General features: G+C 42.3%; 3 protein-coding genes across 3 annotated transcripts; 2 read left to right on the top strand and 1 right to left on the bottom strand.

Annotated features, from left to right (window-relative positions):
• The first annotated feature begins 773 nt into the window (after window positions 1-773).
• On the top strand, window positions 774-45,713 carry PTPN5 (protein tyrosine phosphatase non-receptor type 5). The gene is made up of 13 exons (XM_062576258.1): window positions 774-818; window positions 8,343-8,524; window positions 9,407-9,526; window positions 11,410-11,493; window positions 15,412-15,650; window positions 18,961-19,150; window positions 22,269-22,353; window positions 26,998-27,077; window positions 27,577-27,714; window positions 31,147-31,257; window positions 36,130-36,290; window positions 41,506-41,619; window positions 45,326-45,713. The coding sequence occupies exons 1-13, from the start codon at window positions 776-778 to the stop codon at window positions 45,417-45,419; spliced, it is 1,641 nt and encodes a 546-aa protein (XP_062432242.1). The 5' UTR covers window positions 774-775; the 3' UTR covers window positions 45,420-45,713.
• A 10,848-nt stretch (window positions 45,714-56,561) lies between these two features.
• On the top strand, window positions 56,562-73,085 carry IGSF22 (immunoglobulin superfamily member 22; the record flags this gene model as incomplete). Its single annotated transcript, XM_062576326.1, is given in 20 exon segments — window positions 56,562-56,675; window positions 57,281-57,395; window positions 58,061-58,158; window positions 58,160-58,198; window positions 58,673-58,794; window positions 58,889-59,009; window positions 59,891-60,004; window positions 61,682-61,835; window positions 62,250-62,384; window positions 62,761-62,863; window positions 64,785-64,864; window positions 64,867-64,927; window positions 65,650-65,903; window positions 65,906-65,968; window positions 66,207-66,515; window positions 68,275-68,314; window positions 68,316-68,401; window positions 70,310-70,488; window positions 70,490-70,574; window positions 72,937-73,085. Coding segments are annotated over 20 exon segments (2,421 nt in total), but the record flags the coding sequence as incomplete, so codon positions are not given.
• A 6,703-nt stretch (window positions 73,086-79,788) lies between these two features.
• On the bottom strand, window positions 79,789-105,448 carry TMEM86A (transmembrane protein 86A). Its single transcript, XM_062576926.1, has 3 exons — window positions 105,301-105,448; window positions 88,014-88,278; window positions 79,789-83,699 (listed from the first exon to the last, which is right to left on the bottom strand). The coding sequence occupies exons 1-3, from the start codon at window positions 105,319-105,321 to the stop codon at window positions 83,272-83,274; spliced, it is 714 nt and encodes a 237-aa protein (XP_062432910.1). The 5' UTR covers window positions 105,322-105,448; the 3' UTR covers window positions 79,789-83,271.
• Between the last annotated feature and the right edge of the window lie 15,932 nt (window positions 105,449-121,380).

Genomic DNA, 121,380 nt, shown 5'->3' with positions numbered 1-121,380 from the left:
CTCCTCAGCTGGCCAGTCTTCCTCCAGTAGAAGGAGAGGAGGGGGAGGCAGTTTGTCTTGCAGTCTGATACTTCTTCTCTCCAGCTCTCGCTAGCAGCTTGTGGGCTTGTTCTTGTATGTGACCCTGCAGTGTTACAATAATGGCATGGATGAACATGAACATTTTTTCTGACTTCACCTCTTTTTCTCTCCTCCCACCCATCCCAGATGAAGTGGCAGGTGGACTGAGTGGGAGCAGTGTGAAAATGAATGCAGAGAAAAATGTGTGACTCAGTAGTTCAGTAGGGAGCTGCTGAGTAGCAAGGCAGCTATTCTCCTCACACACTCCGGCATCAGGCTCCTGTTCCCTCAGAGATGAGAATAGGCCATTTAGGGTTGGAGCTGTGCTGCCCACGAGCAAGAAGGGACTGTATATTCTTTTCAGCAGAACTTACTTCAGGTAAAGAAGGAGGCTAGAAGGTGTGTCTCCTTCTGCAAAGTTTTTTCTTTTATACTACTGAAAGCAAAGAGGCATTGGACTAGAAATCTGTAGATCTCATTTCAGTGCCTGGCGTGATCACAGATTTCTGCATGATTTTATTCCTCACTTTCTTTTCTCTTGATATGTCTTTCCTTTTTGGTAACTAGTTTGGCTCAAGCAGCAGCCAGTTTCCACCAGCTGAGCTTGAAAGTAGATCTGAAAGTTCAGTGCTTTTTCTGGCTAGTAGATGTCACCCATTTCCTTCTCTGCGCTGTTGTTTCAAGAACTTTGTGAAGAACATTTACTTTTCCCAGCATGAAGGCTGCTGATTTTAAGCCTGCTAACTGTTCGCAGACACGTAAGTGCAAAGGACAAACACTGGTATTTCTGGGTTGTCCTCTATCACACTGGAGTAGATTAACTTTTTTTTTTTTTTTTTTTCCCTCTTTAACATCAGGGAGGAGCATTGCAGTGTCTAAATAAGCATTTTTGTAATGATACAGAAAGTTTATGGTGTTCTGTTACCAGCTTGTGTGCACCTCTGTGCTCCTCTTTCCGAAGGGTGGACTGAAGCAGATTTTTCTCTATCATAGGCTGAGCAATTGGAGGTAGGCACTTTGCATCTGTGGATGTACTAACCCAAAGCTTATTGTTTCAATGCTTTAGTATAAATTATTGTCACAGAATTTTTCACAGACCTATGTTCCAGAGTTGGATCTTCTCAAAGAGCAGCTGAACTCTTTCCTTCCCTTTTGACTGGTGTAGATAACATGCAAAAAGAACTACATAGGGATAGTGTTATCTTGAATCTTCAGAGAGCCTGCAACAGTTTCACTGAGAGTTCTGAGCAGCTGCTTACTATTGATGAAAACATCAACCCAAGAATCAAGAGAGAGTAAATTAAATATCAGTAATCTTGTTTACTTCCACTGTGATCATTTTGGCAGATGTTCAGCTTTCCCAAATGTAATACCGGAATATTTCAGTTGTTCCCAAAACAACTCTGCATGCTTGCAGCTTATTTCTGCTAATTCTTAATGGTATAGCATAGATACAGTCGGTGCAAACTGGAAGTATTAGAAATCATTAGTTGAATCTCTGAACGAGTAATGCGGGAGACTGACAGTCAGGTCCCTGGTGTATACACCGAGTCTGTTGTTGAAACTTTCCCATTCCTCTGTATTGCGTCAGAGATGGTAATCAGTTGCTTGGACCTCTTATTTGGATTAACGTTGTCAGGTTTATTTATGCTCTAAGTTCTGTTACACATTTTAGATTTCGAAGAGAATGGAGTCTGCAGTTCATCCTCACTGGATGAATCCAGTTAGCTATCAAACTGATTTTAAAATTGCCTCAATACCTTGCAGTGTTTAGTGGTAAACTCAGTGGGATGTATGAATCTGTCCAAGTTCTTGCTAGCACTTGAATTAAGCTGTCTGATACGTTCTGAGGTAGCTCTCTATGTGGCTTCACATTACAAATGAAACATTTACCAAACACAAGTATTTGGCAGCTAGAATTTGAACTTTTTTCAGATTAGAATCGAAAATGTTGAGGCGATTTTGATTTGTTTTAAATCCCTTCCATCTCCAAGCACACTGTAGCAGATAGCAGCAAGGGGCATTTTGGATTGTTTTGCTTTGCAACTTTTGATGCAGATACTTCTAGGGACTACATGCTCTCTTCCCAGAAGCTGTTAAATCATACTATTTGGAAAAGATACATATATCAGACTCTTGAACAGCAGAGCAGGGTTCCAGCAGAGAAGAAATAGTTGATGCTGTATCATGACTGGAAAGGTACAAAAAACATTATTAAGGGAGAAGCCAGAGAGAATGAGGTGCATTCTTAGTATAACTGCAAATGTGGCAATAGCATTCTCACTGTTTTCAGCACAGCCTTGAATGTAAGTGTTAACATAACTTGTTAGATGAGTTAGGAATGCAGAGAGCATCAAGAAGAAAGAGTCATCTGGATGGAGAGTTATATCTATCTGTAGACAGCAATGACATACCTTCTGCCATTATGTTTAACTGTTTAGTATCTGAAATTAGCTGGTTAAGTAGAGGTTCAGTAAAAGTTTCTTGAGTTGTAGGATGGTGGCTCACCAGTCAGTTTGCTATGGAGTTCCATAGTTCCATTTCTATGGAATGTAAATACACAAGTTCTGTTTAGCATCTATGACAGTTCTCCTTCATGTCTACTTCCTCTCAATACATGCCACAGTGCAAAAAAAAAAAAAAAAAAAAAAAAAAAAAAAGTCAGTCCATCCTTCCCTTGCTGCAGTGTATTGCAAGTAGGAGAGAGAATGGCTCCTCTGCCACTACCTTTCTCCTATTGCTCCATTCCTCCAGCAAATGAGCTACCTTTTAACATTCCAGCACAAGTTACCTCTGGTTCATTTGCACTGATGCAGCTTATATGTGCCTGGCTGGCATTTGGACTTCTGCTGCAATCATTGTATCTTATGACCTGCAGATATGCAGAGTACAATGCTAGATCTATGTCCGGCATGTGCAATTTAGGTGCATGTAAAAATAAACAATTGTTCAGCAGATCCATGTCAATACATTCATCTAATCATTCTCTAATCAGTAGCAAGTCTCACTAGCAGACAGATGGAAATCAGACAATGATTTCAACAGGCAGCTACATTTTGGTACCTGAAGATGCAGGGGTCATATATGGATATAGGTCTCTAGGGTGAGGTGTTTGTAATCTTGCTGGACTTGTTCATACTTTGCAATGCTTCCTCATTCTGGGCCATTCCTTCAGAATAAAATTCTTGCCAGGCACAGAGATCGTGAGGACGTAAGCAGATTCAGAGGGATGTGGGTCCTCCTCACACATGAAATACATGGGTGACAAAGCATCTGAGTTTGCTACAGCCTGTTGACTACTGCAGCTTGAGTTGACAGAACAGTCAAGGCCCATTTTTTCCTTCCTATTCTGTGTATGTGACAAGTAGTTCCACAGAGCTTATGGTCCAGGTTAGGCCTTCTGCATGCCCTAAGTTACCCTAGCTCAGTACTGCCGCAGGGGGAGCACCCATACCGAGAAGCATGCAGTGAATGATCTTACGTATTTTCTTGCAGCTGTCTGTCCTGTGACAGCTGCTTGGACTTTCCAACCCAGAGAATAGGAAATAAGATTTTTTTTCACAGTGGGAAAAGCCTGGAGAATAGGAAGCCAGGGCACCATTTCTTTTCAGGACACTAACCATGGTGTTTGTCCTTTCTTGATTTCTCTTGAGAAATGCTGTTTTAATAGACTATTGTGTAAGTACCAGAGACCCTAAGAGTTATCACTACCTCAGAAGCCACCACTTGAAAAAAAAAGTTTGTATTTTCTTGTGAAAAAGCCACTGCAACCCAAGATGTAAAATTCCCACGGGCACAGTATAATGGATGTGAGTAAAACTTAAATGTATAAGCACTATCTTTTCATTGCTAGTTTACACTTTGTTTCACTATTACAAAAATCCTTTGATAAGAAGCAAGTCTTTTCATCCCCAAAATTATTATATTAAATTCAGCACCTATGCACAGCAGAGGACAAAAGTTTCTTGCGAAGTGCAGACATCAAGAAATACAGCCAGGATACATGGTCCTTGGGGTGTGCTTTTTTTCTCTGAAGGCTCTAAGGACGAATCAGTTGACTTCGGGGAGCAGCTGATGCCTTGCCCACAGTAGCATTAAATTAGATCTTGTGCTGTAAGACATTGTTGTCTTATTCATCATTACAATAGCACTCTTTAATATTTCATTTAAGTCTAATATTCTGAGCACTTGTTTTTCAAATAGGTTGTATATACTCTTGGTTTATTCTTCCGTCTTTTATGTACTTGCATATGGGGTCAGAAGGAGATGGAGTTACAGGGATTCAGTATAAAAATTCTCTGTATTAAGGAAGCCAGCTGTAACCTTGTGAGTGGCTAAGAAGTTTCCCTGTGTAGACTATTGCACAACAAAGTGTTGTGCCATTTGTTTCTGGCAGCTTGTACTGGTGGACATCTTTAGAGAAAGAGTACAGGACAGATAGATCACTGGTTTGATCCAAAGGGTTTTGTTTTCCTTGAACTGCAAGGATGATGTCTGAGCTTATGGAGCTGTTTGGAAGTTTTAGGTTTTAGGTTGCCTATGGCTGCTACAGATATCAGAGACCTTTTATTTCTTCTGCCAAAGGAACTTGCTTACAAGTGCAGGCTTGTGGCAAAGGAGAAGTACTTGTGGAACTCAGATCCTGACGTTCATGAGGCAGGAATTCGGGGGCATGGGATAAGGGTGTTAGATTTTCATGCAACCAAATCACTACCAGAAGTGAGGCACAATTCACCCTCCTGGAGGTAGTCATCCTTCTGAGCCATCTCAAGACCTGCCTACTGACCTTGACATAAGAGATTTTCTGACTTGTCTGTCCGTGGCCTTTCAAGACAAATGCAGAGCCTTTTAGGACAAATAGTAGAGGAGCATAGGAATGCAGTGTGGAGTGTAAGTATTGTTTAAAGCTGAGATAGTTAAATCAGTACAAATCCCTAGGTGGGCACCCCTACATTTGTTAAAATCTAATCTTTGGTGATTTATCTGGAATAGTAAGTTTTTGAGTGGACTTTATTTGTGTACCCAAAACATGAACCTTATTCTGCTTTTTTATACGAATTCTGGCAGCTCCCTAGTATTTGAGTTCTTGAGCTGTTTTACTGTTATTAGTGAAAATATCTATTGATAGCAGCTGAACCATGTTGATTCAGCGAAGTTGGAATCCTGGACTCTTTGATATGTAGAACAGCTCTCTACCTTATGCAGTAAAAATAATTGATAGTAGTAGTCTATTGTCCTTCATATAGAGCAGTTATAAGGGCAGTGCGACTCCTATAATTGTAGCTTATACAGCTGTTGCTAGACAACATCAGAAAACTGGGAATTGGCTTCTTGGCTCTGGAGAGGTATAGATTCCCATGGTTACACAGAGAGGTATAGGTCCCCGTGGTAGTCTCCTAACTTTGATGCCTTTGTTCCAGAAAGCAGTGTGATTAAGTGGTTTAATGTCGTAGCATTAGAGATGAGATTCTATTTCCAACTTTGACAGAAGTGACCTTGAAAAAATCTAATGCTGTTGCAGAAATAGAATGGGGAAATTACACTTACCTGCTGCATAAGGCAAGTAAATGAGCTTTTGGTCAGTTAAAAAAAAAAGGGGGGGGGAGGTCCTGAAATAAGAAATACCTTGAGTTATAAACACTAGTTAAAAGATGAACATGAACTCTGCATTCCCTGACTCTTCACTCTGGTCATCTTCCTAAAGATATTTTAGTTCTGCTTTGCATGGATTGTATCTTAAACTTTATGGAGCTGTATCTCACGAAGAAAGTCACTAGGATTTGGAAGCAGTAAATATTTGTCGGCCATTCTCGGGGTTATAGGCGCATTGTTTAATGAAGGTAAAGGAAAAGTAGGATTTAGAACATTCTTAGTGGAAAAGAAAGGCCAGAGACTGTGGAAGGAAGCCATAATAAATTATATGCCAATAGATTTTTTTTCTTTTAAGATTTATATCTCAGCCATTTGCAAATGTCTTTTTGCATGGATGGCAAAAATTGCTTCTGACTGCAAGATTCTGTTCCTGCTAAATTTCAGATTATTGCTCCAAAACACAGAATATAAACACTCCCTGCCCCTAATAATAGAAGAAAAAAACCTGTCAGATACTAACAACAATTTTCCTCCTCCTCTTGCCCAAATCCAACACTTCGAATAAGGCATAAAACAGTTTACTTGGAAAGATTCAGGTTTAACTGTTAAGTTTTAACATATGATATCAAAGGAGAACAAAGTTTGATGATATTTAGGTAGCCTTAGCTATAAATATGGCTGCTATGTAATTCTCTTGGAGAAATTGAGACTAGCTCTGCATGTCATGGTGTTGGAGGTCAGATGTTGAGCCTGTAGTCTATGGACTATGACTCACAGTTGTTCCCTGGACACAAAGGACTGCATCTGGGCTCTGTGTCTTGGGGATTTTGTCATGGACTGTAAATTACTGGCTGGAGCCTGAGGGACAGAGAGGTAGAACTCTCAAGAGCTTTCTACCTATATTCCAGAAATTGTCTGTTTTCCGGTAACAAGCATCGTTTTCAAGTTGTTGTCTTCCAGCATTAAGGGTATATAGACAAAAGTAGTGAGAATTTTAACACTGAGAAATACAGTCTGGAATTGTTGCTATTTCTGATCTCACCGTTTTCATTCTTTGTTTTTCGATCGTTATTGACCTTTATTTAATCTGAAGTCATGATAGCATTTGTGGAAATGTACTGAGTCAGCGAATGGCAAATACAGTCTGTCAGTTACTTTCAGTATTATCTATGGAATCTACATGCATGTGTAAGCGTATGTCTGTATGCACATTACCTGTGCTTCTTGAGAAATGCCTGTATAAAGACCTCTACCTAACCAGTTGTATCTAGCATACCCTGCTGAAGTCCATAGTTGTACAGCATCTCTGCACTCAGATCTACTGAGGCCATCCCCCATCACAAACTGACTGGCAGTATTTTGAAATGAGAAACCAGTAACCTGGGCTGTTATTAAGTACCTGGTAGTACCTTGCAATTGTTCCTTGTTGAGCCATCTCTGGGAGAAGCTGCATAGTCACTACATAGCAATAACCTTCATGTCATTAGGGAGCTGTGGGAGCGGAGAGCCTTGGGGCAAGCCATCAGCATTTCTCATGTGCCTTGTTTGCTCATGTGGGGATGTCCTAAGGCCTCTTCCAGTGAAGAGGGGGAGAAAATCACTGAGTGGGAATAAGCAGCTCGTATTCCTGTTTACTCTTGCATTTTTCTATTTTAGAAATTGGAAAGGGATAGTCCTGTGAACCCTTACTTATCTTATCGATGCCCAGACTCTCAACTGGTACGTGAATCCCATGTTTCATTTAGTTGATTAGAGCTGTGGCTGGTTCATCTGACCTAAAGTTACTTTTCTGGGACACTTAGAGAAATGCCTGATGAAAAGAGCATTCTGTAGAAACTCAACATCAGCAAACACAGGAGCGTCAGCAGTGTGGCCTTTACCTTGAGCACACATGGCTGGCTTCGGTTACTGTCTTGTATGTAGGTCAGCCCTTGCGGTTTTCCTCTTGTGGAAAGATGTAAATCAGTAATAGTTGCATTGAATGGGTCAGATATGTCACTGTCAACTCCAGCTTGTAACTACATTTACTTCTACACAGACTGCATTCAAAATACTATTACTGGGTGACTAGCCACTCCACTGCATATTCCCATTGAATGGAATAGCATTACAACATTATTAAGTAGCTCTTGAGTAAAAAACTCATTCAAGAAGTTACTAGAATTAAAGTCTAATTAAATTATTAGTGCATTGGGACACCCTGACAAAACTCAGAGTCCTTCAGCGCTATCCAGACACATAGAAAGTGACAGTTCTACCCCAGAAATTTATAATCAAATCAGGCAAAAAGCAGATGAGAAAGGAAAAAGAGAAACTGAGGAAGAGTGGGACGAAAAAGGTTTTTTGCCAAAGGGTGTAGCTAGCAAATAACACAGATAGTTCTTTTAAAACAGTAAAAAACAAAAAAGTGCAGCAATATAAATGAGAATTTATTAACAACAAAGCTCAGATTCTGCACCTCCAGAAAAAAAGGGAAAATAATTTATCCACCCACGCTCACTTTTTTCTGACGAAGGCAGGTGAATACAGCTGCACTAATAGAGTGTGACGCTCACAATACTGAGCCGCACTTCCTGATGCAGAACTGAGAGGTAACTACGTCTTTGGGAAAACAATAGCCCTTGCAGCCTCCACAGTGGCTACAGGGTTACGCGCTATTCATTCCCTGCACATGTTATTTGCATGTGAAGGTCTTCCCAGTCCAGCTGTGATGGAGTCAATAGATGAAGTTGAAGGACAACAAGGACAGCTGAGCAGGAAGAAGCAGTCTGTGAAAACCTCCCAGAAAACAGCACCACTTGATTGGGCTGGCCGGTGGAATGGATTAATGCCTGGAGACAGCATGTATCTGTTTGTTCTCTCGCAGATGTTGGTAAGGCAGCTTGTCATCACTTTGAAATGATGGGCCCCCTTCTTTAAAGCTATCTTGGCATAGGAGCTTTCTTCCTTGTTCACTGTAGGATAGCAATGGACATAGTTTCAGTCCTCTCTCCTTTCTGCAGGCACCTTCCGTGGCTCTGCTTTGCAAACGGCCCCTGCCCTTGGATGTCTCAGACTCTCATCCCAGCCTGATACCCCTCTTCAAATACCCCTTTACCAAATGACCCATTTTGCTACCGAACCATCTTTTGGCACTGATATGTGCAAAAATAACATCTGTCTGGTTAAAAAGTGAACTGGGAGGGGAACCCCTTGGAGAATGCCCTTCATGGTATAGAGTGGGAGTGTTTGGCTCTGTGACAGTGTTAACTTTTAACATCCTTGCTTGTGTGGTTCTATGTGAGCTGTGGTGTATGCAGTAACCTTAAGTGGTTCAAATGGAATGTTTCAACCTGTGTGTAGTTGTGTATATGACTTTATAGGATAATCTATGTGGACATGGTTATTTATAAGAGTTTTGCATAATATGACATAAGTGTTTTAATAACATACAAAGTTTATTTAATACCAATTTTGATTTAAAATTAGTAATGCTAAAAACTCAGAATTCAGAGTTATTTCTGCTCTTTTGATGTACAGACCATCTCAGGCAGTCCTTTTGCTAGTGTAAATCAGAGTAACTTTGCTGAACACAGTGATACATGCCCTGTTAATGCTAGCTGTGCGTTTAGTCCTCTGTCTTTTATTCTTATTAAGCTACAGCTAATCAACATAAAATCAATGAGGACTAAATTAGTTAATTGTGCAGTCTTGAAATGAAAATGTTTGTTTAATGAGGAATACTCATTTATATATTTCCTGATTGATCGCACAGCTTCTCTGCATGATGCTGTGCTATAACACTTACGGGACCATCCCAGCAGCTCAGAATGCCTTTGACCTGCTGTCTTACGTGCTTACACCATTTGGACAATTTCTGTCAGATCAAGGGGAGGTAAGTTCCTGTATTTTTCTCTCGATTGAATGGTTGATGTTAGTAGCCTTAGGTGATGCTTCAAATAACATTGTCAAATCAAGTATATAACATGTATGTACTTATATAGTGACTGCTCTACTGTGTGTGTTCTGAAAGGATGGAAAATGTTTTCTGAAAATAGGTTTATTTGTTCAAAAAAGACGGGCCAAATTTTTGACCATGCTATTTAATAAGAAGAGTGGAGTTTCAGTAAGGTGCAAATGATTGCAAATTAAACAGAGAAATTACAAAATCAGCCCTCTAAGGCTTACTCCACAGTAAAGAGAAAGATGGAACTTTATTTATTAGGATATATCGAATTTTAGATTCTGGTAAAATGGAAGGAGCCACATAAAGCACGTGAAACACAAGATGCACCATAACAAAACTTTTCTAAGTGTTTAGAGCAGATCTATATGTGGTGAAAGTATTCCAGGTATACTAGGTGTACAGACACAGTTATATCTACAAAGCTGCCCTAATAAAAATGCCTCTCACCATGACAAAACGACATATGTATCAGTATGATGAATCTGCTGGATTACTGGGGTAATTACACCCATTGCAGATTTCTCTAGTGTGGACAGGACTTTATTTAAATGGTAAGCAGGTACTTTCAAAAATCACACCAAATGTATTTGCCATCAGAATATTTACATTCATTGTACACAATCTTTGTAGTAGAGGCTGTGCAGAACAAATAGAAACTCTGACTCTTTGCCTCTTGGGCTTGAAGTAAGTGGAAGTTGCTTTCTGTATTCACTTGATAGTGTTTGAGCTACCGATCGCCTGCTCTTTTGTTTATCTGAAAGAAGTACTTCAACCTTTCTCGGTTGGATTTCTATCGCATAATTAAAGCTCTTTATAGAAGATAAGGTGTTCTGATTATCTGTACCTTATTTGCAGTGGGTCAGTCATGAACAAATCATTTCTTACAGAAAACTGCTGATTTATATCATTTGGACTTAAATAAGTTTTGTGGGTTCATTATGGAGGAGAGCAATTCCTAGAATGTGCCACAAGAACACCCCGAGTGTGACTCTGTGCAGATGTTCATGCATATCCTTGAGGTCTGTTTGTTATAGCGCTGTTTACAGTACAAATTTACTGCAGTCTAGGCTCCAGAACAGTCAAGGGGAAGAAATCTATTGACATTAAAATGAGCAAATAAAAGCTCTTAACTCTGGAAATTCTGATTTTCTCCCTAGCCATACTAATGTGTCAGAAGCAGAGTAAAATTCCTAATCCTCTGAATTCCATTAGAAGTATGTTTTGTTTTGCATGTATTACTGAAAATAGGCTGAACTCTGAACCTACTATAGATGTGGCTAGGACATTGGAATGAATTTCAGTGACACTGCTGGGGATGGACATTAACTCCTCTGTACTGTGTGGTGTGGTGTTTTTTTTTTTTGTTTTGTTTGTTTTTTTTTTTTTTTTTTGTTTTGTTTTGTTTTGTTTTTTTAGGCCCTTGAACAAATGAACAGTACTAACCAAAGCCCTTTGCCAGGAGATAAAATTACATGGATGGTGACAAGCCCAAGCTGCAAAATTGAGTCATGGATCCAGATCTCAGTGTTGCGAATGTATGAGGGTAGGGAGCAGTCTCTCTGTGATGACTGGTGCCAAAATACTGAAAGCCAGCTTTCAGATGTTCAGAGATCCTGGGGCTTGGAGATGGTTTCAATTTCAGTCATCTCCAAAGCCTGGCATTTTTTTGTTGGTAGTGGCTTTTCCACAGACAAGAGCATGGTATGACTAATCAACATGGAAAATCCATGAATGAATTCAGACTGTTTACAGAGAACACACACATGCCCCTGAATACTTCATGAATCATTGTCAATTCTGTCGTTTCACAGGACCTGACCAGGGTCGGGAGCATCGTGATATCATATGTCCTGCTGTCATTAGCTTCTCTAGGACTGTTACTTGTAGGATCTCTGGTAAGCTATGATGCTGCGTAAACTATGTTCATGCCTTTTTCCAACGAGTTTTTAGAAAATGTCCAATTTACTTTCAGTTGCCTAAGTTGATTTTAAAATAATACCTTCTGGGATATTTCTGTGTAATTACTGTCATGCTTTACATAGAGGAATCCTGACTACGCTTATCCTTGCTCAATTTCTTGATGAATTGGGGATTCAGCTGATGGCTTTTATTCCTTCCATCCACAGGTGGGTAAAGTACTTTCACTTATAATAGGAGAGATATGATCCAGTAAAGGGAGCGTCAGATATTGCTACCTTTCAAATTGACCACAGAGCACTCATTGACTTAAGGGGCAGTAAGAGTTAGTCCAAAGCACTAGTGTGCTTGTGAATGTAATACCCTTGCAGATGTAGGCCAAGGCCCCAGCTGCAGAACAAGATTAGTGGCATGACTACAATTAATCTAGTTAGCTGTCAGCTGTTTGGGAGCAGAAGGGCAGCATGTTGTGCCTTCTCTGGCACAAAGATGTGCACTAGGTAGGAAATTTAGGGGGAATTCCTTCTTTTGAGGGAGCTGCAGTTGAACATGGTTGTTCATACCTCTGTATATTGTTATGTTAGAGTTGGAGTACAATTCTGGAAAATACAGGTAGAACGTGGTCTCCTATCCTTAGAGCAGTGTGCCTTCAGACAGCTCAGGAAGCTGAGGCTGTACCATATACATGTGGTTTGAGTGACTAAACAGTAAAATGCAGTACATCATAGAGTCATAGGACTGCAGGTGGGAATGGACCTCTGGACATCTCTAGTCCAACATCCTACTTGAAACAGGACTGTCACCAGCACATGGCTGGGGACATGGCTTTTGTAGACAAGTTTTGAAAATGTCCAAGGTTTGTCACTTCTCTGGGTACCTGTGCCCAGGCTGCATGGCCCTTGTGGGGAAGAAATTTTTCCTAATGTTCGGTCTGAATTTCCTGAGCTGCAATTTGTGGCTGATGTACCTTGTGATATCAGCTGTCACTACCAAGAAGAATCTCCTGCCTCATCTCTGTAGCAGCCTTTCAAGTAGTTGCAGTCTGCTCTTAGCCCTCTCTTTCCCAGACTGAACAAGCCCAACTCCTCAACCTCCCTCGCAGACCGTGTACTCTACACCCCAGCCTTCTTCATAGTCCTCCACTGGGCCCACTCCAATTTGTCATATCCATCTTAAACTGGAGACCTTAACACTGGACACAGCATGCAAGATGCATCTTCACCAGCACTAAGTAGTGAGGAGTAATAACTTCCTTTGATCTGGCAAATAATGCAGTGATGGAACTGAACAGGGAGGGTTTCTAGATCCCAGCTTGATGGACCACAGATAGTTCCATGAAGAGTTTTATGTATTTTCTCTTTGTCTCAGCCCACTATGTTCTCTTTTTTATTTTCATGGATTTTAAGCCATTTCCTGCCTAGAAGGAGTTCTTTACATTGAGGAGTGCATTTATGGTGAAATCTTTCTTTTCCAAATGTACCCTTTTCCCGTTACAGGTGTACCTGATACATCAGTCCCACACTGATGCAGGTACTGTACAATGTGTTAGTGAGAAGCAGCTTATGCATTTTTTTTATTCAGCACCTTAGGTAACTTGTAGTCCTGTTTCATTGGTTCTGTGGGGAAGGGAGAAATTGTGACTATTTATACAGCTACTTTGTTGCTTTAATGTAGAGCAAGAGCTGTCAGGCCATCCAAGAAGACTGAGAAATAGTAGGCAAGCAGCGTATTGGACATGATACCAAGAGCATTAATGCAAGTCTGCTCTGTGCACACACTAAAATCTAGATCATTCCTATGTCAGGGAGTTTGTAAATCTAACAAATGTTAGAAAAAAAATTTCAGAAGAGCAGGCCTGAGCCAAGGTTTGAGACATGTTTCTGAGAATACCCAATAGCCAGAACAGTGATCACAGTGAAAACAGCTGGCCAGGTAGAGCGCTTAAGGCTTGTATTACTGATGCTGACTGCTTTCTGCCTCATGTAAGGACTGTATGGTGCTTTAAGGCCCAGGCAGCTGCAAGGAACCACTGCAGTGCTCTCTAGTCCTCCTAACCAGGTTTTCAGAGCTGACTATCTTTCTGTTATTTAGTTTTATTCCATTACTTTTAAGTATAATTTAATTTCCTTCAGTGTCTTGGACAGCTCTTACTGCCCACACACTTTTTTCAACCTAAAGGAAAGTGTCTCTGCTTTTAGGGCAAACTTTATATTTCTTTGGATTTACTGCTTGTTATATCACCAGTAAATTCAATCCTATGTGACCGTACCAGCTCTGCATTAGCATCTGTAGTATATAATTGGCACCTAGGCTTTACACATAGCCCTCAGCACAAGTGTTGATTGTAGTAACAACAACATGCTCCTTCTGTACAAAGCTGTGAACAGATAAATGCTTTACACTGTGAACTTGGATATTACAGTCCTTGGATATGTGTAAGAACCATAACTAGTACCGTGAGATTGGCAAGCTCCAGAAGTCATCTTAGAGATTGAAAATATAATCAGATCTTTAAGCTTCTTACTTGTCATCCATCGGACCAAATGTGGACAGATTCAGTTCAGATTTGGCCCCAGATGTGTTTAGAATAAAAACCTAGCAATTATGTTCGTATGTTTATAGCTGCAGTGTACTTTGATTTATTGCAAGAAAAAATATTCTCTTTGAAGTAATTGTCAACTGAATGCTGCTGGTTTGTGAGAGTTTAACCTTCTCTAAAGCTTGATATGGACAGAAATGAAAACTTGCCTCACTTCTTTTTATTGCCTAGGCTCAGAGGGATGAAAGCTCATGAAGATTCACATGCACAAGAAAATTGGCTTTTGAAATCTTACAGAAACTAATGTACTTTAATAGCATGGGAACTTTTTCAACACTACATGTTTTTGAAAGTCAGATACCCATTTAAAAGCTATGTAGGAAAAAGACAGAAGAGACTTTACTTAGGGAAATGTGACACATTCTCAGAATCTCCTTGGTCTCAGAAGGGTGCACAACAAGACAAGATAATTTATGTAACACTTATTCTGGGTGACGTTGGTCCTAGTTCTATGCTAGAGGGAAGAAGTTGGCCTAAGAGTCCAGATCCCACAGTTCAATTATGGACTTCAAGTTTTTAACTGATGCCTGTGTGTAAGATTGAACAGTCTAATGATGTCTCCAAATCATCTGGTGTACCACAGTATCTGTGTGAACTAATATGATACAATAATTTTAATTCATACCATTTTCAACCCTTCATTAACTCCAATTATAAACTTTATTATGTTTATGCCTTTGAACTTTACAGGATTTATTGTTTAATGTGTAAACCAGTTAAGTTACAGGACAGGCTTTGCCACTAGTCAAAAAATGATCAAGGTGAATCAAACTTTAGGCATCTTTAGAATGCCATCGACTAACACATGGATTTAGGCTACAGTGCCAGATTATCAAGGGTGTGTAGTTCAGAAAAATCATGTTTATCTTTCTTAACTCAGCTCTATCTATGTCTTAGATTTAAGTTAGGAAAGGTATAATTTGTGGAACAGTACAGTAGATTTTGTTTTTGTAAACAAGTATAGGAAGGGTTGTAAACTGAACAAAAGGACAGTGCTATCACATTGGCTTGCATATGACAGTCACAAGCACATTCTGCTTCCACTGTGTCCGCGAGTTAAGCTTGGCTACCTCTGTGGAAACATCTGTGGCTGAAAGCATGTTTGAATAGGTAAATGTGAATCCTTGTAACATGCACTACAAAGCTGCTCCTGGATAGAACATTCCTGTCCTCTTTAATAGCATCCAGTTCTACAAGGTATAGTGAATCGGGCTGCTACTCTAAAGACAAACCCTCTAGGCTGTATGGAAGGGTTGGCAACAAGCAGAAAGATTTTTAAAATGTTTGTTTTCTCCAGTTTTGGCATCTGCTCAGAGCCCGTCCAGACCCCCCATTTCCACTACAAGAGGACAGACGCCAATCTGTGAGCCGTCAGCCTTCATTCACGTACTCAGAGTGGACAGAGGATAAAAATGAGGATGACTTCCTAGATTTGGATCCTGTACCAGAGACCCCAGTCTTTGACTGCGTAATGGACATTAAAGCGGAGACAGATCCAGCTACGCTAACAGTTAAATCCGTGGGCTTGCAAGAAAGGTAGGGTAGATGCAATGAAGAGGCAAAAGCTTGGTCCCAGGTTTTTATGGGCTTAGGAGTTCTGTGCCTAACAGGAAGCTTTGTTGCCTTCTTGAATGTCACTTTAAAACACGTTTTAAAAGCCAAGCAGCTGCTTAATTTTCTATCTGCTTTCAGTCCAGTCATAAATATACAATATGCTAGCCAACAAATATGTAGTTTCCAGATGGCTGCCAACAAGTCTTGTTCAAAAGTGACATTTGTTTCTTTTAGGAGCTCTATTTCTATTAGATTAGTCTCTTGCCATTTCCTGAGATGGCAACTGTATAGCATGAAAACCACTGCAGGGCACTGAAACTTTTTGCCACCAGAAGGTGGACCCTGTTTATTTTTTTTCCTATCACTCATGCTGGAAGAGTAGTCCTTTCTCTAAAAACCAGTTGTAGTACAAATGGTCATTTGTGGTAGTTCTCTTATAAATGGGTTAATCCTAAATTAAATGAATTCCTCTGAAGTGAATCTGATAATGGCATTGGGGTAAGCTGGTGTTCACTCCTTGAACCAGCAAGAGAACAGTGTTTCTCAGAGATATTCACAACTGGGAAAAGGCAGTTTAAAGACAAAATAAAGACGGGAAGGATGCAGTATTGATTTGTGTTGCATTTTTCCATCTTCATTCGTGTATATTACAGAAGAGTCACTGTAATAGGCATGCTTTGAAAGACAGAGGCCCAGAGATAGGTGAACTCTAGAACGTGTGAATGGGGCCGTGGTAAGGTGCAGTAGAGTACTGAGCACTCAGTTGGGTTGAACTATTCTTAGAATTTCAGATTATTTCACTTTACTAGTCTTACTGTGTGTCCACATGCGTGTGTGTGTGAGTGTAAGGGAAGTAGGACACCAGACTTGGCATCCTCATCTCTAAAACTGAGGTTGGTTTAAATTCCTATCCTTCCTTCTGTGGACCACAGGAAGTCTGAGTTTACATTGTTGGCAGCCTACATCTCTCTCTATGTTGCATTCTTTCAGTTGTTTCAATGAAACAGAAAGCAGATCTTAAGGATAGAAATCTGACCAAAAAAATCTGCAAAGATCATGGTGTTATGAATAAGAACGAGATTACTGAAGGATCTAATGTAGAAAAGTATCACTTTCTTTATTCTGAGGTTTTCAGGCTTAGCTGAAGTGTTAACAGTAGTTAATGCTCTCATCTAAAACTTAAAGAGTAGATTGTCTAAAAGTGTATGATACCGCGTTTGCAAAGCTTCACATGCTGCTACTTGGTAAAAGAGGAGTGTTGCAGCAGAGGCCTTTAATTTGCCTCTATGGAGCTTATAATGTGTTTTTCTCACACTTTAATCATGGTTACATCATTTGCCCTAAAATGTCCCATCTTTTACATTATAACATTCTGCTTTAAATATAAGATTACAGTGACCTCTAGGGCATGTACCTGAGCCTGTTGATATCAGTGAGTTTTGCCATTGTTTTCATTTTGGGCAAGATGGATCTTGAAATTCGGTGTCATTTGTGCCTTTCAGCATCCCTAATTTCATTCCATCTCTTTAGAGACTATTCCATTTCTTCTCAGGTGGCAGGCTGCAGGAAAACTACAAACTATTTCAAGAGATGTAGTGAATATCAACAACAACTAAAAACTGTCAGAGAAACAAAGATGGGATATAGGAAGCAAATTGCTTGAAGTTCTCACAGTGTACACTCAAATGTAAAATAAATTCCTCTTTAACATACACATGTGCTTGAGAAGTCAGATAGTATTTCAGATTTGGGTTGTGTTCTGACAGATTTCCTTCACATCAAGCATTGGTCACTCTTTCTGTTATTGTGTTAAATTACCTACTTGCCCCTCTTTTTCATCCATCCTGCTTATCCATGTCTGTCATGTCCATAGGATGCTAGCTAAATTTGAACAGCACTGAATATCATCCTTAAGAGCAGACAATCTCATTTCTGCATCTTGAAGAGACATTAATACCTTTATATGCATAGCCTCTTCTACCTTAAAAAAAAAAAAAAAAAAAAAAAAAAAAAGGAAGAAGAAAAGCATTTGTTACCAGTCAAATACAGCTATTTCTAGGGGGGGAAATGTAGCAATTCAGCAGCTCGCAGAATAGGGTCAAAATTTTATAAAAAGTGCCTCTAAAAATTCAATGTCTACCACTATTGGTTATGTTTCTTGCAAGATTTTTTTTTCCCCATGACTGAATCATAGTAGGAGGCTGCCTGCACATCTTTTGGAATCACTCCTGAATCCAGAAAAAGGTTGTCATCCTCGTAACAGCTTCTGCCCTTCTCTGTGAGCTAGTTGTGCATGTATGCATACGTATTTTTCAACAGCCCCTGCAAGAGTTCCCAAGTAGATTTTGCTGACTGAGAATCATCAAATATAGATCTACTGTGTGGATATATAGAGTATTACAGATAGTAATCATCAAATTTCATGGTGGTGTTACTATTTTAAAGATTCTTAACTACAGATTCACTGATGACATTTGGACCTTACTTTTGTCTTTAGTATGCAAGATTGACAGAAGCTCAGGAGAGCTTTAAAACTGTATTCAATAAACAGTGCTTGGATTTTGGCTTCTTTGTTTTATAGCATGGCTAACTTACATGAATGTCACCAACATTTCTGCACTCAATAACACTAGAGTCTTTAGCATCACTGTCAAAATGTTAGGGCCTTCATTTTCCCCTTCTCACAATTAACACTTGTTGAAGAAAAGCTTTTCAGACAGAAAAATTATTTACAGTAATGGGTTAGCATCTCCTACTCTTACTCATGTTGAACTGGTAACATTTACTGAATAAGCATTTGCTGGTAGCCTAGAACAACATCGATGCAGTAAGATCTTCAGGTAAGAGTAGAGTGTGAGATCTGACCTAAAGACAACTAGAGCCAGGATTTTCACTGATGATATTTAAACGTCAGTCCATATTTAAGCATCCAGAAATGTGGTGTGATCTACACAATTACTAAAACTTCCATGCGGTTGCCTGCTCAATGTTTTTGAAAAATAAGTTGCTTGGATTTAGGTGACAGTACAGAGTTAGCTCACTATAGACAACATTTTGAAAGTGTTGGCCTTCATCTTCCAGTGTGTTTTCATTACAAAAATGATCTTCTGGTCTTGGCTATGTCACCCATTGTTCACATGTTGTGGCAGTAGTGAACCCAGCGTAAGCTGAGTGGTTTTTTTTAAAGTTATTGTTTATCTGGCATCAGGGCTGTATCCATTGCCGACACGTACTGGCAATAGTGGGTCGATCTCTTCTGTTGTTAACAAACTCTGATTGTTATCTTTTGCAGGAGAGGTTCAAATGTTTCACTCACACTGGATATGTGTACACCAGGCTGTTCTGAGCAAGGTTTCGGCTATGTCATGTCACCACGAGAACAGTCAGCTCAAGAATACCTCCAAACAGCATCAAACATCCTTACTGAAGAGGAGCTGCACAAGAAAGCATTGGATCCTTTCATACTCCAGGCAGAGTTCTTTGTGAGTATTCTGACCTCTCTCTATAGAGTAAGAGTCTAGCAGCATCAGAAAAGTGGGATGTTGTCTCTTCTATGAATCTGGCTATTATTTTCTGCAAGACTAAAATTAGTAAACAAAAACTCCTCTTCCATCAGTGAAGCACTTAATGAAATCCTCAAAGTCATCACCCTTCAGAATGACAGTATCCAAAAAGTTGCAGTGATCATGCCATACAAATGACAGAATTAATCTGGCAATGAAAAACTGCTCTGTTTTCACAAATTTATTTATTTTTTTCCTCAACATGTTATGTTTAAGGGAAAAAAAAAATCCCTAAGTTATAGGGAAAAAAAAAAAAAGCTGGGTTTGCTGTAGGCATGACTTCTTGAAATCTGTGGAGTCACCGCAGGGATGAAATCAACCCAGATGAATCCTCTTTAGTCTTCAGTGCTTGGAATGGAGCTATTGCCTAAATTGCCTGAATGTTCTCCAGACAACTGAAGCACAGGATGGCTATGTCACTCAAGAGGAGCCATAGAAAGTAGCTTTGCTTTATTTGCACAAAAAATACTTATTAGTTATAAACTGCTCTTTTAGTTGCTTTTAGGATTCTGATGTCTCCCTGGTTTCTATATCCTCTCTTAATTTGAAAGAAAGAACTCTTAGCCTTATCTGGGGGAAAAAATACAGCCTTGACATACAGAGACGAAGTAAGCAGGTGAAAGCAGGATTTTTAAGTAGTTTGGGAGAAAGACCAGATACATTTCAGTCCAGTCAGTGTGATGGTGTTTTAGTTATTAGTGTTCCATCTGAATCTTCTCCCTAACTGTTTGAGTCTCCGCTATAGGTGTTGCCATTTGTACCAGGGCAAAAAAATGTAAAAAGCTGCAGTGGATGTATGACTATTAATGATATAAATGATACTATGATATAATGATATAAAATGCAGTGGATAATGTGGCTATTATGTCTACTAGACAGGGTTGTAAACTATAGCACAAGATGGGAGCTAAGCAAAGCACAGTCTACACCCTGGCATGTTTCAGGGCATGTAATAAAGAGCTACTAAGTTAATACCAGCCTATGAAATATTCTCTTAGATGTGGAATCCCAGCAGAGTAGGGGGAGGAGAACGCTTTGCAACATGGCGGTCCTTTCAACCTGTCCTCTTTGTGACCTGTAAGGTCTAACGTTTCAGAGTACTCCTTGCCATCAACCCTCCTCATGCAATTTGTAGGTTTTATTTCCCTTCCAAACACTTAGAGGTGCAATAGTTTGGTCCTTAGTTTTAAAACAGACCACCAAATATATGGGGCTCATAATTCGTGTAGTGCTGTACAAGATGATAAAGAGCAGCTTTTGTATAGGCAATATGTGATTCTTTTAATGTAAAGCTTCTATTGTTTTTCTGGAGAGGAAGTATTTGCTTACTGAGTGTTTGAGTTGACTGTTAAACAAGTCTGTATACAGTTTCATCAGTCTCTTAAGGCCCACTGTAGCTTTCAAGCAAGGAAAGGAATGCTAGAAATAGGCGGGAGGGGGGGAGAATTTAATTTCTGTGAGAACTCTTGAATGAGCTTTCCTGGTGCTCAGAAAATCATTTTCATCATCCAAATCATCTCCAACAGTGTTCATTCTTTAATTAAAAATGGAAAAGTATAGACAAAAATGCCACTTAATCAAAAATTCATTCAATTAAAAAAAAAAGAACTATTTTTTTTATGAAACAGTTATCACCAGCTAGCCCTGTAGCATGTGTTTTCAGTCTGTATCTAACCTACTTGGTTTTGAAAGTCCAAATTCATGATGAAGCAAGAGGCTATGTTTCTTCTTAGAAGAAAAAGCAGAGGTGTCACTTGCATGGCTAACTTCTCCAGTTCTTACAGACTTTAGAGGTTTTTAAGGCAGAATCCTGTTGATTTATGCAAGAGTTTGCTTGAATAGTAAATGACTAAGTGCCAAAGAAAGACCGTAGAACCTGGCTTAAGCAGAGTTTTGGGTGACTAAATATCAAATAACGGAGGAAAACATGTAGGTTTAATTCCCAGGCAGTTTCTCAAATTGAGAAGAAACTACATGGTAGTTTCACCAAATAGTACTTCCACAATCACTTTATTGTTTTATTATTACTTGCCTCTGGTTAAGCCCAACATTATGCCCACTACTGTATGAGACACAAGATGCAGACAATCACTCTTTGAAAGCTCCAGAATTAACAGTCTGTAACTCTGCTCATCCTGATTTCCTCCCAGTGTGAGGACTGCCTGTATGTCTTACTCAGCCTGACTCCATTCCCAGCATGTCCAGTACTGACCTCCCACCTCCAGTGTGCTGCAGCTTAGAAGAACAGCTGTGCTCAAAAGCCCTCATAAGCCTCTTCCTTGCTGAGCGGGGGCTGATGCGTCCCAACCCATCACACACCTGCTGACTCCAGTCAGTGCTTACACTGTCTGTCCCTGCCCTCGCCACCTGTGTTTGATGCTTTGTAAGAAATGAGTAGTGAGAACAAGAAGCCCCTCTATCTTCGTGTGTCCTTTAGTCCAGTAGCATTGAGAGCAGGTGACCAGTGAACACTTGTTTGCTGTGCTGACCTATGGAGCTGGGAAGTGTGGAGAGCACAAAGAGTGACACCGCCCCCCACCCCAAGTCCATAGTGGCAGGTCACAGTGCCAACCTGTCATAGTGTGTGTCAGAATTTGTTACTGGTGAGAATCATCAGCAAATTATTCCCTTTGCCCTAAGAGAGAGTGAAAGAGTGTGAGTCAGAAAGGATGATGTCTGAGGCCCAGTAACTTTGGAGCAGAGTATCTTATATACCACCTTTTGCTGAGTTCTGCGCCTAAACTTGTAATTCTGCTCTAGTAATACTAGGAGCTAACATGATGTCATCGTGCATATTACTCAATGAATCAATCACTATGAGCATTTTCATATTAAGGATTTCAGAACGGAAGACAGTGACAGTAAAAGGAAACATCAGTCATGTTTTGGTGGTAAATTGCTAGAAGTACAGTACCATATGTCTCAGCTGACTTCATCATTTCTCCACCCTCGCAGGCAGGACATAATGGATTTAGGTTTTTTTATTCTTGTGAATCTAATAATACTACCTACTCTGCATTTTTTTTTTTTTGAGCAGGAAATTCCAATGAACTTCGTTGATCCAAAGGAATATGATATTCCAGGCTTAGTGCGGAAGAATCGCTACAAAACAATTCTCCCAAGTAAGTTCCCTACTTTTTAAGTCAGTGAGGTAGAGTGATTTGTTCCACATGCTGAAAGGTTTTGCGCTTTGCTTTCCAGGATGTATCAACTGTTGTCACTACCATGTGTTGTCCAAAGGCAGTATTTATGAAGCAGCAACATGGCTTTCAAGCTTAAATCAAATTTCAAAAGAGGTACAGAGCATGGAGAACCTAAGATTCACTGACCATCAGGAGGACTTAAGTCATTAGAATTGAATCGTGGGTGTTCTGCCTGAGACCTTGGTGTGTTTATTCATATGTTAATTAGTATTTTCTTTGATAAACTCCTTTAGAAGGGCTAAATTTAGCAGTGTTATTATCCTGAGCAATGTTTTTTCTCAGAACCCTACCTTACATGCAAAATGACTGGTATTGGGTCAAAGCCATCATAAACATATGGCTTTATGATGATACAAAAAATCAAAATACTTTTCTATTATGGTGTCTTTATTTTCAGCCAAGACTAGAAATTTTGAGAAACATTTTATTTTAGAGCTGTTTTTTAGAAATATCGCTGTCTTCCTCTTTATTTCAAGATATATTGAGAAGTGATACAGGTGGAAGATGTTATGCCTCTTTTTTGCTCTAAGGCATTGTTGGAAGCTGTCATCACTAGCCACAGTAACTCTATTTGCTAACCTGACACAGAACTATTTGAGCTTTGCAAAGATAAATGTGGAGAAGTCAAAAATTCACTCAGCTATACATACCGTTTTAGGAGACAAAACAGGTTGGAAAATGGTTCTTTTTTTTTTCCCTCAACAATTACATGTATGCAAACCTTCTGATGACTTTGCACTCCGCTTAAACCAGAACTGCAGAAGCACGCAGCCATATGTTTTAGATTTTTTTGTCCTAAAACGAACTAATGATTTGGGTGAATCATTGAAGCATTAATTCACTGTTTTTACAGGAAAGGAAAGCTTTTATAAGTGGCTAGTGATTTCAGTTGCCTCCGTTACAGATACCCAGATGGCTTTATTTTAAAGTGACCTGGATGTTCTGAAGTTGGCATCTAATGCATACTCGAGAACTGGATCCATTTCAGATATCCCAAATTGGATGTTTAAACAGAAACATCAAAATGGCTTCCATTGTTAACACCCTCTTCTTGTGTTGTAAACTGAGTTGTAAAATATATAACTCATTGCCATATACTTCTAGGAACAATCACTCAACAGGTTGGTTAATTACTCTAAACTCCATCTCAGCCTTACAGATAATTACTGGCAGCCATTGCTATTGTGTTGACCTCTGAAGATTAAGATAACTATCTTGTACCCTACTGTACCTTCAAGGATTAACAAGCTTATTCAAAGCCCTTTATGATCTGGGTCTAGGTTTTCTTTTTTCCTGAATGAATTCTGAAACTATCAGTCTCTTGTGCAATGTTATGTCACAGGGTTGCTGGCTGTGACCAGAGGATGACTTGGTGTCACTGAAGAAAGAAGAGGGCTTCCCTGTAAGCTCCTCCTGTCTCCAAGAGTAAAGTGCCAGCAGTGAGAAGGCTAATGGGGCAGCTCTATGTCCCCTTTATGCCATAAAGTTGAAGATCCCAGTAAATTATCCATGGGCAAAGTAGGAGAGGGGGGAAGACAGAGAGAGAGGGAGAGAGAGAGAAGGATGCTTTTAGGCTTTGAGCATCCAGTTTTTGCTGGATTCCAAGCTGACCGAGTGTATCCTCTGCTGCTTTGCATAGCTACCTAGCATTCCTCTTAAGGTCTGGCTGTAGTAAGCGGTAATGGCAGGAATTGCTGAACGAACTGCAGCAGGGCAGACTCAAACAACTGTGATTACCATTTTCCTGTATGGGACAGCAAGTGTTGGTTATCCAACTAATGTCAACCCCAAAACCTATTACTTTAAATTTAAAAAATAACTAAAATTCTCTTACCAGCTGCATCTCCAGAAGTAGTCTAGGCAGTTATCATTAAAGGTAAGCAGTCACTTAACAATAATCAGTTAGTTGCAACCCTAGGATTAATTGTATTAAGTTGGAGATGTGATAATAGGCTCTAATTCATCTAGTTTATTTTTCTTTTGTAGTAAATTCTTTTTGCAGTTTCCTTGGGGAGGGGGTAGTGAAATGGCTTAGAAGGGGTGTTTTTGGTAGCAGAAGGATCTTTCTGGAGAAGTGCCATGCTAAGGAGGTTAATTTGGTTATTTCATGAATGTGAAGTTCCCCTGTCTGTAGTTTGCAAACAGCCTGATCCTCCTCTTCTGGGTAAGAGTCCTATGGAATATGATAGAAAATGGTAACTTTTCTTTAGGACATTTGGAAGCACTTTGAATATGATGGAAAAATATGTTCTTTGGAGTTCTAGAGGTGGTTGAGAACCTGTTATAGGATGCTGAATATCAGTCTCACTGAATTTTTTTTCAAGCATAATGTCTGTACAGACTTCTTAAATTTCTACGCAGCTCTGTTGCCTTTCCACCATTCTGAGTTAGGCAGAACATTTCAGTAAGCCTAGTCAGTTGCTCTAAAATGTCAGATTTAGTGTAAATACAACTATAGTATATTATGGTATATGCCATAGTATAGTATATTATTGTATATACTGTAAAAAAGATTATGGAACAAATAAGTGGCATACTGTTTGTTTTCTTGGAGGTAGGGACTACTACTACTGTGTTTTTGCTTGTTTGCTTTGATCTTTAAAGGAGTGGTACCTACTTGAACCTGGCCTGTGCCTTGGTTTTGCCCTGGCAGAAGTGTTTTGATCAGGAGTATGACTTGATTTTTTTTTTTTAAGCATTTTTTTCAATGAAAATTTGAAATTCATGCTCCAGACTCTAATATCATTGAAGCTTTATTTTGATATTTTTCTCAAAATAATGAGCTATTTCTGTTTATGTATCAAAGAGATGCAATTTGGCTTCAGTTACACTTTCTGTAAAACAGTGCAACTTCTTTCTGTCAACAATGCGTTAACAACCCCCTCATAACATACGATAATATCATTGAAAATGTTCACTAACATACTACTTTAGCAAGTGTAAGCACTACATTAATGGAAGAATCATAGTATTGTCATTTGGAATGAAAGCATATTATAAATAATTTTTAATGTTTGTGAATACAACAGTAATCAAGTCCATATTGAAAAGTAATTTCAGATACAGTAGTTGATGAATGCTTGAAGAACTCCTTATTTACAAGTTTGTGAAGAACTCTACTTGAACAAGTTCTTCAGATCCATTTTATTTCTCCCTAAAGACCACACTATAAGTTGAACAGCATAATGTTGTTGTTATTAGTAGGGAAAATCATTATTGAAACTTCAACAGACTTCATGGGTGACTCTGCATAAAATCCAGGCAAAAGTAGTTCATGCAAGGACCATAAAGCAAGTCTAGTGACATTTGAAAAAGTAGCTGGCTGCTGCTGTTATCTTTTTATGTGGTTCTTGTGGCATGTGGGCTTTCAGAATTACTGGTTCACTGACTTTATCTCCTCTCTTGTCTCAATCTCCCTATTAGTATAGGGGCAAGCAAAGGAGAATAGGAGGGAACTGTATTTGAGAGAAACTCACTGAATTTCAATACTTCTGTGCTATAAAATGGTAACTTTGTTAATACCTTTGCTTTGCAGATTGATTATATTATCACAGTATAGGTAACATGAATCAGTTCTGTCTGAGGACAGCATTTCATGCTGAGTCTGTGTTAGTAATAGTACAGATACTGCTGTGTGCATGGTCCTTTGCTTTCCACAATATTACACTACTTGCACAGGTTTTATTTGTTCTGGTTTCTGAACAGGCTGAATCTTTTATGAAGAAGTTACTTGTGGTTTGTTCTTTATATTCTTCTGGTGATATACTGCTGCTGTAGCCTCTGCTACAAGGATGACAAACTTGTGTTACATGTGAAAGTGGATGGATGTGGGTCTGTGTCAGCTCCCATTAAAATTAGAGGAATAGCTCCCATTGACTTCAGTGAGAATTTGATGGAACTTCCTAGATAGAATAATGTATTCGTTCATCTTATTTAAACAAAAATAATGTTTTATAAACAGTCCCAGTGAGGGAAACTCAAATACTGAAGCAAGTTGGCCAAATTCTTGAGACTGTTAATACTCCTGAATTCCTCTTTAACCATCATATTAATAGCACATCTCGGAGTTTAGTTCACTGCAAGGCAAAACAGAGGAAAGAGTTATTGTCTTCCTGCTTACTTTCAGGCAAGGAATGTGTGTTTATGGTTTGGGAGAAAAGGCATTTGCTGTCATTTCATGAACCATATTCTAATATCTTACAAGCCAGGATATGTCCATTGACCTAACAAATTGAGAAATACTTTCCTGGAGCTAAAAAGTTACTCCTTTTCCAGAATAGCTGTGCAACTCTGGCTCTCCAACAGGAACAATTAAAAAGGCTTCAGAGAGCAAGAAAAACTTATCGGAGGGATCAAAATGACCCCAACCATCATTTTCTCCCCCCCCCCTCTTTTTTTCTTTTTGTGTTAACATTTAAACATGGGAGCTCTCTAAGGCCACTACTATCTGTTGTGGTGCCCATGTATGCATCTAAATGTCTGACTGTACAAAATAATCTCGTGTGTCTCGTTCACTCCTCACAGCAGCTGATAAACTGTAGCTTATCTCTTTACACATTTCAGATCCTCACAGCAGAGTGTGCCTTACCTCAGCTGATCAAGATGACCCCCTTAGCTCTTACATCAATGCTAACTACATCAGGGTAAGAACTCAACAGTCTAGTATGTCTTCCTGGCCTCTGTCAGCTGTTGTTAACATAAACAGAATTGCAATGTCCACTGGCTTTTAAAGGCATCCTAGCTGATCTGATTGTTCTTCTCTCCTGCTTACATGAACTGAAAACCAAATCTCAAAGTGCAACTATACATGTTCAGACCAGACAAAAACACACTTCAGCGCTTATTGGTGTGAATTGATTATCAGCTGGCCTGATGAAGGTACTAGAAGACAAGCCTGCGAAGGGCTCTTGACCTAGCCAGAGTCACCTGAAGGCTGTGGGACTCTCACTACTGGAACTGTGAGAGTCCATATTCTGCCTTTGCTCCTATGTACACATGTGCAGGAGAGAGATAGAAAAGGGAAGAACTGATGCCATGGAGTCTCCATTCCAACCAGTGGTAGCTCTCTGTTTAAAGACTGAACCCTCAAGGTCATGGTTGGTCATCCCTGTTAAAACTGATCTCTTGTTGTTTTGTTGGCAGGGCTATGGAGGAGAGGAAAAGGTATATATTGCTACTCAGGGACCGATAGTTAATACTGTAAGTGATTTCTGGAGAATGGTGTGGCAGGAGCGTTCTCCCATCATTGTCATGATTACCAATATAGAAGAGATGAATGAGGTAATGGTGTTACATATAGTCTATATTTTGTCTGTACTGTAGCAGATATCTTCAGCACAGATGCTAAGCCTGAGGAAATAAGTGAAAAGAAGCTAGTTCAGTGGCCTGAGATATCAGAGCCACCATTACATTTTGCAGGCTTAGAGAAGATGTGGGATTTTCCTGCTTTCTGGTGAGGTTACTGTAAGTCTTGTTTTGCTGTTTGACTTAGCCTACTGCTATTTTTGCTATTTTTCCTCTCCCAGCTGACCTAAGACCTCTATAAACTCTATTTGCAGAAACTCGTTAAAGTCCTCTGTAAAGGTGTCAAAAACAATAGTGCTCCATCCCTACTTATTTTTAAGGCTTTGTATCTTTAATTAACAGAGTCAGTACATTTTTTTTTCTCTTGCATTTATTATGGCTCACTGCCTATATTCATTTTTCTTTGAGCCTGTCCCTGATTTGTTGAACATGCTAGTTACAGTGACCAGCAACTGCAGCTGACTTAGGTACAGAGGCCCTCTTACTGAATACACCTAGGAAATGCCACTGAAATATTGAAATTAAGGTGCTTGTTTTCTATTTGTGACCTGCTGGAATTTGTACTTTAGGAAATTAAATTTTTGCAATGTTTCTGCTAATCCATCTAACATGGTGATATTTTCAGTTTAAAATCTTGCTGCCTTCCAGCTGTTCATTATTAACTTACCTACTGAAATAGTTGTCCCATAGCAAAGTTGACAGAACCACATGTCTGAGTTTCAGTTCATAGGCAGGTTTCTGAGTTCAAGCCCACCTATAGTGGCAGAGTGGGATATGAGACTGGTTTGGGCATGTATTGGTCCCTGCAGTCCCCCTCACCTCTGGCAGCAAGGTGGAGTAGAGTGCTCCAAATAGTATTTCTTAGACTGCAGCAGCAGTATTTGTCAATGCTCATTCCTGAGAACCCACTGGTATTTTAGGTGAGATTGTTTGTTTCCTTTGGAGAAGAAGCTTTAGACACTTATGTGCCCAAGAATGTGGACATACCATGATACAAGCTGAGTTATGATGGCTTAACTGCTAGCTGGTAGCAGAGTGCCTGTAATTATGCACGTCCATAAACCGTTAGCTTTTCCTAGTTGTGATGTAAACTGCTTTAGCTTGAGTTTCAGTGAAAAAGACATAGACTAGATGGACACAGGGAATTACTATGCTTTACCAGTTAATAACTGTCAGCTATTGCAGCCAGCTGATTGGACAGGTGCTCTTAGGGTATTACCAATGCAAAATGCAGTGTGTTGCTGGCCTGAATGTTTTCTCATGAATGCTAACAATCATGTTAGTATGATTTATACTAACATATTTCAGCTCACATCTGCCTCTGAGAGGAATATATAATTTGTTACTACAAAGCTGAAGTGATAGGTCTTTTTCATAGGTCTTAGGGGCCAGTTTATGGTAAATAACAAGTTGAGATGTTATGACGTGTAGCGTACCAGAAACATTTAAGCACTTTGAAAAGGTTTACCCTTTTTAAGGAGGAGGAAAAGGCAGAGGAAACAGTGGTCCTGTATGTTGTATGTGTTGAGGAGTTCTCCCGCTATAGCTTTTAGAGCAGGGTTGTAAAACAGGAATGCAAAATAACTTACATCCAGAGTTGTTCTTATGCACACTGACAAAGTATTTCACCCATCTTACCAGCTTTGGGAAGCAGTGCACTGCAGTGCTGTTGCACTGTATAAGTGGAGCTTGCTGCAGCCTATTTATCGTGACAGAGCTGTTGAGTCTTTTTTGATATCTTTTGTGTCAAAAATTAAATGATGTCAGGAATCTCAGCCATAAATATAGGGTAAGTGCTTCCATGTGAATGTTTCCTATACTTATACCCTTTTTTCCATAGTGTATATTAATATATGAATAACAGGACTCAGAGTATATAGATTGAAAACCAAAACCTTTGTTCTCTCATTATGCTAGTAACAAAGGCTTTATGTTTCTCTTTGGTGCAGTGACTTTGCTAATATGAGTATGAAGAGCTCTGTATCTCAGCCCTGTCATATGTAATCTGAACTGACAGACAGCCCACAGAAATGAGTGGGCAATCTTACTCCATTCTCTGAAGCAGAATGTCTGTGCTATTGATAGTTGCTAGCGCACTTGATTTTTACAATGGATTCTGCAGTTTAAGAGGAGGAGAAGAAAAAATGCAATCTGCGTAAATAATTTTTACAGGCACAGTGGGCCACATTCCCAGTGGGTTATTAACTGTTGCACTAGGCAGATGGAAGAACGCTGATTCTCCTGCACAAAAAATTTTGACTCAGTAATTTTCAAGATACTTTTCTCTTGTTTATTTTCCTTCTGGAGTGGAATTATTTTTGGTGGAGGAGAGCAACACGTGATTTAACTTGCTACTTAAAGATTGTGTCTAGTCATGCAAAAAAGGAAGCTTACAAACATCCTTTTTAACAGATGTTGTTCAACAGCAGAGCCTTATTCTCCTGTAATAACAAAAAGTTGCCTCTCCCTTTATCACAAGGGGGCCTTTATCTCAGACCCTGCCTTCTTCATGTCATTCCCCTTGAAAGTTCTCTTCCATGAACCAGTTGAAAATGCTTGTTGTTTCCCTTGCCTACTGACTAGCTTAAGGAGAGATTGCATACAAAACCTACCAGTCTTTGTCAGTCATCTTTCCAGGACAGGAAAGTTCCAGGTTCCCCTTTTACTTATGTCTCGGGTATCAGTACCAGAGCTGAGATTTACAGGTGGACTATAGCTTCAGCTTCTCTCATGTCTGGTTGTGTTGGCTGCTTCCCCGGCTGTGTTTTGGTGAAATTAAATGTAGTATTCTAATAGCTCTTATAGCTATTGCCTTCTAGTTCCCTAGCTTTGATGAAAGATTCTCCATCTCTATTTATTTTGGTACATAAGCTGAATTCCTAAAACATCTCCAGTCATGTTCTTTTGTACAAAAACCTATGAAAATGGTAATTTTATTTTCAGAGAGCAAAGGCCCTTTATCAAAAATAGAAAAGATGTATTTTGTGTTTCCACAGCCATTTATATACACCACAGAAATATTAATAATCAATGTACCTAATACTAATGATTATTATCATAAGAAAATATAACAGCAGGTTATTAATAAAGATAGATACCTTGCCACTGGTTTTCCTAGTGAACCTTTGAAATACACATCACCTTACATGAAAGTAAAATAGGATATGATACTTAAAAGCAGTCATTAGTAGTTATTTTATTTGTGCATTTTTTATCATACAGTCAGTCTGAGTGCAGCAAAAAACACCTGAAATGTAGTCCTTTCTATAAAAAGTGGAAACTCGTACTTATTATAGAAAAAATCTTCATTCATATTCATCTGTGCATGCGCTATATCCAATTTCAGAGGAGTAAAACTGAACCTCCTTTGATGCCTGCTTAACTAGATCTATTTTATATTGCACACAGAAATGCACAGAATATTGGCCAGAGGAACAGGTCACCTACGAAGGAATAGAAATCACAGTTAACCAAGTCATACAAGCAGATGATTACCGTTTAAGGCTCATCACCCTAAAGGTAAATTATTCAAGTGTACTTACCATAACTTGGAAATCTGAACTGTTAAACAGGACTGTTCATGGGGAGCTGTGCAGAAATATTCTGCACAGTGTACTACCATACAAATAGCAGTTTTCATTACTGCAGTCATTACAGCTTTTCCCAGTTCACCAACATACAAAGGCTACATTAATATAAGCAGTCAGATTTAGACTGCATATGTACAACCTGAAGATTTCCAGACCAATTGTAATAGTAACGGGCTCACTCACTGGAAGAAACCAGTGAGTCATTCTGTGCCCATGTCTTCTGTGTTGTTCTTGCCAGTCTTTGCAAGTCATACTTAAGACAGCACTTGTAGGGTAATCTGCCAACATCTGCAGTGATTTTCTGCAGAGTTCAAAGGCTTCGTTATGCTTTGGGCTACTGACACACAAAAGGCATTACCCTCACTTACACTAATGGGGGACTGTGTGTACGTATGTAGTATGCGCAGACTACATGAAACGTTTAGATTGTGCTTCTTGTCCTTGTAGAAGCATTATTAAGATGCTTTCGGTCTGCTGTATATTCACCATTTTTTTTTAATACCTATAATGACTTTTGTACTACTAATAAGAGATGGGAGAGTTGAGACCTGAACAAAAGGCTTTTTTATTTTGCTTGTCTGACTTCAATTTCTCTCAGCAGTAGAACTGCTGGTCTGCTTGTCATTTATCAGTGGTGTGGTAATACCACTTCTGTTCACTGTGGCTGAACCCCTTTTAATAAGTACCATTCTAATTTATGCAATAATTTATTCTGAGTAATTTGGCTGACTTGACGTGTAAGTTGTTTTAATGATTCCAAACTACTGATGCCTTTAAAAAACACTTCACCACAGCATCCATCATGCTAGCACTTCTAAGCGTAGTATCCTTCCAACTAACTAGATGTCTAGTTTTACATGCCAGTAACCACACTGTCATCTTGTAAATATAAAGTTTCAGCATAGGTTTAATTTTTAAGTATTCAGTTGCTACTTACCTAAAGTACCGGAGTCCTATTCTACGGCTGTTTTCATCACTAGATTCCAGAGTCTCAGGTTACATGTTTTTAATAAGAACAGTCTATTTACGTAGCCTTTAGGTGTCATTTGTCTACTAGATCTAGCCTGACCTCAGTGTAACAACACAATTTCTTTCCAAGAGGGGGAAAAAAAAACTCCTTTATATAACCAGTTTCAAGGCTTTTCAGCCATATGCTAATAGGCAGACAGCCAGCATATGAAATCCCATGCCTGGATTGAGTGTGGAAAGTCTGTCACTCATGCTTTTGGCGAAGACAGCAAGGAGAATATCGCATACTCTGACAAGTGGGAAGTAAAGATGATTTTCAAGTGTGTTGCAGACTTGCAGCAGCCTTAAATACAGCCTATCTCAGACTGTACAGTGCAACAGCAAGAATAAAACTCAGCTTGATTATACTGGAATGAAATAGAATTCCCTCAGTAAAAATCTGCAATCTCTATCAGAATAGTTTCCTTGTAACTGTTTTAAAAGTCACAGGTAAGTACAGCATTTAATATTATGAATATTGTATTTCTTAATTATGGCATTAACTGTAGCGCTTTAGGTTGAAATTTTCTTTATTTTACAATTTTTCTAGCAGAAAACCACTTTCCCTCTGTTTTTATGAAAGGACACTCCCCCCACACACACACTCCCGAGGGATCATTTAGCTTCTTTTCAGGAAGGTAATAGCAAGTCCTATTTTCAGATGGATATTACAAGGGAGCAGTTTTTAATACTAGTATTACAATGTCCAGGAAGGAATCTCATTTTAGCAGGTGCTGCACAATAAGCAACTCATAACAAAGAAACAATCTTGGAGAGCTTACAATGAAAACATAAAAATATATATACAAAAATACAAGTGTAATAAGCCACACACTCATTTTACGAGTACCTTTTAGGCCAATACTCATCCCTGCAGAATGTTTTTTCCTATAGCAACCTCTCAGTGTTGTTCCAAATCCTCTTGTCCTTGCTCAATTCTGAGGTAACGCTCTTCATGTTAGAGAGGGAGCTTCTGAATTTAGACTAAGATATGCATTTATCTTTCCTGCATATATGGCTGTGCTGGTTCTAACAGGAAGAAGGCCAGCAAACTTAAAGCCAAATTAATTGTCAGGGCAGGCACACCCACTATACTTAGGCACTAAGAGAAAGAAGAAAAGAAAAGCCAGAGTAGCAGAGTACAGCAAAGTTGGAAGTAAAAAAATATATATATATAAAAATCTCACCGTTTCTCAGTCATAGCCAAGGAAGATGAAGGAAGATAAGTTATTTCCTGTCACAAACAATACTGAAGCCTTTATTGGCAATACACATCTCCAAGGATGTAGTTCCTTCCTGCTCAGACTTGATTTTATTATTTTCTTTAAGCTCACATTCCCAGTTTATTTTTCAGCTAAACAACACTTTGGCTTTCACTGTCAGTGGAGCAGTCCAACAAAAGAGATGTTGGCTGATGAACTGTTGAGTTTTACAGCTGAAATAAAGGCTTCATCTGTTAAGCTGCTGTTGCCTTGAACTGTAAGTTTGTCATGCAGTAACAGTAGTGGAGTAGCAGCTCTGGACTCTGCATATTCTAACTGGCATGAAAACTAGAAAAGCCATAAACTGAATCCTGTTTTCCCTTAATGAGAAGTAAAGTGATCAGAATGAATCAGAAATGAAAGTGATCAGAAAGATACCACCACCAGCACTATATGGCTACTGCATGTGTTAAAGGATGGACTGTGGTATTTCTCAGCACAAAGGACAGGACTTGGCAAGCCAGAGGATGTTAGAAAATGCTCAAGAAAGGCTTTGCAAGGGCAAGGCTTATTTTCTTGCTCAGAGGAACCTGCTGGTGTTTAGCCACTGAGTCACTGTCTCAGGGTTAGTTGCAGCATACATGATGGTAGGCTTCAAACCATCAATTAAATCCTGCTTTCTCCTACTTGTTCCTGAGCCTTCTCAATTTCAGGGAAGCACCAATACGCAATATTTTATTAAAGTCAAAATAAAGTGAATAGAATCACCAAAGTCACGGTTCCCTAAGCAGAAGTATAAAACTGGTAATAGCAAGGACAAAACCAAAGACATCTGAAGCTGATAATTAGAATTTTGACTGTTTCTTCTTTCTGCCAAATGAGTGACTTTATGTAATGATTCATATTTTTCTTCAGATGGCCTGTCTCTTTTTGCTTTTCTCTCAGTATTATTAACAACATTTGGATTCTAATTTTCAAAATCAATTTAATGACTGTTCATAACTTTGATGGCTCACGTATAGTCACACATTCAAAAGTGATTGTGTAAGTTCATGTAAATACCTGGTCTAGTTCACTGTAGTGAGCTTAGGTACTATTCATCTAACTGTGGTAGTACGGAGCTCCATGACAATTAGTCTCCTCTTTTAACCTATAGCATCATCTCAGCAGAAAAAACAACCTGTAAGGAGGCTCTATACTACAATAGTAAGGCACTCTCCTAAATTGAGCTAGGCATACCTTTAAGGTTTGTGTGTAATTGCTTTAATGAGCAATTCAAACCAGCACGATCTGGAACAGTGACTAAATAAAATCCAGTCTCGTTTTGGGAGGCCTCTTGCTCCTACCCTTGTGCCAGCTCCTCTCATGTGCCAACACAAGTATTTGTGTGACTGTGGTAAACCTGAGGGGGAAATGGATCCAGCTGAAAATGAATCCAGCCAGAATTAAAAAAAAAAAAAAAAAAAAAAAAAAAAAAAAGGTGTTTAAATAGATCACTTCTATGATACTTTTGTGATCCAGTGGGCTATGCAAAAGCACTTCCAGCTCAAAAGAAGAATGGAAAATGGCAGCCACAGAAAACTTTGCAACATCCAACCAGTCAGACGAACTTAAAATTCTAGATACCAGAAAATATTTCAAAACTTTTGTGCCTGGTTCTTCAGCAAGAGCCAAAGTTCTTTTTTTCCTCTCCTCCAATTCAGCAACTCATGTGTTTAAGGGATGGTTGTGGAAACTAACTCTTAACGTTCCTGGACCTTTTGAAGACATTTGTGTAGCCCAGTGCCAGCTGGCTCATGTAATAGCTGGAAGGGTAAGGCCAAGTCGCTGAGCTCCATTTTATGACTTGGCAGCTTTATAAATCACACAGAAAGATGTCACTTTGGTCACAAAATCAGAAGCGTACGATGCTACTTGGCGCTCAGAAATGGTAAGAGCATATTTTGTTCAACTCATAGCCTTGCTGAGACAGTGAGGGAATTGCAGTGTGTCTCACAGAAGCTCTGGATTGCAGCTGGGTACAATTCCCACCTTCCACAGTGTCTCTGAATTTCTCACCAAGTCTAAGAGAAGCGTGAAGTGACAGGAAACTGAGATGAATCTGTGTGTCAGAGGAGATAGAAAATAAGCTTTCTTCTCTCTTCATCATCTATCTATATATCTAGCTGGCTAGCTATCAAAGACTGAGATACGGCTTCTGGCTCTCTGTCTGTCAAATACAATATGAAAGCAATTATGTCACAAGCAGAACTAGCTTTGCTGAATGAATTTGTCAGGAAGATAACAGGCAGACTAGAGTTGTTTTGCACACAGCTTTTGGCACTAAAAGAGCAGAATAGTTTTAGTGAGAGTTTTGTGGATTTTCTTTCTTTCTTTTTTTTTTTTTTTTTAAGGCAGTTCAGTGAGGTACGGTGCTGATGTCCAGGTTTTTGTGTTGTGTGGCTTACTGTTTGGATCTCCTGTTCACTTTACCATTAGTTTACTCATTTCATTCTCAAGGAAAAGGCCAGGTTTCATTGCCACTTTATAACCAGAAGTCTTTTTAAAAGTTTGTGATGTTTGTCTAAACTGTCTATCTAATTGGATTGCAGAAAGGTGAAGAAGTCAGAAACCTGAAACATTACTGGTACACATCTTGGCCAGACCAGAAAACACCAGATCAAGCCCCTCCTCTGTTGCAGTTAGTATTAGAAGTGGAAGAGGCCATGCAGAATGCAGAAGAGAAGAATGCCCCAGTGATTGTTCACTGCAGGTAAATAAGCATATCTGACTTTCAAGGGCTTCTTTCATACAGTGGCATATTGCAAATACTGTCCTAAACAATGACAGTATCAATAAGCAATCAGTAAGAGACATGCTGGAGATTTTGTCCAACTGCTTGTGAAATGTTCTTGGAATTTCTAAAATTTAAAGACAGTAATTTTCTATTACCAAGAAGTGTTGCAATTAACATATGGATACAAACTTAACTGAACTCAGAAGTTGATGGTGGCTTAGTTGCAAGTCCTAACAGTCTCATTTTGTTTGCCTAACCAGTAATATATGTATTGAACGCTGTTAGGAGAGCCAGGTCAATGAAGATGAGCATGTGTGTGTGAAATTGAGAAAGAAGACACTTGCACACAGGAAAATGAGAATATTTAACTTGAAACCTCAAAACCCTCAGCTTTGTAGATCAAAGCTTTGTTAGGCCAAAGATAGTAACTAACTGCAGTACATAAAACAAATGAAGCAGTGTTGAAGCTGATTGCAGTGAATAGCCATCAACATAGCGGAAAGCCTGCTAAATGATGTAGTTGTATTGCTAGGATAACTTCCATATTTTTAAGGAGACTAACTTACATAGGCCAAACTTGACCTTTTTTATATGTATAAAAGTAATTGTTTTGCTGGAGTGGACATCTGTAAGGAACTGTTGAAGACCCAGTGGTGAGTTCCACCCAGAGAGGGGGTATGGGGAGTAAGAGAGAAGTGCCTCACTCGTAAGGGAGGAGCAACAATATGTTTATTGTGGTAAAACAGTAATTTAACAAAGTCTAATCACAAATAAGACGGTGATTTAACAGGAGTCAGTGGCAAGGTTCACTTGATTATTTACTGCATGGAGGACTGGGTCAGATAAATGTGTCAAGGAGGCCCTCAGATCATAGGATCATAGAATCAGTAAGGTTGGAAGGGACCTCTGGAGATCATCTAGTCCAACCTCCCTGCTCAGCAGGGTCACCTAGAGCATGGTAGACAGGGTTGCATCCAGGTGGGCCTTGAATATCTCCAGAGAAAGAGACTCCACAACCTCTCTGGGCAACCTGTGCCAGGGCTCCGTCATTCTCACAGGGAAGAAATTCCCCCTCACGGTCAGGCGCAACTTCCTGTGGTTCAGTTTTTGCCCATTGCCTCTTGTCCTGTCACACGGGACAACTGAAAAGTTTGTCCCCGTCCCCTTGACACCCTCCCTTCAGGTACTTACACGCATTGATAAGATCCCCCCTCAGTCTTCTCTTCCCCAGGCTGAACAGGCCCAGCTCTTGCTGCCGTTCCTCGTAGGGCAGGTGCTCCAGCCCTCTGATCATCTTCGCAGCCCTACGCTGGACTCTCCCCAGTAGCTCCATATCTCTCTTGTACTGGGGAGCCCAGAACTGGGTGCAGTACTCGAGATGAGGCCTCCCCAGGGCTGAGGAGAGGGGCAGGATCACCTCCCTCGACCTGCCAGCAACACTCTTCCTAATGCAGCCGAGGAGACCATTGGCCTTCCTGGCCACAAGGGCACAATGCTGGCTCACGGTCAGCTTGTCATCCACCAGCACTCCCAGGTCCTTCTCTGCAGAGCTGCTCTCCAGAAGGTCAGACCTCTGCTTGTACTAGTGCACAGCGTTATTTCTCCCTAGGTGCAGGACTCTGCACTTGCCCTTGTTGAACCTCACGAGGTTCCTCTCCACCCAGCTCTCCAGCCTCTCCAGGTCTCTGAATGGCAGCACAGCCCTTAGGTGAATTAGCCACTCCATGCAGCTTGGTATCATCGGCAAACTTGCTGAGGAGGCACTCCGTCCCCTCATCCAGGCTTTCCATTGAGTCACAAGGCTCAAAACAGATGCCCCCACCCTCCAAACTCAAAGGAGCCTGGGTGCAGCTGGATCTAATCTTAGCCTCAAATTAGGTCAACGTTTTATGTCTAAGGATTCTGTGCACAGACCCTCCCACTGAATCATGAGGTTCAGAATGGACCCCCTAGCTTTCTAAACTCCTCCTCAGAGGAGCCTAGGTGCAGCTGGATCCAGTTCTCATCCCAGACTTAGTCAGTGGTTTATGTCTGAGTTACTTTTAGCTCAGTTGGTTAGAGCATGGTGCTAATAATGCCAAGGTCACAGGTTAGATCCCTGTATGGGCCACTCACTTGAAGGTTGGACTAGATGATCTCCAGAGGTCCCTTCCAACCTTACCAATTCTATGATTCTGTGAATAAATCAAATATGTAATTTAGCTAAGTTTGCAAAGTCTAGTATGTTGTTAGTCACTTGCCAAGGATCTGTCGCAGATAAGGAATCTCTTGACCTCAAGGAGTGACCTTGAGAGGCATCCCTCCTTAGGAGAAGGTTCTGTGGTGCAGGAGAGCTCGATGGGCCCTGCGTTACCCTCCCCCTTCCCAATTTATGGGGTAAGATAGTTGACTCAGTCTTACTTGATAGTAGATGGATTTCAGTTGGTGCATGGTCAGTAAGCCCCTTTCCAAGTGCTGTTGACGACCGCTCTGTGTGAGAGGTAGGGGGGAGAAGTAGGGAAGAGAGTACATGGCAGGAGGCGGGTGCACTGTCACAGGAGTTTGACTAAGGTCTGTAAAACATTTTCTAGGAAAAGTCAGATGGTAGCTATTCAAACATCAAAATAAATGGTGTAGTGTCATACAATGGGCATGTTTTTAGAGGGACTCTATTGTGACCTATTGGTAGTCCAGCGTTCTCAAACATCCTTATTATCTGTAAGCAAACATGGAGTGATTGGTAGTAAAATGTTCATATGATACCATATTAACTAAGTAATATTGAAATCATACAGGTTTTTGGCTGATCTGGATTGTTTGATGAAATGAATTACTTAAAAGATGCATTCTAGTGTGTCTAATGAAAAGGTTGTATGTCTAGGAATAAATGATGTTATGCTCAGGGTTACTCTCTCCTGGAAAGCAGGTGTCTTGCAGAACATAGAGGTTGTATTAGATGTCTGGTTGAGTGTGAGCTCCTTGTATGATGATGTAACTGAGAAGTCAAATATGCTCCTTCCATCCAGAAGAGGAAAGTCAAGAAGAAATACAAAGTTGCTGTTACCTCTGTATGAGCACTGGTGAATCTTTACTGAAGTTTCTTGTCCAGTTCTTCTGCCTGTGCTTTGAAATAGATTTGTATGAGTTGGGAAGAGTTCAGAGAAAAATAACTGAAATGGTTTGTAACAGTCATAGCAGGTCCCCTTTGTCCTTAGAAATCTGTGATTCTCCAAAAGCTTGTTGAAGATTTGTGGTAGTTGCTGCAGGTAAAGATTCTGGTTAGTGTGTCACTCTTGCTTTGCCTGTTTGTTTTGTCCTCTTGTGTAGTGTCATTCCCATGATACAGGAATAATTTTTGGTGCAGTGGGGCATTTTTATTTTAAGTAACTACTGAGAGATGTAGTGATAGGATTCTGATGTATTTTATGTGACACCTGAGGATCAGAACCATTTCAAATTAGTTTGTTACAGTCATTTTATCCAAAGAAAGAGTTAGAACTATTTCAGATTAGTTTTAGTTACAGTCATTTATCCTAAGGAGGAGTTTAACACACTGCCTCTATTTGAGAGTGGTAGTACAGTGGTACATTAGCAAGGCTTGTGTTATGCTGAGTACAGTAGGTCCTTTGACTTTTGTGGGAGATGTCACCCTCAGTAGATCATAATTGCCGTGGTTTTGGCCTTCAGTGATAATACACGTTTAAGAAAAAACAAATACCAACTTAATCATGGAGTTATACTTAACAACAGCTTCATGTTAAAAGTAGGCTAACAGTTGTATTGTGGTCCTGCGACTAAGATGCTGCTTGTGCAGTCTGGGAGGATTATGGTTTTATGTCTCAGCCACTGAAAGACCTGCAGCTGGGACAAGGTGCTGTTTGCTTTCTGTGAAAATGGGGGTCATTCCCTCCATTTGTAAAATACTCAAGAGATCTTCCCATCTGTGGATGGGAACCCTTTTACAATAGCTCTGTACTGTGATTGATTCCATTATGATATCAAGTGAAAGATGAAGGTCTTTTTTGTAACTATTGATTTATTTCTGATGCAGCAAAGAGTACTCTGAAGTGTTTAAAATTTGGATAAACCCACTAGTTATAGTCAGGAAAAGAGAAGAATGAGCAAAGTAAGCACAGATGGTTTCAGGGACAAAAATTTTAAGTCAGTTAGATACCTCCCATCACAACCATTCGAAGACTCAGATTAGTTCTTAGGGAGTAAGACCATTCTCCCAACTTCGGTTGACTTGCATTGATTTGGTCTTTCCGTACTATAGGTTAAAATGATTCTGTTGTAACTGTTGCTAATATAGTTTCCCTAAACAGCACAAACAAGGAGTCAAAAACCTGGCTGTGCAGTCAAAGAGGCGTATTAGAACTTTCCTAACAGCTGTCTGCAAAGTCCATTGTTTTGCCAGTGTTTCTGTGTTATGAGTTCAGTGCAATTTAAATGGAAGCAGAATTTCTTGCAGTTGTGTCAGGTGATTATTCCTGAGGATGCTCACTTAATTATTTAACACATGAGAAGGGCTATTATCAGCTTTTGCTGCTAGTTCTTTATTAGGTGGTAAGAAGAATTCACAGTTTTGATAGCTCTGTGCTTTTGAGAGTAAAATCAATTCTGGTCATTAAACAAGGAAGGCATTAGATAAAAGGTATTCAAGAAAGCAGAAGAGATTTCTTTAATAGTGACTTTGTTGCATCCTACACTAGATCAGGGAATTACGAGGTTGCAGATCTAATCAGCAAATGGCATCATGTTTACCATATCAGTGTTAGCCCTAATTATTTAAGCAAGATTTCTTTTACAGTATCTATGAATGAAAATAGCTTCCAAAGAAGCTATTAGGATTAAGAATCTCAAAGCAAGAGTTGCCCCCAAACTGAGTCCAACAAAGAAACACTGCTTAATTGCTTATTTTGAAAGAATCAGTTACATAAGAGGGCAGACAGAAACTAGGTAGTCCATTTCTAGCACTGTACGTGCAACCTTCTGGTGTGAGTAGCTCGCACTTAATTGTATTGTCTCAGTGAAATTATTATCTTTTTCTAGTTACAGCTTTTTATTCACAGGCATCCATCTGACACCTGACGGAAGTTGGAGGGAGGAAAGGGATAATGGAGTTTGATTGTTGTTCTAATGATGCTCATTTAATAAGAACGTTCCAAAGTAATTCTAACATCTTCACTGCCTCTTCTTTTCCCTTCTGTAGTGCAGGCATCGGAAGGACTGGCTGCTTTATTGCCACTAGTGTATGTTGTAAACAGCTGAAGAGCGAGGGCATAGTTGACATATTGCGAACAGCCTGCCAGTTACGGTTAGACAGGTAAGACAGCCTGTTTCCTTTCCAGAAAAATGAAAAGAAAAACATCAATCTTTCTCTTTATTTAAAGAAAAGCAGGAAAAGGAAGGAAAACAAAGGCTTATAGAGGCCAAGAGAAAATGTTCCTGGAAGGAAGTTATCCCATTCTGAGCAGTTTTGATGTGTAATCTTTGCCTATTTTTGAAAGCAACGAGCAACGCTAGCAACTGAACTAGGTTCACTGCTGACACAAAAATCTGCACAGCTGTAGAGACATCAGTTCACCCCTATAGTTGTTCCCATGTTTATCCAGAAGCAAAGGCTCAAAGGGTGAGCTGCAATCAGATTCAGAGCCACAGATCAGCACTTTGCTCCCAGGCGGAGTCAAGAGACCTGGCCTTGCATAGCTTGAGCAGTGTGCCTGGAACCGTGTACGGAGGCAGAGAACATGTATGGGCTCGGTGTTTGCAGACATATGAAAGGAGATGCAAAGAGATTCAATGATTTCCAGTTAAGCATTTCTTAACACACCACCTTGAGTTTGATTATGAAGTAAACAGACTTGAATTTTGCACCAGAGATGTTATTTTTCCTCTCCCACTAGTTTCAAGTGTCATCAAAACATGTCTCAGTGCTCTCTGTAGTGATAATGATAAAATGTAGTCAGGGGAAGAGGTGTCACAAAAAACATACCAAAGATTTTTCTTTTAAAAAAGGGAAAAAAAAAATCCTCAACCATGCTGAAGTTTATTTCAGAGGAGCAATTATACTCAGTGGGAGACAGAAAATGAAATGCTTGCTGCCCTGCTGAGGCTCTGATAGACAGAGACCTGCAGGGGCCTTGAGGTTTGGCTGTTTCAGAGGATTTTAAGCCAGACCAGGAAAGGCTTCTTGAGAAATAAGAAAACTAGATTACGAATAGCAAGTGCTGCTTTCTTGTGGCCCAGGGAAGTTGACTGGATCTGAAGTATCTTGTATCTGTGAATAATGTTACACAAGTAAATAGCCATACAAATGAAGGTTGAAGACACCTGCTCACAAATGTGCTGGGTACAGAAGGCCGATTAAAAATACTAGTCTTGCAGGGAGAGAAGAACTGGCGGTCATTTGCAGAGGGAGAACAAAGGAGATCAGATTAAAAGATGCCACAGAGGGGAAGGAAGTCTGCAGGGGTTCCTCTTGCTGCCATGTGCTTCTCAGGATTGGGATGGGATAGGAAAAAGCCACTTAAACCTCAAGGGAGAGAATAGTTACAGGAGGGAAAGCAGTCATATCGCCATCCTTGGTACAGGAGAGCATTTTTTCTTCCAGGAGTGTTGGGGGCGGGGAGAGGGGGAACAGGACTTACAGTCTCTCTCAGAAGTCGTGTTGCCATCCACTGTCATTCTCGCTGATCTCCCATAAAATCCCTGGGTGATCCCAAGAGCAGCATGTGGGAATAAGACTAAGTAGCTAAAAGAAGGAAGATCCTCTCTGCCTCCTTCCCTCTCCTGACTGGTGGATGCTGGCTAGACAAAACAGGGTATGTGGGAGAGACTAGTCACCGGGGACTCAGGGAAAAAGGGTTGGGTATAGACCAGAACAAGTACTTAAATGAGTGCACCTTGCTGCATACACAGCAGTAGAGGGGTTGGCACTAGCCCTAAACACCCCTTCATGTTGCTGAGGGGGCAAAGGGACAAGTGTTTTTTCATTCCCTCACAAATCACTTGCAAAAAGCCTGTGCTTTGGGCTGTGCAACTTAGTGGCCCAGACTTGGTCCTAAAATAACCTGGTATGACGAAGGAGAGGAACTGATCATTTGTGCCTCTTTCTCATGGTGCTGAGAGACGTTTGCTGTCCTTTCCCACAACGCAACTTGTATTTGAAAGGTTTCTGTGGCAAACAGGGATGAAAATTTAATTACTCTATTCTGGGCCAAAGCCTGGACAGCAAGCACATGTCATAGTGTGCGTATGTGCATACGTGTGTGTAGGAAGGAGAGGAAACCACCACATAGCAGGGAACCAGATAAAAAGGAAAATAATTTTCTGCAGTCTGAAACTTGATGGTGACCCTAGAACTTTTGTTTCTGCAACTTCAGAGTAAAACCTCACTGTTAATGGCATTGCGTGGAGAGTGCCAAATACGACTAATGTTCCTTGTGTGTCATGGACAGACAGAAGTGTGTTTCAATACAATGTGTAGCACAGAAGGACTCAGATCAACTGTGAGCCTGTATTATGTAGAGCAGATGAAGTTAAGCATTTGCTCAGCTAGCAAATAGTTTCTTTAAAAATGCGATGTGTCTCCCATCTTTGCCTGTTGATTAGTGTTTGGACTGTGGGTCCCTGCTTTTTGTTAAGGGAGTAGTGTAAGTAACTCCATAACAAAATAACTGCAACAGGCTGAAGAAGGAGGTTGTCCAGCTCTTCATCTACCCCTTCTACTCCTACTGGTATGGTAACTGTGTGACCCACATTTGTGAAGCTGGACCACATAGAAGAGGACAGTCCTTTAGGAGCATGCTGCCAGTCTCCCATCCATTTGGCTCAGAGAAAGCAACTTTTCATTAATTTCCTCTAGTAGGGGTTTCAGAGGAAAAGGGCTACATATGCTCTTTCCCAAACTGACACAGTATTTTTAGTGCTAGCCACCCATGGGTTCCCGCGTTCCTAAGCACTCACTGCTTGTGATCTCAGCATCTTTTTGGCACTGCATCTTCTGGATCTCTGCAGGAGCGCTGCTGCTGGCACAATTCTGCATAAATCTGTGAATGTGAGCAATAGATTTTAATTATTTTTATAGTGGGTTATCAAGAGATCATATCACTGTTGCTGAGGTACTCTTTGCAGAATTTAAAATGAGAGTAAAATCTGCTTAAAATGGACAAGTTTATCCTGGTTCTTTTTGTTAATTTCTGTCTCCCACTGTGGTACTATGTGCTTGTTAATATGCTGCTTGCAGAAATATGTAGGTTAATGACACAGAAAAGCAAATTATATTTTTGCTCTTGCTTGCATTTACTTTCATGTTTGCAGTTTTTAAGAGAACAGCAAAAGCTGAAAGGAAAGCTGAACCAATGCACAAAATTCTGTGCTGGGAGTCTTGACTGCTATCCACACTTTAATTAGTAAATGTAGTTACCAACTTGATTTGTCCTTTGTTAAAATTCCTTTGTCTGTTACAAAATCTAGCTGGCCATTGCCAAAAGCACAGCCTGGGATGGCACAGAGGAAAGGTGAAAGTGGTGTGCTGCATTGATTCGCTAGGCTGGCCGAGCCCTTCGTGGTCCTGAGTTTGGTCCCTAGTGTGTGGTCTTGGAGAAGCTGTTTCACCTCTTTATTCCCCCCGGCCCCATCAGTCCATTCAGAGCTTTGTGGTGCAGGCTGTTTTTCACTGAGCTTAGAACGGTGCTTAGGCACTAGTAGGCACTCTAATAATATGAATGCCAATAATGATGGCATTGTTCTTAGTGATTTAAGGCCTCTGCTTAGTAAAATGAAGATAAAACCCATTCCTGTTCTGAATACTTTCTGTTCCTTGGTTAGCAGGAAGTTTCAGGGTGGAGCTTGAGATCAGTCTGTGAGCTGATCGCAATCAGTGGACATTTCTTCATTCATTTCATGGGGCTTTGAAATAGACCTCTCGTGTGTAACACCAGTTTCATGTTAGCTGTGCCGTTTGCTAGTATGTTACTTGCATGTAATAAGGCTGCTGTTTCCCTCCCCTTTTTTTCTTTCCTTTTCAGGGGAGGAATGATCCAGACTTGTGAACAGTATCAATTTGTCCATCATGTCATGAGCTTGTATGGAAAACAGCTTTCTAGAGCAGCAGAAGAATAAGTGTTCATGATATTCCTAAAGGCTAAAACCAAGAGAACTTTTGACTGCATTCATATATATTTCAGATCTGATAAGAGACACATGGTAACCTGGCTGTCTTGGCTGGAGAGAGAGAGAGAGAGAGATTATTTTACTTTGATTCTGCTTTTATGCTCTTGTTTGCATTGACGTTTAAGAGCTGAGGTACGCCTTGTCTTAAACATTGTGACAGGACATAATCTTCACCAAAAAAGGCTTATTTATACTGTAAATAAGAATAGTAGCTTCATTTGTTACAAAATCCCCCCCCCAAAAAAAACCTGTCTTCAGTTTGCTATTTTTAAAAGATAATTGCTAATATATCCAAATATAGTGTGAAACTTTTTGAATTGTCATGCTGAAATATGTACCTGATGTTGACTAAGCTTGAAAGTAACTTTTTGCCTCTCTCTGGTTGTTTTTACATATAAAATTACCGAATACTGTGTATATCGTAAACCTTCTGAGCCTCTGCGTTGAAAGATTCAAGTAGATACATGTTGAAGTGATATTTCACACCTCATGTTTGCTTGTTCAGGGGTTTTTTGTTTGTTTTTAAGAAAGTCACCACCTGGGTTACCAGAACTAAAGTGAAAGAATATATTTTTCATTGACATGAGTCAAATTCTCACCTGCAATTCCTGCCAGCAATGTACCCTTGAATCATAAAATTGCAGATGAATCTGAGGTGTAGGGGAAGTTAATCTGAACAGGAGCTCTTTGAGCTTTAGATTTGCTTTGTTGGTATTTTGCAGTCTCAGCCTGCATCTAGTTTCTCTTTTTACATAGAGACCACAATTCCAATACAATTCCTCCTGAAATTTGAGACTTGAAATTAGACAAGGAATTTTGTGACTTGAATTAATCTTTATTGAAAATGTAGTGATAAGATCATTTGTGTTCTATGATTCAAACTTCTTTCAAAGCTTTGAGGGCGACTGCATGCCCAGTACACATTAAAATGAATGAGACTAGAAATGTAAATCTTGTAGGCAGCTTAAAAAAAAAAAAAATCTCAGCTTGAGTATGTTGACTGCATTTTAATAGATTTGCCCTCAAACCGAATTCAGACAATCGTTAGCCCCTTCTAATCACTTGTCTGGGCAGCAGTATTTCCCTATAGATAATACAGACTGCTGCTCCTGCTCTTCTTTTTAGACCTCAGTCTGGTTGAAGACTGAAATTTGTATTTAATGCTTAGAGGTAAGCGAATATTTTAATTCTTTATTGAGCAAAGAAAGAGAGAGAGGTATACAGGTCCCTTAACAAGAAAAGATGAATATTCCATGAATAGAAGCTGTAATGATCTACTAAAAATATTTTTGCTTGTCTCTTTTTGTAATAATGACCCAAACTCACCACTTTTATGAGTGCAGGAGATTGAGACTTTATTGCACTTGCTAATCAGGAGAGGTAAAACAGCACTCAGAATAGTAATGGCTGATCCTGCTTCCACTGCAGTTTTGCCATTGACGTCAGCAGAGCAGCATAGGGCCTGAAGTGTTATGCCTACAACTTACTTTGTCACTGTGGGGAAAGTTTCCCAGCATTTCAGTACATATCCTTTGTGTTTATTCTGTATCCATGAACCTGTAAAAATCCTGTCAGCAGGATTTGCATGAATGTGTGGCAAAATGTGTTATCTTTAAACCACTTGATTTTATTGCTGTATTTAAAATATTTCCTTCAGTGAGAAGCTAGCAGGAAGAACTGGCATTCTTTTTAAAAATACTGGCGGTACTCATTAAATAGAGCAATAAACTTAAGCTTTTGAGCATAACGTGACTGTTAGTTTTATGTAAACCTTGCTAGCTGTCTTGTCCCCATTGCTACAGATTTTTTCAAAGAGGTAATGCTATTCTAAGTACTCTTTAGAAATAGCAAAAACGCCACCGATGCTCTGAATAACCTTGTAAATGGAACTCCCTATAAATATTATTTTCAGCTATTCAGTGCCCTTCAGTGTCATATCTGAGTCAGTGAATAAAATGGCTTATTCTGTCTGATGAGTTTGCTGTGTATCTAATAAAGAATATTTGTTGATGATGGATAGGCATGTGCCTGTAGGAGAGAAAGTGAATGTGTAAGTTGCCTCCTGAACAAGGAGACTTCCTTGCTATGGTAAACAAGATATGAATGTATCTGAAATACTGGTTTTGAGGTCCATGCACAGATCCTTAACAGGTATTAATTGGCATTCCTTCATTGATTTGAGGAGAAAGAGATGATTTACACTGATGAAGGATAATAGCTTGTTGCCCACTTCCATTCTGCATATGTAGAATGTCCTGAGAGAGTGGTCTCTGGTATATTATAGATACTTTGCATCAACTCACTAGTCCAAAGCAAGTATCAGCCTAGTTGCACTGTCTGGTTATGAGGACTGTATTGCCACTGTCTCACACCAAGCAAGAACATACTGCTTAGTCTGGACCAAAATATTCAAATGCTTCTTAAAGTGTTTTTTGTCTAACAGAGTTGGAGATAATCCTCCTATTTGATCTTTGACTTTACTGTAATTAATATAATTAACATATTTCCCTCCCCCCCCTTTTTTTTTCCCTCTCCAGAGTTTAATATCTGAAGGACATTAGATCGGCTGTTCTGACCTCTTCTGACTGCGGAGGTAGTCTTTAAGTGCTTTAGGATTAGCAGAAAGAAGCTGTGCCTGTGTAGAAGCACTTGAGATGAGTGGGGCTGCTGGTTCTGTTATTCAGTAGGTTTGAAGCTGAGCTGACAATAGGAAAAAAGCTATGCTGTGCATCTTCCCAGGCATCTCTCTTTACTAGGGTTTGTTTTAAGAAAACAAAAAATTCATAGCACATTTTACCCCTCCTCTCCACTGATCAGGCCTCTTTGTACCAGAGACTACAGCGTTAATATGTGCAACACAGTTGTTCCCAGACGACTAAATTCTTTTCTCCAGGTAGGTCAGCATATAACAAACCTAGGATTATTTTATTTAGAATCAGCTGTAATGTCTTCTCTACCTGTTCTACTTTTTTAAGTGAACACAGTGGTACCTAGCTGGATTCCTGGTTTGGTCATTGGCTGTCAGATTCTGTTTTTCTCATGGTAATGTGAGAGTAATGACACTTTCTGTTCCTTTGTAGGTACTCTGAGCTCAGATAGACAGGGCTATGTAGAAGCAAAGACTGAACTCATACTTAAGAGCCTGAGCTGTCCCCAGGCAAAGCACATCTCAACTATTTGAAACATCAAGATAAAGATGATTTGGTCAAACTATTCTCAAAATGTTACCTACCTAGCAGTCATATGTAGCAGAATGTTGTGCTTAGCTGCAGAACTTTCAAAAGTAACTGATAATTCTGGGCATTTCCTCTGAAAAAAGTTTAGGAGGAGTTTTTTGATCTTGACCTTAACTTGCGAATTTGCTGTATGGAAAGGATCAAAACTGAAGAGAGAACCAAACAGGATCTTGATTTCCATCATTTACCTGCTGTCTGTGCAGTGGAGGGACCATGCAACTTGCACACAGGCAGTCTTAGAAATGTGTGTGTGTTGCTTGGTGAGCTAGCAGGTTTTAGGAGTGCATCTGCACTGTATACCTTTTGACATGTTCCCCCCCAGAAACCATTTTAAACACTGGAAAATGTTAAATTAAAAAATAACTGTGTTTCTTTTTCTTTTTTAAAAAATTGAGATGAAAGCTTTATACATTTGCTAGGGAGAAAAACAGAAGTACATTTTCTAAGATCACATTGGGGATAAGTTTGTTTCTTTTTCCAAGTTTATAGATTTTTATTTGCTGCTGCCTTTGATGGTGACTGTCATCATAGGCTAAAGTAGGACAGCTCAGGACTCCTGTAGGAAAAAGAAATTATTGCTCTATTCAAAAGCACAGAAGAAACATACGTGAATGAAAGCAATTGCTGCAGCTTTCTTCATGAGGTACACACATTCAAAACACTGCCTGCTCTAGAAAATGCAAACATTGATTTCTGGTGTCTAGAGGAGAATTCTGCATATCCCCAAAGAGGTGAATTCCTTTTATTGCAGGCAGGGAAAAATTAGAGTCCACTCTTTGCTGGAGTACTAACATAGATCAGACTGTAGCACCTGTATATAATAGGCTCCATATTCTTGTGCCATGGCATGAAAGTTACAGAAGGAGCAAGAATGACTTCTGCACAGAGAACCTGCCCAAGCTTATGTTCCACGCAACCCATGGCAGGGCAGTAGGCAAGACTGATGCAGTTGATAAGAAAGTAGAATCACAGAGGAAGGCTAAATGATTTATTCGGAACTAAAAGGCATGTTGACACCAGAGCTAGCAGTATGGTTCAGAACATCTAAGAAGATAAAGCTTAGGCAGTCCGGCAAAGGACTTGGGTATTGAAATTCCTGGCCCTCTATTCTCTCTGCTAGACTGTGCTACTCAGGTTGTTTCCTGCTGCTTAATTTTCTTTTATGTGTTTGTTGCTTCTTAGGCCAAAAATAAGGTTAAACAAGTTATTGCATTGCACTAGTTTTACTCCAGAACGTTGATTGCCAGTGTTTTCCAGGAAACATCCCTTTCCTGTGCGAGAGCCTGCCTTGCCAGGCACCCTTCAGAGGGCTTAGCCTTTTTTGCCTACCTTTTAAATCTCAAAATTCATAGGACAGAGAAATCCTGTAGCACCGTGTGCCCTATTAAAAACATGTCTTTGAGAAGTGGCAGTGTTTACCTGAGTCAAAGTTTATTGTTATGTCTGACCTGAACTACTCCAGTCCTAGTACCAGCTGTGAGGTGTCTACTTTCCTCCTAAAAGGCAAAGGCTTTTTGCAGCAACACTTCTTTCTCTCCAGGAATCAGAGGGAAAAGATTCTACTTAGATCAATCCTCTTGCTCTCATCCTTCTCCTTTGCCTACGTGGCTTGTTTGTCTGAAGCGGACGCAGGGAAAGCTGTCTGTCAGGAATTAAGAAAACTTGTGAAACAGACACAGTGATAGCTTGTAGGTGAGCTCTGAGCAAGGGGAAGGCTCTGTTAGGATGATCTACTACTTACTCATCAGAGGAGGAAGGAAAGATAGAACAATATAATGAGATAGAACAATATTATAATGGATGGAACAAAAGTTTAGAGTTAAGTGATCTGGATTCTGTACCTTGCTTTTATATTGCTATCTAAATCAGTGTTTGAGTGTCTAGGTATGTAGCCTGATTTTACAGGTAACTAGATTTGTAGTGGCATTTGTGGCACTTATGTAGATTCCTCTTTTAGCAGAGTGAAGAAAAAAATGTCTTCATGAACACATGTGGGACACAGGCATGATTTATTAGGTCTTCCCAAGAACTATGTTTTCCCTAGTGTTCTTAAATTTGTGTGTGTAAATTGGAAGATCCTTTTTCTCCCTGGAAAGTTCTGATAATCGGCTGATTACCTTATTATTTTCTATCCAACTGGATGCTTAAATTAAAGTTCAGAGGGCCATTTCCCTTGAAGCAGACATGCGAATATTTGTGTGTGCCTGACTGTTTGCTTTGGCAGAGGATTTAAAGTGGTCTTTTGTTTGACTGCGTAGTTTTTGGATTGCCAGACCAAATGTGGAAAGGGACCATCTGCTTCAGGACTGCTGCTTTTCTTCTTGCATAACAGACAATAGGACCCATTTGCTTCTTCATTTTACTAGCTCAGTCCGCTTTTCTAGGCTAAGGCATGTCCTGAAATCCTTTCCTGAGTTAGGCCTTGTGTTGTCAAGAGAACATACTTCTTCCGACTGAAGTGCTTCCTCAAGTGTATGGTCTGAAAAGCACAAGACTCATTCTGCCACACATGGTAATGAGATATCATGGACCCAGTAATACAGGAGTATGTTCAGAACTATGGAGCCAAACCATTGCATTAATGATAAAAGTCCCAAATGGTACAAGACTGCAGCTCAGTACAGGGGTTACAACTGTTGCCAGTATGCTTCAAGCAGATTTGTGAATCGGCTTGGACTTAAACATTTCCCTCTTACATCTGGTTTATGCTTTGAATAGGTTGTAATACTTCAAAGGAGATGCATACTTTTTTTTCCTCCATAATTTTCCCCACTTCATGTTGGCAGCTACAAGGGTTTCTTTGGTCCTTTGTTCAGATATGCAAAGCTAATAAGGCACCACAGAACAGCAGAAATCTCCTCTCTTAGGGTAGCTTGGCTTCCTTTTGTCTCAAGAAAAGGAAAAATAGGTGTAGTTGGTTTCACTACATCTACTGTCCTCTTTTTGGTCTTTAGGCTGTTGTGAGGAATACAAAGAGCAAACACTCGGCCATCACCAACGTCAGGGCAACAAAGAAATTATTCAGAGTCACTGCTTCCCTTCTTGAGGTCTATAATAATTGCAGCATGACCAGATTCAATGATGTAAACCAAAAACTCTACTTCTCATTCTTATGCATCCATTTTCTCCCACAGCAGAGAATGTGCATGTGTGTGTGCCCGTTTGACCCACAGAAGCTGGTGTAAGAACAGAAGTGTGAAGAAAGATTCGCCAGTGCTGCAAAATGAGCTTTGAAGGAGTAAGTGAAAGTGCCTTGGTAGGTTTATAGACAAGGAAGAAATAATACCTTAGTTATTTCAGACCACGACTAATCCCATTTCCACACTCTTCTGATTTGATAAATGCATCTGTTCCAGTGAGAACATCAAATTCTAGAGAAGGGATCACAGAGGCTCTGTAGGACTGCAGTCTCTCTTTAGCAGACTACTGCATGTGTTAATTTTTACTGTTCATGGTATTTTTTGCTTACTGAAAAAGCTGACATTGTTTCAATCTCAGCATATTTCTTTTTTTTTAATTATTTGTATCAGAATTTTTACCTTCCCTTTTCTTTCCTAGAGTAGCAGAAATCATCTACAATCATCAGTAAAGGCTGTATATTTTCTGGGGATTTTCATACTGCCTTTCTCTGCAGTTTTCCACTAGAATTATTTCTCATAGCTTCTGGAAGCTGGCATCATCTCCAGGTTCTTTGTTTTTCCAAGTACCTGTATCTCACAAAGCACAAGTGGATTATTACCCAGGTGCCTCCTGTGCTAGACTCCCTTCTTGTTTGAACTTAATGCAAGTACAGAGTAAGTAACTGCAGTCTGTTCTGAACACATACCAAATGCAGTCAGTGAAAAGAGGTTTATTACTGCTAGTTCAGCATTGGTCACAAGCAAGAGATTTAGCTGGGGATCTTCAAAATGCATGTATGCATGTAAGATGGCCCCTTGTAATATTTTAGAACTGCTGTACTTGCATTAGTGATTTAAGACAGCTGAATACACAGGCTGGGGTCTGTAATCCATTTTCCTCTTGAGAAGTACATTACTGGAAAGAAACATTCCTCTATATGAAGAAGGGTGACAGACTTGCTACGGAGTGTAAAAGAATCAATTAAAGAATTCCCTCAGTATCTACAGTTATGAAATGATTTTCTAAAGAGCATTGTCCATGTTTTAGAATCTGTGTGACATGGCTGGACTTGAAATGGTAGCAACTGCTGCCCGTAGAGCTTAAACAAAACCAAAGCCTGGCCATTTGACTGAGGTGTGAGATGAGCACTGAGGACTGACCTAAGTACCAAAACAGAATTTGCTGAATGCTGCACTGTTTGAAATCTGACCCCATGTGTTTTATTTTTAACATGAAAAACAAGGCTGGTAAATTCTTTAATGACCTGTCTTTGGTGCGAGTTTTGAAATAGTATAAGAATCTGTCATAAGAATACCTGGAGTTTGGGAAGTTTTGTTTGTTTTTTAATTAAAGAAGGCATCCCTTTAATCTACCAAAGATTAGTCCTTTTGTCCTCATGCTTGAGGTTTTATCATCCTGTTATTCCAAGAAGGAGAAACTGCTGAAGTCAGTTTAAAGGATGTAACAGTATAGTCCACAAGAGGCCAGTATGTATTTGAAGTCTGTACTACTCAAAGCCATATCTGTCCTGTGTGGCAGCACCTAGTCATCTTCCTGAGAGTGTAACAATCTAGAGGGCTTCACAGCAACTGAGGGATACAAAAGGGTCAGCAATGGTCTGAAAACTCTTGTCTCATAGTAGGAATTGACCAGGACCTTAGAATCTGGAAGAAAAGGTAAAATACTCAGAAGGAAATATTGCCTAGAATATCCTAATACGGAAGGTAGTGTCTGATACTAATGATTTTTTTCTCCTGTCTGCTTTGCTTGCTGTTTTAACTTTCTAGACATATAGAAAAGGGAAGAAACATAATGAAATACAACTCTGAAGTATTGTTTCTTGAGACACTTAAAACCAGGAGTAAAAAACTGAAAAATACAGCATAGGGAAGACTAAGCTTACCTACAAATGAATTAACTAGATCTGTCTAATTCTCTTTTCTGTAACTGACACTAAAATTACCATTTGCTCATGCAGACTCTTCCCTGTGTATGCTTCAGCGGTACTGACAACTCTTGTCTCACGATCTGTTTTTCCTTGTAAATACAGGCCAATTCCGTCAGTTGCAGCCACAGTAAATATGGTATAATAGCCACACTGCAAGTAATGAGTGAAGTTAATCTCTACAGAGCGCTCCTGAGTTGATCAATGGTGTATCTGTGTTCCTAAGAGCAGAGGGTTATCTACATTATAATTTTGCATTCTCTCTTGCCCAGAGACATGGTATGGGCAAACTGCGTCATGGTGATGGCCAGTAACAGATAATACCACATCCTTAAACTGTAGTCTCTAGAGCTTCTGCAGTCAAATTACTACAAAGACTCCCTGCTTCTTTATGAAACCAGAACTGACAAGGCTTCCGAAGTTCAGTGCTTGTTACTGAGGGCAGTTTTGACTTGCTGTCCCAAAGGTAACCAGACTGAAGGATAGCAAAAGATAATAGCACAACATTTTGGGGTGGGGGTGGGGGTGGAATATGTTTCTTACCAGCCGATTATAGTTCTTAGATGACATAAACTTTTAGACCTGAGCCTATAACATTTTCATGTTCAGAAAATCTGTGGTCAAGGATTAAAATTTTGATCAAGTAAAGGAAATAAGAGTAAAGGGACTTTATTATTTTTAAGGTGAAAGGATGAATTGTTAAAATGGTGGGCTGGTTTCTAAACCATGTCACTGTGAGCTTCTTTAGATTTGAAAATCTTAGAATTAAGTCCCAAGGCATGCAGAGGATTCTGCAGTGTGGAGCAGAAGCATTTTGTATGCCTTTTCACTTCACTTGGTACTTGGTACAACCGGTATGGAATTGCCCCATGATGATTGAGGGCAAAATATGCTCCTTTCCAGGGCTTTTGGGATTACATAAGAACATCTCTTATCTCTTCCTGACCAGTCCACTCATTGCTGTCACCAATACCAGTGATCACTGGTATACAAGATAAGAAAGGATGAGGGCAGAACAGTGAAAGAGAGGGAGATAAACTGTAGGTAGACCAGGCAAAAGCAGGAGTGGCCCTCTTTCTCTCAACTTCTTGGTTTTTAGGAAAGACTTCACAAATTGCATCTCTATGAGACAATTTCTGAGCAAAAGAGGAAGGACGTAAGATGGTCCAACAGTACATAATATCATTGTATGTTTATAGAGAATACATGGAGATAGGTAAGTTTGGACAGTGACTCTTCACTTGTGTTCTGTGCATAAAGAGTAAGGGAACGTTTGTGTGTCATACAGACAGACTGGAGCCAAAGGCCAGCTCAGTAAGGAGAGCAGGATATGTATATCTTGAGAAGGAAAAGGATCTTGAGAGAGAGTGTCCAAAACGGAGGACTCTTGAGATAGCTGTAATTTCTGCTGGCAACAAACCAAAGTGTTGAGATCCTTCACCTGTTGGCTCTTCTTTTTTTTAGGTTACTACAGCGCATAATTATAGCCTCTATCAGAATAGGTCTCCATGCCCCCAGATCTTGGTGAGAAAATGTTGTATTTTAGGGATTTGTGTCCTTTCTGCTACAGGATCTTTCAGCAGCACACAACTCTGTCAGACTTCAGGTCTGTCTTCCATTCCTTACTTTATTTCCCTTGACAAGGAGCACTTTTAAAACAAGAAAGTTAAAATCTGTAGATGACATTGGCACTGAACCCTCAAGGACTAGAATGAAAGAGCCCCATTTCCCAAACTTCCATCCATACTGGGAGCAGTCTTGACAGTTCTAGACAGCAGAGCCTGTAGTGGAAACAGATGTGGTGTATCCTGGCAGAATCTCTCCAGCAGTATGGTCACATGGCCTCCCTATGTGTTATATGCTAAGCTGCCAAAAGGTGAGCTACCTCTATGCTGTGGACTTTGCCTTCCACTAAGGAGGAAGTGAGCACTTGTGTTTCTCTCAACAGCCAGCACGTAGGCTTAGTTTGGCCTATCCTGTATTATAAGGCCATAGGTATTGCCGTTGCTGAACCATCAGCCACAGGTTTTGGTTAGAAACACCTTGTCTCTCTTGGATTATCTTCACTTAAAGCAACCTTACGGGTTCTTTTTCAGCACTGGCAGTGAAGGCAATGGCACGGCTCCCAGCCACATTCCCTGAGAGCAGGGTGCACACAGGCCTTTGTAGCACTCTTCTAGCCCACTGTGTGTGATGCAGCTACTAGAGATGGGGAAGCCCTTGGTAAAGGAAAAGCACAATGAAATTAAATGAATAAACAAGAATAACTCATGGCAATACTGCTGTTTTTGTTGACTTTCCTAGTGTGAAATGGCCACAGTTTGCTGTTAACCACAGAGAAATACCTTGATTCTAGTGAGATGTTTGCATAGAACTGTTAGAAGTGAGTGTTCAGAGCCAGCTCCTTATTCATCAAGTTGGGCTGGAAAAATACACTGTTTAACATGAACCAGGAGCTAGTTTCCAAGGAGAAATTAAATGTGCTCATTTTGATAGAAAATGCATTGCTGTGGAGTCTCCTAAAATAAACAGTAGAAATATTTTGCTCATTTAGTTATATGGATTCATAAAGTGATAAAAATGGCCTTGTGGAATATTCCACAATTTTTTTCTCACCTGTTACCTTGATGCATAGTGACTTGCCAGCCCCAAGGGCTAAATGGCAGCTAGTCGGAGAGTGGAGCCCAGGAGGCCGCTCTTAGTCCTATGCACATCAGGCAAGTGTGTTTGTTACTGCTTCATTCCAGAGTTTACAGCACCTGGAGCCATGCTGGACGTGATGCAGCCACCATGACAGCAGATACACACAAGTGCATATGTAAAACAAGGTCAAGATGCATTGCTGCATTGAAGTCTCCAGCTCCCAAATGCAACATGTCTATCAATCCACCAAAGTTGTCAAAGGCAAGTAGCATCCCTGTCCTTGACATCTAACACTGTCTTTTTGTACGACTTAGAGCATAAAATGGGACCAAAAGAGAGTGTTGTTTTCCTCTGTAAAACTTGCTCTGAATTACATGGGGGTGGAAGGTTTGTGTTAACTCCACAGGGCATAAACAGAACTCAGCAGCTTGATACAAAATGGAATCAATCCTGTTGGCACTTTTGATGCACGTAATTTTGAAACCTTTCTTGAATGAACTCCAGCATCATAGCATCAAAGCAGCTTGCAGACCCCCTGCCCCCGCCCTGTGCAACAGCAAGGCTGCCCAGTTTTGCCATCGTGTAGGTAAGAAGATTGAGGCATAGAAAGAGCAAATTGCTTGTCCAGAGTCCTGCAGACAGACTGGAAGGATGCAAGGAATTGATCAGCAGTCTCTGTGGGCAGCTAGCTCTCTACCTGCTGCACAAATCTTGTTGCAAGGGTTTTAACTCATTAGCAGTGATCTGTACGATTGTGGATATTTCAGGACTTCTTTTTGTATCCACCCTTCTCCTCTCCCAGTAAAAAAGTGGCTCTCTGTGCTATTATACTAACATGTCTTTTTCCCAACAGAAGCTGTTTCTAGGAAATCATTACCATATTGGAGTCCCTTTGCATGATGAAACGCTCCTTTGAAATGCTTGCTGGAGAAAGCATCCCAGAATTTGTGGAGAGGCCTTATCCAGCAACAGCAGCCAAGGATGAGAAGCAACCATGTCTGGTGAAAGGCAGTAACTTGACTGCATTTTCAAGTGCATCTAGGCATACTCACCCGTCTTAGGCAAGTAAATACAATCTGCCACCTCCTACAACTGAAATAGTGGTAGATAAAAGTGGGGGCAAAGCCCAGTTACCTGTATCCATCCCCACTGTTTTTAGAGGTTTGTCTTATACCGGTCAATAGGAAAGCTGCTGTTTGTTCTAGCTGCTGGAGACCAGTACTTATGATCCAAATATAGCAATCCTTGTTTATGCAAAACTCCTGATCGAATGATTTGACTGAAGCCAGAATAATATGACCTTTAATGCATTAGCTGTGCCATCATGTGTGAGCTCTCCCATATTGAGAGATCTGAGACTGTCTAATGTGATAGATCATATGAGTCTTCATTATATATCATAAAAAATCACAAATCCTTCTTTATGGTGTGCAGAGCACTTTTAATGAACAAATTTTATTCCAGAGTGATATCCATAATGGAAGTGGCAATAACTACAGTAAGTAAAAAAGGGTAATATTTTCTCTATAAAGCAGACAGGAGAAGAAACTATGCATTTAAAATAATCTTAAAAAGAGAAAGTACATAAGAGCCCCTCATTCTATGTCATACATTCATTTGTTCCAACGTTTCTTTTTGAATTTTATGAGATAAAGTGATATTCCAAGCTAAAGTGAGAGGTAACCCAAAGCTTAATGTAACATGGAAAAGAGAGAGTGGGATACCAGTGAAAGAAAGGTTCAAACGTTTTTTTTTACAGGATCAATAAGGAGTATGTGCTAAAGGTAACGCTCCTTTTTTTTTTCCTTGCTGTTAATGCATATTTTTTATTCTCATAATAAAAATGTAAAAAAGAAAAATTTAAGCACTGTAGTATTCCTCAGTAGCAACAAAAATATTCCAGTTTGTGCGGTGTTGCCCTTTAAAATACTGTTGTATTTGCAGAGTGGCATTTCCATTCAACTGAAGAGCATAAGGGCAAGGAACATCCTCTTTGTTGCTTGATTTTACAGCATTTGGCATAGTGAGGCCTTAATGCTTCTTGTGTACCATTCAAATAAAAATAATGCTAAATCTGGATAATTCATATTATTACCCTGGACATGTGCTATTTCAGCCCTGTTTAACTTGTGAAGTCCTATGGTTGCAAAAAATGTACTCTTCCCTTCTTCTATTCTGTTCCTTGTTTCCCGTGCTCTGTCCTCTTTGCCTCTTCTCTCCTTAATTCTTAAGCCGCTCTAATTCACCTCCCCTTTCAGGCAGTCCTTTGTTTCGAAGTCTGCTGGCCAGCACAGGTCAAACTGCCTTTTTCTTCTCCTACAAGACTCCCGAGCCTCAAGTCCAACAGCTTCCATTCACACTCTTCTAGACTCTGTATTGCGTATGCAGTTCAGAAGTGATACTCATTTCCGTGCAGAACGGTAAAATAAAAGGATGCCTCTGGGAAGAAACGTGGCTTTGTTTTGCTACTTTAGGCCGAGAATGGACTTGATCCAAAGTACATCATTGTCAGTGAGAATACTTCTGTTTGTTTCACTGATTTTTTTTGTGCCTCTCAAAAAGTTGAAAGAGATGGAGAAGAAAGTGAAAATTGAGGTTGGTGAGACTGCTTTCAAGACACTTGGAACATATGTTTACATTTACACTTTTTGCTTTCTTGTCCACATTGAATAACTGTCCTCTACATAAAATTACACAACAGGTAATGGCCTGCACTGTCTGTCACAGTACCCAAAGATTTTGACAGATGAAGAACTACATCCACAAAGATAGTTTGTTGGGGAGGCAGTTCAACATCCCAAATAAGGTAGAAAACAATGTTTTTGCAGCTGACCTTTGCAAGTGGGATTTCAAAGGAGCATGACGGAATTATGCCAGATCTGAATGAGGTAAAAAATGTCTTTAGAACTTCTCTGCAAATAATGCCTGTAGGAAGAATTCTCACCATAGATTAAATCCATATAAAGTCAGGTTTGTATTGCCTGATTGCACTGTTACTGTTTGCTGTGTCAGAGTAGAATCCTGATAATTTTAGCCAAGGCATTTAGTCCAGTAGGCATTGCTTTGGACAAGCAATGATAAGAGCTATTGCCTGTCTGGGAATTTTACAGTCCAAACAAGTGAGACAAACAAAGAACTTACTAATAATTGTATTCTGCAGATGGACAATTGATAGAAAGATTCAGTAGCTTGTCGCAGAATACAGCAGTAGATTCACTATGCTAGGAAGTGAACCAAATCTCTAAAATCCCCAGTATTCCTTTTACATTTCCCAACAGCAGAACTTCTGAAGTATCTGGAACAGAGTGACAGTATTGTGTTTGAATATCAAAAATGGCAGGAATGCTATTTTTGATGACGATGAACATAGTCAATAAAAACTGAGGGTATTAATGGGGTGAATGAGTCCGTCTAGTGGGAACTGTGAGATAGTGCATGGATTTTTGATTTTTTTTTTCCACTAAATGGCCTTGCAGACAGACAGAATTCTGAAGCCCCTTGAGGACATTGAAGTTGAAGTGGATTCCACTGCTGTGTTTAATGCCATTCTGGAACTGAAGGACCCCAACATTAAAATTACCTGCTTTAAGGTAGCTTCCCTCATTTCTCTTTGGATGAAAAAGGGCAGGGGAAATACGACCAGTCTACCTGCATGAAGTAAGAAAGAATAGTCTTGTTGCACTGTACCTTAGTGGGTGAATAAGACTATTTGGGTGGACATGATCGAACAGAAGGGCTGAAGAACTAGCACTCATTTGTCTTGATAAAAGACACAAGGCATTAGGTATCTGAAAAGAAATGTCTTCATCTCCTAGTCCCTTCATTTTTGATTATGATTTATTTCTTTATGCAGTTCATGCCCATAAATTGTCCATTTACCATTTCAAACTGCCAGTGCTTCCTTGTTTTCTGTCCATGTGTCATAGTAGACTTAATCCACTTGTTTGGATATGATCTGTGCAAAATCACAGTGCATGCAATATCCAAGTGAGAAATAAAACTAAAACAAGATACTGGATTCTGGAATATTTTCTCACCTTGAAAAGGAATGTTATTTTGGAAGTAATTCTACTCTTCCATTTAAGACTGTAATTGAAATAAAGCACATACGAATACTGCAGTCAGAATCTGTTTCAGAGAAATGACTGTCATGTGAGACCTTTTTTGAGTGCTTTTGACCAGTACAACCTGTAATATACTGGATACTTGTCAGGCTACGGGATAGGTGTACAGCTATACTGGAGATTCTTCCAGTCTCTGACAGGCTGACTAGTCTGGACAAAGCATCATTGCTGACAACAGTTTGTTGATTTCCTACCAAAAAGGAGACAATTAAGATTAAGCTGTGTTCACTATACTAACCCTCTGCTGGCTTTACATGTCCTTTAAACTGAGCACTGTGTCTTGCCCTCTATGTCCCCTCTGCAAAAGCAGCATATTTTCAAAGGTGCAAGTATTTTGCTTACTAAGGGGAAGAGCCTTTGCAGGTTGGTAAGAACTGTATATGCTGTACGTCACCAACATGAATGAAGAAGACTTGGGCACCTGCAATTGTCCTGTGGCTGACAAGAAACTGCGCTGTTTTGAGTGTGATAGATAATATTTGTTTGGGGATAGGAAGTTCTGTGTAGCATGACTAAGTCTACAGACCAAAATTTGAGGATCCAGATTGGTGGGCCAAGCTGCAATTCTTTTCTTACATATCTTTGCAGCATTCATGACTTGCTGGCCTTCTTAGGCTCAAACATAAATTTAGCATTGTGCAAGTCATAAACCAACCCACAATTACCAGAGCACCCATGTGAAAACACCTTTCATGAGATAGCAAGTTGCAGTCTGAAACCTGGTTATTACACATTATAAGCCAAAGTCCCCACTGACGTCAGTGTGGCAGGGCTGTGAGTCACTACTGATTTGGTTCAATCTTAATGGAAGAAAGGTTAAAGTGTACTATGGTACTATCCTTTTAGTAGAAATGAACTTTGCTTAAACAATGTTACAGGACATGGGGGTGAGTAGATGAATCTGGGTATAATGAAACCCATCTTTTTTCCACTGCATGTGCTTCCTGTGACCAGTCAAGTGTGCGATTGTTGTTTGGAAGAGAATCAGCCTCATTGTAAACAGCAAACTTACTTTAAGTCAATGGTAATTAAAAGTGATACTATCCGTCTGCCTTATTTTCCAACTTCTACTGCAGTAGACTCATGTTTTAAAGATGAACGTTTCCAGAAGTACTGTTTTTCGTTATAATGCTTACCTTCCAGGCAAGTTGGGATTGGACAGAGTGTTTAGTAGATTGGTTGTGTGGAAAACTGCTTTACTTGAGCCAAAGAGTGATCCTGTGCCAGGCACTGCAGCACTTTGGACAGATAATGCAGAAAGATGTCAGTCCTTCTTTTGCCTGCCAAATGGTTCCAGGTATGCTTGCAGATCTCATTTACAATGACTTGAAGCCATTTACTTCACAATGACCTAGAGTAACAAGGAGAGGAAAAATAATGGTGCTAAGGCAGAAGAACTAAATGGAAAAATGGAGTTTCTGTTGGTAATCAGTTTTGTAGGAATACTTGCAGTTTTGACTGAACATTATGTTAGTTCAGTTTCATCTGAAGTTGATCTTTCTGCTTCCACTCAGAAAAGAAATCAAAATGACTTCACTGAAGTGTTACTAATTAGTGTAGGGAAATCTGAGGTTAGGAACCATGCAAAACAGAATGAACGTTTGTGTTTTTCCTATAACACATGAGTGTCTAATATTTTTGACAGAACTGAAACCACCGAAAGTGACAGAAAGGCAACACAGTTCAAAATCATCTTTTTTTTTTTTTTAAGAAATATTTCACTTGGAAGTTCAGTGGGAAGGGGGGTTGAAGCGAGATGATAAGTATTAGACCATCACATCTGATGATGGATTGACTTTCACTTTAAAAATGAAGGATTTTCTGTCCAGAGACCTTGAGGAAATCAGTACTGAGGCTGGAGATCTAATGCAGAAAGTGACACTCTTAAGATGAGCTTTGCTGATCTTAAGTAATGCAGGCAAATCTGTAGGCAAATCAAATGCAGCATATTAGTGTTTGAGCTGCAAAATCCATAGAGCTGAAACACAAAGCTTGAGAGCTTGGGCTGAAAGAACTGGCAGCCTTATAGCAGTAGCCCTCAAGTAGAGAGGTGCCAAGACCTAACTTTCATTCTGGAATTAAAGTCCCAAGCATAGAATCTGTCCTATGTAGGAGCCTGTGTTGCATCCTGTGGAGGCAAAGCTTCCTGCTTTGATTTCCTAGGTGCTTGCTGGTATGTGCCATTTCTGGTTACCAACCACTTCCCTTGCTCCTTTCCAAAGGGATTCCAATTAAGTTCATCATCAATCTCAAGAATTTCCAAAGGAAAGAGAAGGGAAAAGCCTGCCTGGAGTACAACCTGACTTCTCCAGACATCACCCTGAAGTGAGGTAGGTGATTGAGAGGTCTCCTACATAGAACATAAACTGTCAAGAGGAGACCGCAGAGCTTATCATTGATGTTGTTGAGCTGAGTGACTCAGGAGATTACACAGTGTTTGCTATGCAAGACGATGATCCTAATGAGTATTACTGCAATGCTAGAGTAACTGAGAAAGGTAAGTGTGATCGGCTCAAGGGAAAAAGAGGAGGAGGAATAGTAGTTGTTACGCTGTTTGTTGTTGCAGAGAAGCCATGCTGCTTTTCTGTTGCAGCTGGGGGCCTGATGTGAGGTTACACTGCTCTGCAGTGTGCTTATTGTTTAGCATGGAATAAAACATTTGTGCCTTTCTTTGTAGTCTGAAGATAACAATTAAGGACTTTCCTTTGCTGCAAAAAAAGTGGTAGAACCATAAAGCAATAAATTTTCCATTTAAGTCCTTGCATTCACCACCTAAACCAGTCTAATCAAGTATAATGTTTTTTACTTTAGTCAGAGTTGTCATTATAAATTCTTATGCTGATTCTTTAAAGCAATCAGTGGGACATTTGACTACAGCCTGGTGAAGATCAGCAGCACAGTGTGAGGTGGTTGGTACAATAAATACTTAATATCACGTTTGTTGGGTTAATTAGTTTTGCAGAAGCATTATTGATGCTGTAAACTTTTATCTAGGTACCTTATAGAAATACACAAGGCTATCGTGAGGGAAAAGAAGGACAGCAAGCTTAGCATCATGCTTTTAGCATAGGTCACAGAAAAATTCCAATATTACAGTGTGGATTTTAGTGACTTACTATTTGAGATGACTTCTGTTAGATGTGGACCAGCTTTGAAGTATGCCCAAGTGCCCACTGTGAAAAATACAGTACTTTAAGAACACTTAGAAAGAGCAGCTTGGAGAGTGTATTGAATGATACTAGCTTTTCCTTCACGGGTTCAGGAACAACTGAATATTCTGTTTGTAGAACGGTGCAGAGGAAATTCTGGGAGCTAAAAGCAGCTTAGCTATGAGAGGGTCAGGCAGGTTTAGGCAGAGCCTTACACGGAGGATTGAGCTGCCCTGATGGCACCCCTGAGGCCAGTCTCTGTGAGGCTGGCCTCTTCCTAATAGCCATGCATTTTCTGTGCTAGACAGTGTCGCATGACCCCTGTCCTGGCTCACGTACAGGCTTTGGTGGAGGTCATTGTGTTAGTTGTGTTTTGGCTACATAGCTGTCATTTTTGTTTTCCTACAAAGACCAGAAGAAAGGAACAGTTTCCTAGTGGCATCTCTAGCCTTGGGCTTTCCAGGTATGCAGCTTGGAAAAGTTTGGAACTGGGGTTTAGTGTGGCCAAATGTGGGCAGGGAAGCCCTGGCTTCCAGAGGGTGGATATTAGGCCTGGTATGTGCATGCTCTGTGTAGGCATGGCCAGGATGGCCAGGGGCAGGAGCCTTTTCCTGACCTTTCTGGGGAGGAAACCATTTCTGCAGCACAGGAAACCTGGAAAGCCACAGTGGATCTGCCTCTCCCTGCAGTGGTCCACAAGGCTCCCACTGACTCCTGTGCACAGGGGAATAGCAATCTGGTGTTTCAGTTACAGGATTCTTTTTCTCCTGTGTTGAGTTCAAGCATTGTGACAAACATTACATAATGGGCAACAGGGGAAGTGTTCAGATGGTTTGATGGTTCATCCATGATTTGGAGCAGTGCCAAGAGGCTCTTTTCTGCTTGGGCTCTTGGGTTCCCAGAGCTGCTGTCCTTCCACTGGACACCCCTAAACAAGGGTAAAGCTACTTAAGAACAGTGTCCACCCTTCCTCCTATAATGTCCAACTCCCCAGCCGGAAATAAGGGCTTGCGTGTTGAAGACATAGGCCATTTGGTTAGGAGGTCTCCCTGCCATTAAATACCTCCCTTGGTGTTTAAGCACTTGTTGCAATGCAGGTTGTTTCCTTTCTCAGTCATCTTTTCAGATTACAGAGATGAAAGGTTCCAGATAGTGAAGCAGGGAGCTCTCCACAAGCTCAACACTGAAAAACAGGACAGCAGCATGAGGGGAAGTATCCATTCAGAGCCAAGGGGACAGAGTGAGGCAACAGTTGTCATTGCTGTCTCTTCTCCTTACACTGTTCAGTGGCGATACACCTATATTTGCAGAATGAGTGCCTCACCAGGTCTCCTCACGTGGGTCTGTACCATTTTACAGGTCTATCCAGCTGCATGAGCAAAACCTTGTCTTTCCCCTTCTTCATTATTCAAGGGGAGAGAACTGAACATTCATACTGGTTGATTTTAAGAGACTAAGCTTAGATTTCTGTGTTTATAAATCAGTGATTGAAAATGTTGGCCTGAGACGTTACTTCCAATATTGTTGTCATGAGCAAGAAGAAACATCTTCTCTGAAATTATGTATAGATATATAAATATGCATATTGCTTGGCACTTGGCAGCCAGATGACTCCATATGGACTTTCAGATGCATTTGTAGCATGGAAATGAGCCTCTTTCTGTCTGTCCACTTAATCAAGGCAGCATGGATAGGTACTGCTGCCTAGACAACAGGACAAATGCAGCAGTAAGAACCACTCATTCAAGATGCTGTGGCTGCAGCACTGCATATAGATTTATTCTGTGTAAAAATCTATCCACAGCAAACTTTCATAGAATGATTGGGTTTTGTTTTTTCTTTCTACATTGATTGCATTTGGTTTAGGGAGGGTTGATTTTCTTGCATTCAAAAATATTTTTGATGGCCTTTTTATGAAGATTGTCATTTACAAACATACCTATTGCATGACAAAAATAAAAGGGAAAACACCAAAATCATGTTCTTTCCAGATCCTTCAGTTACTGAAGAATTTATCTGGGAGCTTTTTGCTGCACACTCCGATACTATGAAGGCAGGGCATACAGAGAACATCAAGTTGCTTTCCAAGGCAGAGCCAGTGCCCACAATCATGTAGTTCAAAGATGGTATTGAGGTGATAGAGAAAGAGCAAGTGGTGATGGAGAAAGCCGGTGACTATGCATTACTCTCAATCAAGAACTGTAAGAGAATAGGGCCCATATGCTGAAGCTGGAAAGTGACTGTGGCTCAGATTCTGCCAGGCTTTACCTCAGTGTTGTTGGTAGGTCCTAAATTAATCATTTTATAGCAGGTCAATCATTGGTCAATACGCTGGGTTATAGATGGTATAATCTAGACTTTCCCATAAAAAATCTTGCAGTGGGACAAACAGCAAATTATTAAATAAGTCACCTTAGCTTTGCTGTAGTCAGTAGACCTACACTGATTTACACTATGAGAGGATATGACCTCTAAATAATAACCCTCCATGTCACTTCGGCTATTTCCACATATTGCAGATAAAACCAACCCCACCCCCCCGCCCCCCCAGGGCAAAACAGATCCTGGAACACCCAGAAAATGCATTGAAATGAAATGGAAAGCACCCAAAGACTATGGAGAAAAGTGAGTGACTTGCTTCATCATTGAGAGGAGGATGGCAGGGAAAAACTCTTGGATCAAAGTGGGGGAGGCGGGGAGCAAGTACACCATGTTTGCTACAGATCAGGTGGAGGAAGGGAAAGCCTACCAATTCAGAATCCTTGCTGTCAACTCTGAGGATCTCAGCGAACCACTGGAGAAAGAAGCGTTTGCTGGAGAACCCATTGGTAAGCACATTAGCGTCTCAGGCCATCTATTTTTAATGAGGTTTCACAGTCCTGCTTCCCATCATTTATGTCCTCTTCTGCCTTGCCAGTCCTCTAAAGAACACTGTCGCCTGTGCTTCAGGGGACAAATTCCAAGGACAGGAGCTTAGAAGCTGTTTTGTGCTTGGGCTGATAGCCAGATCCTTTCACTGCAAATGTTTGTGGACTTAGAAACCCCCAACATGGACTGACCACGAGAAAGGACAGACTAACACACTGTTCTAGTGTCAGTTACATAAGCTCAGTAGAATACTGCAGAAATGAAAAGTAGCTTTCTCTAGAAAATACTGTGGGGGAGGAGAGAAGATTATGAAAAAGTGAATGCTTAAAAACATTTTGTTTTGCAGCCAAAAAAGAAAACAAGTCAGCCAAAAACTAACCTGGTTGAAAAATACTGCTTAACTATGTTCTAGGAGTTAAAGTTTGGGTTCCTCTTGTTCCCAGTTTTTCTTTATGGACTAACTAAGTTATATCTTCCAAGGTTCACAGCCCCATTTCCCCAAGACGAGAGCATATCACAGCAGATGGAGTCCAAAGAGACAGTCTAGCCTCTTGAAGCATTTCAGAAAGAAAATTTCCCAGCTGAAGCAATATATATCAGTTGTCACCTAAAACTGTATTTTCATTTTTGTCCAAACTTCCTATGGATTAGAGGAGGTGTTTCTGAGCAGGTCTGTAATGCATTGCTGACGGTTCATTTCCAGAATAAACAAAAGATATTAAAATGTTTAAAACTTTAAAATGACAAAGGGAAGTAGATGGCAAAGTAAGAGGCTTCAGGAAAAATGACCATGAATAACCCAGGTAATTTTTTAGTTTAGGTACCTACCTATGGATTTAGGTGCCTATTTTCAAGCACTTAAAATTTTTACATTTCTCCTTAGCTGAATTTGATTGCTTTTCCCTGACTTAGACCAAAGCAGAATTAAACAAGTGACTGATTTTGTTGTACCATCAGATAGCAACCATATGATCTATGCTTAACACAGCTTGTATAACACATGGGAGTGTTCATATCACCAGCAGCATCTGACTAACAAGACTTTTCCTCTTCTGTTAATATTTTGGTTCTTTCTTGGAATCTTTCCTCTGTCTCATTCCAAATGTTGGACCTTCATCTTAATTAAGTTACAATCAATCACCCTGTTCAAAAATAACTTTTTTTAAAGTATCAACAATTCTTAAATAATGGAAATAGTTTTAAGAAAAAAAATATTCAGTTCCTGAGATTTTGTTTAAAACTGAATGGAGGATCAAACTTGCTTGAAATCTGTGTTCTGAAAGGCTTAGCCACTCAGAGTTTATTACTTCATGAGAATTCCCATTAATGTCAGTGGGGTAATACATGAAGACAGTTTTTCTCAACGTGTATGAAGACACCAGGCTATGGACCATAATTCATTGGAAAGCATTATGATGGCAAATTTACACATTTTTTTACCTCATATCATAGATATTCAACCAAATTCCATGCCCTTCTTCTGTACCTTGGAGATGTAAAAATGGGGCAGACCACTGCAGAAGTGTGGGCTAGACCTAGACTAATGGAGCCCCCTGAACATCCATTTATGTTGTTCTTCAGGAAGGTCTGTGTGAGCTGAAATTTCCTCATGGGTTTATCTCAGTCCAGAAACAATTTAAAAAATACATATAGTGATCACTTGGGAATACTTTTATGTGTGGTTAGAGATCTGTGTCATTGTGACCCTTGTCTCTCCAGATACCAAATTCAAAGCGGATGATCTGCTGGAAGATATAGAATGAGTTCCATGTAACAGCTGTGAGCCGCACAGGCCCTGAGTGTCCCAGTGTACCCTCAAGTTCTGTTGTTGCAAAGGATCCCATCAGTATGTTTCCTTCACTGTTTAATGTACAGTTTTCCTAAATATGGATGATAAGACCAGACCTAGGCACTTACAGCTGAAGTCTGAGGGAATGTGGCAAATTCTAACTTGGCTCAACATCGTGAACTGCATTATGTTTACAGGTTAACTAAAGGCTAAGGAAGGCCTTAATACCCGTAACTATAGATGTAATTGTATTGTAAGTGCCTGAAAGTATGACATTAGTCACATAAAATGTATAGTTATTAAGATAAGGACATAGTAAGGAATTTCCCCCTGAGGCAGTTGAATATATGCAAACAGCGAACACAGATCAGTGTGATAAAGTTGCTCTGAGGTCTAGATTACTTGAGGTTCACATACAGTTTGTCAAAAGCCATAATGCAATCATAGCACAAAAAACAAAATCTTCTCTTATACAACACGTCATTATGCTCCCAGCAGCAGTGCTCCACCAACCCTAATAAAAGAAGGGAAAACCCTTGCGAAATTTATGTAAGTTGCCTATATTTTGGCTTTTAAGACTAGATTTTTAAGTAGAAGGAATTTGTGCCTGATTCTGGACTGATGAAAATCACAGCCAAACTCCAAAGGATTACAGTACTCTCAGAAATGCTAAGATAGGCAAATTTTATTTTGTACGAGCTACAGAGAATTTGTATTCCATATAGCTGTAAAACCAATGCATTTTAAAACCAGAATGTTGTCAGAAGTGATCAATAGATAGCTTAAACTATTGACGGTTAGGAATCTTGTAGTTATAGGAGTGGGTCTCAATTTGGCAAAGTGTGTACACCGGTATAACTAGGAAAAAAAGAGAATTCTTCAGCTTGTATGTAGTAGATAAGAGCCTTGAGGAAAAATACTAAGATGAGAAAGCATTCAAGTTCCTTTAAATCAGAAGACAACACACAAAATTTAAAGCCTGAAGCTATGATTCTGCTTGAAGACTTGGGTTATTCCATGTTCAGTCTAGGAGAATAAGTACTGTCCATTTGTACCATATTCCTCATGTCCTCATATAAGTATTTCTGTAAAAGCCATGAGCATCATGTTTGTCATGCCATGCGGCATTAGTTTACTTAATTCTTTTTTTCACTTCTTTGGGGACATTTTAGCTGAGATTTGCAGAGCAGAATATGGATTTGGGTACCCAACTTCCTATTCATTTGATTCAAAACTTACAGGTATTTTTGAAAAGCCTATCTTTTGCTCTTCTGGAGTCCTAACTAGACTGCTGCAAGGTGGACCTAAAGAGCAAAAAGCAAGATCTGTATTTTCAAAAATGACTATTCATTAGGAGTATATTAATCTCTGGGCATGTAAGCTTGCAGAACGTTAACAGGATATTGCAAGCCAGTAAACAAATCTACTAGTCCAAGCAGTCTGGATGGCACCTAAACACTTGACACAGAACTGTAACAAGAACGATCTATTAAACAAAAAGAGACATAAGATGTTGAAAACCATACAAGACGGGTTATGGGAAATACACTGGAGAGCTCACAAGCTAGCTAAGAGGAGATACAAACAAACTGTTAATGCACAGACACCTCTCCCAAACATATGTGGAGAATGGTGGTCAGTGCTCATAGAAGATTCCCTTTCCAACCTTAATTCAGATGATCCCAGGTCAAAACTGCTAGGAATTTTCTTAAACTGACTGCCTTTGAACAGGGTCTACATATTTGTGCAGCCATTTTAGGCACTGTTGTTCTCTGTTGTACAGAATTTGCTGAGGTCCTTCCACCCCCAAAACTTGCAGTTTGGGCATTTTGAAATCAGGACAGCTAACCCTATTCTTCACATGTGTGGACATAGGCCTAAAGATGGACCTAGTGATTGGAGGAAGCACCTGGTGCTTGGATGAAGTGTGTACAATAGTGTGTCACAGCTCTTCTACTGTCTCAGAGCTTCCAGGACTGGTGAAGGGCCTTCACATGGTTGATTCTTCCAACTCCAGTGTTTCCTTAGCCTGGGCGGAGCAGGACCACGGAGATGCACCTCATGATACATACTAGAGATGCATCAAGATTTCAGTCTCCGGTATCAGTTACACTGTGGGAAACCTGCAGGAGAGGCAGAAATACTTTCTTTTAAATCTGAGCTGTGAACGAAGCTGATGTGGGAGAGACAGTGGAGTTACAGGAAGGAATTCTAGCAATGCCACCTCCAGGTAAGACCTACAGTATCCTTCCAATTTAAACTCCCATCTCTCACTTCTTTACAAGGCTTTCAGTTCTTTTCTTTGTTTTTGTTTTTAATAGGCATAATTTAGGGTTATCAAATTCATCTTTCACAGACCAACATTCAGTGTCACAGCTCAGTTTCTTTTGCTGAGAGGAGATGGAAAGCAACACAAGCTCTGCAGTCCTCAAGGCAAATTAAAACTATTCTGTCATCCTTGCTAGAGCTGAGCTGTGTCCTGAACAATTATTCTAGGTATAATGGAAGTTGTTTACTCCACTGTTGACCTACATTAGGCATGTGATTAGAGGTCATTGCTGGAAAATTCTCTTCATTTCTGTCACGGATACTGTTGTCTGAGGATGGTTAGGTGTGTAGATATTACAGTAAATAAATGCCATTTGTTGTAAAAACAGTGGTACCGAGACAGGGTTAGAGTTCTTTCAAATGCTTGGCTTGAATGAAATGAAGTCAGGTGCCATTGTGCTAAATGTGGACTGGTGTTATCAGCATTATGTTCCAAAGACGGTGATTATGTCTTCATAATAAAGGTATGATGACCTGCCAGTAAATCCCTACCTGATTATTCAAGGTAGCAAATTACAGGTAGTACTTAATTACTTATTAGGAAATTCAAGCTTTTAGTGCCTACAGTGCTGCCAGATGAGAAAGCATGGTGCTGACTGCTCTAAGTAGCAGTAGGTCAATTTATGAGTCATGCTATGTAACACTGATTTCTGTAGGACAGAAGGACATTCAGACTTGTCTAAGGAAATCTCAGAAGGCAAAACCTGCGTGGCCAATACAAAAAGCAGTTGTTTCTCTTCCCATTTTGGAATTATGGACCAGTCCATGGAACAGACCTCTTACCACATCTCCGAATAGAGAAACGTCAAATAAATCCTAGAGAGACTGCAGGCTCCAAACAAACTTCTCTGGTGTGGAAAGGCATCAGGCAGTGCTGTATTGAGTATGATAAGTTTCATAGGAAATAAATATAATACGAAATTGCTTATGGTAGAAAGTGGACAGTAATTCTAAAGTCAGCTGATTGGTATTAAAGATGCCCATTCTAATTCTTACTTCTTTGTTCTCTTTCACTTTTTATATGAACAATTTTTAAGTGTTCTTGTTCCACCACCTTTCGCACCAGCAATTGGGTTGAAATGTGCTTGCCACTAAGCTACTGATTGTTGAGGCATGAATGTTTCTCTTTTGATGCTACAGCTATTAGCAAAAGGGCTGGTGAGGTTGCCGTCAGCCCACTGCAACCTTTACACTACTGCCTTCTGCTGAAACTGTTCCAGAGTTTTTTTTTTTTTCCCCAATCTTAGTCATTTACTTCTCCAAGCTTGACTCAAGAGGCAGACTAAAGAAGAATGGCTTCACTTTTCTGTGTGTTCTCTAATTTGGGTTTTTTTTTGAGGATTGCATTACAATGTTCAAGTGCAAGTGGAAGGTCCAGTACTAAGCACACCTGAGCTTCTCAGTCACCCCAAGTGCAGACAGGAGCAGCTACTCAGCTGTTGAAAATTTCACACAATTTCTACATTGATAATGAGTTTTGGAAGGTTAGTTTTCTTGAAACGCCCCATACGCGCATACACCATGTCCAGAAGAAGCCACAGGAACAATCTCAAATTTATGTTTCAAGTCAGGATAGAATGACTCCTTGGTCAGAAAGGATTTTCCTTCCTCTTGTCACTGGATTTCCAAGTCCATCCTTTGTGCTAGCTCAAAGCCAGAGCCAGATACCTGAGCCAAGCATGGGAGCAGCATGGTTCAGACCTGAGGGTTAAGAAAAGTACTGCTGGGGCTTTCCTCACCACATCCAATATGGACAGAAAGGGTGAAGCAATTACTGCTCGAAACATCCCCAAATGCTGCCTTGTTTGTTATCCCACATTTTACTGGGCACATCACCATACGAATACTAAATGTGTCTGTCCCCTCAGCAGTCTGATGACCTCATTTCCTTTGCAATTGCAGCCAAGTAGAGGCAGGCTACTTTGCACCTTAGAGAGACTCTTAATTAATACACTGATCTGCTGGAAGTCAGAAACCTTTGCTGTGTATTTTGTATGTGTCATCTTCTCATAGAGAGAGTGCTCTTCAAAATTAACAGCGTTATTTCTTCATCAGAAGGGAATTTCACACACAGAGGAAACTGTTCTTCAGGTCTCTTGGGTTAGAAAAAAATCAAGAGAAAGAGTACTTTACAAGACACAAGGACTTGGGAAGGGAGGAGCTGAAGCGAAAAATATTGGCCCCTAGAAAATGACAGTGGGAGGATCTCTAACATAAAAAACCAATACTTAAACATGCTCATTAATTCTTAGATTTTCTGTGACCAATCACTAATCTGCAGCTGGTTGAGGAAGTCTCAAACACCGTGACCCTAAAATGGAATCACAGCCTAGACGCAGAAGATGAGCAGACTTTTTACATTATCCTGAAATGTGATGTTAATACGCATACTGTATTCCTGTACAGGAACCTGCTTCCTGTACGCACCTGCTTCCAGGGATGAAATACTTCTTCCGAGTCACTGGGGACAGCAGTGCTCTGGATTCAGAGGAGCCATGGTACATCTCCAAAGACAAAGGTAAGCATGAAAAGACAGGCCAGTACAGGAGGAAGAAGGGTGCTCCTATACCTAAAGTCATGGAGTAAGGTCAGATTTCCTCGGTTGCCCTGGGGAGATCACAGAGCTATTCTGCAGCACAGGTGCCTGCCTGGGGAACAGACACAAGCGGACATCTTGTCCGTTTGGTCGGAATCTGTTCAGGACCTGCCTGCCTCTTACTGTGTCTATGTGCAGCACATTACATAGTGGTTCATACAAATGTTTAAGTTCAATTTTAAGACAGTAGGGACTATCCATGTGTAGAGAGAGTGATATTATGTCTTGACATAACAGAACATCGGCTTTATGAGTCATTTGTCTTGTAGCTTGTTTCTAGTTTGACTGGGAATTGTTTACAAAATGAAGAGCAAAAAAACCTGGCAGGTACTGGAGACTTTGTGACAGTTCTTCTGAGCCATAAGCTGTGAATGTCCCTTAAAGCACATTAGATTAAGCTCTCAGTGGTCATTCCATCAGGTAAGTGTCTTGTCCTTCTTTGTCCAGTTGCTCCCTGCTCAGGCCTACTCAATAATAAGGATCTCTCATTAGAAGCAGTCCCAAAGAAAACAAAATAAGCCCCAGCTCATCAAATCAAAACTTGCACCTTTTTTGCCAGTTTGGAGCAAATCAGAATCCAGTTCATCTGAGTAGTTAGATTCAAACCAAATTTTTTCACTTGGCCTATACCTATTTTAATAAAACAGTAATATAAAACAGTCAAAGAGACTATATATTAACATATTAACAGATTATGCATGTATTTCCCCAATGGCCTATCCACATACTGGTACAGGTCTTCTAATCCGATTAATAAACGTAATAGGTGATACATTCAGAAAAAAAGAATAATAAACTAAAAAGTAATCAGGTGTCAGACAGATGGCTTTGAGCCATATTTATATTTTAACAATCAGCCTTTCTTGATCCCTTTACCTGTGTTATTTCTGTTACATGTGCTGGCAAGAGAGAGTACTTCCAGTGTCTTCCAGACTTTAGTCATATTCATGGAGAGACAGTCTAAGCTGGGAGTTTTTCAATTTTGAAGTAATTTCTGGAAATTCTGTGATGTTAGCCCATATAAAACCGTAGTGAATAGCAGGAAGAGTTAGGTTGTCCATGTGTTGTACATTCCCTTGATAACAACCTATGCATCTTCAGGCAGGACACAACCAGACGTGAACTGATTGCCTATTCTTCATTCTAAATGGCAAGTCACAAGATTTATTTGCACAACCTTGGGAGATAGTGGGGAAAAACCTCTGAAGGATAAGGAGGGTATACAGTTATTTTCTGAGAATGAATTCTCAAAGGGGAGTTGCCCTGTAGTGCTAGATTCAGGATCCAGGGGATTTACCTGATGAGAGTCTATGCCAATGCAAGAGGAGACAGAGACTTGCAAAAATGTCTGTAAATAGATGGTGAAAAATGTAACGCTGTTTTGAAGTGGACACTGGAGTGGACCCTGGAAAAATTGCTTGTGCAGTTCCCCATCATTCCCCCATAGCATTCTGTAGATTATTAATATCTCAGAGCAACCCCAGCAGAGCAATATCCTTTCCAAGATCATCTGCTTTGGTTTATAACTGGTGTAATTTAATCACACATTTCTAAAGCACCTTGAGAGCCAAATATCCCAAAGCACTTTCTCTTGCTAATGCCATTAAATTGTAAAGCGTCAATGTATCCCTATGGAGCAAAAACCCACCACCTTATTTACAGACTGAGGAACAAAGAAATTAATTGCTTGCCTGCAGCTGCCTAGCAAGTTAATGGAAGAATGAGATTTCTGATTCCTTCTTTTCATGCTTTTCCGTTTGCATTTGTTTACCTGGGCAGTAGGTATACTTGTCAGATGCTGAGATTAATGTGGTGTTGCTTATTCCTTCTTCCTTTGTGAGTTCTCCATGGTAGGAAAAAAGGCCCAGGGCATGAACTGTCATACCTGAGTTCTTCAGATCTGTACTAGTGCAGAAGACTCCCTGTTAGAGAATTACAGAGTGATTGAGATTGGAAGGTTGGAGGTTGGAAGGGACCTCTGGAGATATCTAGTTGAATCCCCCTGCTCAAGTAGGGTCACTTAGAGCACGTTGCACAGGATCATATCCAGGTGAGTTTTGAAAAGGAGGCAGAGATTGCTGTGTTCTCGCTTATATCAGTTTGCTTCTGCACTGTTAAGTGAGGATTCTGTATCCGAGTTCAGGAGGAGAGCTAGATTCTGCCTCATTGGCCGTGTCCCCAGATAGCCCAGCAGAACCTCCATCATTATGTAGGCTTCATTGTTGTAGACTGTATATAAAGATACAGGAAGCCATAATCTGAAGTACTTGCATCCTTGCAATACCAAGAAAGTAGATACTGTTTTTCAAGGCTTTGCAAATGAGGGAGTCACTGTGTGAAAGAGCTGGTCATAGAATACAAAACATCTGAGAGCCAGAAGGGCCCAATAACTTCATCGCTGGTGGTCAAGGCCAGACAAGAAATTGCAGAATGTCTGAACTATTGAAGGAGCTTGACTTTTTTTTTTTTTTTTTTTTTTTTTTGGATTTGATGTGAATCCTTCTGGGAACCTGTTTTAGAATAAAAGCATGGCAGCAACAAATCACACACACTTAGAGAATGATTTTGGCACCTTTGTCCCATCTGTAGCTAGGAAAGAGGAGTGAGGAAATGGGATGTTCCTCCCAGTTGACCTCTTGAGTTACTGAAAGAAATTGTTAAAGACAAAATTAGAGAATTGGGAAAGAAACACCTGCTTTTCCCTGTCAGGATCTCTCTGGGCTGCTTTGAAAACAGTTTGGTAGTATTCCTGCCTGATACTGCTTCATTTTCACATCAGGATCCACTCTGCTTGGGATGGGGAGTAAGGAGGAATCTCTGCTAAGCTTGTGAGCATATCCATTTAATGAACTGGGAGCTGTTCCACACTCTGAACTTCTATGCAATAAATCCTTGAAACCTGTTGCACTGGTGACAGATGGCCTGGTTCAGGATTAATGAAACCAAATAGCTGTGCCACTGCCTTAAACATAGCTGAAGAATCTTGCATCAGATTCTCATCCAGAGAAAAATGTCAGTGCTACCCCACTTCCCCCCCCCACCCCACCCCTCGAAATTTTGCCAGCAGAGCAAAGGGCAGAGAGGAACTTGGCAATTTGTCTGGGGGTTCTGGGCAGCAAGCAGCCTTTTCAGAGCAATCATTTGAAGCAAGCTGCCTTCTCCCTGGAAGAGCAGACAAACGGCTGTTGCATGTGGGACTGGCTATAGCAGTGAGGTGAGAGCACATCAGAGCTCTGCAGTCCACATAGAGCGATCCCTGGGTCCCTGGGGTGTGCTGTAAAACAGGCCAGGTGCCATCTGTGCAGTGGGTGCCTGGTCGGTTTGTGTTGGATGTGCTGGGAGGGGTGCATGTGGCTGTGCTTTAATGTTTCCCAGACATGAATACGGTAGCAGGCTAAGAGTGGCTAACTAAAACTCCAGCAGTAGGGCCACGCCACTGACTGGCTTAACAGTGGCACGAAGCTGGCCACGTACAGAGGTTCAGTTGGCTGCATACTCCATACTGAAACTGTCAAGGAAACAGAAAATAAGCAAAGAGACACAGCACCTGCACAGTAAAAATACTCAGTAAATTAATATTTTTAATTGCTGTTACACACAGAAGAAATGAAGAAAAAATACATTCCAAACAAAGAATTAAAATAGTAAAATCGGCATAAAAAAGTGTCCCAGATCAAGTGGCTGTACTGTATGTGGTGACCTTTACAATCACAGTAAAAGTAGTTAGTGCTAGAAACTCTCAGACATGGCAATACACTGTCTCTCCGAGGGAGAGCAGCTGCTTCAGGCACATCTTTCAGTGCACTCTGCCTGGAGGGCGTGGGCGAGAGGATGGAGCAAGAGGCTCGGACTGGGCACAGGATGGAGATTAGCGTTCAGGACAGACCAGCTATCCCTGCAGCATTTGCCAGACAGAACTAGTGCTTACTCAAAGGCATTTGCTCTTTGCCTTGCTTTTTTTGTTTGTTTGGGGTTGGGGGGAGGGGGTTGTGTTTCATCTTTTTTAGCTGAAGGCTAGGTCCTGCTGGCCTGACCCTGCTAGCACTGGAGGCCTAGAGCACTCCTCCCTTGGTGAATGTAGGTCCTGGTCCTAGACCTTGCACTTGCAGCCTGCTGTTAGGCCTGAGCATTTGTCCCGATTCAGCATCCTCACCCACTGGGCTCGATTTGGTCTTTTATGTTTGAACTGTCAGGAAAGAGATTATTTCCTGATGGTGTTTCTCTCTTTTTACCAATCCAAATTGGCCCAGTTGTGCTCCCACTGCTGTCTCAGTGGCTCAGTGCCTGCATCCCTCTGGGCTGTGGGGGCCTGCAGAGAGCCTTGTGCTTCAGCCTTACTGTTGTTCCATTGCACCACTCCAGTACCTCATCCTACAGCAGCGTAGTGTCACCACAGAAACAATACAAGCCACAGACGTTTTGGCATTCCAGCCAACTGGCCACCTTTTTTCAATTTGTAGTTTATCTAGAACTGTACATTTTTATTTCTTACAGTAAGAGTAAAAATAAAATAACATCAAGAAAAATTCCTCCAAACTAAGAAAACTAAAACCCATCAAACATTCTAAAGTAACAATAAAAATTTGCATTGTGTTTGCTTCTGAGTTCATATTAAGATAAGATTTTACTGCAGCTGCTTCAAAATTATGGTCCATTTTATATGTACACAACCCGTGTTCCTTGGTATGTCATTGCTTGCCTTCATTTGTGTTTGTATAGTGCAGCTAGTGCTACCAGAACCAAGTACCTTCTAGCTGCTGGATCAGATCTGAAATCAGTGAACTGGGGCATTTTTATACCAGCTGAGAATGTGGTGATGGTTTAGAGCTGTGTCTCTAACCTACAAAGTTCTGGGCCACAGGACTGATGGTACAAGCACTTCCTTCTCTACAGAGCCTACTACTTCTTTCATGCAGGTGAGAAGGAGATAATCCCAAGAAGGACGTGCTGACCTTACTGACTCCATCAAGGCCTTCCCTCTTGGCTGGTTTTAAAGCAAGTGAAATTTACAGTCATAGAAATTAAACGTCCCTTTGTAAGATGTCCCATGAAACTGAGCTGACCTTCTGCAAAATGAAGGTCAAACAGAATAACTTCATTTTCTGTTCCAATCTTTTTTACAGTCATGATAGACTGAGAGCACTGCATTTTGGCTGGATTAGATTTATTCTAACTAACAGGGATGAGACCTGACTGCAAAATTTGGATGCAAAGTTCACATCTTAAGGATTTAGTTGAGGCTTTTAGAAGAACTAAAAACTATTTGCAAAAGTGAAATTAGAGTTCATTCAGACTTTCAGGCTAAACCCTCCTCTGAGTTCAAGTGCGACTAAGCCTTTCCTGTTAGGCATTGAGAATAAATATTTTGCATTTGCTTTCTATCTGATGCAAATCAAAAGGGCAGTCACATGTTCCAGGCTCTTAAAAGAAGTCCTGCAACTCCCTAGAAGCATTTTTAACACTATGCTACAATAATACTTGGGACCTGTATAGCACTTTACATCATTGAAGCGCTGTATGAGTATTGATCCTCACAGCATCCTTGTGAGGTAGGTATGTGTTAACATCCTCGTTTTAGAAATGGGATAGACAGACACAGAAGGCTGGTCCCCTGCTGCTGTAACCTGGCATAGCTCCGATTTTCATCCATTTGTGCCCATTTACACCAGATGAGGAACTGACCCCAGAAAATTTAAGAAGTGACTTACCCAAGGCCACAAAAGGAGCAAACATGGATAAAAGGCAGGAGAAATACTTGGGAGGACTTCTGTCATGGGAAGGCAGCAATTTCCCAGCCTCTTCTGAGATCGCAGTTACACTGCCTCTGCTTAAAAGAGCCTTGCTTGCAACCAGAAACCCAACAAAGATGCATAGTTGCTGTTTGCTATGATCTGTTTCTTCTAGAACAACCCCTAGAATTACCATGATACCATGTTGAAAACATACAGATCTCAGTGATGAACTATGGAACAAGAAACTTAGAAAAAAACACAAAAGATGCTGGAACTTTTCTCTTTTGGGAAGTCTGTGTGGGTGCGCGCGCGCGCACCCACACACACACACACACACACACACACACACACACACACACACACACACACACACACACACCCCTATATATCCACTGATGGCAGCATATTTTCAGCATTCTACTTCAAAACCACATTAGAGTTATTCTTAAACCAATCAAGTCCTTAAATTGCCTCCGTATGGAAGGGTTAAGAAGCCAGGTGCAAAGCACTACCACAGTTTTCTTGCCACAGTGGGAATACAACTGTTGAAAATCCTCTAGCTTTTTTTCTTCTCACCCTGCCCTTTCTACATCAGCTTCACACTACTGACATTACTGTAGTTAGCACAGCCTGGTAACATCATTACTAGCATTAAAAGCAGGCTGTGATTAGCACTGCTTCTTTGACTTCATGGGGAGTTTTGTGTGAGCAAAGACGAGGAGGGAGGCGGGGAGAGGGAGAGAGAGAGAGGGAGGGAGGGAGGGAGAGAGAGAGAGGAAGAGGGAGAGGGGGGGGGAGGGAGGGAGAGGGAGAGGGGGAGAGAGAGGGGGAGGGGGAGAGAGAGAGGGCTGACATACGTATATTAGCCACAACTGTTATATTTCCCAAAAAGGAGCCAAAGGATCTCCTAGGAGCCTGGGTGGGTGATAACTATGGTAATGAAAGCGAGCAGAAGTAATGGCACGCTATGCTTAGCCTCAAGTTACTGTAGATGGGAATTTCAGAGGGGCTTTTGAGTACAGTGTAGTAAAAAGAAAGTCTGTACTTAGCAAGCGAAGGAGCGAATACTGCTGGGACCAGGCGCACACCACGCATGCAGGGTGCTTTATGCCCTCTGCAAAGTGCCTGGGCCAAAGAGTGAGTGCGCCTCCGAGACTGTGGCCCTGAAAGGAAAAGGGGAAGAACGGCTCAAACCTCTCAGTTTGACAATGCATAAATGGGCAACGGGAAGTCCAGGAAAGGACTGGCGATGCCGCGGGCAATCATGTGCTCCCCATTTCTTGTTTGCTCCCTTTTGAATTGAAGACTGCCCTCACTGGGGGTAAGAGGAAGTGTTTTCACACACACGCACACAACATGCACATGCCAGATGTATTTAACAGTCAGCAACCGATCAGTGCTTCCTAAGGTTTATGAAAATCAAAATCATGTCAAATCAGTGTCCACACAGCAGTTAAGACAGCCTGCGGGAAAATGGTTTCATTCAAGTAATGTAGATTAAAAGAGGAAGTGTAGAGCAGGAGAAAAAAATGATGATTAAAAGAGCCAGAGCTGGTGAACTGCCGAACAACCCAGGCCTCTTTCTCACTTCCTATGCGGAGGGCTCTGCCGCACGTTCTTGGGCAGGAATGCGATCCAGCTAGCTCCACCCAGAGACCTCTGCCGCCAGAAAGAGCACCTCTTGACAGTGAGGGGAGAATCCTTTTTATCAAGAGGGCAGATTTCCTATTAACAAACACTTAAAAGAACCTTCCCTGCAAGTATACAGTGGCTAATAGTAGAGGAGGGTAGCAAATGAAGGCAAGATAAAAAAGACTGCAGAAAAGCAACTGAGACACTTTCAGAAAATTGATGATGTCTCATTTCTAGAGAAGAGGGAGGTCATGGCTCAGCCTGACATTCTAACTTATTAACACACACTCCTTCAAAGCAAAGGAAAGCCGAGGGAGAATGCTCTGGAAAAATGGCAAGTAAGGACTCAGTGTGCTGGAATGAACTATGACAGTGGGCTGTAAATCAAACTGAAACGTGCTGTTTGCTTATGCCCTAGGAGCATGTTGGGGTTCACCCCAAATGCTCTGTTTCCTCTTAGCTGGGTCAGTCTGTTGCAAGAAGAGAGTCGCAAACTGTCAAGCTGAGTAGCAGCAGGTGACATCCACAGAGAGCTACGATGCAGGGTTCACACTGCGGCCAGAAGATAAGCGATACTGATGAATGAGAATGTTGTGTGGCTCTAAATTCCCTTAGCAGTTTACTCCAGACAGGCCCTTGTACTGCAGTGAATGCATACTGACAATATTACACAACAGCATTAAAGGAAGAGATTACACGGGCCTGTGCTATTTACAATGCTTTCCCTCCCAAGTAACGCAGCAGGCCTTTCTGATCTCTATCTGAAAAGCAGCAGATGATTTTACAGGGTCAGGACAGTTAACTTAGATTTTTTGTAACACTGGCTGTATTTGCACTAATGCAGGAGTGTCTGAATCCCATTGTGCAAGGCTCGGGAGGCGCACGAAACCCACTTAGCACCTCTCAACATCAATGGGAAACCTAGTAGGGTTGGTAATCTTCCCTTAACTACCCCTTGACCCTGCCATACTACCTCATGGAGAGGAATTCCTGCTCTGCCAACTGTTCCAGGGATTCAGTGCCAGGCTTTCAACTGGAATGGTCCAGGAACTCTAGGTATGAAGACAACACTGATTTCCAGCCTACGAGGAAGGGTTGCTCCTCCTGTTTGCTCTGTTCATGCGAGCGTATTGAAGGGGTTGTTGGAGCCCATGCAGATTACAGTCGTGCAGTCTGTTTAGGTCTGTTTTGGCTTGAAGTGGTGCAAGAACCCTCAGCTTCCTCTGCATACCTCAATGCACTAGTTGCTCATTCGAAACTTTAATAAAAAGGGGCACCTCTTTCTGTATCTTTTTAAGAAAGTTTGAAGTCGGAAGTAATCTTGCTTCAGCAGATGGACAAACTGAATGAAGAATTTGGATCAGAATTAAATAGGCTTTCTCAACCCTGATGGTGCTGACATTCTCGCTGCCTTCATGTCAGTACAAGAAGGAAGCGGCAGGCACTTGGAGCACACAGGACAGCGCTTCTCAGGAAGCTCTATTGAAAAGGGGCTTTCCAAAAGCAAGTGGTGCAACGCTGATCATGTGCCACCTGTTGGTGAAAGGCAACAACCATCCACAACCAAGATGAGGGCCTTGACTAACCAACATCAGACAAAGGAAATGTTGACAGGGAGATTTGGGAGCAATACTGCAAGCAGCAGTACTGTAAAAGCTTAATGAGTAAATGGAATATTATTCATTAAAATCCTGAGGAGGAAAGGCATAAAGGTTAGATTCCTATTTGCCATGTTAAGGAGGCAGATAGGAGGTATATTAGTAAGACAGATGCTCAAAGTCCTTCTGCAAAAATCACAGTTCTTCATGTTCCCGTTACAGCTCACCTGTCACTGGTGCTGCTGACACCATATAACTGCACACATGTGGCAGAAAGAGAACACACTGGCCTGGTTACACAGATTTCCCTGAAATTCCTAGTTCTGTCACACGTTAGCACTGGGACAGATCCACAGACCTGCTCCAGAGCACTGATCAGCCATGATCAAAGCACACAGTACTGCATCCCAGCATATCTCTTGCTAAGTGCTCTCTGCTTAGTGTTTTGCCTCTATCCGTTTTTTTGGGATCTGGCCCACACACTGCCATTGCCTCCAAAGCTCAACCTTCATCTGAACGTGCTGGTTTTACTCTACTTCTGGGCTTCCTTTCAGCAAAGGTTCTGATAGCTCCCATTTGCATACTGAGTTTGCAATGCACTAAAAGAGAGACTGGCTTAAATACCAATGAAATTAATTTTTACCTATTTAGTAGAGATGGGGGTTTGTCTGTCCCCTACTGAAAGCAAGTTGTCTAGCACAGTGCACTGCCAACCCTCCTTTCCATCAGCCTCCCTCTTCCCAGACATTCAGCATCAGTTTCAGGACTAACAAATGCAATGCAGTAGCACAGCACTTCCAAAGAGGAAAAGTTGAATAAGTAGCTGCTGCAGGGACAGTCTTAAGTTTTCTGATGTGGACTCCACACTGAAGTAAGCAATATTCAGAGAAAGCCACTGAAAAAAAAAACCCAAAGGTAATGCTTCAAAGAAGCAAAATCAACATCACCAATGTGCCTAGAGAAATGGAGCTCTCTCTCAGGGGTGAATGCAGCTACAGCACCTGAGATATAACCCACATTGTCCACAAGCTATTGGCACGCCTAGTTCCTCTTTCTGAAGTCCTCTTCATCTCTGCTCTCTACAGCTGACAATGCAATAAGCATTTGGGCTGCATAGTAAGTAGCCATGATGATGGCACGTGAGTAGGGCACAGGAAAGCAGAACTTGTTAACTGCAATGGTCAGGTCTGACACCATGAAAAGCATTGCACCGATGCAGGCCGACAGCTTGGTCCACGTCCAGAGGTCATTGCAGAGCTGCATGCCGGCAACAGCTCGCCAGCCCATGAAGCCAATCAAGGCGATGTAAACAGCTACCAAGTAGGTGAATGGGCCCGAGAGGTAGGAGTACAGGAAGGCATAACAGGAACTGGAAACAAGGCCCATCAACAGGCCGGCTTTCAGGTCCAAAGGCTTCATGCCGAAGGCTGAGGAGTACAGGATGTGTGTGATGGCAAACATCAGAAGACCTGGAAAGAGGCATTGACAAAGCAAGTGTGACCTTTCATCAGTGACTGGCAGTCCAAAGCAGAAGAAAGCTGTGGCTGTATTGGGTTTAAAATACACAGCACCAGGTACAGGCTTAGATGTCCTGGCAATGTTACAACATTTACTTGATTTCAGTGGGAATGCTATGAATGCTTGGGATGATTTTATTATAAAAACCTATGCACAGGAGGTTAGCTTTATCAGCAAGCTTCTGTTCCTAAGAAAATGCTTCAGAGCTGGAACTGAGCATAATTCTGTTAAGATCCAGTCATTTTTCCATAAGTGACTAAGCTGCTAAAGGAAGAACAAAATTTGTTTTCCAGATGGATCCACCTCCCCTGTTTTGGACAGAAGGATGGGTGCATGGAAGACCAATGACCATTCCCTCTTTAACTACCTGAGGCATTTCACTCCTATGTCACTTGTGAAACAGGAAGGATGGAGCCAGAGCAGGTGAGAACAAAATGCACAAAGTTACTGATCCCCCCAAATCCAGACACAAAGTCTGATTGTATTCAGCCACAGACCCAAAAAATAGTCATGGACTAAATCTAGTTTCTGCTCCACCTTTGCCCGCAGCTAGGAGAAACCTTAGCTAGAAAGCAGCAGCTGACATATTTTAGGGACTACCAATGTGACTGGTCAATGATTTTATGGCTATTTGCAAGCTCCAGATGCACCTTAACTGGAGTCAATCAGCAAAAAATAAAATGCAGGCTTCCCTTTGAAGTGCACAACATCCCTGAGAAATCCCAGCTGTGGGTGTTGGAAGATACCGTCCATGTGTTACTCACTTGCCATTAATCCATTTGACAAAAAAAATCCACGTGTTGGTATAGCTGCTGATTACTCGTTCTCTTGCCTGTTGAACACAGTGGGCCTCAAACAGAGTCCAGCTCCTTTGGTCAGGCCTCTGTTCCCCTACCTACACATGGTGCAGCTAAAGGCTGTTCCAGTTTATCCAGATAGGTTTACTAGTGTGGCTGGAAGTTTCTGTACAGCTCTAAAGCATGCAATAGTGTAAAAGATCTGAGGGGCCAAGTGCTCAAGGAGGCTCCTGGTTTAAAATTAATGACTGTGGGTGTCAATGGAAGCCACTAACACCTGCTTTTGGCAGATATTTGCTCTTCATTCATTGTAGGCTGAGGCTACTCCAAGAAAGGGAAGTGTCTCTCCACCTTTGGGGAGTACCAGATCACACATCCATTGAAACCATGAGGTAAGGGGGAAACGTGCAGAACGGAGAGGCAGGTTGGTCTGCAAGGTGAGGCTGGAGAAAATGGATAGCATGAAGGGGAAGGAAGAGAAGCACAAAGGAGGGCAACAAGAAGCTGATGTTTTACAAAGTTATGAAACATCATGAGCACAAGAGATTGAAGGAAACCAAGGAGGGATTTAGGACAAGAGCTGTCTAGTGCAGGAAAGGTTGGAGCTGTGGGGGCGGTAGGAGAGGAAAGTTACTGCACCCTAGCAGTAAAGAGCAGTTTCTCCCTCAATGGCATTATGGGGAGAGTGCCAAGATGGGGAATTGAAGAATGTGGTGCCCCTCACCAAGCAGCAAGCGCAAGCAGCGGTGCCTGAGCAGCCGGTGAGGAGGTGGAGGAGGAGGCAATGCAGCAGCCGAAGGAGGGAAGGTAGAGGCAACAGGAAGAGGCACAAGGAGCACAGGGCCCAGCACTGTGGCTAAAACAGGGAAGCAAGAGGGGAGGAAAAGCAAAAGCAAAGAAAGGCAGGAGGAGTTTTATAGTATGTGGCAAGGTAACACAAGAGACTGCTTCCAGGTCTTCTCATTTGACACCCAATAAAGCCAGGACCAGAAAATGAGTGATGGCTGCACAGAAAGGGGGACGTATTCCTGCTGTTGAGAGACATTTAGTTGACAGCTTCTGCACAGCCTGTGGCTGGGTCCTCCACAACCAAGTCAGGCAGATCTGCCTTTCTGCACCCACTCCTTCTCTTCTCTGCTTTATTCTGGGCCACATAGATGGAAGCAACTAGCCTGGGTTTGTTTCTCCCTCCCACCCCGGAGTTTCCCCTCAGGCTGGTGATAAAGTCTTTTTCCTTAGTCCCTTGCTTCCTCACTGAATGCATCAATTGTTTTTAAGTGCCTGGTATCAAAGGAAGTGGATTTTAACACTGTAAAGTATCTTCTACATACAGTAAGGCACTAGTCAGAAAATAGCTTGTTATTAGTGGACTGAAGCAGCAAAAATGGAAAAAAGTCAAGTGTGTCAGAAGTAGGTTCCCAGGCTCCCACTTCCGTGTGAAATAATGAACAGATGTCCTTTAATAAACTCATTGTCTCAGAAGCTATTCAATTTAGCCCAGTTTCCAACCCTTTTTTTCAGCCTGAAGCCGTAGGAGTTGAACAGAAAATATATTTTTGGCTATTTATTCCCCTAAAATTTGAAATTTCCATAAAGGATGATGTCAAAAGTTTGAATGTTTTCAGTTGCCAACAATGCCAGCCTGCTCAGAATTAAACTGGAGAAAACATTTTGCAGGAGAGGTGAAAGATGAAGTGGACTGGTGCATTTTCTCTGCTAACAGCTGAAACACAAATGTTATGCTTCAGCATGAAAGACAGCAGCTCAGATTTGAATGGACCAAGGCAGGCAGGAGACAGCCAGGATAAAGGTTGAGATTTTCAACATGCTCCAAGACAGCTAAACAAATACTTTCCTTAAACCCCCAATGTGACACTTCTCAGGTGTGAGACAGGGTCAAAATCCATCTTATTTTCTGTCTAAAACAACCAGACAGCGAATTGCTGTGACCAGCTGACTTTCCTCTAGCACCACAAGAGAGGGGACTGGAGATACCTAGCTATGGGGAATGGGGGGAATCTCTGCATAGTCCATGCGCAGAAACAGTCACAGTGAGAAACAAGGCCTTGAATGTTTCCAGGCCACAGCTCAAGGAGCAACTCCGGGAGGCAACACAGAAGCACAGGCACTTGGGGCAAGCACCCTGAGGGCATTGAGCAGGGAGTCCTGTGAGAAGGCCAGTCGGCAGCAATGCCAACCGTGAGCACGGAGGGATGGCTCCCTGAACATGGGTTGGGGCTCCTCAGCAATGTACCCAAAACTCAGCTGAATGGATCCAGTCCTCAAGGCCCAGCCTGCCCCCCCCCCCCCCCCCCCGCCCCGATCACTAAGAGTTTCTACATGAACTTTTAATGAGACTTAGATAAGCCCTTGGGAAGCAGGATTAAAAACAGATTCCAAGCATTTGGCCTTTCATAGCTGGCATTTCACACACTTTCTTCTCATAAGGAGAGCTTGTGAGAATCCCAGAATAAAACAAAATACTGACCTCCTGTGAGAAGGACAAGAAAAGAAAAGCCTTTGACTTTTGGAGCTGACAACAGCACTAATGGGAAAAGCTCCCTCATCTCAGTCACAGCAGTCAGTTAATGGTGGATGGTCATGTGAGACCACTGGGCTGGTGAAGTTAATTTCAAAAATGCCACCAGTGCAGTTAAATGAAAGACTCAACTGCTGCTGATTTCTTATGACAGTCTGAGGCCACTTGGGAGCACTGTTGTAGGCAGGCACAATGTGGCTTTAAATCATTAATCTAAATTGTTATGTTCTAGCTTGTTTTGCTCTGAGACATGAATCTTTCTAAAGAGAAGACAGGCTGTACTGGTAGGCTATCCTGTGATTCTCTATCATTTATATGTCTTGCAAAACCAGCTCTTGTTTTTGTAAAACAGGCTGCATGATTCATATTGAAGAACCTGCAAGTAGGACAAGGTTTCTGATGCTTTGATTTCTAGCATCCACCCAACCACATTTGCCAGACCACAGGCTTGTCTAACAAAACCATAGGGGTCCTCTCCACCTGGTCTCTGCTGAGGAGCCTTTGCACCATGCGTCCTGTTTCATATCCTTGAAGGACTGACAGATCTCCCTGTAGAGGAGTAGGAGCAAGACACTGCCCATAGGAGCTGCCAAGTGCCATGAGTGTTTCCTTCTCTTCCCCAGGGATTCTGCCTGTGCCACCTTCCTGTTCCAGCCACCCGAGGCCCAGTGAGCATGCGCCAGGAAAACAAACCTGCCACAATCACCCCTCCAATCTCAGAGCAGGGACACAAACAAAGTCAGGAGATTCATCCACTGTGTGACTCCTCTAAATGCGATGGATTTTAGTCAAGGGATGAGCACCTCCCACTGCCAGGGGCTTACCCTGTAAATGAATAAACAAACCACATGGCCCAGAAACTCATTACTAAATAAAGAACGTGACAGCTAGCCACTGTGGCATCCCTTTAGGACTGATGCCTCACTCACCATGAATGAAGTAGCCCTGCTCCTGCCAGATGAGAAAAGCGTCTCCCAATGCTGAAAATATGAGTCCTGCCAGGATGCGACTGGCACTCCGGTGTGCAATTAAGAAGTTGATTCCATGCGCCAGGAGAAAAACCCACAAGCAGAAGATGGGCAGACACTTGATGAGGGCACTGAACCAGGAAGGGCTGGAAGTTGGCAACCAGAGGACAAAATAGACACAAGTGGCTTTAAAAAAGGGCACCAGTTTGGGGCCTTCACTCTTCACCTATAATAAACAATAAGTAAAAGAAATGGAAATCAATAGGATCATCAGAAGCATCAGTGGAATAACTGCACACCAGAACTATCGCCTTACTTTTGGAAATTTCCCTTTCATGTATACTATTGGCCTGCAGCATTTCCACCCTAGAGAGAAGCTGCTTGAGCTTGACCATGACTTCCAACCTAGACCTTTGTGAATGTCTCTGCTGAAAACACCTTTTAGCTGGTGGGCTTTGGGTGATGGAGACAGAGGAAGTTTTAGATACCTTTTCTCTTTATTTGTTCTACTGAAAACATTTAAGCCATCAATCAGTATCCAGTGGTAGCCCTTGCACTTCTGTTGTGTTTAGACTAACTGCTTTTATACACACCTTTCCTGGAGCTAAGAAAATACTGCACTCCCCACATCACTCCCCTAGCAGTAAATGAGTCAATAAAAGTGCAAATCTTCCCTCTCGGCTTGAAGCACGATACTCCTGCTTAGCTAGGTACAGATCACCTTGGAGATTTAACTTCTTTTCTAACCCATTCACTGTCCTGCCCTGTAGGCTCATACCTGGGGCTTGCAGTCAGCATCACCACCCATCACATCAACCTCCAAGGTGGGGATGTCACCTCCTCGGTTGACTAATATCAATGTCAATCACATGTTGTTTTGTTTTAGCATTACACTAATTATATACTATCCATGTGGCAGGAAACACTTTGGCTCAGGAATCTCTTATGTAAATCCAGGCACCAAAATGCAGCATGAGCACCAGGCTACTCACAACAAAGATGAGGCAGAGATGAGACACAGAGCTACAGACTCCACAGCCTATCCAAGCTGGGTTTGCTCTTCCCATATGCCCAGCTGGGACCTCGACAGTGGTAAGATGCATACTATGTGTATTCGCACTCTTGTGACACTCCTGCATTTTATGCCAGTAGGGAAAATGAAAATTCCCATGAAAAGCTAAGTTACAGTTTTGTTTTCTCCCAGGGTGCAGCTGAGGGCTAAAACAAGGAGCACAGAAAGAACGTGATTGCCTGGTACAACTGCGCTGTTGGAGAGCTACGTCCTGGGATCTTTTAGGAGGCCTGCTTCCTCCTGCAGCGAAGGCAATACAGCACCTAGAGAACCCCTGCAACTAGCAGGTTCTCTCTCAATGTTCTCTTTTCTTTGGTCAGGCAAGGTTTAGTTGCGTAGTGTCACAACGGCTTCCCATTACTGATGGCCCGTGCACCAGAGGAAGACTCTGGGGAGAACCTGGAGGCATCATTGCCCGGTTCACACTGTGAAGTCCAGCAAAATCTGTGGCATCTACACGTGGCATGCTGGGGTTGCTTATATAATGCAAGGACCCCATGCACCAGAAACCTGGGAAGGAAATGTTGGTCTTTTTTCCACAATCACTTGTGTCAAGGGGCATTGCCATGAGACAAAGCCAGTGTCCGTCTTCCTCTTAATGCAGCATACCTTCATTCAGGTATCTGGAACAGGTTTCTGTAGACTGCAAGGCAAATAGCTCCAGGTTACAGTGCTCAGTTATTAAGACCTAAATTCACCAGAATTCAGGGGCTTTTGCAGACATAAGCAAAGGGAACCTAGCTGAAGCTGAAAGACTGAGGCAGAGGTAGTAGAAGGCATCTTCACGTGTAGCATCTAAAAAGGGAATGCAGTCTCTGAAGGAGCAGAGCTCCAGATAAGGGCATCTTGGGAAATACAATGCTTTCAAAATTGCTCTCATATCTGAAAAAATGTTCCCCAACATATCAGCAGCTTCTTACCAGTAAGGCATTTCATTATTCATGAATACATTATTCATAAGCTATTGCCAACACAAGTTTTAAACACTCCATTAAACAACCAGGCAACATAATTCACTCACCAAAAGACATCAACAAGTTGCTAAGTTTCTTGTATTACATGGGGAGCTAGTCATCAGCTCCCTGATGGACACTCCTCTAGTTAGAGTGTCCAAATAATCACCATTTACCCCCTTTTGTTTGCATTCCTTGGGAGAATTCTGACAGCAAATATCAAATACACTTGAAATAAAGTCGCAGAAGCCCATGCAGTCCTACTTGCACTGGCGATGCCTGAGAACTATCAAGTATCTGTAAAGGAAGAGTGGAGCCAAGCTTCCCACAACTATTCTTTCAGACCCAGCTCCCTGCTCTTTAGAAGTGACACATCAGATAGACAGACACTCTTCCAACATGGAGTAAGAAAACCCTGACTATCCCCACCACCTCCAGATGCAGCACCTGATTCCAGCTCTGCCCTTTCACCTTTTGTGACACTTTTTAATTAAAAATTTAGCTCATCACATTCAGCATCTCACAATCCCAGGCAAGAGATAACAGTGCTTCTGGCAGGATCTCCTCCTTTACCCCAGTAGCCATGGAAGATCCCCAGTGTCCCCAGTGCTCTATGAAGAGACTGAAATCTTTAATACAAAAGACTAGCAGCCTCCAAAGCTAAAAAAGAACTGAAGAAGTTGCAGCATTGACACTGATCTGGCTCTCTATAAAGGCTCAGCTAACATAGTTAGTTTGCTATCTAGGAAGGCATAAGTCTATGCTGAAAGAGCGCTCAGGTTCGGCCTTGTTTGCAACACGACAGAGGCACCGTTAGAAATATCCAGGAGATTATTTGGGTTAATATAAACACAGGAAGTTTTGTTTAAAACCCTGTATTGAAAGAAAACACCTGCTAAGACCAGTTACCATTAGAGTCACAGCTTGCCCTCCCCTGTGAGCATGCATGATGAGACAGGTTTTAATTACACTTGTCATTTTCCCTAGGAACCTTGCCTTACTGAACATAAGATATACACTTGTGCAGAAAGATCGTTTGCTCAGCAACCTTGAAATTAGCATTTCCTACTATCTGAATGTGAATCTTCCTACTCCAGCTAGCATTATTTTGAAATAATGGTTTGTGTTATTTCCACCTTATAACAATTCAGGAATTTTTCAGGCAGAAGGGGTCATATTCCAATCTTAGTTATTCACATGTAACCTTAGAATTTATGGTCTTAAAGATCTCATATAAAAATAACTCTGTAGCTCTGGAAGAGCTACATGCTTGGCATCATTAATATTTTATTCCCTTACACCTTTTCAACAAGCATACTTCAAATGAGTTATTTTCAAACATGCCCTTGTTCATTATACAATGCTGCTGGCTCAGTGGAACCATCATGCTGGCTCTGAGCGAAATGAGTGTCCCATGAGGGATGCTGTTTGCAGAGACAGAGGTGCCCACACAGCTGAAGGCTGGGCAGCACATCCTGCCAGGAGGAGTGTGGCACTGCAGATATTTGGGAGAAGTCTCCCAAGAAAAGCTGAGGCAACCAAAGGGTGAGACAGAGGGATTCTTCTCTGTTTAGACAAGTGGCAGAGGCTGGGTAAGAAGTGATGGGGCAACTTGACACCTGAAGGACAAGCTGTGGCTGGTATTGGGAAACCGTACCAACACAAGTGGAGGTTGTGGCTTGAGGAAGGCGAGGCACATAATGTGGCTGCTTAGCTGGATGACTAAATTATATCAAACCATCCATCTCCTCTGCACCTGTGTCTCAGGGAGGGCACGTGAGATGTGGATGTGCCTTCAGGTTGGAAAAGGAAATACTTGCTGCAGGTGCCAAGGCTCTTTTTGCTGATGTATATGCTTTTCATGGCTTTAAGCAAAGTTTTGCCATTATATGACAAATTCTATTGGGTTTTTCTTCCTAATTCTTTTCTTCTTCCACTGCTTATTTATTCTGGGCTGAAATGCAGTTTAGGAAATATCTTAATACAGCGCTAAAACGGTGTTTGCAAGTTCTGGCTTTTTAAACTGTGCATAATTCAGGGCATTTCCTAAATTCTAGCAACTACTAAGTTACAGTCTCTAAAAAAGTAGTTTAAGGTGCTGTAAAACCACTGTCCCTGTATTTGTTGAATTACAGTGAAAATACTAGTTAAAAATTATCTGCATCGAATCAAATCTAATAAAACTCTCTAGGACTTAGGCAGACTAGGAGGAAGTTCTGGCCTTCCTCCCACCACAGTATGTACACCTCCAAAACAGATCTTTAAACAGAACTTAGTACTGGCACAGAGAGTTCTCTGGGGGCTCAGGGCTCCAGAGAACTGGGTATCAACCTCCCTGTTAGGGATTCGTACATTTACAGTATCTCTTCTTGCTTTGTCTTTTCTCATTTTGCTCCAGTTTGAAATATTGCCCATTTCCTTGTTGCTGTTGCTCAACAATAATAGATGACTCCATCAAACAAGTACTCCAGCCATGCTGTGGTTTGGTATTGGTGTAAGACTTCTTAAGAGGTCCAGGATAGCTGATGAAGAAACAGTTGCAAGAGAAGGGGCAGACTTGAAGGAGTAATTTTGGGTAATGAGGACTGGAAAAACACTCCCAAAGTGCAAAATATATAGAGGACATAGCATGCAAAGATGACCAGAAGTTTAGTACAACAGCTCCTAAACCATATCCACAAATTATTAATTGGTGGCTCACTGAGAGCCCAGGGGTCCCAGCTGGCAAATCTCTTCCTCACATTTCTCCACTAAGCAGCACTGGGAGATGCTGACTGTTTGTACCTCTATAACCCAGTGGTCACTACAGGATATGAACTGAAAGACCATCTATTTGGCTTCTCAGCAGATCCAGTGCCTTTGCTGACTGCTGCAGGCACGCAATCACGCCAGCGAGTTTAGGGCTTGCTCCTCCATCCCACACTAGGCTGCACCCGCAGGGGCACAGCTACGCCTGTAAGCCAGCACTCTGATTGTCTTTAACACTTTGGAGCCAATTGTCCGTATCCATATTGCAAGTGGGGTTCATTTCCGAGCGGGCATGTGTGCTTTTGACAGCACCACCCTGATGGAAATGAAAAGCTTCTCTATGAACAAATGAACAAAGAGGCATAACAAGAAGCAACAGACTGAAGATAGGATGGAGAAAATTTAGCTGGCACATGGAGGGAGATGCCTTGCTCCTGAGGTGTAGAAAAATGGCACAGTGTAGATGCTTTGAAATGATAAAGTTACAGACAGTTTGCCGTTCTTAAGTCTTGCTCTGGCCCCAGGAAATAACACAGGGTATCAAATCTGCAAGTCCTCTAAATCAACCTGCACAGAGAACAAGTGTATAACCACTTCCGGACAACAGCCGTGCACCAGCCTCTGTGGGGATACAGCTTGCATCCACTGGGCACTTTCCAGGAAAAGGGTTTTAAAAATTTTACCTCAGCTATTCCACCGAGCAGTATTTGAGCGCAGCTCTATGCACTGGCCAAAACAAGCTGGGCCGTTGCCTCCACCTATCCCTCCACAGCATAGGCAGCTCTTAGCAAGGCGCTAACTATCCTCTGTCCAGCCAGTCACAGAGGGAGAATTGTTTGGGCCTGAGGTTGGATGGCACAATTAGGACACAGGATGTACAATATGTGGCTCAAATTTAAGAGCAACAGGGAACTGACACAATCCTCCATCAGGCTATGGCCACAAAAAACCCACCTTTATGCTTGACCAAAATGTTGTGAGAGAGAGGAGAAACTCATGTCTACACAGATCCTGACCAGAGGCAGCTGATTTTCCCCGGGTTTCAACAGCTCATCAGCTTTTGCTGAGACAAGGAGTCTCAGTACGCAGTAGTGCTGGGCAGTTCCTGGCCACAAACCCTCGTGAGCTATCTGCAAAGCAACTGTCCTCCGAGCCTTGCTCACACTTTTCCACGTTTGCTCACACAGCACAGTATCAAGCCTTCTGGATATGTACGCACTAAAACTGATATAAAGGTGTTCTTTTTTCAGGCAGTGGTTCAGATGTATGTGTAATAGAGAGGATGCAGCTGTTCAGATACCAAATGCACTATTTACATTTTTATTTTCCTCCTTCTCCTGTTAATTCTTGGGTTAACTTCCTTCCAGAAGAATGCTCAGAGCCTTGGTTAAATACCACATGGCTTTTTTCAAATGCAGTAGACATTTCCAACTACAAATATACACATAAGTATAGAACTCGCCTTTTGAAGTATTTTGAGCTGCCAACCGGCTGGGCACAGGTGCCCTTGTGGCATTCAGCCCTTGCACAGGGCCCTCATCTGGCCATATATTGGAGGCCCCAGCAGCCACTCTGGGTGCTCAGCTCTGTATCCTTCCTGGGCAGCTTGCAGAGGAGATGAATAAGATGTAAAGGGTCCACCAGTTGCACATTCTGCTCCACAGGGTTGCTGAAATAATAGGCTGGCTGAGACAGCCCTAACCAGTACACTTCTTGAGTAACTTGAGGCAGAACGTGCTTCGCTTCCAACACTGTTCTCCTGCAGGAGCAAACCTGCTCCTGGGGGAGCGCCACTCACCTTTCATCAAGAAAAGCACTGACTCATGCATGCCCTGAGTTGCTCTCTTGCAAAATTCTGAGGAAAAACACTTGTTTATGGAGGGTGGTAAAGAGTTACGGAACCAGCTGATCAACCTGCCTGAACTACTGTGTTAGTGCAACATATTTGTGCAAGCTAGGACTTAACAGGAGGGCATGTTTGTGTTGGAGTTGCCACAGGTCAGGCATCCAGGGCAGATATCTGATGAACAGCCTCAACGTGTTACAGAAAATTGAGAAAGACATGGATCCTCATCTGCCTGCACAGGTGTTAGTGTGACAGTTAAACCATCCTCTCATCAAGCGGAGACAAGACAGCAGAGATGCCATCTCAAACGGACTTGTAAAATAGCTAATAGGAGAACATGGTTTGCCTTTGGAAAGACGCATGTGCTGACAGTGGGCTGCTTAGTGCCCAGCACACTTACGCCATATGCTGAGCTTGGCAAGGCTCTGCAGCACTTCATTGCAGCTACTGATTCCACTCAAGGCCTCCATTCCTGTGTTGAGAGTTCTGCAGTGAAAGTGAGCTCACGCTTGGCTGTCCAACCTGTTCACAAGCAGACCAAAAAAACTGTTTTTGTCTGCTAGGAGAGCATCCATCATTTGACACAAAGCACAAATAATAGAGCTAGATCTGAATGCTTCCCACCTGCAAAAGGACAATCCTCCCAGCCTAGCCATGTGTGGCAGGAGCTATGAGTCCAAGGCAGCTACTGCACCACCAGGGGGAAGGGAGAATCTCTTGGACTCCTCCTGCAAGCCAGGTCTGGTTTTCTTGGCCTCTCTTGTCCCTCCCTGCTCCCCAAGGCCTGAGTACTCTCTTCCTACCCCTAGCTTAGCTACAGCACTCTTCAGTTAAGCCAAGTAAGCTCCTGCCATGATTTAGCTGTGCTCCACCAGAGACTGAGGCAGTCAACTGTCTTTTTTTTGTTGTTGTTTTTTTTTTTTTTTCTTAAGAGCAAGCTATGGTTACTTGCCAGAAAAATACAATTAAACATTTGGCATAGGCCCTCACAGTCCTTGGGTGGTGAGCTCAGATATATTGCTGCAGGAGTTCTTGGCATCAGAATTGTTCTTCAATGAAGGCACTGGGGAGCAAGGGGTGGGTGAAGACTAATCAAACTGGCACCAAAAATGGCCAATGCAAAGGGCTAGGCCCCCTGCACAGCTGCATGCTGAAATGGGATCTGCAACAGCCAGCTTAATTTCAAAGCCAAACTCATGCCCAGTTTACAATCATGTCAACATTCAGCCTAATCTCCAGATTAACTACAGGGGCAAAAACCCATCAGCACTGAGGTTAAACTCCTCCAGATAACTATCTTCCCCCCAGGTGCAGAAAGAAGGGAGCAAACTTGGAGCAGCAGTTTCCATCCACCAGCTGGCACAGAGGCCAGCGCATGCTGCCCAGCAGCGAGCCAATGTTTGCACCCAGCATCAGCTTCTCAAATGTGAAAGCACAGCTCAAGCCCCTGAATAACACGGCACACCCGGGCAGGGCACAAGCATGGGCTGCTGCGGCCGCCTGGCTGAGCGGCAGGTGTGTGCAAGAACAGGATGCGTTGTGCTGGGGAGCATGGGAGCAAGGCTTAGCGCGTTCTGGAGCGACAGCAATGTGAGATCGCAGACACGGCTGTTGTGAAGATCTCCTCCTGACAGTTGCTCTCCACATGTGCCCTGCAATTTCTCCACCACAGGCTGCTGTCTGCTTCTAGGCATAGGCACTGCTCAAGAGATGATCAATACTACACAGTGCTTTACTTTAGCTATGTTGTGATCTACCACCAGAAATCCCTGTTATATGGGAGCAAGTTGCTCATGGGGGTTGTCTAAGATAGGTTTGGGGAGAAGATGGCACTGAAAATGCAACCTATGAAGGATATTTAAATAACTGGCTCAGGAAGGCAGAAGAGATGAAGATTATTAGACAAGCTTTGAGGCATTTTCCAGAGGAGATTAAAATAGTTAAGACCACAAATCTACGTGCAGCAGTCAGCAAGGGGTAACTGGTAACAGGCAACGGTGTGCGAGCAGTCTTCACTGCTGCCTCCTTCCCAAGTGAAGGCAGGAGCTGCATGACCACTCACATAGCAATAGGAGCAACTGCATTAGCAGTGCTGCAATACAAATAAAATGGAGGTCCCATCTTGTCTTCAGTTGCTTAATGAAGAAATTTAAACATGCCAAGCGCACAGCCATCACACTGACTGCTCACAGGGACTGCAGGATGTGACGGTTAACAAGGCCCGTTCAGCTCAGCAGGCAGTGGGACCCAGGAACTCTGGGCCATTGTATGCTCTATTTTACACCGATGTAAAATAGTGCCTATAATTAGAGAGAAAGCCTCAAGTATGAAACTAGAGCCTAGCCTTCAGCAAAGGTCACTTGGAGGCCTTAGGAATAAGAGGAAATGGTGCCGTAACAGATTAAAGTATAGGAGCCAAGGAAATAATCCCCATTGCATTAGGGCACTGCCTGTGCTACATGTTGTGTCAGGATTGCGCTCTGCTGTCTTAACCATGACACTGCCTGAAGCCACACAGACACTGGACCACAGACTTCAGCAACCAAGGAAGTTATAGCACACATTAAAAGCATCTCATATACTGAATAAAGGAAGAAATTGGGTTAGCTCAGCCAAGTGCTGGTAACAAGCTGTGCAGGAATATCTTGGGATCTGCCTCCATTACATGGGACTTGCCACTAACAGTAGAGGACCTTGATACCAGCCAAAGTGAGAAATTGCTACAGGAACCGATGCCAAGTCAAAGTCACTAGAATATCTGTCTTTGGCTTGCTGGGACAAAAGGAAAGCCTTCAAGATGGCAGAGCCTTTTTTAAGCAGATGTGAACTCATCAAATCAAGCTACAGACACATTTCACCGTGGACTTAAAACCCAGGTTAGATGTATGTGCTTTTGTGATAGTTCCTTTTGTTTGAGCTGGTTTTGTTTTTTCCCTTTATAAGATATCATCTATCCTATTTACTGGACTGGTGCAGGACCACAAGCAGAGCTGTTTTAAAACCTTTATTTGACCCGTGGTGAAACGGGCGACTGGCAAAGCTCTGCCCTGCCACATCTCACTTTGCCAGTAGGAACTGGTGTTCAGGAGGCAAGGCAGGCCCTTCCATGCAACTTCTTCAGCAAAGAGCTCATTTTACATGCAGTTTGCAAGGAGAAATCTGGGTCTAAATTAAGAGTGATTCAAGCATTTGTGCTGTCACAGTCCCGTAAGAGCTAAAGAGCCATTAATGTAACAAAGAAGCCAGGCGATACATGCCAGCTGGCATACGCCAAGCTATACCAGCTCTGCCTGAGATTCCCAAGGAACTGCTAAGGGCAAAACTGCCTTGGGTCCTCAAAAGTCCTTTTTGTGGCTTGCCTTTCTGGCTCACAACAAACTCGTGCACACCTGGCAGGTGGGGCTTGTGCAAGGGCAAACTAGAAGGCAGGTCAGAGGAGGGGAAGGCAGCTGTTGGGGGAGGGAATGCTGGCAGCTCTACACAACAGACCTTCACTGTGAGTCCTCGTGAGTCTGTAAGATCAGCAAAATTTGGCAAAAGCCAGCAGAATCTTCCAGGAAACCCAGGAGGGACAGCTCAGCTTGTCTTGTGCCTAATGGATTGCTGAATGAAATGCTCTATCTGCATATCATGATCTTCAGGCAGAAAGCTTGTGAAGCATTGGTGTTAACGAAAATTAGAAAGGAAACCAGCAATGTACCCTGGTAAGGATGTGTATTTTAAGAGCTGTCACTTTAGTACCTTATAAAAAAGGGTCAGGTCTCCTCATTTTATAACAGGAGCAACTTGCTTTAAGAGACAGAATGTTGTAGGGTCAAAGTATGGCAGTGGAGTACAGATTTTACTTCCAATATTTATTCCTGTGCCAAGACTTTGTGACCTGAATAAGCCAGTATAAGAGAAACTACAGGCAGGTGAATTGGACTTTCACAGCCGATGTCCACAAATGAGGGGGCAGTCCAGGTGGGGAGGGACAAACACTAACCTGCACAAATGCTAACCTGTGCACTCCCAGGACTCACACCAGTGCATCAAGGGCTTCACTTGCAATACCTCTGCTGGAATCAGGCTGCAGGTGCAAACCATGACTGCACTCACAAATAAGTGTACAGCTGCTTAGATCAAGGGTGCAAGTCCATGCATGCACAGAGCATTAGCCAACAAATGACCCTGAAAAACTCAAACATCAATTAACTGATAAGCTTGTCAGCATACTCATTTTCTGCCAGAGTTGCAGAGAAAGGCCATGCGACTTTAGTTCCCCTTGCAAGGAGGCACAAGTCAGGATTCAAGTTCCAAACACCCCAGTAAGCTCTGATTTACACCACGACAAAGCCCAAAGTCACAGGCAATAGGGAATACAGTGGCCAAGCTATTGTCCAAGGCTCTCAGCCGGTGTAAGCCCAACTCTGCTGAAGTCACAGCAGTGAGACTTGCATAAGGCTGAGGATCTGCCCACATGCTTAGCATATGCTGAAAAACGTGCAGCTGGTTCAACTTCAAACTTACCCTAAATCGTAAGCCATAACCCAGAGATACCTGCCACTACCATAAATGCACTCATTTTGAAACATAACTGGAAATCCAGCACATGATGCTAACTGGCACCAATATGTCTCCAAAGTTTCTCTCTGGTTGGGGGGGGGGGGGGGGGGAGGAGGAGGGAAGAGAGAAAAAAAACTTCATCATTCAAACTTGACAAAAGTCCCAAGACCACTTGGGGCTTGTCTAATCTCCCCTTGCTCTTGAGAACCACATATTTCACAGAACTGTAGAGAAGTTTGCTTTTGGGTAGAAAAATCTAGCCTGCTGCTCAAAACAAGGTGTTTCCATCAGCTCACCAACAGGTGAAATCAGAATAGCCACCATCCTCATTAATGGGCACATTTGCAACAGGGATGAATTTGGCATAGCTCCACTCACTCAGATTTTTTGCAGTAGAGAATCAGCCTGCAGCATTAAAGTTAACACAAGAGACCCAAATTACACTTGTCCAGAGAGAAGCTGCACCCTATATAATTCTTGGTCATAGTCTGCAATGTAAGCCCCCAGGATCTCGGCAGGTATCCAAAATCCTTTCCACCCCAGCACTCTTGAAACCATCAAGACATGGACCAATGAGGAATGCAAGACAGGAAAGCTCTCAGCCAGCCCACCCACCACCTTTCAGCACTGATGGCATGTAATCATCTCCTCCCTCATCATACTCACCCTCCAGGAAACCACCTTCTACTCCTTGTTACCAGGATACTTGAAGTTCAGCATCACATGGAGAGATGCTGCAGACCAACACACTTGTCATCCAGAAATCAGCCATTAGCTAAAATGCTATTCAGATTATGGAATTATAAGCAATAGATACAGACAGGGCACATGTGGGCTAAAAGCAAATAACTGTCACCTTCATTTCAGGCATGCCGCAGTAAGCAAAATCTACATCTCTACAGTAATTGCAAATCCACTGGTCATTTGCGTGAGAAGAGAGAAGTAGAAAATTTGAGTGCTATACAGTATCCACTTAGGCCTGGGGTGGGGTTATATAACTAATACTCTTTTCTCTATTTGAGTGTTTCCACAAACTAGTAGAAGATGGGTGCCAGATGCCATCTTTTTCTAAAAGTCTAATTTCACTGGAGGTATTATTTCCACAGTATTATACAGTTACCAACAGAGAAAGATAACTCTGGCTTCTCTTTTCCCATTTAAGTATCTATATCCAAAATACAGTGTGACAGAAGAACTGCACCTCTGTCTATTAAAATGAATTATGTGCAAGTAAAGGCTTCTTCTAAACTGGACCCATAATCTTAATGCACAAAGCATGCTTGGAACAACAGGCATGTTAGACTTGAGCAATACATTTGAGTTAATGAAGTCTTTGATTTACAGCACCGCCTGCAACTGTGATCAGCACTACCAACAACACAGTCACACAAGGCCTGGGAAGAGCATTCAAGGCAGCCTGCACTTCCTGCCACTCCAATCTCAGCCACCCTAAGATCAGCTTGTCACAGCAACAGCTACAACAAAGCATGACAATGTCATAGGAAGAACATACAAGTTTAGTCTTAAAAGTAAATAATGGCATGTAACACTATTCTGAGCTCTAACTGAAATAAATCAGCAGTTTTTCCCTCAGTAGACGAATAGCGCAGAACCTCTAAGCAATGCAATTTACATCAGGATTTCTGTATTCATCTGGATCACAGCACCATTTGGCCCTTTTTCAGAAACCTCAGTGATACCCACTGAATTTTCTAGCTCTGTTCAATACCTGTTACCAGTGAATACTTTTCCATGTCATGAGTTTGTCAGGTTTTTGTACCACTTTGTAAGCAACCTCATGCTCCTCCATGGTGGTATCTCGCATTCACTTGTCTATCTCGGGATTGACAAAGGCTGTTTCAGGGCAGGAAGTTTGCTGGCTGCTTCCCACCTGCAAGGGGAAGGGCCTGAGGGCCTGACTTGCTCAGGGCTGCCAAAGCAACCCTCTCTCTCCTCCCCAGCTCTCTCCCTTTGAGGATAGAAGGAAACAAAGGAAAGGACAGGGCAGGCAACTGTTAACACACAGCCTCTGGGCAAAAGCTGTTCCCAGCAGGGGCACTGGAGTGCTTCGCCTCCCTTCCACGCACAGGACTGTCAGGAACAGAGAGAATGTTGTCGGGATGAGAGCCTGCAGAGTTCACGTTCCTCAAAGAGAAGCACCAATACAACCTATAGCCCCCACCCCCAAAAACAGAGCTGTTTACAGCTACATAGCATCTTTAATATGCCCTGTTTTCCCTCAGTGTGAGGTGTAAACTCCTCTATATTTTTCCCCCTAAAGTTAGGGGGAAACTAGAGTTCCTTTGAATGTGTAGCATTATATAGACTGAAGAATAACTGCATATCTTTGGGCTCATCCCATTCTGCACACTTGCAGCCCCTGTGATCATGATGCCTGATCGGCTCAGAGAAGTGCCACCACAGCCCCACACTAAAAGCTTCTTAACTGCTCAGAAAGAAATAAATGGAACAAAAAAAAATCACTAATGAGGCAATCTCAGGAGGAACTGAGACAGGACCAACAGCGACTGTACAAGGAGGGAATGAAACCTCACATATCCATGAAGCAAGCACACTGCTTAGTATTGCTCTCCAATTGCAGGCTTTCAGACCCTGCTGCTATACATAGAAAAAAAAAAAAAAAAAAAAAAACAAAAAAACAGCTCTTACTCCAAATCCAATAGCTTCCCCTTTGCGCTTTTCTCCCCTCCCCCCCCACCTCCCAAATTGTATCTTCTCCCATGACAAGGGGTGGGGCATTCACCCACAGGTGCTGGCTCTGGGATCTTCACAGCCTGACCAACTTTCCCGACCTGCTGCAAGGCAGGGATGCTCAGGAGCCACCAGGCAGTTCCCCACTGCAGCATAACAGATAGGCAACAGCAAGGAGACATCAGAGAAGCATATGGAGCTTGTACAGAGGAATGCATTAGCAATATCAAGAATCATTTCTGAGCAGAATGCTCCTGTTTTTCTACTGGGATAAGTAATGAAAGCTTCCCTCCAAGGTCACTTCCTATCAGACCAAGCATTACTCACCAGCTGGAGCAGGACCTGCAGGCAGATGAATCCTCTCTGTCACTGACTAGCCTCATGAAGTCTGGACTCTGGTATCAGCAGGACCCCAGACCTTTATCCCAGCAGAGGACATGGAGAAATACCTCAAAAAGTATTTCAGCCAGGCTTCTTGTTTTTGTGGGCAAACTGCCCCTGGGCACATCCAAATTTCACAGCACTGTAGGCAACAGCTTGGCTAGTTCTGTGCGAGATGTTGAGGTCTCTCCTTGCACATGATGCAGCCACACCACATCACTGAGGCCATTATGCATACCGGGCAGCCAGCACTAACAAGCAATCTTACCCTCTGTAGCTGTCTCTCCCTGCTTTGTGCCTGCTTACATGGTTTCTCCCAGCCATCAGCTGCACAGACCTACAGCTCAGTGTTTTTAAGTAAACTGCTGCATTTCTTTTAAGACTATCTTAAAGGAGGAAAGTAGGGGAGATGCAGGAAGCCATGTTGCATCCAAGTAGTTATGGCCATCTGCTGCACTTATGTACAAAGGCCATAGACTTGAAAATCAGAAGAAAAATCATGTTGCTCTCAGCTGTACTTCTCTAACATCATCTCCACTGAGACGGATGCTGCAAGATACTGGGAAAAGACTTGCACTGGAGACAAATGAATTTCTCTGGCTAACTTGGTGCTGCTCCCACAGATAGCATCCTCAGCATGAGTCGTAGCAGAGATATCCATGCTGACTTCAAACACATGGTCTATGCACGTAGCACAAAGTACTGTTGTACAGAGATAAGGCCCAGGCTGCAAGCGTTGCACCTTGCTGCAGCCAGACAGATTGCTCTTTGGTGCTCCCTTCAGCATGTGACTCATCAGAGGGAACCCAACAGCCAGAGGGCTGCCCTGCTTCTTGCCCCTGCACAGCTCCAGCTGGTAGCTGTGCAGGGACTGCACCATGCTCCTGGTCAGCACACTGCATGACGTGATTTCAGCCAGCCTTTTGTGGGCCATAGCATGACCAACACACTGCATTTCTTCCAAAACACAGCAATCTGAAAAGATCATCTGCAAAGAACTGCTCCTACAGTCTAGGCTGGCAGCTGTCTTCTATGAGCTCTTTGGAGGGTCAGATTAGGGATCGCTAAAGCCCTTTCCTCCCACTTCCACAGGAAACAGCTGCAGCTCCAGCCACAGCTCCTGTTATCATCCCTCTAGCTCTCCACAGGCTTCATGCCCATGCTAGTTGCCTTTGGTGAAGGCAGCAAATTAGTATATCAGGGATTAAACCAGAGCAGAAATATGTTATGTACCATAAAGCACAAGCAAAGAAAGTACTCTTTTGGTTTTCCCCAAGTTACCCTCCTGAGCTGTAATTCCTGATGTAGGTACAGCCTTCTTGCCTAAACTACACATACCCTTCCCAGCTGTGCTTTACACCTACATAGCTGTACTTTGGTCATTTGCCCTTCTCAAAGCTTGGTTGAAATACACTCTGTAAGACTACTCTGATCCAATGGCCTTAAGAGCCAAGTACAATTCCCTTTGAATTATGAAACAAATTCTGCCAATTGCTGACCCATTCCATCATTGCCCCAGCATAAGATTTCACTTCTGAGGTATCTATACTAAATTCACTGTAATGAGGACCATTACTTGAGAATTAATTTAGTTTGTAGAACAGAAGCACAAAGATAAACCTCTTCATTTATTTGTGAGGAACATGTGAGGGGAGCTAAAAAAAATTGGTATTCCCATGATATAATTTACAAGCTATTTCCCTCTGTCTCTAAAGATAAAAATTACCCACAAGCTGATGAATTTACCAGCTACATGTTAATGACTGGGGGGGGGAAATTAATCTGAAGTATCAGACAATACAAGCTGTTGTACAGAACTAGCTAAGAAATTCAGAAGTTTTGAACCATGGTTTTGAGAGTTAGAGAGGGGGAAAGGATGCAATTTCTACCTGTGAGAAAAAGCACAATGGGGCTGCTGCAACATGGACTAGCTGTTAATCAAAATATCTCAAAACAAGACAATAGCCTATCTGCAGGGACATCAGGATACCAGCAATAGGTATTCAGTGCTGCAGTGAGAGTGTGAGGCAACTTTCCCACCGCCACTTAGCTATTCCTATAGCACATGTTGGTCTGTTGGGTATTCACCCAAATCCCTCCCTTTCTAGAAACAGGAACACATAAAGCAGTATGTTTAACAGCACAGCTTCTCTCTTGTCCTGGGTGAGAGCGCTTTGTCCTCTTTCAGCACAGAAACACTTCTCCTTCACCTGCAGAGTCTGGGATCAGTGGTCCAGCCTAGCACAAGCCACAACTACTTCATCTGTTAGCATCAGCCCATCAGTCCAGCTGTACCACCACAAGCATAGCCCTGCTCACATCCTCCACTCAGGCAGCAGCAGCAAATTGCTGGGTTAATTAAGCTTTATGACTCCCCACGAGACAGACAGGTGATGGCATCCCGGCCTCGTCTCATCAGGAGGTGGAAGAGCAAGACTGGCTTATCGGGGGAGGCGCCGGCTCGGTGGGGGCTGCTCCGTCCTGGGAAGGACCGCGTGCCGCGGGGGCCTCCAGGAGCCGCGACGGGCACCGCGAGGCCGCCCCCAGCGCTCCAGGCTCCTGCCAGCCGGCCACGGAGCGGGCGGCAGAAGCCAAGTGTCACCACCGGCGGCTCCCGGCAGAGGCCAGCCCAAGCTGTCACCTGCACGGAAGGCAGCAGAGAGGCGCGCGCGCGGCGGCCGGCTGGCAGCGCACCGGCCCCGCGGGCACCGCCGCACCGGGCCGGCGCCTTCAGAGCCGATCGGCCCGTAACAGCGCTGGAGGCGAGAAAGCGCCCCGGCAGCCGCGCCGCGGGCGCCGCCGCCGCGGGCCGGCAGAGCATCGGCCCCGCGGGCACCCGCCGCCCCGGGGCCGCCCCCGCCCGCGGGGCGCAACATGGCGCCGGGGGGCTGCGGCCCCGCCGCCAACGGCCGCTCCGCGCGGGGGGCGGCGGCGGCTGCTCCCTCCAACGCCCCCCCGCCAGACGGGACGCGCCGCCCGGTCCGCACTCACCACGGTGACAGGGGACACCATGTCGGCGGCGGCACGCGGGTGAGTCGGTCGGTCGGTCGGTCGGTCGGTCGGTCGGTCGGTCCGTCCGTCCGCCCGCCCGCCCGTTTGTTTGTTTGTCGGCCGGTGCGCGCACCGCCTCCCTCCCGCCGCCCTGCCGGGCCGTTTTTCACAGCGCGGTGACGTCACGGGCGGGGGGGGCCCGCGGCGAATGCGCTGCGCGGAGAGGACGGCGGGGCGGGGCGGGGCGGGACCGGCCCCGCCCCCGGGGCAGGGGCGGGGCAGGGGCGGGGCGGCGGGGTGGGCGGCTGCCGCCCCCGCCGCCCGCGCCTCGCCGCCCTGCCCGGGGGCTGCGCTCGCCGCCTGGCTCGCTGCCCTCCCCTGAGGCGCTCAGGGCTCCCCGCAGCGGCCCCCTGCGCGTGGGCTCCGAGCGCGGTGCTCCCGGCCCCGGCCCGCCGCGCGGCCGTGCCCCTCTCCCGCGCCCACCCTCCCGCAGAGGGTGCCCGCGGCCGCGGCCCCCGGGCCCGGCTGCCCTGCGGCGCGCCGGTCCCGTCGTCACCCGTCCGCAGGACGTCCCTGCGGGCGAGCAGCCCCGACGCCCTCCTGGCCAGCCCGCGGCCCTGAGGGGCGCCACGCTCGCCGCCGTCCGGCGCCAGGGCCAGGCGCTTCGCAGCTCGCGGGTTTTGGAGGGGTGCGACGCGTCCCCGAGGCTCGTGCGGCCGAGCGGGAGGCCGGCAGGCCGGAGCGAGCCGCCTGGCCGCTCCGCGCCCGCTTCCCCCCCGCTGGAAGCCGCGCTCCGCCTGGAGGAGCCAGCGGTGTTTTCGGAGCGAGGGGCGAGCTCGGGAGCGGCGAAGGTAAGATGCAGAGCTGACGGCGGGGCCGCTGCGCGAAGAGCGCGGCCGCCGGCTCTGCGCCGAGGTAGCGATGGCGCCGCCGAGACACCCGCTCCGCTGCTGCTCCTTGCAACCGGGCCCTTTCCGGGCTGTTCCTCACCGGCGGCGTCGGCCTGAGCGGCCTCCCGGCCCCAGGCTGTTAGTCGCCGTGCCTGGTTACCCATCCCTTGCCCCTTGCGTGCGGAGCCGTCAAGAGTCGGCACCGGTGGCGCCAGGTCCCGACGGCGGTGCTGGGCGCCAGGCCCAGGGTGGCGAAGTCCTGTGCCTGCGCCCCTTCTCGGGCCTCCTGCTCTTTTTGCTTCCCCCCGGACTGCGCCGGTTTAGCGCACGCAGCCTCCCCCCGTCCCTTTCTGCTCAACCTTGCCGCCCTCTGCTCTGCTTTCCCCTCTCCAGGGTCTCTCGTTTCGCAGCTGCCTGCGGGGTGCTTCCAGCCTTCTCCATCTTTAAAAGCACTCCATCGCAAGTGCTTTTAAAGATGGTTTTGCTGCTCGGCTGGCGACGAAGGCCGTTTTCCTGGGCTCTCCCTGCTGCCCTGTGGCCGCTGATGTCCCCATGCGACCTAGGAGCGGGTCCCTGCCTGCCCTCTCCCTCCCCAACTCCCCAGTCCATCCGCGTCCTCATGCCAGGCTCACTGAGAAGCTGCAAAAATGTTAGTATTGGCACAGAGATGAGGCCAGGAATGTATAATCAGGGATACTAGAAAGCAGGATGCAGCAGCTCAGCGTTGTTAGTGACCCTGGGACTACCTTCAGTCTATTTTTACTTCAGAGATTAATATTTAAGGATGCAGGAAACTGCTCTACGTGTAATATCATCTTGCTCAAAAGTTGTGCTTCATAACAAAACAAATAGGTATTCAAATAGAAGATGATTAAGTAACTTGCTATTTGTAGTCTAAGCAAAGGTCATGTTCACTATTTAGCACATCAAGGGAACATTTTCTTCTATAAATTAAAAAAAAAGAAACAGTGCAAATCTTTTGCAATCTTTGTGCAATAGATTAGTATCATGTTTCTGAGGACATAATGTATGCAAACAGCTGTCATGAGTTTACACAGAGGCAACCCAATTTATATCAATAGAGACATGTAAACAGAGAGAGGGTAGCATTTGGTCCCTCACCATCTGATGTAACTGGGATGTACACTGAAGCCTTTGCGTCATTTACCAATCTGACAAGGATTTCCACCAGAAAAAGAAACTGCAAATCTGCACTGTCAGCTCAGGGAGTCATTGGAGTGAAGTCTGTGACAAGTAAATCTGAATGAAATAAAAGGAAACGGTCCTCCTACCATGGGCAAAAACCCACGTGATCATAGCCAGGGTACTGAGTAGTGTTCTTAGAGTTTCAGCTAAAATAGTTTATAGGGCAGTAACATTTTGATGTGGCAATACGAGAAGGATAAGGTCTTCCTTCTTCAGGTAATTAAGTGAACTAGACAATAGGAAGAAATTTCACAGCTTTTCACAGCAAAGGCTTTGCCCTGCTGAAATCAAGGGGAATGGACTCTTAACGGGAGCAGCATAGGGAAATAGAGCTAGAGATATTTAGATATTTTAAAAACTCAGTTAATTTGATACCTTACAGGATTTTCAGGAGGACTGATGGACTCTCAGAACTTGGGTTCCTAATTGCTCTTGAAAATCCTTTGAGGCTCTTGATTGCATCTTGACATCTAAATACCTCTGAAAAAAATTACTCCCTGATCCTCAGCCAAACTCTTCATCTGCTTATGGTGGCCTTTACTGAAGCGAGAAGCTGGGCAGCGCGGTGGGTAGGTGCATGTTCCTATCAGTTTGCATTCAGATGTTGACTCTGCTGCTCCGGAGATTTAGACAATGTATGTAGCTTTGCATTTATTATTTTATTTATTTTTTTTACTAATGCAATATTTGCCTGCACTGGTTAATAGTTGAAGCGTAACCTGGTCTAGCAAATAAAGAACTTATCTGTGTCATTTATGTAAACATTCAAAATATGTTAACATTTGGGGACAGGTTTTAACACTGTTGTTAGTAGTGTGAAGAAGCCTGCTTGAAGTGAAGGAGAAATTGTGTGTGTGTCCTGACTTACCCATCTCAGACAGATACTGGGAAACTCTATCTTATTAGTCTCACTTAACAGAGAGAGTTTTGACACTTTTTGATTTCCTGACAACTACCTCTCACAGATATTTAATAATAGAGATTTAAAAGTTCTAACTCTGCAAATGTGGTATTTGTATGTAGTGAAGAGCTGACCCCCATGGTAAAGACTTTGCAGTCTGAATATGAGGTGAGAATATGTTTCTTGGCTAATTTCATAGTAGGTTCGTTTCATGTCACTTACAGTTATTCACAGGATGATGTCCATTTTTCGAGGGTCAAAGTAAGTGCTGCATCAAGGATAGATAATTTCCCTTAATTTAGGGACACCTTGGAGTACATCTTAACAGTTTGGATGTAACAGTAATATTTTATATTTTACCTCAATGAGAGCAGGCATAGAACAGGTCGCAGCCCAACCCACTCCCACTGGAGAAACAGTACCCCAAGCAACAGATAGAGCAAGCAAAAGGCATACAAATACAGGGTACAAATTTTACGTAATGAGATTTGTCTTAGTCTGTGCATATCATGCTCTTTTTCCTTTTGCTGCTGTTGCTCCAGTACTTAGGTTCCTCCTTTGCTCTCTCCTTTTCTCGTTAGTTCAGGCAGGGGATCTCATGTGGCTCATCACAGCATTTTGTTCCGAGAAACAGCAACTCCAGGGATTTTTTAAAAAAAAAAGTTTTAATTTGGGGGTGGGGGAGTTATTTTTAACTCACCATCAAGAGGCAGAGAGCAGTAATAATGTGAGCATAAATTTATGGTGGTTGGGTATCACAAAATAGCATTAAGTATCTGTGCATGTTGGTGCCTGAAAATGATTCTGTGGGCAATGTTTGTGGTCGGGGAGGAAGGGAGGAGGGGAAGGGAAGCAAAGGAAGAAGAAGAAAGAAACAAGTCCTATCTTCAGCAAGGCTGCTATGCAGCCGGGTTTTTGTTTGTTTGTTTGTTTGTTTCTGAAGGATTTCACATTGCCCATGCACCTGCACATAGTCCCATGGCTCATCTGAGTGTTCTAGTTCTTTATAAAAGTAGCAGCCATAAATTTCAGTAATAGCTTGGTGCTTTTTCTTCCTCTCCATGTATTTTTTTTCCCCACAGTCTGTTCTCCTGCTGGGAAAATGTTCTTCCATGGATCCCACCAGCCCTGAAATTTGTAAGCAAAATCTCCACAGCTGGGCCTGATTTTTGCTAGGTAGATAGTTTCTGCTGTGAAACTCTTCCATAAAGTGATTGAGTTAGCAGTGCAAGGGTCTGTGGATTTTGACATATGAAATGTTTTACATAAAACTCATCCGCATGAGGGGCTCCCAGATCAGCTCCTTGGTGCCTGCTCTGAGCACGGTGCTGCCTGGGGCCTGCGACAGCAGCGTTCATGCTCTGGGATTGTTCAGCGTGGATTTCTAGAGAGCGCGTACTTTGTCGCATCTATCTCTGGTTAGGCCCGCTTCTGGTTTGCATACACGTCACCGTGCCGGTGCCTGATACGGTCTATCCAGGAATTTCTTTTCGTATCAGATAATCTGATGTTTCCCCCTACATATGAAGAAATACTGAGCTGTTTCCTTTTTATACAGATTTATTTCTTGAAGCCTGGATAAATCCAGAAATTGCTTTTACTTCCCTCATGGCAGCAATTCCCCTAATGATAATGGAAGTTAGATCAACAGCAGAGTATGAACCTATGAAGCAAAGAAACACTTAGTCCCTGACGATGCAATGACTATATACAAGCCATTGCAGTGTGAGTGCCTTGCTATCTTATCATTAGTTCATCAGCATATCCTATTTGCATGTTCAGCATTAAATTCACTGTTACTTGCTGGAGAATTATATTCTTTCTTAGAACTATTGTTCAGCCTTCCTCTTTGCTAAGCAGTTCTCATTTACTCAGCTGCACTCCTACCTTTTCCCATTATCTGTCTTTGTGATCCTCATAGAGGTAGAGTATTTAAACACAGGCTTCAGCATTAACATCACAGTGAAATAAAGGCAAGGCTCTACAAAGCCATGCCTCTGGAGAGCACTTTCTCAGGCTGTTTACTGATCCAGAAAGACAACACATTGTCTATTTATAGACTTCATATTTGAAAGTATTCTTCTCAGACATAAAATCAGTTTGCTCTTTGGGCCTAATAAATGTTCTCTGTGTGTGTATACATGTATATGGAAAAGGTAATATGAGCATGTGTATAGCAAAGCAGGATGCAAATTATAGGTCCATTGTGGGACTTTACTTTTTTATGATTGAATTATATTTTAATAGACATCAAAACACAAATCTTGTCAAAAAGATTAATAGAGGGGGAAATACTCTGTTTTATTATTACTATTCTCTATTCTACAGCATGGAAGTTAATCATAAAATCTACATTTCTTCAATTAATATCTCTCTACTATCCTTTAAAGCTATTACAGACATGTAATGAGTTAAAAGGGGTTGAGAAGGATTAAATATAAGCTCTTAATTAAAGCAAATAATCCAGAACAGCCTACCTCAAAAATTCTGATTCAGTTATACCTTCTGCTCCTCATCCAGGTGCCTAATCTTTTCCAGGTTAAAATCCCCCCAAATAAGCTCTGATTTTCCTAGTGATTGATTCAGTTATATGTTTATCTACAACTAGTCGCTACTGTTACAACAAGCACAAAAACCATCAACAATGATTTATAGTAAAAAAATGTTGCAGTTAAATGGTAAGATTTCCAAACTGAACATTGATAGGGCAAGCGCTTTAAAATACATTCTCATGGTAGCCATCTAGCTGAGCGTCGATGAGGAAAAACACACCTGTGGTAAGCAAGGAACGTGCGGAGAGGACCCGAGCCCAACCCAAAACCAAGTGCTGGACGTAGACAGATGAGACTGAGCCTTTGGTGGCATTTCAGGTCTGTTAGCTTATACCCATGGTGAAACCACATCACATGGAGTAAGGGTCAACTGGGAGTTGGAAGGGGAGTGAGGCAATGGCCCAGGGGAAGGCCCTACATTGCTGGTTACGGTAGTAGTAGCCTGGGGCCGTTCCCCTCAGGTTTTCAGAAGTGACTGGTGGCTTTGAGTGAGCAGTCTAAGATACCTTAGATACCTGTTTTTCAGAGCATTTTCATTTTTCTGACCTATTTGATGGTATTTTCATATGGGCCACCATAAATTAGTCTCCAGAATCACTAATCACCTCAATTTTAACTATGTCCAATAGGCGTTTTCTGAATTACTTTAAAGTCAGTTTGAGTCATAAATGAGTTCAGATAAAGTTTTCTACAGCTGTGTTTATTTAAATGCAATCATTGTTGCATTTCCTGGGGAAACACACTACAAGTACCACCAGCAAGCTGTACATGGGTTTTATATCAGCAAGACTGCCATTGATTTTTAGGAGCTATTTATTGTACAATTGGCCATCAGCCGCTTCCTAATGGAATTTTAACAATTCTGTAGGGTCACTTGAAGGTCTTAAGGAAGTAAGGAAGACTTTTCATCTCTTACAGAAAATACCTCTATAAAATGGTGCTTTCATTCACAATCGTAAATCAGATTGGTGCACTTCTACCTCCCTTTTCATACAGTTAGTTCTGGTGAAACCTAAATATTAATTCTTGAGACATATATTGCTAGGACAAGCTGAATAAAAAGAATTTAATATGTAAAGTTATCATCTCTGGATTATTTAATCCCTGAGCTGCTGATTGCTGGAGACTAGAAGTATACTAAGCAAATATGACTGGACTGTAGGTCTATTCTAGGACTCTGCTGCAGTTGACTGCTGTCAGACACAGGATAATGGGATAGATGAGCCCTTGGGCTGATGCAGCATGTTTATCCATACATCAAAAATAGTGTTATTAGAACTGGTCAGAATCTTGCTCTCTTTCTGTTTTCTTTCCTGTAGAAAACAACCTTTTGCTTTTGAGTTAAAAACTTGCACAAAAAGGACTTTTTTTTTCTGGTTTGGGCATATTACCACCAATGGTTTAGCAGGAAACAACATGCAAAACCTTTTTCTTCAACAAAAGCTACATTTGTTACTGATCTGATTCGTTTTTACTGCGTGAGATCTCAGCTGCAGAAGTATTCCATAGAAATGCAAGCGAAAAAAAGAGGAGTAGGAAGGGAATAATGATTGTAAAATGTTTTAGAGAAAATATCAGTTTATCATAGAAATGGAAAAGGATGATGTTTGATTTGGTGCTGGAGGAGGCTGGCAGAAATTAAATTTTTCTAGAAAACACTTTTTGTGGGGGGAAAAAACATTATGCAACAAAAGCAGTATTTCTTAATTAAAGAGGCTTCTGTTGGAAATTCTTTAACTGTGAGACAGCTGTGGCTCTTTTTCTCTCTCCCTTCTCTGCAATAAGATCCAGATCTATGGAAAGAGCTGATGAGATTTGTGTGTATAACGTAAATGTGGTTTTCTCTACCTGTAACACATGTGTAACACACCTGAACTAAAAGCTACAAGCAGCACACCACTTGGTGTGTACATGTCATTTTAGCTGAGCCTTGACCCATAGGAGTGCTGTGTTTATTGGATTTCTTTGTGTATTACAGGCTGCAAGATCATTCAGAGGTGACAAAGAGCCAGGGCAAACGAGCGCTTTGAAGAAGTGGCAGTGTCCATCACTCACAAGCCTCCACCATCTGGAACCGAGTCGAGCCTGGTGGTTTTCCTGAGCCACTCCGGCACACTTCCCTCCATCCAGCTTTTCTTCTATGTTATGGCAAGGACCAAAAGTGGCTGAAAGTAGGAACATGTTCACATGAGATGTCCTAGGTCTTTTCACAAGATCTGAATGAGGAAATAATGATTGAAAGCTGCCTTCAGGCTTGGCTTTTCTCTTTCTAGCAAAGTAAGCTTGACTACAGCAAAAGCCAACCAAGGCATGAGCCAGAAGGCACATCCCATCTTGGAATTACATTATTTATCTGTAATTAAGTGAAGGTGCACTGCCCAGAGGTAGTGGAGCACATGGCCTGCTAAACACTTGTCTTGTTGGCATGAAGGCCATTTCAGACGGAGCCTTGCCACAAACACATCCAAGGGGACTGGGAGGGAGCTTTGCACGCAAGCTGGCCTGCACTGCCAAAGTGACGGCTAACACCAGCGCTAGGCTTTCTGGAGGTTTACAATGGTGCCACAGTTCCCAGTCACTATGGAAACTGATTATTGAAAAGGCACTAGTTAAAAAGGTGAATTGAAACCAAAATTTGTACTTTGTTCTTTTCCTTGCTTGTGGGTTCCCATGGGAACAGCCAGAGGCTGGTGGAAGCTGGCCTGGTCTGCTGAAAACCTCGATTCAGGTTCCCCTTTGCAAGTGAACACAGCTGAGTCAGCAGCCAACTTCTCCAGTGATACAGGGAGAAGTCACAAAAGCTGTAAGTCAGCAGGAAAGACTCCCAAAATAGCTCGAGAGGAACCACAGTGAGTGTCAAAGAAACAGTGTGGCCTATCCTTTCTCCCATCATCCAGCCCCCTTGGACTGCCAGAGGGGTCTGCAGGAGGAGAGTAGCACTGGGTCAGTCTTATTGCACATGGTTCAAACGGGTTGTGCTGAGAGTGTTAAATGACATCAGGAGAAATTTCTTTAATACAAATGATTTTGTTTTTTACAGTCTTGCCAAAGCTGATATCTGCAAACAAACACTGCTGTCTGCTTATAAAAGTAAGAGGGTAATGATACAGGTGGGGCAGGGGGTATGTGCTCTGCATACCTGATTGCCAGACTTTGGGGGGTTTTATTCAGACCATAGAGATGAGAGTAACAAAAAGTGGTTTTGCTTTCTGTGTGTGGACAGTAAAAGGGTCTTTATTGAAAATGGCTTTGTCTTGCAGCTTGCTAGCTGTGTTCATACCTTGCTGGATACCTCATGCTTGGCTCTAGTAAGCCAGCCACAAGCGAAAAGAAACGCTGCTTTCAGCCTCCCACCACAAAAACCACCCTCGCATGGCCCACGAAACACAAGTCAGGACAGAGGGGAACCTCTTTTCACCCTTTGTCGTGATTGCATTAGCTCAGGAGGCACAATTTAGAGCCTACCTGTTGGCATAATTAAGGCAAAAAGTACTTGCAGCTCTTCCCTCTGAACTCCTTGGCAGTCGTGACATGTGCTGGCTTCCAGATAGCAGCCCTCATTTTAATGAGCCATATTTATGCATCAGTGCCTGACATTAGAGACTCATGCTTGAAACTTTTGACAATAACACTTACCACCTGGGAATCACAAAGTGTTTAGCATCTGTAATTGTAGCCCTTGAGGCATAGCTGGAAACCTAAAAGCCCTTCCCAGAGGCACAGTGAAGATAGGAACTTCCCTCACTCTCATTCCTGCTCCTTTCCTGACTTCATTGCCTCTCAACTGTGCCAATGTAACTGCTGTGGCACTCTGCTGAATGAAAAAGAAAAGACTGGGAGGGAGCTGGAGGAAAGGAGGGAGGGAGGCACCAGAGGAAATGCTCATTTAATTAACTACCTCCCTGGGAGGAGCTTGGGAAGACCAGTGTAAGGCATACCCCACTTGCAGCTCTAATAGACACTTAATTTGTAGGTGCCTGGATCCATGAGGTGATTCAAAGTAATTTATTTACACATACAATCAGTTAAAGGAAGTGAAGACTCTTCTAGGGAAGATCCAGAAAGGTAGCTAATTATGAGAGATAGAAAGAAGTATTTCCTTCTTTCTCCAAAATTTAGGCACCTGAACTGTTGTATCCACTTAATCATCTCTTCCTGAAACAATAAATCCCTGTTTAGGAGGAGCAAATGCAGGAAGAGAAATGTTACAGCGTGTGCAATACTGATCTAGTAAAATCTTGAACAAAAGTATGAACTAGCTCACAGGCTTGCTTTTTCCACCCAAATTAGTGCTGGCTATGTCATTTTGGGTCTACAGCAGCGTGCTTGGACCTTTCAAGCCACAGGACATTTCACCAGTCCATTCCCACTTGCTGTGCCCATATATTGCCTTGGAGGTCCCAGCTCTGCAAAGAGTCTACAAGAAGCCAAGGTCAACAGTGAGCAAAGGAAGGTGCTTACACCACAAGGCCTGTGCCCAGAGTCACGGTGCTGACCCTGCTCCAAAAGATGGCAGTGATTCCCAGGCCAAACATTGGAGGCTGTCCCACAGCCAAGGGCAACACACCATTTCTATGGCTGAAGGAGCCTGTGAACAACACAGGAAGGAACTGCCACAGAGAACAAAGCTGCTGCTGGGACAGGATGGGCTCCAAGGAACCAGGGTCTTTCTCAGAAGAGAAGGAAACCCCACAGGAACCATTACACTAAAGCCATGAGCAGGCAGCTCCCAGCCCATGTAGGGAAGCCTGTGCAGGCCCCTTCCACTCACATTTATTTTTGGTTTATTTTGCTTTCTCTCCCTAGGATTTTCTCTTTTCCTAGGCATGCTGTCAGGCCCTGGGCACTTTGCCAGGAGTGCAGTTGAGCATTGCTGGTCATGCTGTACCTTGGCCTGGGAACTTGTGCTTCCAGCCGCTGTTGCTCCAATCTCCTTCACCCCTCTCCTTCGTTCATCTGCCAGAATTTCATGGTGGTAGCTTTCAGCAAACAGAAGCAGATGCACATGCCCACGCATTCCCCTGCAGTGATGGTACCTACCATTGCGCCTTTTGATCAGAAGCATGTTCAGAGAAGGAAGAGAGGCAGGGCCCTCATCTTGCTTCTTTCAGAAATTACCATTTATGCATTGATCCTCAATTAATGTCTCAGGGATGTAAGGCTGACCAGTAGTTTAGGATAGCTATCAGCCTTGCCCTCTTATCTGGAAGCATTTTTTTGTCTGGCAGTGCCCTAGATGCTGCAGTACAGAAACCCAGGAGACACTTCTTTCACCCTCTTTGGCCTTGTATCACCTGTTTTACATTGTTCATCTGGAAGGTGCAGCCTTGAATTTGGGCCAGCATTTCTCAACTATAAATATCTGTGATACCAGCCTGAAGGATGATTCCCCCCTGCCCTTTTAGGGTTTTTTTCACATTTCAATATGCTACCAAACCATTAAACTTCAAGCCACTTTCATTTCTGTGATTGTCACCTCTGCACCAGGAGGACAACTGCGGTAGATAAAAGGTGCTTATCTTCTGATGGGAAAGAGAGACTTTGACCCCAGAGCCAGTCCTTTCCATACCAACACCCTGGGTTGCTGGGCCATTGTCAAGTGGCCAAAAGCAGAGAGGAAGGGCAAAAGAAAGGGGCTCTCTCCTAATCCACATCATATTTCTGAGGCATCAGATGGCTCAGATTTGCCCCCATCAAGTTCAAGGGCTTTGACCCAGGGACATGGGGATGTGGAATAATTCAGTCTTTTTTTTTTTTTTTTTTTTTTTTGTTCGTGCAAAAATGGGAATATTTTAAGGTCATTTGGGACTTTCATCCATGAGGATCTCATCCATGGGACTTCCATCCATTACGCTCCATCATAATTATACATTAAAAATGTCCAGGTACAGACATGGGCAAACACAGAGGAGCATTAGAAGTAAGGAGAGAAACAAAGGATAGTGTTTTTATTGAACAGGATTTTTTCCACACTAATCCAGTAGCATTCAGTATGGCAGTGGCTATTTGAATTGGGTTTTCACCTCAATAATCTTCCGCCACTATTTGCCTTTCAGTGTCACACTAGCTGGGCGATATTTATGCCTAGTATGGATGAAATCAAGTTAGCCAAAATAGATAGCAGAATAGGAAGAGAAGATCACTCAGTAGGTATAGCCTATGCCTTTGGAACAACAATTTCAGAGCCTGAAAAACATAAAAATCTGATTATTGGTAGTTCTGCTCTTGGCATGGCTATTTCTGACTGTCTTACCAGAGGATTGCTTTTAAACAAGCAATTTTTTGTTCTAAGAAAGAATACAAAAGTTGTAACTTGCTCATTGGACTATAGGAGATCTATTTGATGTCAGTTGCTATTTTCCTTGTTTTATGCCTCACCTTATGGAAGGTTAAGCTGGTTTAAAGTAGACCACTGAAATGTAATTGAAGAGGAAGAATGATCTTACAGAGAAAGATGTTGCCTAGGAATTGCTGTCTCCATTACTATCCAGCTGTAGGAGGCAAGTCATTTAAAAATCTCTACTATGGTGGTTGAAAGTTAGGCAGCATTTAGGAACCGAAGTCCAAGAAAATGATTCAGAAAGTGTCTTAGATTGCACTCTAAACTCACTCTTAGTGAAGAAGTAAATAATGTATCTTTGTGGAGATCATCTTCTGTATTTCTGCTGGGCGCAGAACTAAGCTGGCTTGCTCCTAATCTTTCTTTCATAAGGCAAAATAAGGCACAAATACAAGATAATGAAGATCAGCATACCCTTTAGCTAATTTGAAGTGCTTCTCTGCACAATTATCAATATTTTACATTTTTCCTTGTTGGCACAAAGGAAGGTCTGCTCATTACCCGAGCTCACTTAGTCTCTGAGACAGGGCTAGTGAGTGACCAAAGCATAAGGACAGTAAATCCAGCATAAATAACTGAATCTGGATTTAGATCAGCAATAGGAGAATTAAAAATGTTTGAGAAGCTTTGAGACTTATCTTCTTTGCTAAGGAAGGCTGCCGACCTTTTTCAATTTTTAAAACTTTTGGATAGCTAATGTTCATTTGTTTTCCTGAGGTGGAAAGAGTGAGAAGGTGACAGTTTGGTTTCGCTACGGAGTAAATGTGCTGATCTCAGCCTGTGTGTCTGTCTGGAAGTGCTGACCTTAGAATATGCTGAAGTGCCTGCTTTTCACTGCATGATAACTCATGCCCGTTCATCGCACTGCTGCGAAAAACTACAGCTCTTCCAGCAGTAAAGGCTAACTGTGTACTTATAAGGGAAGCATGTGTCACTGCCATGGTAAAAGCAGTAGAAGGCTTTCCAGCAGCAACAGTGCACTAGTACTAATGTTTTGGTTTGAGTAACTAATGAGAATATGGATTGGCTTCAACCTGAGGTAGAATTTGTATGCCTTTATTGTGCTCAGTCACGAATGACCACTTTCTAATGACACATAAGCAGCAAAAGTCCCTTCAGCTAAAGCCTCTCCTCCAAGCCATCACAGCTCATCTTACACCTTTGAAAAGCAGAATAGCAAGAAGATTTGGAGACCTCAAGCCTTATGGAACATGTATGCATAATTTCTTCTGAGGAGTTTTCTTATCAGGGAAACAGTTAAAGGGTTTATTCGTTGTTGTCAGTGGCAGTGCCAGGAACTGCTGCTATGCAGACAGACAGCAGTGGGATTGATGCAGACACACAAAACTCAGCCCTTGCTTTTGGATTAATGTGCTCCAACTCATAACATTTTCAGACAGGGAAATGATTAGAGAATATTGCATTTATACAGTGTGAGCATGATACCTTATTTAGCAGAAGGGGAAAGATAGCTGGGGGGCTAGACACTGAACTTGCACTTACGCTGTCTAGATTTAAGTCTCAGTTCTGCCACAAACCCCACATTTGTCTCCTACTGTCTGTCGCTTTCTGTGTGCATGAGTAAGGCACAGTGCAACCTTGACTGTGGTTGGCGTTTCTAGGCACTATGATTATACATGTAATACGGATATATGCTTTCCAGTGTCGTGCCTACAAGAGTTTCTATCTCTGCATCAGTGCCATTAGTTTGCTGAAGCTATCTGAAATGAAAATACAGTATAGAACAGATGTTCTTCTTTTCATATTCCTGACCCATGCCTATTAAAGCATTTACAGGGGGTCAGATCTGCAGCCTATTCATGCCAATGAAAGTCTGTGTTCATGTCTATGGGCTTCAAATCAAGCCCAGGGAAATTAATTACACAGAAAGTTTACCGCGGGGAGGGGGAAGGAACAAAGAAAAGAAAAGCATGGTACTAGAGAATGCAAGAAAGAATAGAGGTAAAAATGTCTAATCACTCAGAACTGCTCAAAGGCTTTTTTAGTTAAATGATCAAAAGTGCTGATATAATGAAGTATGAATATGATGACAGAAAAATGTGACTTCACCTAAAAAGTGATTAGGTTAGATTAAATTAGACCACTCTACACTGACTTTTGAATAACTGCATATAATTGAATTTACAGCAATAAATTGACCAAGCAAATGTTCCAGTCTGTTGCTGAGAATATGGCTATAAGCTAAGAAGATCTAAGTAGTGGGAACAACCTTGCTAAAGCTCAGGCTACAGGCACTACTTTAATTGCTCTGGTCTCTGGCTGTGGCTTCACAAGACAAGATATTTGGCAGCAATATCAGTTAATGATATTCCTTCCTATCCCTGGGGGATGCTGCATTTCGCTCCTCGCTCCTGCCTGCCCTCATCCCAGCACCATCCTTGGTGCCGCCCTTCTGTGAGTCCGACAGGGAAACCCAGCCTGCTTTAAAAACTCATGCACCCAGAGACAAGCACATTTACTTTGCTAGGTTATTTTTTAACCTCAGTCTACCCTGCTGTTGCTCAGTGTTTGGCCTCTCGAGCCATGGCAGTGACACAAGATCCAAGGTAGCCCAAGGTGAGAGGAAACGGGACGGGATGGGGATGGGGCTGGTCGGCAGCCCTCGTGCGCCAGCCAGCCAGCATCAGCCTCTCCTTTGCCCAGGACTCCACAAGCCTCCACGCGATCTAAAAACTACCAGAAACACCCATGATTTGGGTATTGCCTGAGTTTTTTTTAGTGTAGTCCAATGCTGTTTTTACAGTAACTATTTGCTTAAAATTTTGTTTGACCGTACAGAAAGTGATGGAGTATTGATTAGCCATTCACTGAAATTCAGAAGTCTGCATAGAAGATCGCCTCGCAGTCCCATTCCTCGCCTGTCGTTATTCCGGTTAGGAGCGTGTTTAAGATATTTAAATATTCTCCCATTCAGCTACGTGTATGAGCAAATGCATTCAGTCAGGACAATAACGCAATTGTGCCTTTCCGGGGAGATGGCAAAAGAGGGCTGTTGGAGCCATTTGGAGAAACCATCCCGGAGAAGTAAAGACAGTCAGACAGATCGGGCAGGGAAAACAAAAAATAGGGTAGCAACCGTGCACGGGAGAGCCCCCTGCACCCCGCGACCTCTGAGAGCACGGCTCAGAGCAGGCCCGCTCTGAGATGGCAACTGCTCCACTTCACCAGCAAGAGGAGCGTGCAGGTGTGGGCTAACTCATTTTCCAATTGGCAAAGAAAACAGTGCACGAGTGGATGGATTTTCTTCCAACTTTCACTGATGCAAGGCAGGAACAAGCGTGCTCAGATAACTCATTTCAGTACAGGTGTGTTAAAGTAAAAATGATTTACATGAAAAAAGGGTCAGACCCAAAAGAATAGGTGCAAACCCTGGCAGTCAGTCCTTGTGCCTGGTAATAAGCCTAACATTTTTGTGGCACTGACCTAAAAAAACCCACAATATGCTGTTGACAGTCATTCCCAGCACGCATGCTGCGACGTTTACTACAGACCCAGAGATCAGCAGCAGAGGAGGTCTATGTTTGGCCAGAGAGAACAAAAAGACATTTTTACAGTTGCTTATGTTTATTTGTTCTATAAATACGGAGACGTGATTCCTTTTGGCCAGTCTGCAGATCTGATTAATTTGTTTTTCAGTTTCATTTTTGCAACTATAAATTCAGAGGTGACTGAGGATTGCAACACACAGCAACCACTGCTGCTAAAAATAGACCACAGTGACATAATATACGCAGCAGTGTTTAACCACAGCATTCCCCTATACCTCAGTTCTTTGAAGTCCCTATGCTTAGGCAGACTCGTGTGTTTGGAAGTATGGAAACCTGCTGTGGTCACGGATTACTGTGCCCAGAGCAACAGGGTGAAGGGGATAAGAAGAACATGTCTAAGAGGAAGCCTGCGCTGCTGAGCGGATATGTGGCCGAATGCTGCCCCGTCCCATAGGACAGGAGGGGAAGTGTTTTCCCTCAGGAAAGTTAGGATACCAGGCTTTTCAATGCTGCACAGCATTAGTTTCAGCTCCAAGCAGTTACTAAAATAGCAACCTCTAAAATCAAGACAGTAAAGAAAGAAAAGGGAGCGATGGGAATCTGAACGATGCGATTTTGAGATACTATTTCTTGCAAAGTCACAAGCCTAGAAATAAATCTTACCAAACAGCAAAAATTTCCC

The sequence above is a fragment of the Rhea pennata genome, chromosome 5 (genome assembly GCF_028389875.1).
Source record: "Rhea pennata isolate bPtePen1 chromosome 5, bPtePen1.pri, whole genome shotgun sequence".
In the NCBI taxonomy this organism is placed as follows: Eukaryota; Metazoa; Chordata; class Aves; order Rheiformes; family Rheidae; genus Rhea; species Rhea pennata.
This window is presented reverse-complemented; position numbering and strand designations above follow the sequence as displayed.

Bases quoted from the DNA above. Each gene is read 5' to 3' on its own strand.
- PTPN5 (XM_062576258.1), top strand. From the start codon at position 776: ATGAAGGCTGCTGATTTTAAGCCTGCTAACTGTTCGCAGACAC. The intron at 819-8,342 runs GTAAGTGCAAAG...TTGCATGTGAAG, and splicing joins TGCTAACTGTTCGCAGACAC to GTCTTCCCAGTCCAGCTGTG. The intron at 19,151-22,268 runs GTGAGTATTCTG...TTTTTTGAGCAG, and splicing joins TACTCCAGGCAGAGTTCTTT to GAAATTCCAATGAACTTCGT.
- TMEM86A (XM_062576926.1), bottom strand. From the start codon at position 105,321: ATGGTGTCCCCTGTCACCGTG. The intron at 88,279-105,300 runs GTGAGTGCGGAC...TGTTTATTATAG, and splicing joins TGGTGTCCCCTGTCACCGTG to GTGAAGAGTGAAGGCCCCAA. The intron at 83,700-88,013 runs GTGAGTGAGGCA...GCCTCTTTCCAG, and splicing joins GCAGGGCTACTTCATTCATG to GTCTTCTGATGTTTGCCATC.